Genomic DNA, 144,179 nt, shown 5'->3' on the forward strand with positions numbered 1-144,179 from the left:
TTTTTTTCAGAGCCGTCTACCCAACAAGAATTCCGTAGAACATTATAGGCTTAACTATGGTTTCAAAGAGCCATCAACAACCTGAACAAAAGGTTATTGAATCGGTCATGGGGTCTACTATGCCAAATTATTGTGCAAATTCGACGCCAAAAAAAGGGTAAGAAAGGAAAAAAGGGTACCCTTCCATCATTACAATAAGAACCAAATTCGTTGAATAAGGCTTCGAATAGTATATCTATTGCATTCACCAAATTTGCCGCCATGCGACTTTTTTTTTGGTTTCAAACTTAAAGAGCCAAATAAGTAAGTTATCGCCGCTCCAGAAAGGGTATCTTACACACGTGTTAAAGAAGTTGGAGCATCGCTCTTAATATGGATGCAGCTAAACACTTACATTTATTCACATTTGTATTTGTATTCACGCATCTAACGCAATTCTCGCAATAATTAACCTGAAATTCATTTATTTTTAAAAGCTAATAAATGTCGGAGTTATGCGCTATCGTGGCGATAGTAAAATTGTTTATGCCAAATAAAAATGGCGCCAATCGGCAATTGAAATGAATTTCGCCAATGAAAACATTAAACGGAAACGATCGCTGTTAAAAAATAAATATTCCTATCGACATAAAATGCGATGGCGCCGAATTTGATTGCAACCAACATTTTCGCATCCTAATACATATGTATGTTTATATACAGACACATATTTGTATAAGTAAATTTAGTGAGTGGATAGAACTATAAATGTGTATACTCACATACACATATTCCAAATAATAAAATTTTCGCCAGCACACAAATTTAACTGAGTTCAGCAATCGTTTTGCAATTTAAAATCAATCGCTTAAATATGAGCAAACAAAGGAAGCAAATTGTACATTTTAATAAAAATCTAAATTTTATGGGCGAATAAACCAAATGTCATCAAAAACTGTAATTCGTTCGTACTACTTTACATATGTAAGTGCGCGGGTGTGTGTATGCGAGGATACCGCGAGGCAGGTATATACATATGTGTGAGGGTGTTGGAAGGCGTATGCCGGCACCAATGGCACCAATTTTCCTATAAACGTTAGAATTCGATTATGAACTGTCTTCTGTAACTTTTATTGGTCACATAAAAATTTATATGTTTGCAATGAAATGCATTTATTAGCGGCTGGTCAATAGTGAAGTGTTGGCGCCGACTTTTCCTCGGCTCCTTAGAATCTCAGCATTTGATTATTTTTATGTTAATTAACAGCATGTGTTATACTTATGTAAATATGTAGGTACGTGTATATATTTAGACAAGAAAATAAAAAAGTCGATACAAAAAGCGTTTGAAGTTAAATAAGAATAGAGGAAAAAACCTCACGGTTTTTAAGATTATAGACCCATTGACATATACGCATTTATTCATCCATATTATATACATACATACATACATATGTACATATGTATATGTGTAAGTAATTATGACATATTGCACTGACACGTTGACAATTTCCCATTTAATGAGTGCCATCAATTTCATCAAATTATTATGTTGTAAAATGTTTCTCGTACCCGCTCGTCGCTTTAATATGATTTGGCTAGTGCACAAAAACAACAACAAGTTTATAATAAGCAAACACTAGCCACACTTTAACGTTGCAACATGCTGTGTTGCTTTCTTGCAATCGGTGAATTTATGATCTCATGATTTTTATTGAACTCGATCGTTTTGTTATTTTGTCAATAAATGCAGACTTAACCCATTCTTAATACGGCTTCAATAACGTAACGTGATTGTGGAGACACGCTTGTCACATAAAAAACTTGTGATCACTATAAAAAAAGCACGGCATACTTCCAGACGAGTGTGTAGATGTAAGTATGTTTGTATGTATGTATACTATATGTATGTGCATGCTTGTGAAGGGGTTTATGTAAGTATCCATATGACAGTTTCAGTACATGTGATCTTTACGTATATAAATTCGTTCACACTAAAATCGTCATTATCCATAAAGTATATAATGTTAGCAGAAATAACTATAAATTCATTATTGCATTTCACGTTTTAGTTCTGCATACATATACATACATACACACATACCTATATAAATAATTTTTAATGCAGATATCACAAATGGAAAGCTCTTGCTTCTGCTTTTAACGAATAGCTTCGTGCAAATGACACATAACACTCAAATAGTATTCCTTGTTGACAGTTTGGTTGGTCGGAAGGAATTCGGAGTGCACCATACTCCGATAATCGTAGAAAACTGTCAACATAACCTTGATTTTTCACCTGTTTTGACGTGGTTTGTTTCGGCTTCGGCCAACCTTTATCACGATATTCGACCGATTGAACGTCTGTTTCCGAGTCGTAAGCATGGATCCAGGAATCTTAGCCTGTTATACTCGAATTAAATTTCATGACATCCTGGTAGTCGGAAAGCATTGTTTCACAGACGTTACCGCTACACTGTTATCGAAAAAATTTATTGATTTTGAAAATAATCGTGGTTTCACTTTTCTGAGGCCAAAATGATCTTTCAAAATGGTTCTCACGGATCCTTCCGATATTCCAACGATGCTAGTAAGATCTCTGACTGATAATCGTCGATTCTCAAGCACCAATTCCTTCATTTTATTGGTTTGTTGATCATCAGTTGATATCGATGGCCTTTCTGGACGTGGTTCGTCGTCAATACATATCGATCCCTTTGAATAATTTATACCAATCAAAAACAGTTGCTCGCTTCCACTTTAATAGAAGTTTTTTGTTAAATAATTCACTCATCGTAAAAATCGCCGAAGCCACTTTATATACTTCGGAAAGACAAGCTATACGAAACCCTAATGATTATTGTGACATTGGGTACAGATGGCACAAATTCTCATATGTACCAACCTGAAAAAAAATATTTCGATGAATTTGTTTTCATGCAGAATTCAAATTAAAAAGTCTTACTATTTTTTGCCCATAGTGGGTTTTAGTAGAAGTAGTTATTAATATAATGATATTTTGGATTTCAGAATACTAAATTTATCAACTTAGGCTGTTCCAAATGATGTTGATTACCTTAGTATTATGAGATTGGCCAGGTAAATAGTTGTAGGATAGGACAAATTGGATCATAACCACTTATACTAGCCTATCAACGGCATTATTAAAAAATAATGATGACAGCAGTAGTTAAATTGAACAAAAAATAAGAAAAACGGTTCACTACGGTTGCAACGAATCAATTGTACCTCTCCATATAAGACCTTGATATTGTTTGGCCAATTTGTAATCTAAATGCTATAGTAGTCTAATTTGAACTATTCCTTCGGAGGTTATAGCGTTGCCTGGAACAAGAATATATGCTAACGACTGTACGTGTTCCCCAATACCTCACAAATATTACTATGAGCTATTTTAAAAATCGAAGATTTTGGGGGGAACTATAAAATTTTTTTACTTGCTACTCAAAGTACTTTTCTTCGTAGTGTCACTTAAGATGGAAATAATGTATAGTTTTGAACCGTGGATCCGCCCCTGTCTAGCCCCCTACTCTGGAACCTGATCTATCGTACATCAGCTGCTCAGAATACATCTACCAGAATCCGTGTGACGAATCGTTTATAGATAAAATGCAATGACCATGAATATCTGATTGAAAAATTAGTTCCCAATTGATCTGAATACCAATAATAAAGGTGTTTAATGATATTTTTATAGTTATTATACCCTGAACAGGGTATATTAAGTTTGTCACGAAGTTTGTAACACCCAGAAGGAATCGTCGGAGACCCTATAAAGTATATATATAAATGATCAGTATGTTGAGCTGAGTCGATTTAGGCATGTCCGTTTGTCTGTCTGTCCGTCCGTCCGTCTGTATATATTATACGAACTAGTCCCTCAGTTTTTAAGATATCGTTTTGAAATTTTGCAAACGTCATTTTCTCTTCAAGAAGCTGCTCATTTGTCGGAACGGCCGATATCGGACCACTATAACATATAGCTGCCATACAAACTGAACGATCGGAATCAAATGCTTGTATGGAAAACTTTCACATTTGACAAGATATATTCACGAAATTTGATGTATGTTATTTTCTAAGGCAACAATGTAATCTCCGAAGAAATTGTTCAGATCGGTTACTATAGCATATAGCTGCCATACAAACTGAACACACAGTTACTAAAAGAAATGCACCTGTGAAGGGTATTAGCTTCGGTGGTTTTTCTTGTTTTTTAAATACTTTTAAAAGTGGTAAATTTAGAGGAAATGGTAAATATTGAAAAGAAAGGTAATTTTCTATTTCCATCCCAATCAGATTTACGAAAGAGGAGTGGACCCGGATTTCAATCCAGCCGAAGACTGTTAGCACTGTAGCGTTCTAGTTATAATATTAGTGTAGAAGTTACTTAAACTATTATATATATATATATAATGTATATACATTATATATAAACTTGTAGGTAAGTGTATAGATAAAGTGTATATATCAAGTGTAAGCCATATCATTGTATTTCAATGTGTGCTTATAAAACAGTCTCAGTCATATGTATGTATGTACATATGTCCTATAAAGTATATTCCCATGACATTTTATCAATACTTAACGAGCTTAAATAAGTACTGCACACACACATACCTATGTATTTATGTCAACTTAACCGCCTACATATGAAATAATTTACGAGAACCTACAAATAGTTTACGATATTTTTTATCTTTCCCCTCATTTATCCTTTTCAAGTCAGTGTCTGATAGTTTTCTTAATTATGTTGTTTTAGCCAACAATTATTGGCCCATAAATTTTCTTATCTCGGTTTAAATTACAAAATAAAGCCGAATATAAGCGCGCTTACGACACAACAGCAACAAATACTTGCCTGTTGTTTGTGGATAGTCGCATACACACACATACATAGATACATATGTATGTATGTATATAACCATGTACGTGGTGTCAAACAAAAAGAGCGCTGCCCCGCGTAATAACAACAACAATAGCATGTTGTAAAGCGTGTTCAGAATTTTAATTGCAGCTACAAAAACAACAAAAAAGCATGACAATGCAGTGGCAGTGGCAACTCTCTACAATAAAGATTATCTTATCGGCTGGCGCACGCTGCTCGACACCAATCCACCTGTGCGTCAACCGACAGCCAAAAGAGTTGTATATAGATCAACAACAGCTCGCCAGTGCCAAGTTCACACCAAGCTCCGTTAAAACACTTAGAAAGGCTGCCAAATTTAAAAAATTAAAATTACACCCACAAAAAAAAACAATAGCGAAAAGCGTTTTCATAAAAGTAGTGAAAATACTAGGTGCTCAGAGACAGCCCACGCACATACACACTTACACATACATATGTACATATTTGAGTTTAACTAACTCTTGATTACTCAAAAGTTTTACATTTAGTGTTATTAGTGTTATTGTTGTTTTCACTTATTTTCATTTGTTTTGCTATTTGTGATTTTCAATGCCTTTCCAACTTTATGCAAATTTTCCACGTCTACTTTTCGCACCAAACCACTTTCCAAACCATTTCGTTATCATTGTGTGAGTTTTATCCTCTTTCCGTCGTTGGCGCTACATTCACCCACAGCTTTTATTCACTCTTCAATGGTTTTGCTTTGTAATTGCATTTAATTAATGAATGTAATTTAATTAAACTTTAATTGTTGACTTTTGTGCGCTTCAAACTTATCTATTCATTGTTACGCAGCTGGAATAACAAATGAACTGAAAGTAAGCGCAACGACAAACAATATCATTTACCGTTATATTGGACCGTGGGAGGTAACAGTTTCGACAGACATATTCTATATATAACTGATTGTGTGTATATTTGCTTAAAAAGTGAGTTGGTGAGAAGTTACTGACCGATATGATTAATTTGAATATACATATGTATAAGTAAGTAGGCTTGAAATGCTTTTCAATTTACGTATTGTAGTCATAAGTAAATTGAAAACCACCAACCCATTGGAAAAGCAGACATACACGAACTTACATATTTATAGCACAGTTATTTCAAAGTTTCTTTTGATTGCGAAGAATTTTCATAAACTGACTGAGAAATACCCATAACTCTCATTTAAAAGATTTGGGAAAAATCAAGTTTTCTGAAAGAACCCAGACTATAGCGAGAGCGCATTGTATGGATAAAAATAATATTATTATGCACAACTATAGTCTATAATGGTAAGACTTATAAACTGTAAATACTTTTTAAAATGAAGCTAGAAAAAATATAAATACTTGACAAAGCAAAGATTAAGACAGAAATTGTAGGCTTTTATGTTAGTTCATATGTAGTATTGAAGCTCGCAAAATAGCAAACGTGTGAAAATTGCTATCATTGTACAGAGAACGGGTGATCCAAGTGGAGGTGCTTCTTTCAAAAGCCTTTTTTTTACAGATCACGCGTGAGTCGAGTCAAGCTGTCATATTATTTTTGTTCAGTATTATCTTGGCATTTCATCATGGAAAGACTTACGCTAGAACACCGTTCAACGTTATTACAGTTTACAAAAATTCACATTCTGTAAAGAATGAGTTTCACGCGCTTCGCTCAACTTATGGTCAACATAATCGGCCTACTGACTGTGCTATTCGCAACACCAGTACCCATCTTGAGACACAGCATGCATTATTGGGTAATGTTCGACCGAATAGACCATGTCCAGCACGAAATGAAGAAAATATAGCAGCCGTAGTTGAGAGTGTACGCGAAGACCGTGCAGAGTCGATTCGGCGCTGTTCGCAGCAACTCGGACACAAGTGTGGAACGACTGCATTTCACGTCAAGATCTTAAATTGAAAGCGTACAAAATTTAGCTTGTTTAAGAACTGAATCCGCTCAACCTCTCCAAGCGACATCGCTTCGATCTATGGGCTCTTGAAAAGTTCCAAGAAGATCCGACGTTTTCGAGCCAAACTTTGTTCAGCGATGAGGCCCATTTCTGGCTCAATGCAAGCAAGCAAAATTGCCGCATAAGAAACGTAGAGCAACTTGAAGAGTTTCAAGTGTTGCCAATTCGTCCAAAAAAAAAACAGCGGTCAGGTATGGTTTCTGAGCTGGTAGAATCATCGGTCCATATTTCTTCAACAATGATGTCGTGAAATATTTGCTGCCTGAAATTGAAGCTCGTGATCTTGGCAACATTTGGTTTCAACAAAACGGCACCACTTACCACATATCAATCAATGGATTTAGTGAGAGAACACTTCGTTGAACAGATAATTTCACGCTTGGGGCCGGTCGATTGGCCACAAAGATCGTGTGATATCACAACGTTAGACTTTTTCCAGTAAGTATATGTAAAGTCAAAAGTCTATGCGAACAATACCGCCTCGTTTCCGGCCTTTGAGCAAAACATCAAGAATGTCATACGCCAATTACCAATCGAAATGTTGGAACGAGTCATCGAAAATTCAGCCGCGGCCAACATTTGAAAGAGATAATCTCCAAAAAAAAAATGCCAAAGAATGCTTTTTCGAATGATAATAAACATTCCGCAATAAATTAGAAGTATCTTTGCTTTTTCTTTAAAAATGTTGGGATCGTCAAAATGGATCACACTTCAATTAACTTTCGAATGGAAATATAATGGATACTTATAATCATGCCACGTGTTACATCCGAGAATTTTATAAAATTACAAAACATTTATCATCTTCGGTCAGACAAGCAAAAAGGAAAACAAATAACAAATATTTTAAAATAGAAAAATATTATTTCGAAGATACCTTAGCAACCGCAATAAACAAATCTGGTAATTGATTCATAAAAGTTTATAATATATATCTCAAGGTAACTAAAATAAAAACGAAATTATTGTTATTGTTGCTGGCGCAGTCTATATATCATGTACTTAAATACACATGTTATTTATAAATAATGAAAACAATAATAAATAAATTTAGTTCTCTATTTACACATTGCTTTCGCAACACAAAGCTTCAGCGCCTTTCATTAGCCGTTTAATCGATTGCTAATAAGTGAAGAAATATATTTTGAATGCTATAAAAAAATTATAATGCACTAAAATAAAAACAAATAAATAATAATAATGCCAGATTTAATTGTGCAATAAGCAAAAAAATAAAGAAATTTTATTGCTTGCCAAATCATTAGTTTACAAATTGTTTTAGTTTCAGCAGCAGTGAAAGCATTATAAATTGCAATTAATTTGTGGTAAAAGGCGATTAATGATTTTCAGCAATTATTTGAGAAATTTTCCAACAGCGAGAGGGAATTCATAGAAATGGTAAATAATTGCAAAATATCTGAACAGCTGGTGATATATGTGAAATATGTTTGAGAAGAGTGGTTTGGGTATTTTATTGTAATTTTTGTTTGTGTGCACCAGAAAGTACAAGAATAAATTTATTTAATATTTGTATATGAGAGAAATATGGCACTATATTAAATATACATTTATTATTATGATAAGATATTATGAAAACAGGGCCTTATGTCTTCACTCTTCTCTAAAATTATGTTTATTTTCTTTAATCCTAATAAATTTTTGAGAAATAAAACATGCAGATTTCTTATTATTATATCTATACAACTTAATTTATGATTTATCTTTGCCTCAAAAGCGCTTGTTTGGAGCAGAAATAGCATAGTTATTCTCAATTACATTTTCTACCAATTACTCAGTGGGGAATTTTAAACCTAGTACTGATTGTAAATGGTGATCCATTTCGATTTCCCCTACTATTTAAAGAAAAAAAAACAGAAACTTCAAATTAAATGGCGAATGTTTATTAGCATTCGAAAGGACATACTTTGGCACTTATTTTTCGAAGATTATCTCGATAAAATGTTGGCCGCGGCTACATCTCAGATGGTCCATCCGCTGAGTCCAATTTTCGATGGCTCGTTCCAACATTTCGATTGGTAATTGGCGAATGACATTCTTGATGTTTTGTTCCAAGGCCTGAATCGAGGCGGTATTGTTCGCATAGACTTTTGACTTTATATACACTTACTGGAAAAAATCCAACAGTGTGATATCGCACAATCTTGGTGGGCAATCGACAGACCCAAAGCGTAAAAAGGCCTCAAAGTGTGAAAATTCTGAACAAAAATAACCTTTTACGCGTCATATGTCAAAAATAGTCTAACACTAATTTATGAAAGATGTATTGTTGCATTCTCATTTGTAACACCAAAACAGTGCATACACACAAAAAAGTGAATTCTACACCTTTGAAAATGTGTCATTCTCATTTGTAGTCATTTTACTAATTTGCTCGCTGATCTGCACTTTAAAGTATAAGCTTAACACTATTTGGTAGTCAGCATTGCTGTTCATTACAAATGGCGTTACCATAAGTTAGAAAAAAATTGACTACAATACCAATCCACCACTTGCAATTTGATGTATGCCATAAATGCAAATTGCTTTTCTTGCAAAGTATCACAATTATATATATAAAAATTTATATCCTTCTTTTGTCGACTAATTTGGTTTTAACTTGAAAAATTGTTGACAAATTGCTGATTACGTCTATACCCATCTCATACCAATGCGAAAATTCCCTAGAGTAAACTTATGGTTTATTAATTACCCAATCTGGCAATAAATTCTCGCGATGTTCAAAATCGCTTTTAACCGCTCTCTGTCTCCCATCTCATGTATGATCGGCAGTATACACTAACTCGCACATGGATAGAGACAATGTTTGAATGATGGATCATGATGTTTTACAGACACGATTTACCGACGGTTTTTTAATTTGTTTGTATTTGTCTAGAGACAGAAGCGCCTACTTAAATATATTTCAAAATTAATGGTAAGGCAGGAAGTTATTCTTTGTATGTGCACGTCAATTCTTCTATACGAAAAATAAAAATTGTTCATTTTTCGAAAGGTCTAAGACAAAAAAGCGTTTAATCACAATGGTAAAATGTTGAGGCCTATCACTTAGCCACGGACAATTTTATTTCATTTTAAACGAGAAAAAATATGTTGAAAAATAGAAAAATCCAATTATTCCGACATCAGTTTTTGTTTCTATTCAAGTGCTCGCAAGTGTACGTACATCTGTATGTATATAACAAGCGAAATTAACAGTTATTCGTGGCCGCAAAGAAAGGGTTGCCATCAAATAATGCAAGATATACCTTAAGTATGAAATATTTTCATTGACTTATGGTATATTTACATTCCCATACATGGGAGCAAATGTATGTACATACATATGTTACTTGTGCATTTATGAGTAGATATTTGTTTAGTTTTATAATAAAATATTTAGCATAAAAGGTAAAGAATATGTTCAGCAACCACGGATTAATAGTACCTATGCTGTTATGTGCATCTGTATGTATTAAAAAATTGTTGAATAATATATAAATGTTCATCTGTAAAAAGGTGCAAAATTTAATCCCAAACGACAGTATAGTTTAAGAAGAATTTATTTTTCAATTTCAATATTAACAAATACACACCAATAATAATTGGAATTGATGTGGTTTTCTTAATCTGCGGTTATGCGCAATATATGCATTTATCTAAATACAATTAAAATCCCGCATAAATTATTTGCTTTTCGAAACTACTACACATGAAAAAATGCATGGCAATCATGGTGCCATCTCATTTCGCTCATCATGGCTTGCTTTGTCTTCATCTGAAATCAGTCGGGAAATTTCGTGCTTCAACAGACAAAATAACTAAAATTTTTAAAGAAATAAAGAATTGATTAATAAAAACGCAAATGTTGGTGAAAGTGAAAAGTGGGAATGTGATAAAACTCATTGATATAAACACAGATACCAGAGCGAAAGATGTGCGTGATTTCAGTAAGTTTTTTCTTGTTTGTGGGATAGTTAAAGTTTGTGAACCTTTATTGCATTATCATTTCAACAGTTTGTTCAAAATTCGGCATTGCGTACAATATCTCAATAAAATTTCTGGACCGGGATAAAGTTCCAATAGAGGAAGACCAAATAGTATCTACAATTAAGCAGTTTGGAAGTTGCTCCTGTTTTTTGCTAGAAATTTTAGACAAAGGTAAGCTAAGACAAAATCCCAATTATTTGTGCTAATATGAATTACAATGTACAATCTTAAGCAGAAAATAAATTCAATGACAAGGCAATAAGCTCTAGTTTTGAAGCTATCGGAAATGAAGTGAGTATAAAAAATGGGCGTATATGCAGAATATGAACTACTAGCTACATACATCGCATTTGCACGCAAATTAGTCGCATTGTTCATTTGCATTCAATAAATGTTCATATTCTGCTCAGCGAGTATAAAAGATTTGAATGTTTATAAATATTGAGTTGTTGTATTTACATAGGCATTATTGGACTTTCTTAAGGAAGGTGATGGTGCTCATATACTGGAGGAATACAACCAAACAAAAACATTAAGTGATGCCTCACGCCGAATATTGGTGCGTGAAGCTGTAAACTTTCTGCGCAAAGTTTGTGGTAATTATCCATCTCGGCAACAAAAAATAGCTCTTGCAAAAGCCATTATCGCCAATTTTCCAGTTTACAAATGCAGCGCAAGCGAGATAGGAGGAATTGTAAGTGAGTTTTTTTAATACGGACGGCGATTATAATCTTTTTTTTCACAGGATCTCTTTTACAATCCCGCGGAAAATTCAGGATACCTGGTTTCAAAGCTAAAAAATTTTAATAGAAAAAGGCGCACGAATCTTAGCCAGAGTTCAAGTGAATCAAATACAGATGGACGTAAGAGCACAGCAGAGGAATTTGATGTAGATTTCTTCAGAAATTGTGTCGTTGGAGGGAACTCTGAAGATATAAAGCAAAAATTGAAAACAACGCTGAATGAGAGAATTCGATATTGCACCCTACATCTTGATGTTTTGAAAGCTTTTCCGATTTTTCGATACGATCCATCCCTGGTATATAAGACAACATTTGTAAAATAATCTTTATTACTAGTAAACAATTTTCAGATTTCATTCGATTTTGAACTGCGCTACAATCGTTTAATAGCCAACAGCCTAATTACTTCTTGGCGAAGTTATTTAAAATTCACAGGAGACGTTTTGAAAGATACTATTGGAAGCTGTTTAATACCAGGTGAGCATCTTCACTTAGGAAATACATATGTATGTATTAAAAATTCTGATTTAAATTTTGAATTTTTAGAGTGGTTTATTGAAATCAAACCGTTTTTACATCTGCTACGACTACTACCTTCATTTACACTACGCTCAAAGGAAAATAAACAAAAACGAGTAAATTTCGAATCAACCATCAATAAATTTATAAATTTTCAGAATGTAAGTATGTATGGAGTAACGTTTGCGATAAAACTATAACTGTTGTCCTGCTTTTATTCAAATTTAAATTATAAAGTAGCAATAATTTGTCCTATAAGAAAACCAATAATTTAACTATCTTTATAATTTTAGATAAATACACCCATAGACGACTTCGAATTACACAGCAAGCAGCCCACAATCGTAGCATCTGGAAAAAGTACGGAGGAAATTGTTCAGTATTTTATTTTAATTGACGGTAAAGCTTTACATGTGCCTATAACATATACTTTCATTGAGGTATTTGATTTATATTTTAAGTCATTTTATGTATTCCATATAGAATTCGATCCAGCATTGTCAAACTTTTTAAAATTTTTTTCTAAGTTCATTTACAAAGTTGAACCGAATGTAAAGTGTTCTAATCGAGTTCTTGAGATCTATATGAAGTTCAAAAGCAAAATTGATGCTGAACGATCAGTAATTTAAAAAATGGGATATTTTTGTTTTATATGTAAGAAACTCTTTGAAAAATTATCATTTGTTGTCTTTCATTTAAGACACGAGCATTTTCTTTCTGAAAGGCATGGTTTACAGCTGGCTTGTGCATCTTCCGAAAACTGTAAAAAGACTTTTTGTACATTTAATTCATTACGTCGACATTCTTCACAATGTGATATTGATAAAAATACGAAAACTGTTTGTGAGGACAACCAAAGCTCACAAAATGGCATCGATCTAAATACAAACCCCGGATGCTCAAACGCATTAACTAATTTGCATTGCCCGAGTGAAGAATCCCCTCCTGCATCATTACAAAATGATGAATCATTATCGTACTTATCAGTATTTTGTGAACAGTTGAGCATCAATGCTAATACAGAAGCCAGTGCAAACAAATTAATTAAGCACTTTGAAAATGCTTTTTTCGAAGGTATAGAAGAGTTAAAGAGCTATATTTTATGTGCACACAGTGAAATACAAACGAGACATTTCCAAATGAATTGCGATAGATTCAAAGTTTCTTATAAAAATAAGTTAAGTAAATACTCAAGTAAATTTAAAAGAGAGGGTATAATTTCAAAATCGGCTCATTTTGTACAACCCATACCTTGCTCTCTAGGAGGTCGCTGGATAATGAAAAAAAGAAGGGATTGTAATTCTTTAGTTAGAGTTTTCGTTCAAACGTACTTTCAATATATTCCGATAATCGAAACACTAAGAAATCTTTTTAAAAATGAGCTCTTTACGAATTTGTATTTTAATAATGATCACACGTGCAGTTTAGAGATGCTAGAGAATTTTTGCTGTTCAGAGAATTTCAGTTCATCCAATTTTTTTCAGCAGAATCCAAACGCTTTACAAATTCAAATTTTTTATGATGATTTTGAAATTGTTAATCCGCTGGGAAGCAAAAAGGGTTTGCATAAAATCGGTGCACTATATTTTACAATTAGAAATTTACCGTATCAGTACAATTCAAAGTTGGAGAATATTCACTTGTTGGCTCTTTTTAATTGCGCATATTTAAAAAATGAAAATGTTACTTTCAATGATATTCTTCATCCAATTGTAAAGGATCTACTAGTTCTTGAAAGCGTAGGGCTTAATGTTAATGGGATTAATCTAAAAGGTACCATCGTTTCTATAGCACATGACAATTTAGGTGCGAATACATGTCTAGGTTTTGTCACTTCGTTTCGTGCAAAGCATTACTGCAGATTCTGTACCGCAAGCCGTGAGGAAGCTAGTCATACCTTGGAGGAAAATCCTCAGCTTTTAAGGAAAAAGACTGAATATGATAAAATGCTTTCTGTAGGTACACATGCTGATAATTCTGAGTTGGAAGCTTCGAAAGGTGTAAAGGAATTATCGGCATTTAATCAATTAACTTTTTACCACAGCATAGAAAACAATAACGTTGATGTAATGCATGATGTTTTGGAAGGTGCTGTTCCCTTTATTTTAAAACACTTTTTTGAAAAGGTAATACAGGAAAAAATTCTTTCAATTGATAATATAAACTATAAAATACAGACTTTTCATTTTGGGTTTTTGTATAGGACTGAAGTTCCCCCAAAGGTTGTTATAAAAAAATCAAACACTTCAATAGGACTAACTGCTTCTCAAAATTTATGCCTCATAATACATTTTCCACTAATTTTCTTCGATATTCAGTCGCGTTTGCCAAATTTATGGCACGGAGTAATTTCATTGTTAAAAATTATTAATATAGTCATGTCTCCAATTATTCATAAAAAGTATATTGAAGTATTAAAAGAAAACATAAAAGATCATCTTAAATGTATTATACAACAATATAAAGTAAATTTGTTACCTAAACACCACTTTTTAACGCACTACCCATCGGTTATTAGAAAGTTAGGTCCTGTTGTCCATACATGGGCCATGAGATATGAGGCTAAACATCATGAAATTCTAAGGCAGGCGAAACTCACAAATAATTTTCAAAACATATGTAAATCGCTAGCGAAAAAGTATCAGATGAAAATGAGCGTGCTGTGGAAAGCGACTTTAATAAATGCATTATCAGTAGGGAGAAAAAGTTTTATAAATAGTACTAATCTAAATGAAAATGTAAAATTTTGTCTATCAAAGGTTTTACCAGAATACGAAACATGTAACATATATTCTTCAACTTGGATTGAATATAAATACGGATATCGTTATAGAACTGACTTTATGCTTTATTTGAAACGAGAAAACGAAACGCTTATATTTGCACAAATAAAAGATATTTATATTATTAATAATAATATATTATTTTATGTTCAATATTATACTACCACAACTTTTGATGATATTCTTAATATTTACGAGGTGTCTCCTTCGAAAAATAAGGAGATAATCCCCTTTGACAACCTGAAATTTAAAAAGCCTTATGATTGTTATCATATTAATTCTAATATATACATAATAATAACGGATGTAATTTTTATCTAAATAATATATGTAAATAGTTTTTGAACTGAATAAAAAATGAATTAAAAACGAGTTTCGTTTCATTCCAGCCTTTATGTGGGGGCAAATTTTGGGGAATAGTTAAGAGTTAAAATTACACCTTTTAGTGTAAATTTTTTTTGCACTTTATTGGAGCTAAAACTGCACTCAAAATTTAAGACTTAATAGAGTTAAAATTACACTTTTTAGTGTAATTCTTATTAACACTTGTGGAGTTAAACTTTAAGGTTTGTGTGTAAACTTGCTATGTTATTTATTTTGACTCCTTTTGGTGTTAAGTTTATAAATGCTGTTTTGACACCAAAACTTTTGTGTGTATGTATGTGCATATAAATGATCAGTATGTTGAGCTTAGTCGATTTAGCCATGTCCGTCTGTCTATATATATATATATGGTTTTGAAATTTTGCAAACCTCATTTTCTCTTCAAGAAGCTGCTCATTTACCGGAACTGCCGATATCGGACCCCTATAACATATAACAGCCATATAAACTGAATGATCGGAATCCAAACTTTCACATTTGACAATGTATCTTCACAAAAGTTGTCACAGGTTATTTTCGAAGATAATAATGTAATATCGAAAGAAATTGTTCACGGCTCACTATAGCATGGAGTTAAAATCACACTTTAAGGTGCTGTTTACAAATACTCCGCATTAGTGTCAAACTTGCTCCTTTTAGTGTTATTTATTTTGACTCCTTTTGGTGTTAAGTTTACACCTTTTTTAGTTTATATATACAGCAACACCGAAGAGATCTGCAGCAATCAATGCATTTGCTATCACTGTGTCAGGTAGACAGTTCAATTCTCTGTCGCGGCAATTAATGTTACAACATGCGTACAAGCGTTTGTGTTTACTATGTGCGTATGTAGATGAGTATAGTAAGCGCCGCGCGGCATTGAAAGCGAACTTGCTGCCTCTTGATCCTCGCGACTGGTAATCAGAAACTGTGTTTGTCCACGGCGCAGTGTTAAATGACGGCACAATAATATTTTTTATTCTACTCAACTTGATTGTTGATCGGCTCGCCAGTTAGTCGAAAGCAAACGCCTCTGTCGCATGTCATTTATGGTGTTTTTTCTTCATTTCTTTTCATTTTCAGCCAACTTAGCGCTCAATTGGCCGTTTAGTCGCGCATCTTCTGGTGTCCATCTGTTAACTGCATTGCATATGTTTGTGTATATGTGTATGCATGTTAGCAGTACGACCCAATGCTTGTTCTTAAATACACTCTTAATTGTTTTATCTTCAGTTAACCTTTTTTTGATTTTTTCCCCTTTACCGATATTGATTTGAGCAGTGGTGATCATTAACATTTTAAAGATTTTTATCGTTCTACATGGCGCAAGTCTTTGTTTTATATCGAACATAAGCCTTGGTTGACGCAATATACATACATGCATGTGTGTGTGTGTGAGTTTGTTGCGCATCTGAATTTTTGTGGCTTGTCAAACATGCGCTTTTATTGTTATAGCCCGTCCGTAGTCCCTTTTTCCCAATTTGTGTAAACAATTAAATTGATAATGAAGTCGATCGGTGTGGAACACTTTCCTTAGCTGAGTCGATATGAAGCATAAGTTCATCATATTTAGTATTTTATTGGTCGTAACTAACTAACTACAGGTGATGGGTGTAATTTCGATATTGACTCCGCATCACTTGTAATAATAAAAGATAATGTAGTATACTAAATCAAAATAAGGTATACACCTACATATGTATATATTTAAAAACAAATACAAATTTTCGTCAAGTCAATTGTTACTTTTAGTCAGTGTACTTTTGACCCACCAGTAAAGCATAGTTTGCATTTTAAACCAACGACAGTCGGGTCTCCGTAGCCGGAACGAACCCGTAGTTTTATCCGGCCAACCGTGAACTCGGCATAATTCTGCCGCTACAATAACAACAATGCTTTGATTGTATATTTCTAAATATGAAAAAATATATGATTCCCCCAGTCGTTCAGATATATGTAGTATAGTCAGTATAGATGGATACCGAATATAGACTGTCAAAAAATATTTCAAAAAAATATTTAAAAATGAGCACACGAAACACATTAGCAACAATTCCAACACACGTTTTTAAGTTTTAGAGCTGCAGAAGACTAAATTTTGATTAATGTACGCCAGTTCGCTCTGACGAATCTAGCATCTCTCTCCCTATTCAAGTGTCAAACTACTCCCTGATCTAATAAACCGACATATCTTGAATAAGACATATTATACAGCAAATATTATTAATATCTCAAGCTTAGAAAAAGAAGCGAAAGAGATTGTTTTTTGGTGAACCAGGGCAAGATAAAGTACCTGGAAATCATATACAAAGATTCCTCTCGTCTTGGGAACTACTTCACTATAGGCAGCTATACATTTGAAAAAGTCAGGGACATTAAACATCTCGGAACCAGCATAAATTATACAAATAATCTAAGCCTGGATATCAAGCAGAGTAACTTTTGCCAACAGGTGTTACTTTGGGATCGGTAGGCAATTGAGAACCATATCCATAATTCGACGAATAAAAATTACTGACTAAAAGTCTCTCATTATTCTCGTCCTAGATGTTTCTTAGCAGAAAAATGGACGATGACGACACGAAATGAGAAAGCACTTGTAGCATTCGAGTGAGCTGTTCTTCCCAAGCTCTTTGGATCCACCCGGCCAATATCGGCCGGCTAATATCGATAGAATTCATACTAATTCATATAGTAAGATCTAAGGAAAAACGGCAACAGAAAAACGGATGTTTCAGAGTGGAGCGCTCGACCGATTGAACACCATTCGAAATGGTGACTTGATCCGATACGGAGTGAAACGAACTATGCTTTCGTAAAAAATATGCCGAAAAACGAGAAGTAATACATTTTTGACGTCACATGTAATGAAGACTAGAATCGGACATTGATTTAAATCAAAAGTATCCGATGTGACGACTGTATAACTTATCAGAGCCGTAGGGAGGAACTCGCGACCCGGGAAGAATATAGGATGCGGGTCCTCCGAACCTTCTAATTATTGAGTATAAATTATTGCAAAGCACCAGGCGCTCCTAAGAACTTCGATTCCGGGATGAACTGTCCTCGTTTCTACCCTCCTCTCGTTCACTCTTACTTTATGTATACGTGAGCTAAATAAAATATAATAATATTGGTATATACAATAAAATCCTTCATTTGAAGCCCCTAAACTTGAAGAGTAATTTCTGGACTTAAACCAAAACAACAAAGCAAACGAAACTTTAAGACACAGCGTAATTGCGACAGAATCAGAAGCACTTGGAGTTTAATTAAGTTGAACTAATGCAGTAATGCGGAATACTTGAAGCACGCCGTACATCAACGCTTGACTCGGCTGAGGAAATCTCGCGGACTCTCGAATATAATCACAATTACAAGGAATAAATCCAGAAGCCGCCGAAGCAACGAGAGCAAAGCACCAAAGAGTAGCGAAATGAAACACAAAATTGCTGCTATGCAATCGACAAACTGACCACAGACCAGTTATTGAAAACAAGAACAACGCGAGACTTAATGCAATGGTGGAGTAACAACAACAACAATGCCATGAAACAAACTTAAGACAAACGCACAGGTTGAAATTGTCAGAGAACTGCGTCTCAGCGGGTGCCAAATATTGGACTGCAGCTTCCTTTAGCTGTCTTGATGCTCCACATTCCGTACACACGTATGTATCTATGTACATATGTCTATGTTGAACTGCAGAGCGCAGCAGACGGACTGCAATCGGAGGCGACAACTCAAGTTTACCAAATCGCTGCGATGGTGCACGTTTGTTGCTAAATGAATGGCCTACGTGTGTGTGCGTGATTGCTGCTAGCCTTGCCAATATTGTCGTCTGTATTTTTATTTATGTACGCAACGCTAACATCCTCTGCAATGTCCCAACTATAGCAACAAATACGCGTAAACTTTATTGTTCACAGCAAAAGCCATCGCAGAACTACGCCCGCCTTCACCAACACACATATGTACCTAAATACGTATGTACATAATTTTATATAGATACATATGTACATACATACATATGTAGATATGTATATAGCACTTGGTAGGTGGAGGCAAAGTGGTCTGCAAGATGTGCCAAGACAATACAAGCTTGTTAAGCCTGGTTAACCAACACATACAAATCTACATATACACACATGCATAAGTATGCAGGCTAATACACTCCTTCATATGAACACTTGTTAAATTGGTCAAAGCAAGAAATCATTGTTCGTCATTCAACGCCTTGTAGCACACGCACACCCACATTATTTGTGGCCTACAGCCAATCGCTCCACCACCAATACCAATGAAGTTCGTCCGGCCGGACATAAAATACTCCTGCATTGGCTGTCTAATATTTACCGTATATTGCGCCAATACTGCGTGGCATCGTTAAGTTGGTAAAATTAAAGCTTCAGCCGACTCATTCGCTGCCTTCGTCTTTCACTGCTTTGACTTCTGCTGTTAATCTCCATTTTTTGTTTGCGCCAACTCAAGCAGCAGCCAACAGCAATAACAACAGCGAAAGCAACATTGTCTCAAGCCTTATTGACAGCAGTTGCCAACAGCGCTGCAACAGCATGAGTAGCTCTTGTGTTTTTATGTTACACTCGCGAGCTGGGACACACATCAATTGTCTGTCGTGATGTTCGGCGAGGTGTCCACAAGTACGAACGCTTTACAGTTGCCATTAAAATGTTAAATTTGTAACGAGACAGGCACACACTGGTGCTCGTCTTTTCTTCGTTTGCTTCGTCGTCATTGCCGTCGCCATGTTAAAGCACACCATACTTTTTGTAGATGTGTGTTTGCGTGTGTATGCATGCGTGTAAGTTTGTGTGTGGTATGTTCTGGCTATTATTTATGACCATTTGTCGGGATTGAGGTGGAGACTTTGTGTTTAAATTAAAACAAAAATGGCTGCCACATTTTAGCTTTTCAATTTGTGCGTATCACTCGTAAAATGTCGATTAAGTTGTTGGCTCTGCGGCATTAATGCAACTTATTACATTGTAACTGCACATACATATGTATATACATACATACATATGTATGTAAATAGTATTATAACATATGTAGATTCGCATATTTAAATACTGCAGCTCTTTTGACTTTGTCGCTAAAGTGCAAATAAAGGGACAAATACGCATTGCCAAGAAATCCATTGTCAAACAAATGATGATCAACACGTCAATAAAATAAAGGAATTATTGCTAGAGGATCGACGATTAACAGTCAAAGATCTTACTGGCATCGTTGGAATATTGGAAGGATCAGTGAAAACATTTTGAAAGATCATTTGGTCATAAGCACGATTGGTTCCAAAATCACTAAATTTTTTCGATAACAGTGTAGCGGTAACGTCTGTGAAACAATGCTTTCCGACTACCAGGATGTCATGAAACGTAATATTACTGGCTAAGAGTCCTGGATCCATGCTTACGACTCGGAAACAGACGTTCAAACGGCCGAATACCGTGATAAAGGTGAGCCGAAGCCGAAACAAACCACGTCAAAGCAGGTGAAAAATCAAGGTTATGTTGACAGTTCTCTACGATTATCGGGGTATGATGCACTCCGAATTCCTTCCCACCGTCAAACTATCAACAAGGAATACTATTAGAGTATTACGCGTCCTTTGAGCGAAGCCATTCGTGAAAAGAGACCGGAGTTATGGACCGACAACTCTTGGTTTTTGCACCATGATAAAGCACCGTCGCATACTGCATTGATTTTTGGTGAGTTTTTCGCCAAATGTTCAACCAATATCGTGCCACAACCACCGTACGAGTGTTGGCCTGAGTTAGCTCCATGTGACTTCTGGCTATTCAGATAACACAAATGATGTCACAAAAAATAAGAATACTCATTTATTGTCTTAAATGAACGAATTGCTCTGAATTAACTTGAATTGTTTAACTATTTTCTATGAAACTATTTTCGTAAATAAAGATGTTGAACACCAAAATACCACAATTGACATAACCTCAAACAATCTATCTACAATCATAAGAAAGATTTAAAGCTATTGCTTCACTTGCCCACCACGAACTTATTAGCACTTTACGTAAGGAGGGTGCTCTTTAACCCTTAGAGCAAAATCCTTACTGGATTTCAAAAATCACGTCCAACTAAACACCTTAAAATGCGATTTCATTTCATAAATTACACACCACATTAACATAAATGATTTCAACTTTTGATATTGAAACCAAGCAATAAGGGTGACAAAGCGTACAGCCGAACTGTCAGGCCGATTGAACATATGTCAAACTTCCCACAATAATCTAGAGGCGTCCGAAGTTTTACAGCGTCACACCCCCCGCGAAAATAAAAAAAGGCAACGATGTCGCTTAAATGGGTGCTGAAGTTTATAGCCTTTCTCGCATGACTTCAGCAATGACTTTTACACTGCCGGTGGCTGTGTTGCATGTGGCACACGACTACTTGTTTATTTGCCTAAGACACCGTGTAATGCCGGATTTAAATTATGCAAACGCAAAGTGGAGAAAATCATCTGCTCCGAGCGCAAATGTAAGCGAGAAGCGATAGAATCGCATTTAGTGGATTTATGACATTAGCATTTAATAGCATTTGGCTATTTACATATGTTAATGCTATACATACTATGCAAATATGTATGTATGCATGTATGCGTATTTGTATATAAAGCAATGAATATTTGCAGCGGGTTTTGGTGATTATAATATCTTTGAATGATTTGTATATTTTATGATTTATAAAACAAAAATAAAATGTTAAACGTTGTAACTCATGAATAATATTAGCGGTTATTTACATAAATATCGTGTCAAATATATATAAGTATATACATATACATATATAATTCCATGGATTTGTATATGCATATGTACATATGTATATTTGTAATAAATTTACAGTAGTAACGTCAGCCACTTGCTTAGTCATCATAATGACAGAAATGAGCACTAAATTGCCGGCACCTCAGTGGTTCCTGGCGTCCCTCTGTATACACCACATACATACATACACACATGCAATATGTACATACTCATGTGCTTTAATCCACAGCTGATTACTTTCGGCGATTAATCAGATTGAAATCAACTGGAATTTATTCATTAGCAAATATTTGCGTTGGCTGCAGTCACCCCCAACTCGTCGTGAACTTACCACCCGGTTAGTGTAATGTCGGCACACAGGGTGTCGCATTAAAATCTACGACATTTTCAAAGCATAAGTATGGGCAATAACTCGGCGATATTTATGTATGTATATATTTTTGTGAGCGTGTTTGTGTGAATTTGAAAGCGTGTTTTATAAATCCGCATGCAATTAGCGCCTTTTTGACCGAAATGATTAAACCACCAAAAACACATACAAACATATGCACATGTTGGCATTTGCCTAAATCTGTACATCGGTAAATATGTACATATGTACGCTTCACTTGTGTCTTGGCTATGTATTTTGTGAGCAAAGTTAATCTTGATTAATTAAATGCGACTTTCATTCACTCCTCGCATTTATCAAAATGTCACATTTGCGTCAAACACCTGATTAGCATTTGCGTGCTGCAGTCAGCATATTTACTATCGGGTGATTTTTTTGAGGTTAGGATTTTCATGCATTAGTATTTGACAGATCACGTGGGATTTCAGACATGGTGTCAAAGAGAAAGATGCTCAGTATGCTTTGACATTTCATCATGAATAGACTTACTAACGAGCAACGCTTGCAAATCATTGAATTTTATTACCAAAATCAGTGTTCGGTTCGAAATGTGTTTCGCGCTTTACGTCCGATTTATTTTTGTTCAGCGATGAGGCTCATTTCTGGTTGAATGGCTACGTAAATAAGCAAAATTGCCGCATTTGGGGTGAAGAGCAACCAGAAGCCGTTCAAGAACTGCCCATGCATCCCGAAAAATGCACTGTTTGGTGTGGTTTGTACGCTGGTGGAATCATTGGACCGTATTTTTTCAAAGATGCTGTTGGACGCAACGTTACGGTGAATGGCGATCGCTATCGTTCGATGCTAACAAACTTTTTGTTGCCAAAAATGGAAGAACTGAACTTGGTTGACATGTGGTTTCAACAAGATGGCGCTACATGCCACACAGCTCGCGATTCTATGGCCATTTTGAGGGAAAACTTCGGAGAACAATTCATCTCAAGAAATGGACCCGTAAGTTGGCCACCAAGATCATGCGATTTAACGCCTTTAGACTATTTTTTGTGGGGCTACGTCAAGTCTAAAGTCTACAGAAATAAGCCAGCAACTATTCCAGCTTTGGAAGACAACATTTCCGAAGAAATTCGGGCTATTCCGGCCGAAATGCTCGAAAAAGTTGCCCAAAATTGGACTTTCCGAATGGACCACCTAAGACGCAGCCGCGGTCAACATTTAAATGAAATTATCTTCAAAAAGTAAATGTCATGAACCAATCTAACGTTTCAAATAAAGAACCGATGAGATTTTGCAAATTTTATGCGTTTTTTTTTTTAAAAAAAGTTATCAAGCTCTTAAAAAATCACCCGATACTTGTATACACTAAACATTATAATATATGTAAATATGAATAAATTTGTATATACATATGTATATATTTTGCACAGCAGCACACTCGGCCACTAATCCACCGAGTATTCCCTTTGATATTTCAAAAGGTTCACCAAAATACAAATATATAAAGTCTAAATATTATGCTAATCTTTGGCAAAACAAGTTGGAAATCGTATAGGCAATTTATGATAAGCATAACAGTTATTTTAATTAACATAATCATAACAATACTGACACTATTGCTAGGAGCACAATGATTAATGCAATCACAATTAATAATAAAACTTATTCCCGCACAAGTTCTACAACTGTTTTATAATTACTAATACTACCTCGTACGGATACGTGAACTGGGCGAACTACCGCCAATTTTAGAATTCGAATAATTTCATTGAATTCGTGAGAAATGCATATAACAATGGTTTATACAACTTTTGTAAAGACAGCTACTGTCGACTTTTGTCAATATATTCGGATATTGCAGGGTTGCCTTGGGCAAAATTCGATATCAAATTTCGTGAATATATCTTCTCAATACAAAAGTTTTCCACACAATCATCATTGATTTTGATCGGCCAGGTGCTACGAGTATATCCTGCAGTGTTGCGATATTGGTCGTTCAGGCAAATGAGTAGCTTCATGGGGAGAATGATGTATGCAAAATTCCAGATCCATATATTAAAAACTGAGGAACTAGTTCGCATATATACAGACGGACACACAGAAGAATATTGCTAAATCGACTCAGCTCGTTATTCTGATCTTTTCTAAATATATAGCCGTTTCCTTGTGGGTGCAAAAACTACCTGACAATTCTCATATACTCTGTTAAGGGTATAAAAATAAAACACTTAAAATCGAGTAAAAACTCATACATTTCGACCATGACCTCTGAAATATTAAACTTTTACCTCAGCTAACCTAGTAGATAGGCCGAGATGTTCGTATCGTTTCTATCACAGGAAATCACTTCATCTGTTTTATAGCTAGACTTAACCTCCAAAATGCACAAGTATAAATTTTACAATGATTGATTCTTAAGTTACAGCAAATTTGGAAAATAGTAAGATGCTAATAAAACAAAATCGTTCAAAACTTTGCTCAATAATATCTTACTTTCTATTTTCAGGAATTATTCAAAACGTTAGGTGGATTTCAGAATATTAAAAAATCGATTTTATTTTTTTCTCTCATTAAATAGCTTAAAATATCCTCTCAAAATATTTTCTTTTGAAAATATTAAAAAATCGATTTTGTTTTTCTCTCATTAATTAGCTTAATTCAATTTTCGATCGACTAAAATTTTAAAAGACGTCAGTACAGGGCTTTAATGTTTATCTCCGTCAGAATCGGGAAGGACCTCTCCGAGCCGTTCGATATCAAACAAGGTTTCAGACAATGCGACTCTCTTTCGTGTGACTTCTTCAAGTCATAACTTCGAAGTTGTCGATAATTTCGTCTGCCAACGTCCAAATCCAACGCAGGATATCTCTTGCCAACAGGGGCTACTTCGGACTAAATAGGCAATTGAGAAGTAAAGTCCTCTCTCGACGAACAAAAACAAAACTCTATAAGTCACTCATTATTCCCGTGCTGCTATATGGTGCAGAGTCTTGGACGATGTCAACATCTGATGAGTCGACGTTGCGAGTTTTCGAGAGAAAAGTTCTGCGAAAGATTTATGGGTCTTTGCGCGTTGGCCACGGCGAATATCGCATTCGATTGAACAATGAGCTGTATGAGATATACGACGACATTGACATAGTTCAGAGAATTAAAAGTCAGCGGCTACGCTAGCTAGGTCATGTGTGTTCCGAATGGACGAAAACACATACATAATGTAATATTCATCACCAGAGGTCCCTTACATTATTGCAGGGCTTAAACCCACTCTACCCCAGCAATTTATTTAATTTTGTACCCAAAGTTTTCAGCTTCGATTCACTGCAAGGATAAATCTCATAAATTCACTTTAATCCGCGCGGTCTGGTCAATTATGTCAATAAATGTTGATGGAATGACAAGTGAATTTGCAGCCTTCGCTTAGCTCCAACATACATGTACAAACGTATGTATGTATATTTACATTAGTTTCATGTCAACCCCTTCGTTGTGGTTTCAATTAACATATTCACCCCTTTCTAATACACTCAATGTCAAAAAAAAATAAGGTGGACATGTTTATATTATTTGTGTGCGTTCATATAGTGTGTATGTAGGCATGCGTATACAGTTCCTCGCTAAGAGCAGAACCACATCATGAACTGGGACAAACCACGTTACGTTGTAACCAACACTAGTGACCGAAATGTTCTTAACATACGAAAAAATATAGTTCCATTAGCATTGCAATATCATGGGACAAGACCATCTAACAATCTACTTCGTTTAGTCCAACGAATACTCTAATAACCCTAGACCATCAATTATTATTGTAGTTATTCTTGAAAAAGCAAATACCGTCCCTGGCTCTATAAAAGAAAAGTAGGAACTGTGCCCGACCAGTGCTTTGGCGACTCTCGCGCCGCGATGTGATGTGATTTAGAAGTCAAAAGGTGATGACCTCATGGTAAGCTGGCTGCCAGCTGGCTCTATATAAGTAAAGCAGGCACCGTGCCTGGCCAGTGCTTCGGTGACTCTCGCGTCGCGATGTGATGTGTTTGAAAAGGCATGAGATGACCTCACGGTAAGCTAAAGCAGGCACCGCGCCGAGAAGTGAGTTGATAACCAAACAATCACGAAAAGGCAATGTTCAACTTTTGTCATAGTCCGGTTTAATATAAAATGCAGTTAGATATGTAACCAGGTCTGCTTCCAAGCATAGTTCATTTGGACCACCTGGTCTTCTTTAACTTTTGCAGGGTTAATCTAATCATGTTTACAATCAATATATGTATGTACATATGTATAATACTTATGGCACCGACGAAAACAGTTTCCACTGTTTATTAAGTGTCAAATTAGCTCGTTGTGATGAATTGATTTTTTTCAAAATTTAATTAAAGTGTTAAAATGCTTTAAAGACGTTTACAAATTGACCTTAGTACACAAGATATGACCAGACAAAAAAGTTTTCGTTGATAGGACGCCAGTAACTTGCGGAGGCGGAGGGATATCGATACTGCATTTGCGTTAAAAGGTCGAAGAAGAGAATATTGAATGGATTTCTTTATAAATATTGGCCTAAATGCAATTTCATAAATCAATCTATTCGTTTAGAACTGGCTACAAATTATCATCGAAAGATTTGACTGCTTGGCCCATCAATGAAAATTTTAACATGTTTTAGATCAATTTCGAACGGCTTAGAGGCTTTTGGAAAGATTTTTTGTGTCAGAAGAAGTTTCGAAGAATAAACTTTATATGTCGTATAGTCAATAATGTTCTAGGAAAAATCGAACGCGAGGGCTTCAAGCTCACGAAACTGGGTAGATAGTCTTACTAAGGCTATGATGGACGTGAGCTACTAGAAAAATACTTAAAATATGCATATAAGTCATATACCGAAAAAATATATTTCGAAACATCACAACAACTTTAAATTAAACTAATACAACTCAACAAAGACTGTAATCGATTATGGAAACTATAAAAATGCATTACAAATATAAATACACACAGACACATACTTTTTCTATAATATTAGAGGGAAGTGTAGTATTTTGAAAGCATATCGTAGCTCAATTTCAAAAGCATTAATTTCAAATCCACCAACTGGTGCCACCAAGTCTGGCGCGTAATCGATGCAACTTTGACGTGTCTACGTGACAGCGTAGCTAATCACATGCTACATATCATTAGGCTATCAAAAAGCGCCTATCAATACATACCGCCTCCTCGCCCGCCCATATACGATGAAGAAAAGCAGTAACCCCCTACAAGGCGTAAAATTCGGCATTATGTTGAAAGGCGCACAAAGCGGCAATCACACCGAATTTGTTACGTTCTTCATTAATTTCAAAATTTTAATTTTTTCTTAGATTTTTAATTTTCTGAATTTGCGCTTCAAATTGCTCATATGTGCAACATACATGCATACAAACATACATGTACATATATGTATATACGTGTGTATCTAAAAATAAATTTGTTAGCCCAGCTCATTTCACAGTCTGCCATCTGTTTGTACATTCGTTATTCGATAGTTCGACAGTGCTCCGAAAACCAATTTATATGTGTTTGTTGTATTGTGATGGATTGATTGATTAAGTCGAACTCTTTGTAAAAACTGGTAAAAATGGTGAATTTAAAGAATCTACTATTATTTTTGGGAAATCAAATTGCTACGGACTAATGATCGTCAATACATATCTAGCATGAACTCTGCCGTAAAACATGAAATTTGTAAGAAAATATCTTGAAAGCAGTTAGCTATACTAGTGAAAACAACAACAACAAGAACTGCTTTATAAAAGTTAGACAATAATAGTCAAATACATCATCGTGCTTTATTTCTCTAGCGGCCCAACTACACCATGAGATGTTGCCGCTTTAGTGGGAATAGCCTTAACTCTGTTTGAGTGATAAGTGACGAAGGTTTTGAGCGACAAAGGAATGGTGGTATTACAGAAAATCTCTATCGATACGGATCGATGAATATATCGGATATTTAACCTAAGGATGCTTTGGAAATACCTGAATTTGTAATGTCAAAAGGTATACTTTCTTAATCTTTTCAGAATTCTCTCCGAATTAAATTTTCAATCCGCCAGCATCTCTTTCAGCCAGCGCCTAGTTTTGTCACTGGGCATTGCCATTATTACTAGTATTACCAATTTACAGTCTGAAATCCAAACACGTTGATGACATAGAATTTTATAAATGTGACTACAGCGCTCACCTGCTTCGTTCTCAGAGAGCAAGAGTATGGCTCTAGCTGCGACAAAATAATGATCAAGAGTAGAAGTTACGTTCACGCTCTTTGGTGAACTTGAAATGTTGGTTCGTATAAAATTATCGGCGTTAATGCGGCTCCGGTTGTTTCAGAAAAAACTTTGAATATTTTAACAATTTTCACACCAGATAATATCTAAAGATTTAATTTTAATTTTACAATAACTTTGCATTTAAATGTTTATTTTAATATAAGATAATAAAAAATTGCAATTCAGAGGAAATGATAGTGTGACAGTGTCAATATTATTTTTTTAGCAGAAAATGTCAACTTTCCCGGCTACAGCAATCAGTAAGTGGAAAACTACTTTATCTGTTTACTGGCTTCCTTTGTTCATAAAGCAGTGTATCAAATATAACAAAGGTGTGTGTCTAAGATAATTATAGGAGATAGGCAGTTCAAATTGCTTTCAAGCATTATAGCGATTAATTTATTTTTGTCCCGCTTCATTTTGTTTGGATAATTTCAATATATAGAAAATTTACTTTATTGCTATAGACGTCACTATATACATATTTATTTTTTTGAATATATTATTTACAATAATAAAATAAACCGTATTTAAAGTTTGACTTCTTCCTTTTGACATAATTCGAATACGGCAACTATACTTTTAAATCAGCTGTGTGTCATTTTGAAAACGCTTTTGCGCCGAAATTACCGGTGTAAAGTTTTGCAAATTTGCCATTTACTTAATATAGTGACCTAAATTTCATAACATACGGCATTACACAGATTAAAATGCAGCGAGTAAGTTTTATTTAATCAGAATGTGGAATTAAAACATCTTTTCAATGGTTTAATTATTTTGTTTGGTTGTAGGATATAAGATCATTTTATAAAAGCGCAGCTCCGCAAAAGAAAGTTGAACCGTTGAATGACGAAGATGATTTACAGAGTAAAAAACGCAAGAAGCGCACTGCTCGAGTTATATCAAGTGACGAAGATGAAATACCAGAAAGTCCCATAGCTAAGGGGAAAACTCCGGCAAAGAAAAAGCGAATAGAAAAGTCACCTGATGCTACTAAAACACAGAACAATAAGAAACCGTCATTGTCCAAGCTGAAAAGTTCGCCTTCAAAGAAGCTTAAACCAGTCGATCCTACTGCACTTTTTGGCGGTGAAACCTTACGTATAGAGGCAAAGAAACCACCTCCACCAAAAGTAGTAGTTTTAAAGGAATTTGAAGATGATGAAATCGATAAGAGCCTTATGGAAGTAGACGTAGATCAGAGTATACATGCAGAAAATGATAAATTAGGTGAAAAGCGAGAAGTGCGACGTTCAAAGTCAAAAACGCCACGAAAGAGCCCTCATAAGGATAAACAAACACCAACTAAGTTGGAAAAATCAATAGATACACCCACACCAAAGTTAGTGAAACAAGAAAAAGAACATTCTCTTGCTGATAAAGGAGAAAAAGAGAAGATATTAAAAAAGGAAAAAAGCACGCCCAAGGTTAAAAAACAGCATCGTGAAGATTTGGAAAGCAGTAAGTTTTATATATATTAATTGTTGTTGTGATTATGTACATATGTATGTGTGTAATTATAGGTGTGCTCTCGGACGAAGAACGCCATGAACGAAAACGCATGTCAGCCATACTCTATCAAAAGTATAAAAATAGGGCTAGTGTTATTAATCCTGGATCTAAAGAAGTTCCTAAGGTATTATTCTCATTTGTCCTAAGAGTATAGATGTTAAAAAGCATGTTTTAATTATTTTTTAAGGGCAAACCAAATTGCTTAGCTGGTCTAACATTTTTAGTAACCGGAGTATTGGAATCACTTGAGCGCGACGAGGCCGCATCAATAATTAAGGAGTTGGGTGGTAAAGTGATGACAACAGTGGGTAAAAGGTTGAACTATTTAATTGTTGGAGAGGAAGCGGGGCCCAAAAAATTAGTACAGGCCGAAGAATTCGGTGTAAATGTCATCAGTGAGGATGGACTATTAGATCTTATACGCGAAAAATCGGGAGACCTATCAAAGCAATCTGTCAAAGAAGAGAAACAAACCGGGCAAGATGTAGAAAAAACAAAGCACACCAGTCCTAAGAAGGAAAAGAAAACAGTAAAAGAAGAAAAGGAAACTAAACAACATCTTGAAAAAGCAAAACACGAAAGTTCTAAGGAAGAGAAGAAGAAGAGTGATGAAAAAGTTAAAGTTCATTCTTCAAACAAAGAAGTTAAAGGGATTGTAGTAAAAACGGAGAAAATCGAAGCTGATGCGGTGAATATTGCTGAAAGTGAAAACAATGTCGAAACGAGAAAAGAAATTGATGATACAATGCTTCCCTGGGTCGACAAATATAAGCCGACGAGTGTCAAGGAAATCGTAGGGCAATTCGGACCAACAAGTAATGTCTCGAAGTAAGTATACTTCACTCTTACGTACTTTAAATAATTAAAAGAAAAATTTTACACACATAGACTAACAAATTGGCTTTCCAAGTGGTACATCAACCATGATGGCAAAAAGAAACTACAAAAGCCAAATCCTTGGGCTAAAAACGATGATGGTAGCTTTTATAAAGCGGCATTGCTATCAGGACCGCCTGGTATTGGTAAGACCACCACAGCTACGCTAGTTTGTAAAGAATTGGGTTTCGACACAGTAGAGTTCAATGCATCGGATACTCGTAGCAAGCGACTTCTTAAGGAGGAAGTAGCCGAGCTTTTGTCCAATAAATCACTTTATGGATATTTTCATGGACAAGGCAAATCGGTCACAAAGAAGCACGTACTTTTAATGGATGAAGTTGATGGAATGGCTGGTAATGAAGATCGCGGTGGCATACAAGAGTTAATTGCTCTAATCAAAGAATCTTCAGTGCCAATTATATGCATGTGTAATGATCGTAATCATCAGAAAATGCGCTCACTCGTCAACTATTGCTACGATTTGCGTTTCAATAAACCACGTACGCAACAAATCAAGGGACGTATTTTAAGCATTTGCTGTAAAGAAGGATTTAAAATCGACAGCGATAAGGTGGATGAAATAATTGAAGCGACTAACAATGATATACGTCAGTCGATAAATCACATTTCGCTGTTAAGTGCTGGCAAATACCTAAAGCTGCCGACTAGCTCTAAAGAAACGAATAAAACTGCAGAGAAAGACTTGAAAATGGTATTTTACAATTTGTAAAAAGCTTTGTCGTAGAAGGTGTCCATTAAACAGTTTATTACAGGGTCCTTGGGAGGTGGTGCGTAAAGTATTCTCTGCTGATGAACACAAACATATGACATTGAATGACAAATGTGACTTGTTCTTTCAAGACTACAGTATGGGACCACTATTCGTACAACAAAATTACTTACAAGTTTCGCCCACTGGTTCCAAGTAAGTGAAGTAAAAATATTGCATGGTTTTAGTACCATACTAATCAAATAGTAGCCCAGACAAAAATCTAGTGCCACCCCCAACATTTATACGCTAAAGTGTGGTTATTTCGTTTTTAGATCGGATATTCCATCTAAGGTAGCCAGCACAGCAGATGCGCTAAGTTTGGGTGATTTAGTGGACAAACGCATACGTTCCAACTCCGCTTGGTCCTTACTGCCAACACAGGCCATCTTCAGTTCCGTACTGCCAGGAGAGTACATGAGTGGACACTTTACAGGGCAAATAAATTTTCCAGGCTGGCTAGGCAAATATTCACGTTCGAACAAACGTAGTCGTCTAGCGCAAGAGATTCATGATCACACACGTTTGCGAACATCTGCTTCACGTCAGTCCATACGTCTGGACTATGCACCTTTTCTGCTGGCGAAAATCGTGCGTCCACTGAAAGAGTTGGGAATGGAAGGAGTAGAACAGTCACTAGAAATACTAAAAGAATATCATCTGCTGCGTGAAGATATTGACTCGCTAGTCGAACTAACGACTTGGCCAGGCAAAAAGAGTTTATTGGATGATGTGGATGGTCGTGTGAAGGCTGCCTTGACGCGCACTTACAATAAAGAAGTACTTGCGTATTCCTATTCAGTGCATGCAGGTGTAAAAAAGAAGAAATCTGAGGCAACCGTCGAAACCGAGATGTATGGCATGGAAGGGGAAGATGGTGGAGATGCACCAGTATCAGATGAGGAGGAGGACAAAATAGAGAATGATGGTTTGATTAAGGTAAAATATTCAAAATATCAATAATTCACTGATTTCATATAAGCAAATTAATTAATGATATAGGCAAAAAAGAGTACAGCCACAACATCGTCGAAAGCTAAGGCTGGATCCAAGGCTAAAGCTGCCGGAAGCAGTGCGGCCAGTAAGAAGTCTACAGGCAAAGCTTCAACTTCCAAGGCAAAGAAATAATCGGCATGAATTTTTACGATTAATTTAGTTTACTTTGCGTTGTTAACTATGAATAATACTATATTTCCATTATTATGTATTTTTGCCTGTTTGTCAAATAAATACATATATACATAATTTTTTTTATTAAATTATTAATCATACATTGAAAGACAATATTATGCCACTGCTTCTTTCACTTTATCTTCGTCAGGCGGCAATTCCACATTGACCGCTTGTAAAGCTTCTCTAATCCACAATGGCACCGACTCACCTTCGAAATGTTTTGCCATAAAATCGCATATAAACTGAGGGAATCGGTCGCGCTCTATAGCTTCTCTCATATCCCGCATTAGCCTCAATTGATATGCTACATTGTGGATACTTAACAAACTACATGATACTGCTTCCATCGCGGCAATATGATGCAGATACGAACGTGTATATTTGCTGCATGTGCTACACTCGCATTCATCATCAATGGGGCGCATGTCGTTTTCGTATTTTTTATTTTTTAAATTCATTTGTCCAGTATTAACCAGCGCGCAACCAAAACGAGCTGTTCGTGTGGGGAAAACACAATCAAACATATCGATACCAAGCGCCACGCAAACGACCAAATCAGCAGCGAAACCTACACCCATTAAATATCGTGGCTTATCTTTTGGCAGCAGATCGGTGCACACATGTACTGTACGCCAGAACTCATGTTTACTTTCGCCACCGCTAAGACCGCCCACGGCATAACCGCGCACTTTGCGCTGTATCAATGCGTCTGCGCATATTTTGCGCAATTCAGGATCCAATGCACCCTGTACAATAGGGAATAAACTTTGATCGTCATCACGAGCATGTGCATTTATGCAACGATCCAACCAACGTATAGTACGATGCATTGCCTCTTCAACACGCGGGCCAACAGTGGTAGTCTTGACAACATCATCCAACTGCATCATTATGTCAGCGCCAATAGTATTTTGAATTTGAATTGAATGTTCAGGTGTCAACATACATTCACTATTGTCAAATGGAGAGCAGAAGTTTACACCGTTCTCATCAATTTGCGCCAACTTTAACAAAGAAACCATCTGAAAGCCACCAGAATCGGTTAGAATACCACGGGGCCAACTCATAAATTTGTGTAGTCCACCAGCCTTTTGAAGTGTTTCAATGCCAGGGCGCATGCCTAAATGGTATGTGTTGCCTAGCAGTATTTGACAGTTAAGTTCAATTAGCTGATCCGGCAGTAGACCTTTCAAAGTACCCTAAATACATTATATGGTATTATTAAATTAATACATTAAATAATGGAATAGTGTAGCTTACTTGAGTGCCTACTGGCATGAAGACTGGTGTATTAACTTCACCATGACGAAGTGTCATTAAGCCCACTCGCGCCTTCGTCACAGAACATTCAGCAATTACTTTGTACGTTAGAGGAGGAACCTTGGTTGTCATATTAACTATATAATTCCAGTATAATAGAAATATTTAAAATAACCTACTGATTTATTTCCACTAAAAACAAAAGTGTTGTTATTATATATTTATGTTGACATTTCTTCACCGGCACGTGGTAAAGCGTTGCCAGTGCTTTGAGGCTGCTTACTATAAAGTTTCTTGCTATAATTTTCCACCGAAGTGAATTTTCTAATTACACTAAAAATATGGCAATGTTTTCTAATTCGGCATAAATTTTGTTTACAATTATTCAATTTCATTTTACAAGGCGCAATTACTAACTTCAGTTTGATTTATAAGTTTATCACTACTCATCATCAATATGTCAAGGAAACTTCATCGACCCATTCCATGCGCTGAAATTGCATCAAATGCTGCCTTAAGAGGAAAAATAAAAAGTGTTTACTGCAAAAATTTTGTGTAACTACGCTCGCTTTGTTCCAATGATTACAAATAAGATTTAAAAACTTTTCCACTTTCAGTACTTACGGGGAGTGTACATTTTATCCAACGGAATACCTAAATGTAATTATAGGACCAAATGGCACTGGAAAATCAACGCTTGTGGCGGCTATAGTGCTTGGCTTAGGTGGCAAACCTGAATTGCTATCACGTTCAAGTTCTATTGGTGATTACGTGAAAAATGGGCGCGATGAAGCCGTTATTAAAGTTGAGATCTACCGTGATACACCAGCTAAGTCTGGAATTTTCGAAAGAAGATTTCCCCGCAATGGCAAATCGACATTTAAGATTGGAGAAAATGTCGTGGCGGAAAAGAAATACTTGTCGGAAATAATGGAATTTAAAATTCAAATTGGCAATTTGTGTCAATTTCTGCCGCAAGATAGGGTGCAAGACTTTGCCAAAATGGATCCACAAACAATTTTCATAAATACTGTCAATTCGGTTTGTAGTCAAGAAACGATCAATAATTTCGAAGAATTAAAAAAATTGCGCCAAGGTCAGTTGAGTGAAGGTGATGGCGTTAAAAAGAAGAAAGAGGAATTGGAGCAATTACAAGTGCTCCGCAATACGTAAGTACGCTTAAGTAAAGTAAATCTATACCAAATTCGAGCTACAATTTTACAGACTTGAGCAACGTTTGGACCGGTACAATGAACAACAAGAATACCAAAATAAATTAGATGTTTGCGAGGCCAAAAAATTGCATCTGGATGCACGTGGTTTAGGAGAACAGATGAAGCAACAAAATAACGATTTATTATTAGCTAAACAGAAACTTGAAGAGGAAAATAAAGTGTACGATGCTATTATGCGGCGTCAAAACGATATAGCGAAAACTTCAAAGCAACTTGCTAGAGGCGTAGCTCAGAAGGTAACTTTAGCAAAAAATAAAAATAAATAAATTGCATTGTATAAATAATTAAAATAATATTTGAAATTAAAGGAACAAGAAGAGCAAACAATTGCGGCAAAAAAACAGAACGTCGAGGAACGTATAAAAGATTTAAAAGATCGCATAGAGCAAGCACGAACAATATATTTGGTTTGTTGACTTCATGACATTTATATTAACATAAAATAATATTTTGCTCTTATAGAAAAAGAAACGCGAAAAGGCAGATTACGATAAAGATTTGCAAGAAGAAACTAAAGTGTTGAGTTTGCTTTTGCAAGATCTAACTAAAGCAAATGAAAATAATGCAGAAAAAGACTGGAAAGCTGAATTGAATGCACTAGCCCAACAAATACATAATATGAAAGAAGAATTAGGAAAACATATGAAAATGCGTTTGGAAATTAACAGCGAATTGGACGAGAAATATGGACCCGAAATTGGTACTCTAAAGAGACGATTGGAGCGAGCAAATGACGTGCATGCACAAAAGTTAGAGGTAAAAAGCGCCACACTCGTATTTTATCAAATTCCAACAAACTTTAAAATATTTTAACTATTAGAAACCTAAAAGGAAATTAATTAGAAAATTATAATTTTCGCAGTTATTACGAGATAAATTTCCAGATGTTTATCGAGCAGTGCAATGGTTAAGGGATCATCAGCACTTGTTTAAAGGCACTGTTTACAAACCAATGATTTTAGAGGTAAACAAGAATTAAATATTATATATAAAATTTAAATATGAGTTTGTTTTTTCAGTTGAGTGTGCTGGACCCCGAACATGCCAAATATTTCGAAAACATAATCAGCATAAGAGATCTACTAGCTTTCACTTGCGAGGACAAAGACGACGTTTCATTGCTTGTAAGTGAGTTATGCGTCAAACAGAAACTGCACATTAATGTTGGGCATGCGCCATCTTCTAATAGAATAAACTATCGCCCTGATATACCAATCGAGAGCATAAGGTACGATTAAATGATGAAAGAGTTGCATACTTAATTATTTTTTTTAAATTTAATTTTTCTTATTTTAATTATTGTACTTTTATTTTTTCTAATTTTACTCAAAAAGATTTTGCGGTTTTACTGCATATTTAATTGATCTGATTGAAGGCCCACCAGCAATAATTAACTACTTATGCAGTCTAAATAGAATACATACTATACCAATTGGCACAGCTGATGTTAATAATAGAACTGATGACATTCCAAACAACATAAATATCTTCTTTGGCGGTAAAATATTTCAAACAAATATTACAAATTTAATATATATATTTAATAATTGCTATTGATTTTGTATATCAGGTAATCAATGTTATTCTGTCAGGGTTTCTCGCTATTCTGGTGAAAAATCCATTATGCAAAAGCAGATTAGCGGTAGAAACCTATTGACCTGTAAAAATACAAATGAAATTTTACAAAATGAGGCACGGTAAGCAGTTCAAAATTTTATATAAATATATTTATCAAGAATTATATATATACAAATCGTCCAAAATATGCAGTTTACGTGAATTAATACGTGGCAGTGATGTGCTGAAGAACAAACGTACGGCTTTGGAAGCTAAGATCGAAGAAATAAAGATTAAACGCGAAGATATACTGGCCAAAATTCGGACAATCAAGAGCAAACTGGAGGAGAGACCCAAATTAGAGGAGCTGTGTCGGCGACAAAATGACAAAGTGAAACAACTGAAAAACAACGTCATTAGTGCGTGAAAGCCCTTAATTCAATAACAAAATAAAAAATATATTATTTATGTATTATTATTGTAGGTTTACCCGAATTGGAGCAAGAATTCTCAGAGAAAGCGAAAAATTGTTTACAACAAATCATGCAGTTACAAAATGAAAAAATACAGATTTTAAAAAATTTACAACAGATTTTGGTTGATAAAAAAGTCGCCGTTGTGAAAGAACGCATATTTAAGCAAGAAAATGAAGAGTTGATTAACAACATAAAGGAAGCCAAAGATAATAAGGTTCAAGCTATGGTAATTTGCTTGTTCTTATAACTACAGTTCGTTATATAACAATGTAATTTCATTTATGTTTTTTGATTAGCGCATGGTCGAAACCGTAACGCGAGCATTAGAGAAGACTCAGCAGCAATTGGAAACAAAAGTTGCAGAGGCTAGAAAAGCTAAGAAAGACTGCAAATCACTCGAGCTCTTCAATCTGCTGCCAGATACTATGGACGAATTGAAGGAAGCCATTAATGAATTTAAAGCACGTTTAGAGTGCATGGGAGATGTGGATCAGGATGTACAAACTCCCACATTATAATTTACTTCATTTATGTGAATATATATATATTTTTTCTTTTACAATTAGATCGCGGCTGAATTCAGGCAGAAATGTGCTGATATTGAAAGAATTAAGAATGAAATGCAGAATGCCGAACATAATCGCCACGGCTTGGCTGCGCAGATAAATACACTGCATGAGCGTTGGTATCCCGAAATCGAAAACATTGTGATGACGCTTAATAAACATTTCAGTGATTTTATGACTTCTATGAATTACGTGGGTGAAGTGCAGCTGATCAGGCGCGATGAGGTACATAAACATTCACATTGAATTTTTAAACTCAGTACTTAATAATTTCGTTCTGCAGCATGATTACGACACGTACGGCATACAAATCATGGTACAGTATCGTAGTAACGCACAATTGCAGGCGCTCGATCGACACACTCAGTCCGGCGGCGAGCGCGCAGTTGCGATTGCGACCTACACGCTGTCGCTTCAGCACATCACGCACGTTCCTTTCCGGTACAACTGCTGCTGCCTTTATGAAAATGGTTGCAATTATTTACCGCTTTTTATTATCATTACAGCTGTGTGGATGAAATCAATCAAGGCATGGACGCTAACAATGAGCGAAAGATATTTGAAATGCTTGTGAAGGAAACAACGCAAGTCGGACGTGCACAATATTTTTTCGTGACCCCAAAGGTATGTATCTTTGTGTTGTTTTCTGTGAGCGCTTTTTCTCTATATGCCTAATGTTCGAAATTGTTTCAGCTTTTGCCAAACCTGATGTATAACGAACGCATGTCGGTACACATAGTATTCAATGGCAAAATGGTAGAATCTAAAAACACCTTTGCATTCCAAATATAACCAAATTTAAATATATTTTTTTATTACTCATTATTTAGTATTTTTAATTCTTGTGAACAAATTTGTTACCTATTCAATAAAAAAATCGTGATTATCTAAATCTACTTTTTGTTGATGTCAGTTTTAGAGGTCAATCATCTTGTTAAAAATGTAATACCGCACCGTGGCATTCTTTCCTCACATTTCTTTAACTTTTACATTGTTTACATTTCTCAAACACTTTGAAACCTTTTTCTCTCCTTCATGAACCTCCTGCCTTCTACGAGAGAGCGTTTATGAAATCCGAACCATTAAACATCCAAATCGCTAATAAAAAAGAGAAAAAAAAAAGAAAATAGCAAAGTTATCAATTTCAGCTACACCGAATCTCTTAACACCTTTCACAGGTGAATTTCTATTATGATATAAAGGGTAAAAAAAGATCTTTATGTTGATATATTTTCCTACATTTAACCAAGTCAACAACAACAACAATCTTTGTTAACAATTGAGGCACTGACCGTTTGAGGTCATTTACATTTTATGAGGTCACTGACCTTTTTGTTTACATTTAGCAAAGTTCACAACCATTGTTTACATATAGCCAAGACCACAACCTTTGTTTACATTTGGGGCCATTGACCCTTTTGTTTACATTTTGCCGAGGTCATTGAACCTTTTGTTTACATTTTATGAGGTCATTGACCTTTTTGTTTTCATTTAGCAAAATCCACAACCATTGTTTACATTTAGCCAAGAGCACAACCTTTCTTTTCAATTGGGTTCAATGACGCAGTCTTCTGATTCAGATCGTTCAGTTTGTATGGCAGCTATATGCTAAAGTCTTCCGATATCGGCGGTTCACACAAATGACGAGCTTCTCGATGAAAAAAGGCGGTATGCAAATTTTCATATCGATATCGTAAAACTGAGAAACTAGTTCTCGTATACGAGGAATTTTCAGAAAACAACGGAAGTTTTAAATTTTTGCGTTTTTGAAGAGTCCCATTGACAAATTCCTTTTTATTATCGTCTGGTGAATATGGAGGCTGGGATATCCTTACAGTTTTGTTTTTGGACAAGAATTCACAAACAAGTAATGAAGTGTGAGCTTTGAACAAACGAAAATCCCCCATTTAGGGACATGTATATAAGCATAATTTTGACAGTTAGACTTTCCAAACAAGCGAAATTATAAATCTTAAAATCGCCATTGTATTCTGACTGAATACACCTCGAACACAGACAGACGGACGGACATGGTGAAATCGATTCAGCTCATAGCTGTTCATTTACATATATTTATTTATATAAATACAAGGAGGGTTCCAAAGTAAACAGGACTTAAAAAAAAACAGAACAAAAGATTTTTTCGGCAAAATCAATTTATTTTATTCAAAATAGTCTCCGTCTGCTTCAGTACAGCTTTTTGCACGGTCCAAAAGCATGTCGATCGAGTGTTTTAGCTCGTTGGCCGGTATGGTCGCCAATATGCTGGTGCAAGCCTTTTGACGTCTCCATAACGCTTTCTTTTCATGGGCCAAATTCATTTTTCCGAAAAGGAAGAAGTCGCACGGTGTCATATCAGGTGAATACGGGGAGTGGTTAATGGTTAAAATGTGATTTTTGGTCAAATAATCGTCCTTCGAATGTTGGATTCTGAGCGATTTTTGGTCGTCAGTTAATTTGTGCGGAACAAATCGTGCACACACCTTTCGTAAGCCCAAATGTTCGGTCAAAATGCGATAAATCGATGTTGTGGAGATGTTCAATTCCATTTCCATGAATTTCAATGATGATTTCGGCTGGTTTTTGACGAATTCACGCACAGGTTTGATGGAATTTCCGGTGATCACGGATTTAGATCGGCCCACATGTTGATCGTCATTTATGTCCTCACGACCACTTTGAAAACGTTGAAACCACTCGTGCACTCTGCTACGGGACAGGCAATCATCGCCATAAACTTGTTTCATCAATTGAAACGTTTCGGTAAAAGTTTTACCAATTTTAAAATAAAATTTAATGTTGGTTCTTTGTTCGAAGCTTATTTTCGCGCCGATAACACAAACATACTGACTCTTAAAACGCAATAACTTCACTTCCAATCAATGAAATGTCATGAAATTCTCACTGGACAATCGATAAAGATAGCAGATTCTAACGCATCAATCGACATATAGATTCAAAAAGTCCTGTTTACTTTGGAACCCACCTTCGTATATTTTAATAACCCATAACGATATTTCAAGTAAAAGATGAAGCGTTGCGAATTAAATCAGAAAAGAGTTCTAGCAAGTTCGTGAAAACTTAATAATCCTAGCCCAATTACGTTCTTAGCAATGTGTACTCGGCACACTAAACACTTTTTCTGCATTCAACGAGACCCATAAATAGAAATCAGCCCCTTACATACCTTACCATACTCTTAAATGAGTAACTTCTTCAAGGGCTTTATTATAAGAGTTATAATCTATGATTCTAATGCCAGATGGTGTATGCTGATGGTAAAGAACTCACTCTAAAATGTTACTTGCAGCACTTACATATTTGATGCGCAGTTAGGCAAACTGAAGAATTAACGGTCATCGTGCTTTAAACAAGTATATAGTGCGCACTCATGTGTGTATATATACTTATATGTATGATATAAGTATTGGTATAAGTATAATTAGAAAAACTAAGGCACGCCAGGATCTTGTACTTAAGCCTTAACATTTAATGTAATATATATGTAATATAAGTACATTGGGGTTGCGAGCAAATCGAAATCCTTTCGCTGATTTGCATGCAGCACCGCAATCGGGGGTCAGAGTAGCTATAGCAACTTCGTTCTATATATATGTATGTAAACAAAAGTCGAATAGTGTGCCCCCTTTGTATTATCATATTGCTGGCGACTTCTATGTACATAACAACGAAGTGATGTTAAACACGCACTCACCTTGCGGTTTCCCTTGTCACCCTCGCTGTCCTTATGAAAGTGCTTTATGCGCTTGGGGTTAGTGCAAAGCTTTCCGGCATTCAAATTATTTAGTTAGCATTGTGCCATCGCTCGGATAAAGTGACAACTGTTGTAGTTTGAAAAGTCAGAATATTCTAATTTGTAAACAAACAAGTACTGTTATTGCAGTAAATCAGTAGAATTTAAATAAAATGTGGGTTTTCGTAAAACAGTGCTTCCTTTGCGTAAACGTGTTCTTCCAAGTATTGGCAGTTTTCGCTTCTGGACACGGAAACGCCCAGACCGCATTATTATTAGCCAATTCAAGTCACACCACATACAGTTTCCATCAAATCAGCGAGTGTAAATATAATGAATTTTATGATTTGGACACATTTTCGTGTGTTGCCTGTGGCAAGGAGGACGAAAACTTGCAATCAACGCCAGATAGTAAGTATTGATTAAACAGATGCAAATGCAAAACTCACAACCCAAGGATATGGAGTTTATTTTTAAAATGTTTATACATGTGAAGCGGGCTGTGTTCATACTTACATACATGCATATGTTCCATCTATCAAATCTTGTCATTTTACTTTAGAACTAGTTAGCGGTTCAATTAGCTGACGATTTTATTTCTTCTTCTTTATTGGCGGTTTTGTTTCAAGGAACTGTTATTTTTGATGTATATTGATGTACAACGAGCTGTCAATCGGCACTACAGGCATAGGTCGGTCTGAAGAGATATGTCCCTATGCACTTGGTCCTTTCATTGGATGCGTGAGCGCCTTTGCTTCCGTTGTCCACCCATGGGTATGTAATCGAAGACCTTGCAGAGAACTGTTCACACGAGTGCTTTAAGTGTTTTCTCATCTCGATTTGCAATCATCTATATTTCTTCTTCTTTATTGGCGTAGACACCGCTTACGTGGTTATAGCCGAGTTTACAACAGCGCGCCAGTCATTCTTTCTTTTTGCTGCTTGCCGGCAATTGGAAATTCCAAGTGTAGCCAGGTCCTTCTCCAACTGGTCTTTCCAATGGAGTGAAGGTTTTCCTCTTCTTTTACTTCCCCCGGCGCGTACTGCTTCGAATACTCTCAGAGCTGGATTATTTTCATCCATTCGGACGACATGACCTAGCCAGCGTGGCCGCTGTTTCTTAATTCGCTGAACTATGTCAATGTCGTCGTATATCTCGTTCTAGGCCGTAAAAAAGGACGGCAATGATAAGGAGTTTTAGAGAGCATAATTTTTGTTCGAGTTATCAATTGCCTACCAATCCCAAATGACAATACAGGGCCAACCTGTTCGCTTGTTGTTCTGGGCTAAAAAAGGCTGTTTTGATGATTCTGTTACTAAAGTCTATAATACCATTCTCATTACATCAATGTCATCTGCCTACCCGGGTAAAATAGTTCTTTTAGAGTGGATAGTGGCACTGCGTTTAGATTTTTTTACATTATATTGAAAAGAGTGTATGAAAGGAAATCAATCTGTCTAAAACCTCGTCTGGCATCGAATGCTCCGCTGCTTCACTGCTGGATACCAGCGCCTAGCGTATATCAGAACACGAAGACGGATTAACCTACTGTCCTCGAACCCAGGTCAGCTTCGTCGTAATTAGCGCTACAATCGGATAAAGAATTTTGTACAAACCACAACCGCGCCAACCATCTTTTCGTTTCACAAATTGACGCTAATTCTAAGACAAAATTAAAGTCCTCTTTTGTTTGGATTTTCCATGAGAGGGTAGGTATAGCTTATACAATGTCCTCTAAAATATTCCCAACATACTTATTTCTCTCAAAGCTAACGCATCTTCTCTATCAATCTATACTGGTAACTATTCTTATATATATCTAGGTTTTTTGGACCTGGTTAAAACCGGTTAGTATCAGTCCATTAAGCAAAGTTACGCCAAAGGAGCCATAGTTTGCCGACAGTGGGACAAAAGATTTATTTTTTTCATACATTATTTTCTCAAGTCACCTTCTGTTGACATCGTCATGGGTTTCTAGGTGTACTCCAAGCGTTCGTGTTCATAGAATAAATCTTTACTTGTGCCATTACGTTTTCACCCTCCTATTTTCGGGGAATGTTAAGAATTGAAGTTAATACATACAACGTAATGAAAGATGCAAGTGAGATGTATACAAAAATACATTTGGAAAGGTCAAATCTTATCCAATACGATTCCTTGGTATTTAGTGAAGCATATCCATAACAAGAACAACTATTATTCATTCCAGAGTTCTCCTGCGAGTGCGCTGCCAATTATGTGACTATTGCGCTCTACGACACGCAACAACAGAATCCGTTATGTGCAGAGAAGTGCTCAGACATATTAACCACCGACAAAGGTTGTCAAGTTGTAACAGCTAATACCAGTAGAACACATTGTGAATTGAAATTAGTTAACTTTACTGACCCCATCAACGACTTCGCGCTGCGATCGGTTGCCTCAACGAGGCCAATCCGCTTAACACCAGCCGTCATCCACGCGAATGGTATTTGTAATATTTGCGATTTGAAATATAACTACCGTTATCTGGATTACTGTATTGCGAATGCGGTGCTCAAGCCATATTTGAAATACAACTCCTTTTGGCAATCGACCAGCGCTAACGCCGTACACTTCGGCGACTTAAAGTTCGTGGTCTTCTTCTGTTTGGCTCTACGCAATAACACTGCCTGCAGTCAGCTGGCGAATCTTTGTATAATGTCCCACTACTCGGCGGATAAAAATTCACCTTGCAGTGCGTTTCTGCTAACACAAGTCTCCGATGTGGCCATCAAGTATGCCAGCATGGACGAGCACTTGCAGGCGACGAAGCCGTCGTTGTTCTATAAAAAAGGCAAAGAGACCGCCAAAATGCTAACGGAGCCTCTGGGCGTAAGTGTGAGTACTGCTGCATTTTCACTCGTGACTCTCAAGTGATTGAGAAACATACCCACGAGTACATAAACACATGTGTATAAACTGCATACATATCTTGTTTCAGCCGAAGCAGCTGCAACTTTTCAGCACTGCTTATCATTTGGACGGCAGTTTGCGGCGCTGGGGTGCATTCAAAATGAGTCACGTCAATTTATGCCAAATGCATGCTCAAAGCGATGCCGCCGATTGGAAACCGCAACAGGAAATACAATTTGCACGCTTCAGCAAACCGATTCGCTGCGAATTGACTGTGGAGAATCTGATTGATTTGGCTAAAATATACGCAAATAATAACTTTTTGAGTCTATTTTTGAATATTTCGCGTGAAATGAGTCCCGATGTGAAAAGAGCTAGTTTGCAAGCGCTGCCGATATTAATTGAGGACATAACACCTGAGAATTTGGTAAGTGTGAAAAATGTATATATGTATATGAGCGAGCATTTTAAATAAAATGAAATGGAGGGAGTGGAGCGGAAATCCGGTATCCCTTCTAAAAATTATTGTAAACCTCACTATTCATATAACTTCGCGGATTCTTCCGTCCTCCGCCGGAATTGTGCCTGTGTCCGGAAAGTAAAAGAACTGTGTCGATTTAAAAAAATTTATTGAATGTTACATTTCTTTAAAAACGTTCAAAATAAGCTCCTTCTGCCTCGATGCAGCGCTGCCAGCGCGATTTCCAAGCATTGAAGGCGTCACGGAAGGAATAACCTTGAAAGCCGAGGTGCATGCTGCTTGGATCTCTTCTGTTGTCTCAAAATGCTTGCCTTTCATCGGCCCTTTCAGGCAAGGAAACAAATAAAGTCCGGAGGACCACATCTGGACTGTAGGGCGGCTTCGGAAGCGTTGGAATGCCGGCCTTGGTTAGGTATGTAGCTGTTCACAAGAAAGGCGGTGTGAGCGGATGTATTGTCGTGGTGCAACTTCCAATCGGCTGCGATGTCTTGCAGAACCCGATTGACCCTTCGTTTTAGTCTTTTGAGGACGTCAACGTAAAACCGAGTTTCACACAGAATTTAATTGCGTACCTCTGCTGTAACGAACGCTGCATTTTCGGCTTGCACCACTCATAGAAATACGTCGCGCGAAAATGTTTGTTCTGACTCTCCAGCTGTTCGGAGACAACTGACCAGCAGCTATTTAATTCCTTTGTTATAAGTGTGTTCTGAATCCTTCATATTTTCAGCGTGCTCCAGCGGCAGAGTGGCAATTGGTGAAACGGTTCCAGCTAATCGCAGCCCAACCTCGACATGGCCGACTCCATGATCAGCAGTCGAAATATGAAGACGACTTTAAGCTCTCGCTTTACCGCAGCATTAGATATGTGGAGTCCTTCGAAATGTATTACGAAATTCATGATCGCAATCAGATTGGTATACCGCTAGTGAAGCTGCGCTATCGGCATGTTGACTTGAGCGCCAATGCAACACTGAATGCTGTGCATCCATTTAAATTGCAAATCACTTTTGAGCGCATCGGAGAGGCCACACAAAGGAAGTTCATCTTTGAAGTGATGCTGCCGGCCTTTTTATTCATCGCATTAACGATGGCTATGCTGCAAATGCTTAACTATAGGAAACGCCATAACACATTAACAACAACAACAGCTGCGACAACTGAATGCTGCGCACCATCCTCTTGCTTGCTGGAATTCCTGTTGCACTTCAGCTCTTACGCGGCGAATGCAGCACTGTTGTGCTTTGTACTCTACATTCTCGTCTATCCAGTGCAATTTCTCACACAGCGCTCCGTTGCGATCACATTGCCAATCATAAAAGACGATCAACGCTCATTGGAAATTCTAATTTATGCAGCCGTTCTTTTGAAGGTAATACACTCGAGTGCCTCTTGGTTGCAAGGGAGACTGTGATTCATTAGGTTTCTTTTATTTCAAGTTGATATTTATTTGCGTGCATTTTTGGCGAATCAGCCACTTTGATCTGTTTCTCATTGACTGGGAGCGTCCGCGTAGTTGTGAGGCTAATCACTTCACTTTGAAGAATAATCTGGAGACGTCATCCGTGTGCTCTAGTGTGCGCACATTTGCCACCGAAAATATTTCGTCGTGGCGCATAATTTTTATAGCAAATGAATGGATACGTTTGAGTGCGAAGCAGAAACATTCCGCAGCCTGGCAGGGTCTATTGGTACTCCCATTGGTTCAGGTTGTTGCTTGTCATACATACATATACTTAAATTTAAGTATATATACTTATAAGCGTGTCATAAATGCATATTTTCCTTTGAAGGTTTTCTTGACAGCTCGTTGGATCAGCCAAGACCTTGCTCTACAGTTGTTCTTCATTGTTACTATCAGCCTACTGATCTACATCATTCAACTGCTACTGTGCAGTTTTGTTTTTAATCGGATTTTTGGTGATCCTCTGCAAAAGTTCATCGATCTCTGTTCGTTGTCCAATATATCTGTTTTCATGCTATTGGAGCAAAGCTTTGGGTTCTATATACATGGCAGATCGCCTAATGGTTTTGCAGATACTGACATGTACTCCATGCTGGCGCAGATGCATCGAAACTCACAGCATCGCTGCAGTCGCAAAGGTTTATTGGGCGATTCGGATCAGCAGAGTTATATAATTTTGCCACCTTTGAATTTACGGTAAGTCTCATATGAAGTAAAGGATGATCGAATTCGAAGTTCCCTACTTTTTTAAAGAAAAAACACCGAAAGAACATTCTTTGGCATGTATTTTTTGGACATTATCTCTTCCAACTTCTTCCGATGAGTCCAATTTTGTTTGGCTAGTTCTAGCATTTTGACAGGCAACTGGAGCGACTTTAGTTCTTGTCCAAGCTGTATTTTCCGTACGTCAGTCCGAGTTGCTGCGAGCGGCGACTCTCCACTCTCTCTTTCAGCTACGGCTGCTATATTTTCATCACTGCGTGTAGGTCTATTTTGAATTTTCGTAATACAGTTATTGTAAACGTTGTTCAGTCGTAAGTCTTCCCATGATGAAATGCTAAACAATACTGAACAAAAATAACATGACAGCTAGACATGACTCACACGTGATGTGTCAAAAAAGGCAATTGAAAAAAGTACCTCTACTTTGATCATCCGTTATAAATAATTTCTCATTTTATTGTTATTATTTTTTGACAGAATTTACTTTGAGAAGCTGCTGGCGCCTTATCAACGCTCCTATAGCATATCCCAAGCACATTTTCAGAAAGAAATCAATACGATCGATGCGGCAATGGAACGCAGCTCAGCGACTTTCAATAATCTAAATCGCTTTCTGTGCGCTTTCATAGATCACGTAAGTGGAAATAACGGTAGCAAAAGCGTTCGTACCATTGTTAACGACTATAGGATGTGCTTTCATTGCTTACAGGCTATCAAGGATATGGATTATATAATAAAGGAGAAAACTTTCATTGAGAAATTCTTAAACTGCGAATGTGATAATTATTTAACGGAAAGTAAGAAAAAGAAAATAACAAAGAGTTTTTTTTTAATCGCGTTCTTGAAATACCCAGACACTTTTCAAAATATTAATTTTAACTTTTGCACTTTCATTTTTATGAATTTTCAGATAAGGGTACATTCTATATAGATAATGCAAAATCGTTTGACCAGTTACTGCTATACGGCAACAGTTTAAATATCTTCATAATGGAATTGGCCTTGCTCTTAGCGCTTTATATGCTGACAAATAATCTAATAGCAGCTGTGGCAATCGTTTATATACTCAATAAGGTATGTTTGTACATATATCTGAAAATATATACACGTGACCGCACAGAACCATGTACGGTTACAAAGAAATACGGCCAAAAAGTCCTACAAAAAGTTTGTTTGCGTTGTCAAAAATTAAAATAATGTTGTTGTTGTGGCACTAGCGGAAAATATGCCGCGAATGTTATTGTGGAACGCTGCTGGTGCGCAAAAATCTTTTGATAGTGTCAAGAATGTCCAAATTGTTTATTTCAAATTATTATCGAACGAATACAAAGTTTATTTAAAATTATTATTGAATGAATACAAAATGTATTTGAAAGAAATTAAATGATTTTTATACGCCTCCTTGCGACTGTTCCGTTTGCTTGTTCACTAACCATATGCCTGTTGTAATTGCGTTACCTTTTCTATAAATTGCTCCGCAGTTAACGTTCCGATGAGTTAACAATCCATTGATTTCGTGGACTGTACTTCGCTTCCATTCACTTTGTGTCGTAGTTCCCAACGGTGATAACCCTATTGTCGTCGCTGTATTATTAATTTCATGTTGTGGTGTCGTACACATTGCCGCCTGACCAGAGATTGTGTTATTAGATGAAATATCGTAACTACTTACATTGGCCGAAACAGTTGTTGTACTTTGCGCTGACGATGTATGCCTCACCTGAACTGCCACAAGATCACTCACAGACTTGGCAAGCCCCGAAATCATATCACGCATCTCGTCCATTTGCTTTTGCATAGCAGACATTTCGGTGATTTCTTCAACTTCTTCAGCATCAACATCTTCAGGACCGTATATCTCAATCAGCTCCAAAACTTTCGCCGTTTTATTGCCCATAAACGCCGCACCTTGGTTTTGTAACAATTTGTTGAGTTGATCAACCCTAAGCGAATTCAATTTTATCATCTTTCCCATATTTCCTTTAGCAGTTTTACTTTTTGCCACAAACGTTGAAAAGTGATGAAATTCGATTGCCTCCGTTACAAAATGCCGTCGCTTTCGTTGAACTTTATTCGTCGACTTCCAAAAATTGAATTTATGCTGCTAACAATTCTATCTACAGTTTTTTTCAAAATTCTCAAACGTTGTTACCATTGAAAACAAAACCTAGTTGCCTTCGGTTGTTTTTTTCCAAAGCTTACTTCGATTACTCGTTGTACTCGTTTTTCTCCCTTTTATTCGTTGGGACTTTTTCCTTTGCCATGGACAACTCTCCGCTGCCTCTCTTTGCGTTATTCTCTTAAAACATATAGAACCGTTTGCACAGAATTACGTTCACTCTTTGCCCGTTGAGAATTTACGTTCCTTGTTAGCATTGAAATGTTTGCAGTACTCGAAGCCGTTGCCTGGCTCTGTTTGTCATACTTTACATATTTGATATGCACATACATATACATGTATATTTTTAATAAATGCCTTTTTTACAGCTGCTCCAACATATCTACATAAATTGGCTACGTCAAAATGTAACAACGAAGACTTCCATTGATCAACGCTTTCTAATGTAAAGAAAATGGTGCTTTGCCACAAAATTACTTATAAAAAAACGCAACTTTAGGGCAATGCTTGTTGTACAATTAGCAGAAATATTATTAAATTATGTATATTTTGTTGGAACCTAACGAACGCGCGATAATCACTGCAGAAGAGTCAAACTACAGTTATTGTTTTACATTAAATATTCAGTTGTTTATTAATTCATATCTTTTTGCTTAGAAATAGTGCAGTAGACATTAGATTTCATAACATATCTCACATGCATACGCACACAAACATATGCATGCATATGTATTGCCTAAACTAGACCACCATCTTCTCATCATAGTAATCAACACTTCGCTTCTCATTAGCATCACTACTTTGCCAATGTTTATAAATTATAGGTTAACCTATATCTACGATAAAATCTACAAAGTTTAGTTAATCAACTGCACAAATACATTAACATGTATTTATACATACATATTGTATGTGTATGTGTGTGTGTGTTTTTGGGGTAAGGTGCTAGAGAATGCTTATATAAAATCATTATGTAAATGTACTTAATAAATTTGCATGATAGGTATGTATGTATGTACTCATGCAATTACGACGAATTGAAGTTGCTACAAATTGCTGCACACAAATTAATAAGCCTTCCATTAGCTTGTCTCATAATTTGACAGCAATTTTGTATTGTAAAGGTCTTCCCTTCGGACATTACATGTTTGTGTATGTGTGCTTAATTATGCATATTCGGTATTTGATCGTGTTATGTTTATTAGTGAGTGTAAACTATAGTCTTAAATAGCAAAAACAAAAATAATAGTAATAATAATAATAATAATAATGAGAAAACTACTGGCATGTACAATTTGCATAAAATATTAAATAAAATTCTTAAATAACACGCATTTGAGTTTCACTGCTATTTAATTTGAATTATATTTTAGTATGCGTTCTTGTGTCTATATAGTGGTCATGATGAACTGGACAGCAGTTATGTATAGCTATGTATACTAAATATATCAAAAGCGAAAATAAAGTCTGAGTGGACATTAAAATACTATTTTATATTATGTTAAATACTTTTTTATAGCAATATTATGGTTCTACTTTAACTTGGTTATTTGGAGTAGTTTACCAAACTTGTGTCTTAGGCTAACTTGTTTACATGTTAAATACTTGGTATGAGGAGTTTAATTACAATAATTCTACGCTATGCTTTTATTTATATTTATAATTTATATAATTTGTGGCTTTGCACTGCCATAGTCTATTTAGTATAGTTGCGGTTGCAGAAATAAAGATATAGGCTCGTATAAATATAGTGCAAGAATTTGCACGTGCGCAATGCAGACAGAAATCAGTTTTACTATATATATGTATACTATAAGCACTGAAATGTTCATTTCAGCGAACTTTACTTTTCCATATTTTTTCTATTTCGTTCTTCTAATGTTTTAATTTATCACAAACTTACGATTTATCGAAAAGCTGCCAAATATGGAAAACCGTTTCTGGCTTTATGTATGTGGGTATAATGAAAAAGCGCAATGTCAAACTGCAAAAATCATATATGACGCGGGTTGAAATGTCATGAGTAACGTCAGCTGCATAACAGCTTAGCTTTTCAAACACATTTTATGTGCTAATTTACTGAAAAATATGTTTGATAGTAGCGATATGGTGGAAAAATTGGCCTGTCTCAATGTCATGTACGATACTTAAGTTACGAATCAAATGATGTGCAGGGAATTGGACTTTGCTAATTCCATGTTTTATGTTTTTTTTTGTAATCGTTCCGCAGCGACGTCATAATGCCCGTTTTAGTACATAAATTTAATAAGTTTTGGTAATTTAGTCTCCTGCGGTAATTAAACAATTGTCTTTTTTACAATTTTGCTTAGTTATAATAAGATAAGTGTTAATTATTCTCACGCAATTGCTGCACTTTCAAAATGTAACGGTTACATATGAACATATATTAGTGGCATGGTGTGGCATTTCGTTGATGGTTGTTTTGTTTCTATAGAAATATTTGTTAATATGTAGGTATATTGCATTGTTTGCTTTTGTTTTTGATTCCAAGTTCGTTAGTATGTTTTGGTAATTTATATATATATATTTTTTTTTATTTACAATTGAGTATGCGTATGACGTGCGCAACTAATGTATAGTTATTTGTGATTTTTTTTTCTATACAATTAAGATGTGTTTATTCTTTGTTCTTCACATTCTTAAAATTATTTTAGGGTGCAGCTTTTGTTTATATGTATATTATTAATAAGTGTATTTTATTTTTGTAAACAGTATTAACTACTATAGTGTGTGTGTATGTGTTTTTTTTTTTTTTTTTTCAAAAGTTTTTCTTTTTTTGTTTTTACTTTTAGTAATCTAATTAAATTTACAACATGTATTAGTATTAGTTAATTTCAAAACGATGTCTTTCAAATAATGTCTATACTTAAACATTTAGTGGTTTTCTTCAAAGTATTATCAAAGGTTTATTGTTGTCAATAGTACGAGGAAGCTTCTCAATGTCAATTCGGTATGGTTTCAGAACCCAGCTTACCATTACGCAGTGCGCGTGCGCAGTGACATTATTTTGTGTAAATTCGATGATGCCAATAAAATCTTTGTAAATATTATGCTAAATGAGTACAATCTGCTCTGCACTAAATCGCTCAGCAACGATACGTATTTTGAGGTTAAAAAGCCAAACAAGAAAATATTTATTATTTTGCTGTGGTTTTGCATGTGTTTTGTTTATCTTGCACATATTTAGGCTTAGCTTTTTTTCAAGTTTTTTTCTGCGCATCTTTTCAATACTTTTGTGCATTTGCGTTAACAATTTTGAAAGTCCTTGTTTTTGTCATCACATTTCGCCCTTATGACTGGCCATTAGAAAAGTAGATTCGGCTGCGTCTGTGGTGGGCAACATAGGCTGAGCAGCGCGAGCAATTCCTCGCTTTCATTGCCATTGTTGATTGTTGCTAGCATGCTGTTAAGTAGCTGATTAAATTTATCCTATTCGGTTAGTTTCCGAGATCGTTTCGCCGGAATGCATGAGTCATCGTCCAGCCGGAATTCTGCAATGCAACTCTTTCTACCATTCTCCATAGCTGCAATAACACCGGGTGAAGCCGAGGGGCCGGTCGCTAGATTCATGAGACCTGGCGAAGCTGCAGACGATGTGGAAGCACTATTATTGCTGATACTGGCGGCATTGTTGCTGTTTGTATTGGCACTGCCATTGGTTATGTTTGAATTTGTCTTGCTGGCGAAGTTTGGCAGCCACTTGGATAATTGTTCCTCGAAAAAGTTCTCCAAATATTTTGCATTTGTGAATGTTTTTGAGTCCTCCTATCGTAAAAGAAAATCCATTATTTACAAGTCCCCGCAAAAATATATATAAACATTTGGCTTGTTGGAATAATCACAAAGTACTTACTTGATAGAAGAGATAAGTGTTCTTAAATATTAAACGCACATCTGATACAAAGCCAGCGATATCCTTATAATGATTTGGGCTGGTCGGGTCCAATCTTGTGCGTATAACATCCAAAGACATGGGACTACAAAATGTGTGAGAGAAATTACTTTATGACTTCTTACAAAAATGGCGGCGCAGGTTGTGAAATCTTACTTGCAAATAATTTCATAGTAGGCTGTATTGGTAGGCGGCTCCGGCTCGCGGAAATGTAAACTTTGTTCGTACTGGCAATACAATTCGAGACAAATGCGTTGCATGATCTGCAATTCCAGCCGACTTAATTCGCCAGGAGCTTTCTGTGTGTTGTCGGTGTTATTAGCCAGCTCTTTGAGGTTAACGCACAATAGACATTGCCAACTTTCGCTTTCGTCCGGCAACGAACTGATGGCGGGTATGTGACAATTCTGATGGAATACTTTCGGGCACTTGTCGCAGCACATGAGCTCTCCACCGTCAAGGCAAACGGCACACCAATCTTCGTTCGGGTCGTCTTTTTGATCATTTTTAGTATTAACTAATTAGTTTTCAGTTTATTCGAGCAATTTTATGAAATATTTTTGTATTTGTATGTATAAAGATGTTTTTTTTTCATTTTTTTTATTTGTTTGGTTTTGATTTTGGCATTAATGATTAGTATGCATTATTTAAAGAGACGGAAGTTTAATTCGGTTACGATACGATTTGATTCGATATGTTTGGAAAAGAAACAAACAAAGCAAAGTTACATGAAATTGTAGATTAAACCAGCATATTACGTATGAAAAATATACATATTGTAGATTTTCGACTAGTAATATACGAATAAACAACACTAAAAGCTGGAAAACTTTTCGATATGCTGTGGATTTTATGTATGCAATGCCGTTAACTGTATAGTTTTGTTGTATGTGTGCCAATTAAAGCAAGTTTTCCAGCAGCGCATAACATTTAAAATACGAATGAATTGAATGACGTGAAAACAAATGCAAAATTAAGTTTGTAATCGCATATGTACTCAACGAAATGATGACAAAACAAAATTTTGTTGTTTCAATTTTACGGAATCGAAATTAAATCAAGCGCATATTCGATTACAAAACAAACATAAACATATACAACAGTAATACAATACTATCTTTCTGCTTGGTAACAATTTGCTTACCTTCTTGAGTATTGGATAGGTCTGTTGAGCTGTGCACTTGCGGCGATGTGGTTTTGGTACGTCCCTCCGGCAGCACCTGAACACCATTCGAATCCAATTTGGCAATCGTAGCTATTAGATCGTTTATGGAATCGTCACGGACCTTGTCAATCGGTTCAGTGAAATCTTTTGCGTTCTGTATTTTGGAAAAAAATGAAGTATACAACAATTTTAGTATAGCACTAAGCAAAGCATCGGCGCAACTGTGTTGCGTGAATGCTTAAGTATGCAAATGATCCTACTGCCCACCTCGTTAGTGCTCGGGCTCGGCGTCTTTGGATTGGTTGATGTGACATTAGGTAAGATGGAAACAGCTGGTCCGAGCCCAAGCGAAGCTGCATGTAAGCTAGACGCACTATTGCCTTGCATACTATGTGCCGACGAGCTGCCATTTGGTGTGGTATTCTTTAGAGTATTTGGAGATTTTAAGGAAATTTTAAAGTTCTCTGTTTGACGGCCGTTGGCAAACTGCATTAGAGGACCTTGTTGTGGGCAAGCTAAGTAACAAATAATGCATTAAGATAGAATATATGCATACATTAATGTGCAAATATTGATTTACCGTTTGTCTGTTGCGCTGATTGAGGTATGTGCCATTTGGCCATGCTGTGCATACTGCTCAAGCTACTGTTCATTTGTGGCGCGGTTTGTGGCGGCCCGGGACTGAAGCCAGGCTGACTCCCATGAAACCCCAGGTTCTACAAAAATTATTTGAAATATAATAATACAAATTAAACAACCTTAACAAAGTCAATTTTAGCTTACATTCTGCATGGGATTGGGCATTATTTGCGGTCGCTGCATGGGGTTTGGTGACGGTATTTGGCTGCCGCATGGACCACCAGGACCGCCCGCGCTTGACATGGCCGCTACTGCGGCCTGCTGTTGCGCGTGACTCGACATGCGTTGATAGTTCTGGAAGCGCGCAGTATTGTTTATATAATTCGGGTTATTCGGTCCACCAGGCGTATTCTGCGGATAATTCTGATGTTGTTGGCCTGGAGGACCGCCCATAAAATGCGGCCTCATTTGGGTATTCATTTGCTGGTGTGGTGAAGCTGCGCCTTGTGGGCCACCGGGATAATTCGGTGGACCATTAAATGATATATGAGCTTGATTGGAACTCTGAGCTGCTTGATTATTTAGAAGGCCACGCAAGCTCATGTCTAAAAAACCAATCAAAAGAAATATAGCTAGAATGAAAAGAAATTTAATAATATGATTGACTTACCCATATTTTGAGGATGTGTTGAGGAACTAACATGTGGCTGACCTTGACGTTGCATACCCGGTGGCATTGCGCCGAAGCGAACTGCAAACGATAAATGCAAATATGTTATATTAGACAATTGTCTAATTAAATGGAGTTTACATAATTTAATTAGTGTATAAATGAGATGAATGTAGTAATAAATTGCGAACGACATGCTGGCGTACCCTTACCTGCGCCTTCGGCAGCATAGTTTCGATTCATTTGCATGTTGTTAAATTGTTGTTGTGCCGAAGAACTGTTATTGTATATTGGCGGTCCATTCTGAGGTCCATATCCGCTTGGTGGTCCAGTAGGAGACATGCCAGCGGGCATACCTGGTGGAAGACCTGGTCGTAATGGTGGCGCCATATTAGGACTTGGCTGCTGGCGTGGAGGTCCATTGGTGGATGGTGCTGGTGGATATGGTTTACCGTCCACAATAACAGTGCCGAGTTGAGAAATAACTGCAATAAAAGACAATAATATGTTTGAATCGAAATGTATAAATTTCTATTTTAGCCGCAGTTATTATTTTGTTAATATCTTATTTCAAAGAAGTATTGCAACAAATTAACATTAATTTAACAAAATAGTAATAATTTAATTGCTCCTACCTTTTTGCAGTTCAGAGACTTGATTTAACTGTACTTGGATACGCACAGGGATTTCTGGATTTGGTATGTCTGCTCGTTGACACTTCAGTTTCTGCAAATGTCGCACCAAGGATTTTTTACTCGACAAAATCGCATAATCGCTGCCCTTCTCCATAGCGTTCTCCATAAACTCGATGCAGTGATCGGTGTTGTCGGATAGCAACTGCAACGCGTCCTTCTTCTCGATCAAAACCTTCATTTTTGTATCGCATACTTCATTCAGACGCATAGCCAATTGCTTGCCACGCATATTAACTGTATTTGTGATCTTCACCACCATTGCAGTGATCTCCTTAATAAGATCCTTCTTACGATCGGCAATTTGCTTTTGTCGATCATCAATCACTTTTGTGGCAGATGAGAGCAGGAAGCGCTTATAGTTGATTTCCGAGACGAGCGTTTTTAACGCTTGACGCGTCTCCGTGGCAATTTCATGCGCAAACTTATATTTGTGATCGCGATGATCGCTGAGCTGACAATCACGACATGTTAACTTGTCGCACGTCTCACAGAACAGCGACAGTTTCTCTTGCGGATGTAGATGACACATGTGTAGCTTATCTATACCAGCAGCACCAGGCAATTGTTCATTATTGGCTTCCTCCTTTGGCTTAATTGTGTGATCCTTGGTGATTTTAAGACGTTGATGCGCCTGCACACAACTGTCACAGATATATTCGGAACAATCGACACACCATGACGTCGCTATAGCATTATCCGAACAACTGCTACAGGTTATATTGGCTGTAACGGTCGCTTTGGATGCATCTGTGGAATTGCCATCGGCCAAACTATTATCACCAGCGGCTGTACATTGTTCGATCAAAAATTGATTATCAATGATAAACTCATTCTGTGAGGCCATATTACAAACGGGGCAATGTATAAGTGGCGGCATGGTGCGATCGAGCTCAGAGAATTTGGTATTCACACATTGTGAGCAGGAAACATGCAGACATTCCAAGAGTTTGGGGCGATCATTGATGCTCAGTAATTGACTGCACCATACACATTTGAGTAGGGCAAATTTTGTGGAAGCTGATGATGACGACTCCGACTGAAAATTGAGGATATAAAAGTTGTTCATTATTTAAAGTGAATTTTTAGTATAAAATATGAACTGTATAATAATACTTTATTCAGTATAGCAAGAATAGATATTTATCGATAAATAAACTTTGATCGAAGGGTGATTCATAAAATTGTTAGTTATATAAGAAAAATCAGCCAGCAGCACCATTGTTTGTAGAAAAGGTGAAACAACATTTCTAAATTTATATACTTGTATGTCAGCCCACACACTTTTGTTAATCAAATCTCATATGATATATGGCATGAAATTATTACTCCTTTAAATAGGGAGTGTTATCTTATCGCAAGGACAATCAAGTAATCAAGGAAAGTGTAAGCAATTACTGATAAGATACTCATTTATCAATGTCAATATAATTCCCTAACTTTAGTGGACAAATAAAGATAACTTATCGCACGTAAACAGCAATATTAATTGCTATATAGTTATCCTAAAGAGCTTTGTTATATAAAAAATCTGATATCTTCGTTATAAAAGTGATAAAGCTGACGTTTTTATGCAATAAATTGAAAAAGTGATATAAATATTTTGAAAATATTATCGGTCACAAATTTGTTTAATCAATTGTTTTCTCAGTTTGACAGATGAAGTCAGAAGTCTGGCATGTTAGTGAATAACAACAGCTGTTTTTAACAAATAAACTGAATGTTTCAAACTGAACAAATAAAAAATCAAATGAATAATATTAATAAATTCCACTTTGTTGTTATATCCGAAGTAGTTAATTTTCTAATTTTCTAAAACAGCAATCATTTCATACATAGCTACGTAGCTTTTTTAACTGATTCCCCTAACATTTTTTTATCGTTATGGATTGACAATTGAAGAAGGGTTGCGATGTACATCTTAATTCAATATAATGGTGCATGCAACCTTATTAAATAATAAATCTAAAATAAATTATAAGTTATTATAATAAAATTATAAATTATAAGTAAATATAATATATATTATAAGTAATTTATTTTAAGTGCAACAGCATTGACATTGCAATGAAATTGAGAAGCATAACATATTGTTACTGTCACACTAAATTCGCGTCTTTATTGCTTCATTATTCTCTTCTTTTCAATACCAATCGCAGCTATACCCTAAGTATATTGTATGAAGCAGTAATATTATACTACTTCGCATCTGATCTACAATAATTAATCCATTAACTAATTAATATGGATTAAAAAAGGAATTAAATAATTAAAATTAAATAGTCGAAAATACCGATTTAATATATTGCATATAACAGAAATTTCTTCTGTATTTCTTTAACCCACCAATAATACCAGCCATGGTCTCTCCACCGCAAACACCGCTATAAACTGCGCAACTCAAAACTTTTAATTAAATCTCGCAGCAAAACAAAACTGAAGGAGTTGCTTAACTCCTGCCTGACCAAAAAAAAATAAAATTTTAAATTTACATAGGTGAATTTTAAATTAGCTCGCTAAACCAATTAGATATTCACCTTCGAATGCCACAACTGTCAACGAATGCACATTATTTATAATAAATCAACATAAAGAAAATGTTTAATTTGAACTTTGTGAATTCGAGGGATAGAAAAACAATTGCAAAGTATGTTGAGTTTCTTGTACAATAGATTTTTAAGACCACATATCGGTATCATGGCTTGTACATATGGATAGGAACACGGTGTTGAGCCGCCTGGTACTCTTTCAATCAAACTTGTTCATTTTTTTTTTCAATATGAATCTTGAAAAATTTATCGAAAATAATCGAAATGCAAAAATGAGAGAATTCTAAAAACCATTCTTAGTTATTATTGTGTTGTTTAAACAAAGCTTTTATATCAATACCGAGTTTGGTTTGATAATATATTTGCGTGGATTTGGGCGATCCTTTGATTTTGCGGAAGGAAGCGCCATAAAACACTGCACATTCAACAATTGATATTTATCGCAGCATGCTTGATTGGTCGCGTGATCTGAGAAAGTAGCGGCGATCTTTACTCTTACTTAAGTGGAATATCTGGCAAAAATATCTTCACCTGAAACAATTGTTTTAATGAAATTGTATTTGTTTCACTCAATAGTTTACCCTGTAATGCATGTAGAGACAACAAAAAGTGGAACTTCTTCAGAATAAAAGTGCAATTTGTGCAGCTCAAAAAAAAAAAAAAACATGGCTTCTGTAATTCATGGCGCCCAAGATGCTGATAATAACAAAGCATTAATTTTCACAATTTGGAAAGTCTTTGCAAAAACACTCGCACGACTTTAAAAGCAAAAATATGAAAACAATAAAATAGTTTTTGCGCAAAGTCTGCACAAACAAGTGCGCTCTGTCTCTCTCTATATCTTCCTCTCTGTCATGCTTTCGTTGAAATGCTCAACTTTATTTCGAAAATTTTCATCATTATGCGTTTTCTTTGCCGTCACATGAAGATTGATTAGTTTTATCTCAAGTTGGAACGCATAAATCTTATTGATTGATTATGTCGTGAGAGTATATATATATTTACAAACAACCACACTACATAATGAGAATGTACATGAACATATCCATGGCTCAACATGTGCTCCTGTTAAAATATGTATTCAGCAAGAGTGCATATGTATATGTAAGTACACGCTCGAGCCAAACCAGACAGCGCTCGGATGTTTCAGCTTGTTGGCTGGGGCTAGCAGGTTCATTTGTGAGTTGGCTGGCTCATCTACTGGCTGGCGGACTGACTGTTTGCTTGGTTGGTTGGTTCGTGCATGACGACATTGATGAATACTCTCATCAGTTGTTGCAATTTAATTAAAGTCAAGTGCCTCTTATCAACATTGCAAATCGAATCGGATATATATTCTTACATAAGTCCATACACATGTATTTGCACACATACACATTTAAACACATAAAAAGTGTTCAGAGAGCAGGCACCTAACCTAACCCTGCTGGTTGAGGCCAAAATAATCATATATGTATGTATAAGTTTTATTTTCAATATTATAATTATAATCACGTGATTTAACATTTTTTCGATAAATGAGTCTGTTGTATCCACTTTATATCAGATTTGAAGGATACTCGTAAAATTCGACTCCTCCATATTTAAAGGTTAAATTGGAAGTGATTTGAGAAGCCAGTAATCTTGCAACATCCTCAAAATTGGTTGCGAAATTTTAATCCAACACTGTGCTAACAACTCAATTAACTGAGGTATTTACTCAATTTAGTTTGAATAATGAGTTTTTGACAGATGCCATATACTGATGCAAAAGCAATATCAATAATGAAATCCTACCGACCACTCCTTGTATCCTATGGTACTCCTTGTACTATTATACATTTACTATTTTTGGAATAAACATTTCTTATGTTATGTTGCATGAAAGCAACATTGTCTTTGTCAGCCATTTTACATCGAAAATTTCATCATTTGACATTCATACCATTTCGGTTTTCTGTAATTTCTATTGATGGCACTTCCTTTTATCATTAAATAAATTCTTCATTCATTTATTGAACATTTATCCAGGGAATGCATGTATTGGACGCATTTAATTTCAATTAAGTAACATTCGGGTAATTAGTTAATTATTCTATGGCATTGTATGGTAAATTGAGTACGTTAATGATTAAATTGCTGAAATTATCCCGAATTACTCAATTAAGGATTTTTTGACTGCAGAAAGTATCAGTATTTATAGTGTAGCAAATCTTCCGATTGCTTAAGAGCTTAGGCTGCTACATTTTACAATTTTCCGAGCCACAAAGGCCCGAGAATGTCTTTAAACTTATGGGTAGTGCTTTCTGGGTTGTAAATGAGACTCTAAATCAATTCGCAAAATCATGTTCACCTATGAGGAGAACTTTCTGCGGGTTTTAAACTCTTTTTAGCATAATTTGAATATTTGCGACCTTATTCTATTTAACCTCAAAGTCACTGTCTTTATTGAAAAAGTATTTATAGTTTAGAAGACAGGAAGGTATGTACGAATATATTTATTTATTAGCTGAATTTCGAGGTAGCTTAAACAAGGGCAGTGTTAAAAAAATCAAAATGTTGGAATTGCTGATTTTAAAAGAGGTTATTTATAACGTCATTGGACAAAAAAATGTGATAGCAAATTTTGCAAAATATAGAGAAACGTAATTATTAGTTTTTAAAGCTAGTCATCATTTTGAGCTGTCAATCGTTAATTGAGGAAGTTAAGTGGCTTTTCGGTATGCAAAAACCTTGAAAATATTTTTTAGACAAAATTATTTCCACTTTTATAATTAGCTAAGAGACCAAAACTGATTTTAGTCAAGTTATAAGGTTTTAGAAAACTTTAGAAATTTAGTATAGTTCAGCTAGAATGTATTTAATACAGTAAAAAGTGTTTGAATTAACATATAGATAGTTTCTGTAGAATAATGGAGCACAAACCTGTCTAAGTACTACTCAGTTGACAGTGGTCTTGAAATTTGTCCACTCTACGCTAGACAATGTTAAGCCCCCTTTAATAGTTTTGATATAAAAAAGTTGCAAGAACTGTTCAGTATCAAGTTAGAAATACGAGAATAGTTTTGAATATTACGCAAATTATATAAATCATAAAACGAACATTCAGCGTCGTGTACTTAGAAACTCTACCATCACCTTTGTCAGAAAAATTAATTAAGCTTCTTCTATTAATGTAAGGAAAACTTTTATAAATAAACTTGAATTTGATTTTATCGCTAACAATTAAGGGGAGGCAAAACTTTCCTGTACTTAATTAACAAAGATTATAAGATTTCAGAATTCGTTTTCATTAATTATAATTACATTACTTGTTGAAATACTAAAAGTGCCAGCAAAAATGTCTGGTTGCCTACTTTGTGTAACATCATTCGCTTCTGCATACATACTAACTTATATGAACGTTAAGACGGGTCGCCTCAATGGTTTGACATTTTTACTATAGAAAATAAATCGATTGTTTGAAGGTATGAAGGAAATTCTGCTCACAATTTATCGAGAAGCGGTTAAATACTGGAGTCCTAAGAAAAATTCTCATTTCTTTTAGGGAAAAGTAGTTTTATTGAGGTCATGTTTTTGAAACTGACTTACGTTCATCGATGCACTGTTGCCGAGTTAATCCACGTCCTAAGTCGTAAAAAGTAATATCGCAAATGTTCGCCACATAATTCCACATTTTGGCTGAGTTGAATATTTTAAGTTACTGTAAACAACACATATAGCGCGCATAGCGTCTGAGTATGTATAGCATAGAAAATGTCAAACTTTACGGCAAAGTTAAGAGTTGCCATATTGCAACACTAGGGTTGACAAATCCTGAAATATTAAAGGCAACCTACGTAACATGGTACATAAACTGTACTTCTTATATTTGGAAGGTATTTGCCAAAATTTAATACCAACTGATTTATATACATTTACATGTAAGTGTAAAAATTTTTTTTTCGTTTGGTACAAAAAATTTTTTTTTTCCAAACATGAGTTTTTAGTTGTAACGGAAAAATAGGTCCTCATATACAGTTTTCTATTTTTTCTTATTATCAGAAAATTATATATCTCTTCCAACTACTTGAAAAATATCTGAAACAGATTTTGTAAAAACAAAAAAGGTCCTAATATATTTTTTCATAAACAAACGTTTAAAAGATATATACAGTTAAAGTTTTTATTTTTTAAAATTTTTATTTCTTAAATTTTATAACTCTATGAACAAAAACTATTATGAATGATGAAACTTATAGGCTTTCTTAAGGTGTCTAGGAACCTAAACCAATAAAATATTTTTTTGAATCACAATACATATGTAAATATTTGTACATTAGATTTTGTAGAAAACAAAAAAGGTCTAAATGCAAAAACCCAAACGTTTAAAAGATATATATCAGTTAAAAATTTGATTATTTTTGGGAAAATTTTTTATTTCTTATAATTTTAAACTTATGAACATTAATATTAATGATGTTCAACATTTATATCGCTTCTACGATAAATGTAAACTATATTTAACCAATACCAAAATTTTGTTTCGAAAAAAAATTTTTTTCAATCATGCTCTGTAAATTTCATATGTACATATTTGTACATACACGATATGTATTATGCCCAATTAAATACAATTCTACCGAAACCGATCCTCCCTTATACGAATTTGCTCCTAAGCTCATGCATATTTATGTGTGCGCTAGAGTTGCGATGGCAAATTCCTTTTATGAGATTTTACTGTATTGCTTAACCTAGCTTACTTGTACACATACACACACACACACACATTCCAGTCCTTTGGTGATAGGCAGTAATGGTTCTCTCATTATAATTTTTACTGCTTGTTCGGCTCGAGCACAAAATGGAAAATGATTAGTAATTAAAATTCGATTTGGCTGTCATAATTACTATGTATTTTATGCTCAGAACGCATATTTTTTTTAAACATGCATACATAAGCAGTAGTATTCAAAAGTGCTTCTAGAACCATAAGTCACACACAAAAATGTGAATGATGAGCACACAAGAATAACACTTGAAAACACATTTGAGTTCTATAAACTTTTGGAATTCCAAACTTGCTTGCTATACAGTGTAAGTAATGTGCAGAGCTAATTATATTCGTTAGCTTGAGGAGGTATGTATGTACGTAGTTCGCAAAAATAATTCAATGTTTCGGAAGGTGCAATCACACAATTAACTTTAATTGATGCTAATAACTTTTATGATCCAATTAAATTATCGACACTATTTTCCCACACGTACACAGCTATATGTACATACATATATACTAAGTATACACATATATGTGCTCAAATACATATGTACATATATACTATATACATATATATCGTACACCGTAAAATAATTAGCGCCATTTTAATTGCATTGGCAGATTCGAGTTCGAAAGAACTGTAGTTTATTGCCCCCGAAGCGGCGCATTAATACAAATGAGTTCCACACTGGCAGACCTCCATTGCCTATTCTAAGCATTATAATGGCAAAATATGGCGAGTTGCTCGAAAATTGCCTTAATTTACAGGTGTAATTTATGAAAACTCCGAATGCCATATTTTATTCGGACTTATATCGGTGGAAAGACATTAAATATATGATAGCGTGATTGTGTGGCGAAATGTGTTCGTGCCTGGGTGAGTTGGTGGCGATAGTCTTTCTGCCATTAGGTACAACTTACATGTACTATAACAACAAGCAGATATATATTTATGTGCATACACATATATTCATCAGTATATATGTATATTATAAAAATACGCCCGCAGACATCGTTCAACACGCTCAACTATATTCGCGCAGAGAAAGTTTCCAAAACATTTGCACTGCACATAAATCATTTTGCAACATCCATTTCGAACATGAAACGCGAGGCGTCTACACGATGACGTTGCGCCGTACAGTGTTTGTGGGGAGATAAAAAATTGGACGAGGTAAAAACTATTTAATGACTTTCTATTTAATTGCTGGAATGCTGATTATGTCAGACGAAATTTATGTTGACTAATCAAAAAGGAGGTTAAGTGAGAACAGAGTTGCCATTACTTATAACTTATAAAAGAGGTTTAAGGACAACAAGTAGTCAAGGTGGCAATGTACAATAATCCAGTGGAGTGGAGACAGTGGAGTCTACGAAATTAGAACGAACCCACATTTATAACCGGTCAGGTACTATCGATTCTCCAATTCTACACAATTAATTGCGAAAGTTCACTGCTGCAACAACGGCAACATCTACATATAAACAAGCCCACATCAGGTCGTGGTCGAATAATTGGTTACATAATGAGTATTATTAATAAAACATAAATCATTCTCAAAAGATATTTGCATTGTATAGTGTTACAACAACTTTAAGCAAAACATCATATTAACAAGAAGTCGAATTCTTATAGAATTCTCATCGCGTGAATATTGTATTCTTATAGTGAACGGTCTGGTGGAAAAGCTTAGGTAACTGATATATAAAATTTAATAGTTTTACTTTAACAGAATAAACCTTCAACAATTTTCAACTTGGTCTGATTAATAGAATAAACATATTTCTTGGGATTTCTTGTATACGGTCTTATCACAAATTAGCACATGGCAGTAATATCAGTTCAAATAATAGAAAAAATCACTACAAAAGGAAAGTGTGGAAAGTTGTCACCAGCTTCGAGGTGTCGATGTACTACCAAAGGTATACAAGTATAATTATTTATGTTTTGTGAATCAAAATGAAAACACTCTGCCCCATAGTCGCCACCATCACTCGTACTCCCACCACACAATCCCACACAATCATAGTTGCTCCGCTACGAAAGCGTGCAGCTAAAAACATTGCTCTGAAACATCGTTGCAATCGTCGTCATCCCAAATGGAAAAACCGAAAAATCATTTATCTTAATATTCAACCGCAACATGGCGAACACATCGGTGTATATAAGTGTGTACATATATATAAATATCTGTGAGCGTTCTGACACGCTATAATAGCTGACGAATGTCGTTCGTTCGTTAAAGATCGTTGTGCGCCGAACAACGCTAGAAAACTATGATCGCGTTCAAACCCGGGTCTGGCTATGCACACCCGTTTAACGTTGCATAACTGGCGAGCTGCAGAGGTCCATAAGGTTTATGCTTGAATATGTGTTCTTGTGTCTCGTCTATCGCAAAGCCTGGTAATATTTCCTTTATGTAAAATTTAAACAAACCGTAGTCCATAATATATACAAAAAAACCGAACCAATAACCTGCATTTCATTTGATTTATTGCATTCGTTTGCATGATTTCTATTCGACTTTTTAATTTTATTTGGAAAAAATTGCACAGCACACTCCTTAATTAATCAGAAAATATGCAAGGATATACGAGGGTATTTTGACAAACCAATGACTTTCTATAATTACTTTAAAATTTAAAAAAAGAGCGGAATGAATCTACCGTAGAATAGTGCGAAGTGAGAGCAGAAGATGAGTCTGTAGGTTTCAAAATCTGTACCCGCTTATTTATGGTTCTCAAGGATATCCTCAAACTCTACTAAAAACGTTTTATATGACAATTAAACCACAGAGTAAAACGGTTATATCTTGTTAAAATTAAAGACAACCGACTACATTATCATTCTGAGAAGTCATACCGGTTGATCCTTACCAATTTAAGGTTCCACGTCTGATAAATAATAAAGCCATTCGGGGGACATAAAAATCATCTGTGTCTATGCCATAAGGCTCTATATATTTCGCAAAATCTTTCTGACCCCCAAAGGTTGATGTTATTGCTCATAACTTTTCTTTATATAGAGAGTTTGATATTGCAGTTTTCTTTCGTCAAAACCGGTTTGAACTTGAGCTTTTGAATGCCAAGCCGCTGTTTTCGGAGATTTTTTTATTCGTGTGGATTTAACTTCTTCTCTTTAAAGTAAATAGGGTTGTTTTCGTTCCCAAACTAGTGCCAGTCACGTACACATGTCACTCAAATACGTATATTAAATATATTTGAGTTACCACTGTCATTAGTAATCAATCAAAATTTATAACTTCCACACAAGTAAAATATGTATGTATTTAAGATAATTTGTTAAATCTTACTTCATCTGAACGTGAATTGCAGCAATTAAACAAGTTTTCAACATTCGGTAATGTATTCGACGGGTTGTCAAAAACCCGGTTTTCTTGTTTGGATCGTTTTCTAAGTGGTGAATGACTTTATAAATATTTTTATGGGCAATTTATATAGTATAAAAACTGTTATGAACAAAAAATAGTAAGACTTTGTTCATAATTTTAAAATTCTTAATATATTCTTCAAAATCTATGTCGGTCTCTCAAAGTAATCACCCTTAGCCCCAATACGCTTGTGCCAACGTTTCTTCCAATCTTAGAAAAAGTAAAAGTTTAAGTCGATTTCTGAAATAGCTTTCGATGCGCGTAGCGATTCACCTTTAACGGCTTCAATTGACTCAAAACGATTTTCCCGGAGCGGTTGTTTGAGTTTGCTGAATAGCCAGAAGTCACACGGGCTAAATCAACCGAATGGTTGCAGTCATTTTTGATTGAAAATTTGGCGACGGTGCATTATCGTGTTACAAAAACCAAGAGTTGTCGGCCCATAATGCGGGACTTTTTTTGCGAATAACTTTGTGCAAACGACGCATAACACTCAAATAGTATTCTTTGTTGACAATTTGGAAGGAGTTCGGAAGGCACCCTTGCTCGATAATCGAAGAAAACTGTCAACATATCCTTGATTTTTGACCTGCTTTGACGTGGATTTTTCGGCTTCTCACCTTTGTCACGTTATCGTCCGATTGATCGCACGTTTTCAGGTTGTAAGCATATGACATCTTGGTAGTCGGAAAGCATTGTTTCACAGACGTTAACGCGACGCTGTTTTTTGAAAAAATTGAGTGTTTTAACTTTTCTTAGGCCCAAATGATCTATCAAAATGGTTTTTACTGATCTTTCCTATATTCCAACGACGCCAGTAAGATCTCTTAGTGTTAATCGTCGATTCTCAAGCACCAATTCCTTTATTTTATTGACGTGTTGATCATCAGTTGATTGTCGTCCTGGACATGGTTCGTTGTCAACGCGTTCCCGACCCTCTTTGAATAATTTGCGCCAATCAAAAACACTTGCTTGCGACAAACAATTATCACCGAATGCCCTTTCAAACATTCTGAACGTGCCGGCAAACGAAATTTGATTCTACACTCGAAATTTAATAGAACTTTTTTGTTGAATAATTTCCCTCTTCGCAAAAATCACCGAATGCACGTTATCTATTTATGAAAGACAACCGTAAACTAAACACCAATGATTTTTTTGATGTGATATTCGACATAGGTGTCACTGAAAGTCATATCAACCCAGAAAAAGAATATTTCGACAAATGGGTTTTCTAACAAAATTTAAAGTCTTACTATATTTTGCCCACAGTGGCAACATGAAGTTGCTCAGATGAATTTATTTTAAGAGAGTATGATGATACTTTATGGTATAAACTTTTTTACTCGATTTTTGTCACTTTTATGAACGATTCGCTACTTTCTAAGGCTTAGCAGATTAAAGGCAGCTTTCATTTGATTATGCGAGTTCATTTTATATTTGCCAATCTGTTGTTCGATTTCGTAGTATTAGCCAATCGAAGACAACTAATATGATGAATATATTTAGTGAGGTTAATAATTGACTGAACAAAAGCTTTTATATGTTTTTCAAATACACAATTCTTTGGCAAATTTTCTTGCTTTTATGGTATTTACATCCAATCGTTAAACCTGTTGATGCACCCCTTTTAATTATAAATGACTAAATGAAGTTTCAATTGTTTATCATATGAGGTTTGGTATATACAGGAAATTATTATTTATTTTATAAATGTGATTAGTCATTACCGGATGTTACCCAGCACTAAATTATACGCACATTACTCAAATACCCGCAGTGGAAGGGGACATGACGGTTTTGAGCTGAAAAATATGCCTGACAGCTGGGAAATTACGGTTTCTTAAATAAAAAAAGTAATTAAAAATGAGCTCTATCATCATCAGTCTATTCGTTTTTTTTTTTAAATTTAACTTGTTCATTTATCTAATGAGAACAAAAATTTGATGTTTGGAACTTCATTAGGGTTGTGGTAGCTCTTGATAATGGTTTACTTTCTGCCTGAAAGGATCAGTCAATCGATTGTTTATAAAGCTCCATTTCATCTTCTTTATTAACAAAAGCTTCAATTGATCGCTGATTTTAACAAATTTTAAAGATTTAACGGTATTAAAACTGTATATATCAGGTTTGCATAATGATTCTCTTTGAAACTTTTGTCGGGTGCTGTTTTCTCTCTCCCTCTCTAAACTGAAGTTAACTTGCATGACACATGCCTTCGAAAATCCAATTAAAGATAGGCGAGCTAGAAAAGAGCTATTCTATTGATGCCGACTATTTGAACGAAATGCAAATTCAGCAATTCGGTTTCTCGAATTCCCGACAAAATCACCTCTACCTCCATTTTATGAAGCCGTTCTTAATTTTCGCTTCACTGATTTGCAATACAAAAGCGAGATAATTATAATTAAGCAGCAAATATTGTGCCATACCAGCTGACAAACGTGACAAATCGACATGCGATGTAAACATATACGTGTATTTGTTGTGTGCATGTGTGTGCATAATAACAGATTCGCGATGCGAATTAGTATAATTGAAAAATGTACAGGCAGACATACATAAATACATATACACGTATCGATATGCATAAGTATATATGTATGTAAAATAGAAAAATCGAAAGAGCCAAATCTCAACTAAGGTCGCCTGGAAGGTGTTGGGGCTTGGAGGGGTTCAGCTTTTTGAAAAATTAAATTGGAAAGCAAAGTATTGATAGACACTAATTGATGGATTGAAACAAAAAAGGGGGGAAAACGTACGATTCACGAAAGAATTGATGGGCTGTCAAACAGCACTAATGAATGCAGCTGGTTGATGGCGTTCATTGGACAGACAGACGATGGCTTCATACCAGTTCATTTCCTTTTTCTTCACTGGCGTCTCAAATTAGTCGTACGCCTTGAATTACAAAACTCAGTGTTATATTTGTGCGGATGTTTACTTGTCATATTTTATATTTATACAGTAGTGGCAAAAACAATAGAATCATGTTTAGTTGGATTTCATGAGGAAAATGGTAAGAAAGCGGTAATGGTAAGTTTTTTTCAACTTTCCCGAATTTTTTTTTTTTTGGTTAAATGAAGCTTAAAATCTCACCTTTCCAACACTATATGGTATGATACAACTTGTTTGGTAGCACTGGAGGTATACGACTGCAACGACATCTATTAACAAAATACGAAAAAACTTTTTTGACTACACAATATTTTAACCTATTTTCGATATTACCAAAAATTTGCAGATTTTTACTCAGATATTTTTGGCAGACAATAATTTTACCAAATTTTTTTAATGCAAAAGCTAATTGTGAATTTATTTAGTATTATTTTCTATTTTTTAAGAGATCGAAATGTGGTACATTGCTTATTTTAAGTCTATCTTGCTTCGTAAATAATATTTTCATCCCGATTAAATAATATCCAGGCTTCTAACGATGGCATAGTGATCATATTTTATTTATCGCAGCTGTACTTCTGCATATAGTATATATGTATGTATGAATAATTACATTTCAACTGCAAGGTATTTATAGCCACAGTTACTGCCCAGTTTATTGGCATTCCACCATTTTTCTGCAATGCTTCAAAGCTTTTTTGAAAACTGCACAAGATTTAATGGGCATAAATAGGCCATAAATGATTTCAGTCGTTCGTCGTTTCAATTTTTATTGCGGTTGTTTATCTAAATGGGATTATAAAACTTCGTAAATGTAAAGTAGATTTGTGCTTTTTAAGAACGAAGAGCACAAAAAGAGCCTATTAAAATTGTATATACATATATTTTCGCATAAAACTTACCAGCAGGGAATTAGTGGAACCAAACATGGAGGTTATATACATTTTAGATATGAGTTTTGATGCAAATATTTAAATCTTGGTCCTGATTTTCTTGAGATTATATGTTAGATATAGGAGTGGGAACTAGGAATAAGGGTGTATCACAAATTAATTCTCGATGAATCAATTAATTTTATGGGCTTTTTAATGACCAAAACTGAATTTTGAAAAAACAAAGCTTTTGCTTATTAATGCATTAATATAATTGATGGCCTTGAAGTTATATCATAAATAATACGATGATCCGAAATCGTTCGGGCATCTACACAACGTTACAGATAACTTTTAACTTTTTAAATAAATATAATGGGATATATGTATGTATGTATGTATGTACTTATAAAGAATACGTATTATCCTAATTAAGCTTTGAGCTATGGAGAGTGTTCCCTCGCTTTAAATGGCGGATGAAAGTGTAGCCACAGCGGATGCGATATGTCTGTAAGTATATACATATGTACATATGTTCACATGTGTGTTATACAACCATAAAGGAAGCATTTATGTAGAAACGCCACTTTGTTGTAATTGCTGTGCGCTGCAGGGTGCTGCACAGCAGGTGGCTAGATCGAGTCAAAAAACACAACAATGCAGTCGGTGGGAGATCGTAATTTGGGCCTAACATCTGCAAAATGTATAATTTATGTTGCCTTCTGCACGACATTGTGGATTCAGATAAAAAAAAAAGAGAAAGGAAATGTTTTTGCAGTACTATTCTTAGAATGATTGATCTTTTGTTAGTTAAGTCCGCTAAAATAAGTATGATGCAGAAGTAAAAATGAAAAGAAATTGGTAGCAAACCGAAACTATGAAAAAGTATACATACAAATTTACTATTGTAAATATATTATAAAAAAAAATCGTTAAGCTAATTTATTTATATCTAACCTAAAAAAAAGGTTTCCAAAATTGGAGGTAATAGGTTTCAACAGAAAACGTAGGTTCGAAATTTGTGAGACTGAACAACCAAATAAGCGCAACAGAATAGTGAAAACCTTACAGTGCTTATATAAAGTAATATAAGATCTAAAAATTAAATAACTTCAGAGTTTTATTTAGCATAGTTGGAGTTATACGATTAAGATCGGGCTTTTATTCGATAACATGTTTCCAATTTCAAGATAATTTTCTAAGTAAGTATTGCCACTGTCATATACGGTAAACTCTCGTCTCTATTGGAACTCAACTAATTTTCACAGGCTGCTCATGTAGAGATTCGGTCTATAAGTTGAATGCATAGAGACCTCCCAACCAAGCTTTCGGAAATTCTTGCGAGTCAATATCGATGTGTGGGCCTGGCGTTGTCTTATTGGCACAAAATGCAACTACTATTGCCCAAAGCTGTGCGCTTCTGGGCCAATGCTTGCTTCAGACGGTCCAGTTTTTGGTAAAATTGTACGGAATTTAGAGTTCGGCGTTAGGGAACAGCTCATGGTAGATAATTCCTTGCCAGTCCCACCAAACAACCCTCAAAATCTTCTTCACCGAGAATTTTGTTTTGTTTAAAGTCTATACATTCCCTTAATTTCTCAACTGCAACTAATTTTTTATTACGTACTAAAAGTAAAAAATAGCGGTAGATGAAAATTTAATACTGGCGCCAAATATTATATGTAGACCGTAAATGCAGACATGGCCATAAGTTTGAGAACACATTTTTTTAAATCATAACTGCTTAAGTGTGTGCTAAATTAAATGAAATAAAAGTTTTAATTTGGGGTCTAAAATTTTATTTTGGTAATAAACGAAAGAGTCAATATATATGTATGTGAGTATATACATAAGTACACTACATTATTTACACCCGTAATACCAGAGCATTACGATTCGTTGATACTTTGAATACATTTTATGGCGTGAAATATTTGCACAAAAAACTCATTAATGCGACTCATTGAATATCCTTTAATGGCGCATGAACTCAGAGCTTGCAAACACATACAGACATGTTTACATTTATGAAAATGAAATTTCACGGCAACACATTAATTTTTTTATATACATACATATGTACATATATGTATGTTATATACATTTTAGTTGAAAGCAGATATAATTTAGCCTTACCTACACGAAAATGCATTTAACCAACTGCTATCTATAAATTGCATTGCCGGCCCGATGCATGAATGAACAGCTAACAAATCCATTTGCAATGCCATGCCTTGCGAATGACTTCTGCATATAAAGGTACAGACATACATATGTACATATACTATACGAGTAGATGAAACGAAATGATTTCGCAAATGCAAATAGATAAATAAATTTGACTGCAAAATGAAATTTGCTGCAATGAAAGGCATAATTTATGCAAGGCACTTTGGTGCTCGTATGCCCTCCTGCAGCAGCGTCGTTGATACCAGCAGCGGTATATACGTAGAGGCAAAGGTCGACTGGCGGAACGGACGGTAGGTAACAGCTGACAAACATTAATTTGCTGTACATTCATTATTTCGCCAAGTAGTGTGCTGCAATGTTGCTAATGGTATTGGGTCCGCTACACAATTGCGTCCAGCACCATGCCAGACGGAAGAACTGGAACTTTCCATATTATATACATATGTACATAGATTTGAACACATTACTAACTATAACAAACAAAAGAAACCTACAATAAATTATACGAACTTTCTTCACAACTAATGCAGTTCTACTCGTCGTTCGCCTTGTACTCGCTCTGCACTCGCTATGTCATACAGCCGGCAATGTATTTTACTTTAATCTTTTGAGATGCACGATAAGGATTATGTGACACAGCTTGTCTGGAAGTAAGTCCTTCGAAAGCAGAAACTCTGTCAAGTTTGGTCATTGGTGCATATGCTTTATACGTTTGGCAAGGAGGTTGGCATAGACGATAGCAACAACAAAGGAAATTGCTGACTTTGTACACGCACATCACTGACAGTAGATTTAATGCGGATTATAGACGATGTTGCCATATCTGGTAATTTATTTAAAAATATGTACATTCATACTCAAACGAATTAAGCCAGTACGAAGATTTCAGTATCAATAGTGCTGTGCTGAAACAAACCATTCGCTTCTTCCAAGCAATGGGATTATTATACTTTTTGTTCTTGAAGCGTCTTTCATTCGTTTCGATTGGATTAAACCTGCTTACTTAGATAGTAGCAACAATTTGTGTACGACTGACGGTGGCAAGATGTATCCACAAACCATATCTACTTTCGTATAATCATATTTCCAAAAACAGATGCTTACGTTCCTGTTGTGGACGACATATACACATATACATATGTATACATACATACATCCGTCTATACATTAATTTCACTTTATTATAATGATTATGCACATTTGTGTTTTCCTTTTTCTACGCCATCTTTATAATGTTGGGTTATTAAAAGTGAACTACAATTTATTGAAAGCCATAAACTTGTCTTGCTTGTCGTATTATTCATGCAACCTCACAAAATATTTTGCAGTCACTACCAGAGTTCTATAGCCAACAACAGCAATAATGACTTACAACTCTTCAAGAAACAAAAAGCGAAATATGAGCACACATACAGACAGACATGAAATACATTCACGAAAACAAAACTGTCGGGACGTCGAGTACTGCCATAAAACTTGAATGATACTTATACGAAAATTTTAAGTGCAGTTGGAAACATAATAAAACATTTTATTTTTGCTTAATAAAAACGAAAACCTGTAGATCGACAAACTGCTGAATCGTCGCAACGATACAATCGACCCTGCGCTGTTTGGCAGCTGCGCCGTAAAAGTACACCGCGCGTCATACCATATTTCGTTGTGAGTAAGTACTTCAGTGGCATGGTCCGTTACGAGTATTTCTACTAGCAACAGTGTCGATAGGCCTATATAGAAAATCGATAAAAAATAATATGCAGCAATGTGTATAAATTACACAAAATACATTATTCAGTTTTAGTTGTAGATACCTAGATGACAGCAGATAACACCAAACATTGCTGACGGCAAGCAATCGAGGATTTATTGTTATATGAACTTATGCTAGGGTAAAATACAGCTAACTAGTGAGACCAGCTGCAAGTCAAATATACAGACCATTAGGTTATAGGATTCGTTCGAATCTCAAATGTGCCAAGACAAATGATGAACTGTTTTGTAATTTTCAAACAGATTTTCGAGAGTAAAGTGTGAGGTTAAGATCTCTTTCTTATCGAAGTTAAATCACTAAAATCGAAAACACATACTTAGCTGTTATCACTGCCATAATGCACTTATGTTCAGAGAGATAACTGTCAAAATGTACGCATGTATTTGACAAAAATGTTCGGTATGCTTTTGAAAATCGCCAGTAAAGCCCTAAAAATATCGTAAAAAATATATCAAGCTATAGTAATGATCAGCAGTGGGACATATTTAAGGTATTTGGAGTGCTGAAAATTTCGAAAACATTCTCTTGACTCCTTTGATCGTGATGCTTTGGAATAAAATGAAAACCATTAATTTTCCAATAGATACTCGTTGTACAAGCACGATTGGGTTACGCCATGTAGCGGTAGAAAGATAATATTTCGTACTAAAAAAAACTTTTCCGCATGTATTTGGACACCAGCAAAGAGAAAACACACATTTTTTTTCAAAAAAAAAAGGCAAAAACATAGACTAAGTTCCTATCTGCACATCCTTGCTGAATCGCAAACCAATCGTTTAATACTTTCAGCGGGTGGTTAGTGGGAGGGGAAACGTCAATCGCGGTGAGCCGGCGCAAACGATGGCCAAGCCAGCATTGACGGTTGGGAGGTTTTGTTATGCTTTTGATGGGATTGGCAGGGAAACGCCTACTATGAGCTGCCCTTGAACAGCCCAACTCTAAATTCGGATATTTTTAGTCAACAAACGCCCAGAAGCGGACAGCTTTGACCAATAGGAGAGGTATTGTGTTCCATCAGCCTAAAAATAGCTTGAGAAAATCGACTGTACCAGTTTATGGAGCAAAACGTGTCATATGTGACCTAAATCGGATCACAATGCTGAATAAAATTCGACATTTAATGCTAAAATAACGGATTTCTTATTACAGGACCTTCAATATGTTATTGGCTGTTCAGGGAGGGCTCTTGGAAGCAAAACATACTATAAAACTTATTTTGATTATTGTTCCTAAAGTTATCACTTAAGATGAGTGTGTTTTTGAATGTCAATATTAAAATGTAAGAACGAAGAAATCGAATAACTCAAGGAAAGAAATTTATTATCGATTGCACTGTGAGCCACAATATGTATATATGCCTCTTAGTTTAACGCATAATCAACAAGTGATTTTTCGACAACTTGAAATTTGAATTTCCAAACTAATATGCCATATTGTGTTCTAAAAAAACATAAACAAAAATACTTTTGAATTTCCCAATAACACTGAACGGTTTCGTGCTTTTTGACTACATAGGTTTCCAATTTTAAGACACGATCTTTCATTCGAACTGTCTCATCATACTAGACATCCAGCTGATGCTTATCCCTCGCAATACCACTTGTAAGTGGTTTCGTGTTACGCGTTCTATATTTTCTTAACACACATGAAACTATCGCACGTTTATAGTAGTATATGCAGTACCACTTAACTTCTCGCAGTGCAACACGAATATCGTGCCAGTGCCTCGGTGAACTCGTGTACGCTGGCCGGTCACGTTTCTAATTCCGCTGCCGCTACTGTGATGATGCGTGCAGGGATGCATGAATACGAGCTTACGAGCATAAGACGGGCCAAAGTTATCAAACATACAGACGTTTATAAGCACACACTTACTATGTACATGTGTATTACGTAAAACAGGGTTTGGGAATTTGTAGAGAAAGTTGTCGAGGCGCGTATGATATTAATATTTATTGCTTACGCTCAAGGTGACCTATGCAAATAAATATTTGGCCAATGTGCCAAAGAAATAAAATTGTAGAAAGTTGTGATATCTTAAAACGTCAATCTCGTAGGTATTGTGTAATGCCAAAGGGAAGACAGTTGATGTTATCTACCCTTCTACAGAAATAACAGTTGAAAATAGTAATTGACTATGATGAGGCTGCTTGGACACCGGTGTTGGATAAGGTATAAATACAGCACAGTAGAAAGAAAAATTATCGATTTTTCATATTCGTTACTTTTAATTGTTCTACTTCTAAGTGTGTATGTGGCATTCAATTAAAGGGCTAAACAAATTCTTCCAATTTGTGAAAGTGCAAATTCCGAGACATAATAAGACTATCCTTCTATATCCATATGCCGTCAGAGTCTTAGACTTTCACCAGACTTTATAACGGCTTCCATATGCCTTTGCATTGAGTTAACCAAGTTTTGTATTATCTTATTAATTTTCGCCCTATTCTTCATTCAATACGTTCTGCCAACAATGTTTTAAGGTTATGGGCCTTTTTATAATGTTTCTGTCTAGAACATCCCATAAATTCTTAATAGGATTGAGGAGGTGAATTTAATTGTTTTGGAGTGTTATACAATAGCCATTATTTGACAACTCTAGCGGTATGCTTGTGTTCGTTGTCTTGTTGAAAAACCCAACGCGAGGTTAAAGCCTATTTTTGGATACTTTGGTTTAAGTTGTAAAAAAATAAACATTTAATAATTGAAGTTAATCTCAGCTTTTCATCGCAGACTCAAAAAAGTCTAGTTTTTCGGTGCCAGCAGCCGACATGCACTCCCAAAGCATTACAGAACCTCTCGCATGCTTAATAGTTGAAACAAGGTTTTGTGGAATCAGTTCACTATTTCGCGATCTCCACATCTTACCACGGTTTTTGTGCCAAATGTTTAGAATTTTCTTTCGTTACTAAACACTGTTGGGGGAGGTTTGAGATCAGTTAAATGAGTTTTGCGAAGTTAAGCAGTTTAGCTCTATTAGCATTGAGAATGCGATGCTTCTTCCTTGGTTTTCTCCTACGAAAACCATTGATATTTAAGGCCCTGTACATACATAGTAACTCGAAACTAGTCGATCTCAAGAAAGATTTTCTGCTATTTCAACCGCACTACACTTCGGGTTTTTCTTAACATCTTTCATCATTTTACGAACTTGGGTATCACTCATGATGCGGGGATACCAAAATGTGAGTAGTTTTTCTATCGAAGAAATTTGAGTAGGCAGAGTACTTATAATCATAAGCTTCGGCGTTATTAACGGTACGCTCTGAATATGCCTATTTTAAACTATAATTTGTATGCACTTTTTATACCCTGAACAGGGTATATCAAGTTTGCCACGAAATTTGTAACACCCAGAAGGAAGCGTCGGTGACCCCATAAAGTATATATATAAATGATCAGTATGTTGAGCTGAGTCGACTTAGCCATGTCTGTCTGTCCGTCTGTCTGTATATATACGAAATTTTGCAAACGTCATTTTCTCTTCAAAGAAGCTGCTCATTTGTCGGAACTGCCAATATCGGACCACTTTAACATATAGCTGCCATATGCTTTATGGAAAGATTTCGCATTTAACGTGGTATCTTCACGAAATTTGGCATGGATTACTACTTAAGGTAATGATATAATCTCCGAAAAAATTTTCAGATCGGATTACTATTGCATATAGCTTCCATACAAACTGAACACATATGTATGTACATAGTTACTAAAAGAAATGCACCTGTGAAGGGTATATTAACTTCGGTGCAGCCGAAGTTAACGTGTTTTCTTGTTTGTTCTTAAAAACCCATTTATAAGAATTTACATCTTAAAAAAAATAACGGTTTTAGACATGAATCTCAGTTGTATGCTAACTTCTGACGCCGACTGTATATGACCCGCGCCATATTTTATCGCGAGATATATGTATTTCAAATAATACACTGCATGTTGCATTGTTAGACTATGTGTGTTAAACCAGAAAATTTCGAACCGCAACCGCAGAAAATATGGCATGTTGAGGTAAAACCACAATAGTCGCCAAAACAGGAAGGACAAATGAGAAATTTGTGGGTAATGTTGGCGGTAAATTCCATTCAAATAGCGGTTATATACAAACGCTTTTATAAATTTCAATAGAAGTTTTTATGTACAATACATTTCATAGATATGTATATAGTGGAAACCACAACTTTTTATCGAGTGATTCCCATGAAAATTTGTACAGACCTGCACTTACTCATTGTGAAACCTCAACCACATAAACGGAGTTCTAAGAAATTATATTTTATTTTTCTGAGAATATAAACCCACAAACAATATTACACACATACATTCAAATATACGAATATGTAATTAAAAATGCCAAAAGTCAAGCTTGAAAATATTCATTACCACACACCAGCTGCGTCAGCTTTTGAGTTATTACCAGCGAAAAACAGACACCGTTTCCCATTGCGCCACTCAGCTTACCAACCCTCTAACAAACTCGCTACACTTTTGCGTAGGTTTCAACCTTAATAAGATTTAAGCGTGATACTTCAGCCTTACCGCGCTAGCCTGTCCCTACGAAAGCCACTTCATTACCGACCGACCGACCGGCCGACCGCCGCACCCATGTCAAATGCGGCAAGCCCCAATGTATAGTATGTACGTATTTCGTGAGCCTTCACTACGCTCGCTCCGTACCTGATAATAATCCGCTTCTTTTATCCGATTAACTAAGTATTCGGTGGTGTGCCTAATCCACAGTATTTTGACGTTGAATGTGTGCGGAGTATGGCTTATGCAGGTTCTTTCTTTACATGTATTTGTACACCTTATATCTTGTCATCTTGGCCTGCCTACCCCAGTACAGTTTCTGTAGTAATTTTGCTTCATCTCCAGTTTGTATCTTATCACTGACTCAACCATCTCTTTGCTGATCTCAGAAGAGTAATCAAATAAGGACAATACTTTGGCCGCTTCATTTTCTTTCATAAGCTTTAGTTGATTTGAAAAAACAAAAAAATCTATTGTATGTATGTATGGTATTTAATTACGGGGCTATGAGGCTAGTCGAGTACAACGGCATAATTTGCAAGAAAAACATACTAAAGCTTCGGATTTACAATATTTCCAAAAACAATGCGCTCAGGGAAATGCTGCATTTAACTTTTATCTAAACAAAGTCGTAAGAATGCTTTTGCAAAGAAAATGCCACTACCGATTGATTGTTTGTTTGTAAAAATTACATCTACACCCAAACTTGATATCAAACAACTCCTTAGAAGAGAATGTTTATCAAAACAGACGAAGAAGAGGTGAATATGCAACCTCTCGCGGTGTACTAAAATGTACACTTGACATCATTCAAAGAAAGTCGAAAATACCTGTTTTGTAAATAGCGTCCTATGAATGAACCATCCATAACTTAATAACTGTTATTTTAACATGCTTATCGGTTACAAAAAATCAATATAAATACATAGATTGAAATATTTCACTTGACTTTCTCTCAAGCGAACATAATCACAAAAATCAAACAAAAAAGAAAAACAATCCAAAATTTGACATACCGATAAGAATACGAAGCTGTCAACTCATGAAAAGGACAGTTCATGACAGAAAAGACAGATAAAGCATATCAAGATATGCGCTTCGATAATGATGCACTGATAATGCTTAGGGTCAACACAAGTTTTCATATTCGTATGAGTTGTGAAAATTGGAATTTTATTATGGATAATTTATGTATTACAATAGTTGTATAAATTGATCAATGCCTTATTAAAAATTTTGTCGCTTTCTAATTGTAATTTAATATAAACACAAATTAGATCTAATTAGTGGAATCTAGAATTAATGTTACAAGAGATTATACCAAGATAGGCTCACAATTCCATCGCTATAGACTACGGAATGGAATGGATCCGCAAAATGTAGCTTTCAACAAATTACTTTAGGAATTTTTCCTCCGCTACAACAACAACGGTACTTTCGATGGCATATTCATAACCCCACGTGCAGTTGTTGTAACGATATTTCAATGGAGTCGGACCATAGAGAGTGGTGTTAGATGAGCTGGACAAGCAAAGAGTTGTTTAGAGACTCGTTGCATGCTAAACATATGTATATTTGGTAGGTCGGGCTCGACTCTGGATTAGTAAGAGTTTAGTCTGCAATGCGTGGTAGTTTGACTCCAAGTACGCCATTCACTGAGAGGGAGTCTGTGAAGATGTTAGTGCTTCCACTGTGAATGCACTATCTAATTCTTCGACGTAGTCAACAGAAACAGTTTGGAGACAAGTTCGTTATGTTCCTTAATCGCGCTCATACGTGTCTCGCGTATATGTTCTAACGAAAACATTAAGAGACATCCTGACAAAATCCACAGTGCACTGTTCTGACATGTCTGAAGTTTTTTCGACTGCGTTTCACATATGTATGTATGTGTGTGGTGTAGTTAAGGACCGGTCAGCCGATTTTCTTGTATGTTGCCAAAAACTTGACTTTGTATTTTTTCCCCATGAACTGCCAGCTAATGGCTTGGGGATTTTGTTGCGGCTCTGTATTTTGGCAGTTATCGTGTTCATATGTATGAGGTGTGAAGGAACATAGGCTGTCTAGTGTTTCACCTAAAACCTTAGGATTAACCGTCGGAAATTTAACGTCATCGATTGCAATGATAATGTCTAGTCTGAACTCGTTCTTCCAGGTCGTGTCGTGTATGGTCGCTGTGAATTTAGTGTTTTAGGTTTTAGAGAAGAAGCAGGAAAGGTCGGAGAGATAGCCGTTTACTTTGGAGCGCATGCCATCGATACCAATGGCCGTCGTTAATAACGGTTGAGGTAGTTTCCAAATGTAGATATTACACAGTAACGTGGAGAGGACACCAATACGTTTTGATAAATGTAGAGCCCTGTTGTTGTTTTAGCGACGGAATTCTGCCGAGTTGACAGTCCTTGGGAATGAAATTATAGGGCCCTCGCAACCTTGTCAAGCATCTTTACTCGACGTCGTTTTAGCAAAAAATTTGGTATTTTGATAAGAATCTAGCATTGACACGTTTCATACACAAAATATATTTATTCGATGATTAAGAGATGTGAATGGACCACTCGCATGAGGCTAGTTTTCGATGACTTTACGACCCTCACTGAATGCCACTCGTGATAAAGTAGTAAAGACTTCCCAAAACACTTTTGTACAATTTACAACGATTAAGTTTCTGTGTGAACATTTTAATTTTTTTTTGTGATCTAAAAAACTTTAAACTTCTTTTCTCATTTTATGGGTAATAATGTTTTATTATAGTTATTATAATATAAACAAATATTTTCCATTCATTTCTTTTATAAAGAAAATTCTATATATATATATAAATATTTGCATTAATTTATTAAACAGCTGAATATACTTATTTACTTAATGTCATAAAAGCTGCCAATTGAGTAAATGGATTTTTTTGCAAGTTAAATATTGAAATAAAAAAATAATTTGACAGACAAAAGTTATTTTTGTGTGAATAAACTAATATTGAATTAAAGAAATAAGAAATGTTTAATTAGATTTGGTTAATACAATGTCATAATGTATGTATGTATATGTTGTTACCAATGTAAAATGACCAATAAAAATACATATATGTACATATAAAGAAAAAATACTTAATGCGTGGAAGTCGATAATTAGTCAATATTTTTCTCTTTTTATTCCTCACTGATTTGGAGTTTGCTTGCTAATAACCTATAGAAATTACAAACATTAGCTGATTCACAAAACTGTCATGTTTGAAAACATATTGCAATATATTTAAGGTACGCAGATATGTTTACCTATAATGCGCTTATCTACATACATATACATATGTCATGACCAGTCATGATCTTAAAACGACCTGAAAACTTAAATCAACTGAACACCGATCGATGGATGGACATATAAGTTCATTGGATTCCATGTTCTGCGTTTAAATGCTGCAATTTACACAAGCGCACTAGTTTCAAACATGTACGAATACAAGGCAAGAGTGTGGCACGATTGTTGATCGGCTTTGTTTATTTGCTTTTACTGGGTATGGCTAGTTGATAGTTCGGGCTTATTTTAACACTTCTTTTATATTGGATCGTTTTTACTGATATGATCTTATCGTTCAACATTTGTTTCGTAGGACTAACAGACAATGTGCCATTCGTTTGTTACTACCCTGTTCTGTATAAAGCCAGTTCTTTGAAATTATTTATAATGAGCATTTCTTTTCCATATTTTTTTTTACATAGGTTCATTTATATGATTCACTTTCTTTGTAGATAACACTTTTTTGGTAAGAAGTAATCTTTTGAAACAAATCAATGGTGCTGTAAACTTTATACCCACGTTTTGGAAAAACACTTATTTTAAATAATTAATGGGTTAAATTTATACTTTACTTTTTACATAATTTTCGTTTTTCTAAAAATTAATATTATGATTAGATAGACAATTTTAACTTGTTACAAAAAGACCAAAATTGCCAATAATTATCGTGTTCCGGTTCCATGCGGAAGTCGAACCGGATGCACTATATGATTTAAGCTCCAAGTTGTACCAGCACTGGCGTAAAAACATGCACATACACACACATGTTTAATGCCAAATGTATGTGCTAAATATTTGACTTACCCGCTTCTCAGCGCTATCGCAGGGATTCCCAAATGATGAAGCTGAAAAAGAAGAGGTAGTCGCTGTGGCAGCATTGCCGGTAAGTTGTTCTGATGCCGCCGTCTCTGGTATGGCAGTATCAATTTGTTCCTGCTTTATAAGCGGCATGAGTGGAACAAAGTCCGTTTTGGCTATACCTTCAAGCTCCTCGAACTCCATGTCCGTTTATATCAGGCAAAACGTGGAGTAAAAATAATATTTAAAGCAAAGACTGTTCTTTCAATTGAAAGTTGTTGACCGATTGGACACAAATTCAATTTGTTATACACAAACAAAGTTGCGGTAATCTCAACTTGTGTGAAAAGGCTCTTCAGCTCCTGATCTTTACATGATAACACGCGTGTACGAACATTTTTGCTTTCGCGGCTTTGATTAATAAAAAATTCGCAAAGCTGTTTTGTTTTTTTTTTTATAATATACTATTCATGGAGATAGTTTCAGGATGCACGTTCTCTTGTATGCTTTCACTTTTCGCTTTTCTTTTTAACAGTCAACCGTATATTTATCCAATACACTTTGTTCTTTCTTTCGCAAAATATAATTGAATGAAAATTTTGCCCAAGAAAATTTTCTTTCTAAGTAATATTAATCTTACATTTATTAACACTTCACCAACTCACATTTTTTCGCGATTCAATTATCTCAAGTTTTTGGTAGTTTTCAATTAGAATTAATTGTTTAATTTTAGAATAGGGAATATTAAAAAACACACACAGTATATCGAACTTTTCTCGGACGCTTCTTCACTGTACAGAAATTTTACTTTTTTGTTGGTGACGGCCATTTTGAATTTTCTGACGCAGGGTTGCACGCGATTTGGACCTTATATATCAGATGTAAAATTATGAGCTTAAAAATAGTTTACATATATATTAAAGTAAAATTTTTAAACATCATCATATATATTTAAAGCAAAAACGCGAAAGAGCTTGTAATAATTGCATATTTTGAAAAGTTAGTTAACTTGGACCCAAAAAATGCAGCCCTGTAAATACAACTCTGATTTTTGTTTTTTGTTTTATGCTGCTCTTCCGTAATTTTAAAAGTAGTTAAAAACCGAAAGTGTTCCTAATACCTCAGTCAATTTGGAAAAGTATTTAGGTAATTTTTAAAAATTTCTTATATATAATTTAATGTAATTTATTTTTTATATCTTGCATTATATCTCGATTTTAGATTGATTTTATCTTCGAAACGTAAAACAAGATTGTAATTATTATTATTAAAATTTTATACAAACATATTCTGTTCATTATTATGAAATTTTATTGGATTGGCAGTCCTACTGTCACTTGAAAGAAAATCAAGCCATGTTTTGACAACCGCATTTGCAATTGATTTGGATGTTTATGCCGTGTATTCTGATAAAAGTTAATATTTATTACTAATATTTGTGTGGTGTTAAAATATTAAACATTTTTAATTGATGGAGACTCTACTAGAGCAGCAACGTCGCTACCATGAGGAGCGTGAACGTTTGATTAAGTTGATGGTGGACGAGTATGCGACGAAGAAACCTGGAGAAAAGGAAAGGATTCACTCAGAGCAGAGGTTAAAATGTTTGTTGGATCTGCACAACAATTCAACAACTAAGTTAAAGGAACTTTACGAAGATAAAGATAATGAACGAAAAGCTGAAATTCAGGCACTCTCTGGGCCAAACGAATTCAATGAATTTTATGCACGTTTGAAACAAATTAAAGAATTTTATAAAAAGCATCCCGCTGAGATAAGTATACCTCTCTCCGTCGAATTCGAAGAACTTACAAAAGCGTATAATAACTTAGAAGATATGTCAGCTCTTGTGGAATTCACCGATGAAGAAGGTGGTGGCCGATATTTAGATTTGAACGAATGCTATGAGCAATATTTAAATCTTCGTGGTGTGGAGAAAGTGGACTATATAACCTATCTGATGACTTTTGATCACGTCTTTGATATCCCGCGAGATCGTAAAAATCGTGAATATCGAAAATATATTGAAAATTTAAATGCATATTTGCACAGTTTTGTAACACGCATACACCCCCTATTGGATACCGATGCAGAACTAGTTAAAGTTGAGTTAGAATTTCAACGTCAATGGTTACAAGGCAGTTTTCCTGGTAAATTGTTACGAATACTATTTAATGTCATAATTTGTTTATATTTAAGTATATTTGGTTTTAGGTTGGGCATCTAAAGAGACAGAATCCGCATTAGCCAATACTGGTGCGCATTTAGATTTATCTGCATTTTCCAGTTGGGAGGAGTTAGCGTCGCTTGGTTTGGATCGTCTAAAATCGGCGCTTATGGCGTTGGGCTTAAAATGTGGCGGTACACTTGAAGAACGTGCTCAACGACTTTTCTCAACAAAAGGCAAGAAAACACTTGACCCATCTTTAATTGCTAAAAAACCAGCTAACAAAAATGCAAATATACATTCTCGTGATAACGAACGTCATAAGGAAATTGCTCAATTGGAGGCGTTGTTGTACAAATACGCGGACTTATTATCTGAACAGAGAGCAGCAACCAAAGAAAATGTGCAACGTAAACAAGCCCGTACTGGCGGAGAAAGGGACGATAGTGATGTTGAAGCAAGCGAGAGTGATAATGATGATATAGACGATGCAGATGATGTACCATATAATCCCAAAAATTTGCCACTTGGTTGGGATGGCAAGCCAATACCTTACTGGTTATATAAACTACATGGGCTGAATATCAGTTATAACTGCGAAATTTGTGGTAACTTCACATACAAAGGCCCGAAAGCATTCCAACGTCACTTTGCTGAATGGAGACATGCTCACGGAATGCGTTGCCTTGGTATTCCAAATACGGCACATTTTGCAAATGTAACGCAAATTGAGGACGCTATCACATTGTGGGAGAAACTTAAGTCACAAAAGCAAAGTGAACGTTGGATAGCCGATCAGGAAGAAGAATTCGAAGATTCGCTGGGAAATGTAGTAAATCGTAAAACCTATGAGGATTTAAAACGCCAAGGATTACTATAAGAATTGCGCTAACGGTCTGCTTTTTTATTCGTGTATGCATAAATTGTATAGAGCTAAATTAAAATGAAACAATGTTCTATAATAGAAGACAACCATTATCACGATATTAATTAAAATATTTCCAAATTTAATCTCAAACCGATGCTATTCAAACGGGTTAGCGGGAGTAGAGCAATGTCCTGTTTAGTCCGCTCTGGGTTTAAACCATCACATAGCCAGGGGAAGTTCTAAATTATATAATAAAATGTACATTACAAATATCTTACATTTATCAGGTAGCTTACCTGATAATTTGAATTGTGGCTAAGATGAATAAAAGCTTCTTGCGTTGTATTAAGTGCTATCTTGAATTTAGCACCTTTTGGCAACGCATTTAGCGGCTTTAAACGCTCGGCTAATTTATACAGTGAACTGCGAAGTTGTTCTTCAAACTCTATCAGGAATTTGTCGTTAGCCGCTGTTGGCTCGCATATCATTTGTCCATCGGCTTCAAAATGCTTAATGTCGAATGAGTAGCACTCGTTTAAAGGTATTTCGTCATGGTAAAATTGTAACACCACGCATTGCAATTCGCCTCGTTGTTGTAGTTCTCGTGCAGTCCGCAATATATTATGTATGTATGAATTAAGTGGCGGGAATATGGAAATGTAGACTGGTGCATTATAAAAGCGTCTCTTTTTGAAAATTTGTGCCGGGTACAAATCACGCACATATAGAATATGATTCAAAAATACTTCCAGCGCCTCGGTTACGATGTCCGATAACTCTGTTATAAGGTTTGATTAAATTTACTGCTTTATTATATACGTATTGTATGTATGTATAACATTCACATATTTACCCTCTCTACTCATATTTATTATTATTCAAATAGCTTTAGCTGTATACTTATTTTATTTAAAAATGTACAAATGTCACATAAATTTCAAAATATTGTTAAATAAGAACAGATATGTTTATTTAACATATGATTGGGGTTCGTTACAGTTGTTGCCATGCTTAATTCTCTTTAACGTTAAATCATAGCTTTAAGAGAAATTTTTATAAAAATTGATTAACAAAATTATGGTTTCATTACTTAATATTATTTATGAAAATATTTTCAATTTAATCAAAGAAATTGTTTTTAATTGATTAAGTTCTTAATTAATCTGGTACTTTTATATATGTCACTAACAACATTAACATAACCACCCTGAGGATGTGTTGTGCCATATTCACAATAATCAGTATCCAAACAACATTAGCGTCACCTACCGGGTGCATTTTGTAAAGAAGTAGTTGTTTATTTTGTGTCTGTACTGGTGGTTGTCTCTGATTGGGTAAGTTAAGTCAGGGAACCAGAGAACGTATATTTCTTCTTTTCTATTCTTTTACGTTCTCTGAGGGAACGTATATTTTTAAATATACGTTCTCTGAGTTAAGGGTTTTATCGATGAGAATATAGAGCTTTTCGCCATTATCAGTTTGTAATACATTTTTTATTTACATTCGATTACTTTCATATAATATAAATGTACCTGTAAGATTGTGTATACATATGTACATATATTTGTGATCTGCTACATACAGCTGCGTTCATTGAAATAGCAGTGAAAGAGAAGCGAAAATGTATAACACACACTGCTTCAAATGACAGCAGAAAGGTTTGGCAGTGGTAAGGTAATCTCTTCCCAATACATGAAGGACCTACAGGTAGATATACTAAGCGATAGTCAAGCGACACTCAAAGTGATCTCTGCGTACGAGATCAAATCGTAACCCAGTGCACTTTATTTGGGTGCGATGTCACAAAGGTATAGCTGGGAATGAATTGACTGATAAGCTTGGCTGCTCCGCAGCATCCACCAACATGATAGGATCGGAATCTTTCATTGCGGTTGGTCCTCACTCCATAAATGTGCTGCTCCGCAAGGATGCAGAAGTGGGTAGGGAGAAGCATTTGCAAAAACTCCTAGGCATGTGCCATGCCAAGTTGCTAATGGATGGTTAGAACCAATAAAATATATAATCAATCCCACAAGGGAATAGCTCAGACTACTTGTTGCCTTCTACACTGACCATTGTAAGCTCAAAAAGCATTTATGTATATAACATGAGCCTAGCTTCTTGTGCGAATTGCCGGTTCTGCGACTTGGAGTCTAAAACCCCAACACATCTGCTAATCGACTGAACAGCAGCCTGCAGTCGCAGGATAAAGGTCCTTGGATCCATGTTTACAAATAGGTATCACATCGTCTCAATAGCAGTATATTGGAATTTATCAATTCGCGGCGGCTAAGTAAGACATTGTGACTTAGGAGAGGACACAATTGACCTTAGGTCGTGGTGCAATCCTTATTTACTTATATAATCTAATATAATATGATAAGAGTTGATAATAATCTGATTTTTACAAAAATCATTCGGATAACTTGTAAGCGAAATAAAGTTTCAGCATCGGTGACTTTGCTATCAAGTATCATTTTTCAATTGTATGTATGTAAGTTTTTTCTACGAAAATACAGCTATAGAGAGCAGTGTAACTATTTATGACTACCATTTATAAGGTATACCGCACTTACTCGTATATTTCTACAATTAAAATTAATGCAAGATAAAAGCAAAATAGCATCAAAACTTTTTAGCGCCATTTCATCAGCATTTTTCGGTTATAACAAATTTTTAACGTTTATACTGTACGTACCCATGCCACAGTGATGACTCTACCTCTCTGCCTCCCTCCGGTACAAGGTATTGCTACCAAACCGTACCGGTAATGATGATAATGCTGAGTGAAAACAAAATAGGCATAAGTTATAGACGCTCTGAACGGCACAAGAGCAGCATAAATACACATGTACATATATACACCTGTACATACGAGCATATTTGTATTATATTCTTTCACATAAAATGTTTGTAGGTACAAATTTGCGCGCATTTTCGTGCAACTTTATATTTGCAAAATTTTACAACTCAAATATAAATGCCACACAGACTGCTGCTGAGTGCTGCAGGTGTGCAACATTCGTTTGTGTATGTATTTTTATGCGCTATCATATATACATATGCAAGTACATGTGTATGCATATATGTATGTACATATATGGATTATTTAGTTACGATGTGCTTCACTAGAATGTTTACAGAATAATATGCAGAGGTATATCAAGTATAATATATGTATGTATAATACTGTAATCACAGTAGTATGCTCAAAGGGCAACAGTGTAATGTAAATTACAGTATGTTAACGGACAGCTGCTAAATTTTAACAAGTAACAGAATAATATACTAAGGTATAACACGTGTAATATGATCAAAGCACAAACATTGTAAATGTAAATTACAGTATGTTAACAGAACACTGCTAAATTTTAGCAAGTTACGTATTTATGCTTATGCTTAATAGCCATTAAGTACTAAATTCTATTAATTTTGTCGAATTTCTGTACCACAATAACAGAATAGTACAATAACAGAAAAGTGTACTGTTCTCTTTTCCATTTTGAGTTTCTGTCATATTAGCTGATCGACATACATACATACATATACTCGTATAAATAAAACATAGCTTTGTTCCAAGAAGCTTTATTCAAATAGCTATCTTAATAGGTTTATGTATACTTATGTTTGGTAAGCAACAGTAAGAATAGCAGACTTAAATTTTGTAATGAAAAATCTAGACATTTACTTATTATAACAACAAAAATGCAATTATTGCCTTACTAGCGAGGCAGTTAACGGAGCCTTCAGCTGAAGAGTTATAAAATGTACCCCCATTTGTGAAACAAATTGTTAACTCAAGCCTTTTTACAATATTTCCATGCATACATACATTAATAGCTACATATGTACATACATATACATATTGTGTTGCTTAAAAGCTCATAATTGAAATTGTTGAACATTTTTGGCAGTCAACTTTTGTGTTTTGTTCGAAATTTTCATGCAAATTGTTTTAAGCGATTTTGCTTATGCGCTTTAAACGAGTGTAATATAATTTTCGAGATTTACAACTAAAAGGTATAATACAGTTGTATGTATGTATATAAATAATATATATATATAATATATATGTACATATATAAAAAACTGGTACAAATAAAATTAACCGGCATGATCAAATTAAAGTTGTCTTTGATTCGCTAAGCTTTAAAGCGGAGTGCAGCGAACAAGTATCTGATATAAGGGACACACATTGCCATAATTGAGCAGAGATTTCATAACTGGTATAAGAGAAATAAATTGGCATAATCAAGCATAGAATAATTAAGTGAGATAATGCAATCAGTTGCCAGAATAAAGCAGAGAATAAATAACTCGTATAATTAACATAAATTGCCATAACCAAAAACTGCCATAAACAAGCAAAGAATAAATAACTGGTATAAGTGACTTAATAAGGCATCAGAGAACAAATAACTGGTATTACTGGAATAAGCTGGCATAAAGAAACTGACAGTAAGTAACCAGTATAAGTAGCATAAATTGGCATAATGAAACATAGAGTTAATAAATAAATAACCGGCAGAAGTGATATTAATTGGTATAATAAAGCATAGAATCAATAAATGGTATTATTGACATAATATAATCTGCATAATAAAGCAGATAATTAATAACTGGTATAAGTGACATAAACAGCTTATGCGACTTTTAGTTTGACATAAGAGAATATTTGGTATTACTGGCATAAGTTGACAAAAACAAACTGACAGTTACTGGTATAAGGTAAACAAATTGTTATAACAAAGCAGTGAATAAATAACTGGTATAATTGTCATTAATTGGCATAATCAACCGTAGAATTAATAATTGGTATTAGTAGGATATACTGGCATAAAGAAAGAGAAAATAAATAACTGGTATAAGTGCCAAAAACTGTTTATGCGACTTCATTTGGCATAAAAGAACAAATAATTGGTATTATTGGTATAAGCTGACATAAAGAACCAGAGAATAAATAACTGGCATAAGGGACATAAACTGGCATAAACTGGCATAAGTAACATAAATTGGTATAACGAAGCACAGAACATATAACAAGTGGTTATACCACTTTAAAGTCGTATCCACGCAATTTATTGTACATTGATATGGATCGATTTAATCGTCTTTTGGGACTAAAGCAGAACACTATAATCATAAAATGATTACCTATGGGTTGTGTGATATACTAATACGGTATAAGGCCAACTTTAAATATGAAAATAATTTAATTCCGTACATGACGTACATGACGTGTTTTGAAGTAAAATATGCTGACAAAATCTGAAAATGGAGCGCTTGAAAACCAATTTTGGCCATATTGATAAATTACCACAACCTTACTAGATTCTGTTTTTCATTATTTTTAATTAAGCGCTCAGAGAGATTTGTTATGCGCCGCTAAACGATTTCAAGCTCGCTATGATGATACTTTTTTGATATCAATCGATGCGCGTGTTTGAGTAATGAGTTGTGAAAAAATGGAATTTGAAATATCTTTGCAACGACATGCTTTGATTTTCAAGCATATTTATAGGCGCTTACAACTGTTTTGCAAGCAAAAACAACACTTCTTTCAAAGGGATTGCACTTTTGCACAAATTCATAAGCAGATGGGTATCTAAACATACACATAGTACAGCAAACACATGCTGCCAACACAAACTGTTCAAGCGCACAAGCATGCCTGCAACCGCTCAACCATGTGCCCAATCACTCAGCGAATGGCGTAAATGTGAATTTCAAATCCTTTTGGCCAAATTTTTGTGTAAATAAAAAACGCTACACACTTACCTGCACGCACGTAGCGAGTGTAAACGGTTTCGAGCTTGTTGTTCTTGTAAATGAATTTTGTAATTGATAGGCACGCAAATTTCATTTCATTCAATCCAACTTAGGCCGTCTACGCAGCCATGCCGAGCCGAGCGAGAAATCGGAATATGGACACTACAGCTGCTTATGCGTGTATATGTGTGCGAGTGTGAGCGTGTGCATATGTGCATGTGTTTGCGTTTTTACGCAATTCCGCAATTGTATGTATTGCGCCTATGAGCTCCGGCTGCTTTGCGTTTTTATCCTTGAAATCCGTTACGAAAAAGGTTCGCACGCAAATTGAGTGCCGCCATCAAAGCAATATGTTTAAGCAAATGCTCGCACTGCTGTCGTCTGTTTCTTTTGCATTTTCTGGTTATTGGCTAAAGCTGGTTATGTTGTTGTTGTAGTTGTATCATTCTATCTGCGCCCTTGTTTGCAGCGTTGCAGCAGTTACGCCAGTTAGCAACACCTTTACAACAACAACTACGCTTTGACCTGCAATGAAATGCTTTTATGTCGTTCGCCATTCCATTTAAGCCCCCCATATCCGGCAGCACTTAATGGCAGCACAGTACTGTATTTGTTGTTGTCGTTTGTTTTTTTTTGTATCTATCACTGAGTGCGATAATCCAATCGTCAAAGTGTTTTTATGGTCCTTTGTAAAATTCTGCAAAATTTTCTTTTTTCAGCAATTTTTTTTGCTGCAAGCGGTGTTGTGTACATTGGTGTATGTGTGAGTGTGCGCCGTGTTTTTTCAGCTGTTAACCGAGCTTTGAAATAATTCCCATGAGACAGGACTTTTTGCCACTACCGGTTGGCCGAGGCCGAGACTTTCACCCGCAAATAAATGCACACACACACACACATAGTCACACACATAAACAAGTGTGCGCGTTCACCACGTCCGGGCGCAATTTGCTTTCGCTGTTTTTGTTTTTATTGCAAGCTATCGCTTGGCTCGGCTTTATTCCGAACGCATCGCTTGTTCGCCCGTTCGCCGACATTCATCCGTGTATTTGTTTTAAAATATTTATTATGCATGTCGTGTAGATTGGATTTTTATATATTTATTGCATACTTTTAGGCCACAACCGAAATATGGAAAATATCATGCTTTAGAAAGTGTGGTCGCCCCGGCTCTGCTGGGCGTGTAATCGCAATCGAAATATTAAATGAATTGGTTTCACCACTCGCTATCACTTTGTCAGCCCGCCTAGTATGAGCTGAATAGTAATTTTGTGTGCTCGCATGTGTGCGTGGTACACGTAAATGCAATTATATGTGTGTGTGCGAATTTTTTTTATTTAGGTATGCGCCTGCAGGTGGGTTAGGGAAGGAAATTAGCATTTTTTTGAAATCTACATTTGTTAATCTCTTGTGTGGGACATCAAGGAATGTGGGCAATCGAGAGGTGATGATGATTTTTGCTTACTTTCTACATTGATTGGCATGTGTAGCAATATCCCTATATTTATTTGCGTGTGTGTACATGTGTATAGAACGTTGAAAAAGTCGGTGTGATTTTTATAGAATTTTTTCCGAAAATTGCTTTGAGCTCAGAGCTGTAAGTATATGCATCTCTCAGAAACTACGTAGCAAATAGCGATAAACTAAGCCTTAGGAAACTCACTTACATTACACAGTTGTTGTAATTTAGTGATCCATCCATTAGATTAAAGACTCAGAAAAAGCTCTTGGAAACTTTTTTTGCTTTTTAACTCCTTAAAATAATTTCATTTTGTCATTGACTCAAGCTCTTATTTCATTTTTGCATAAATTGTGACAAGAATTGCGAACGAATTAAATTTCCCGGACATTTCCCATTATATTTAAAAGAAATGTCTTTGCTACGTTGGTACGACTGTGTTTAACTACTATGTCAAATATGAGCGCGATCTGTCAACCAGTTTGTTTGCAGCAGCTGCTTAAGTCGGTACAGCTCAGTGTGCGTTTCGTTGCGATTTTTATAATGGATAAAAATATCGAACAAAGAATTTGTTTGAAATTTTGTACTTCTAACCGATATGCATATGGGGAATTATTGCAAATGTTTTATCAAAAAAACAAGCCTACGAGTGGTACAAGACCTTCACAGACGGTCGAAAGTTGGTTGAAGACGTGCCGCGTTCGGGACGACCTTCCGCCTATTCAACTGATGAAAGCATTACAAAAGTGAAGGCTGTGCTGCTTGAATATAGTCAGGATAGTCAGAATAGTCTATTCAGCATTACTTAGTCAGGAAAGTGTTAGAGAGATGGCAAGAGAGCTTGACATCTCCTGCGAGTCCGAGTTAGAATAATGCTGGTGGATATTTTGGATATGAAACACGTTTCTGCTCGACTCACCTGATAAAGCTGATTTTTTTTTTTTCAAAAAAAGTACCGAAAATAGATCTTTTTGGACATGCTGGATCGTGCTGGATCGTGCGAATTCCAGTCCCACATTCATGCAGAGCATTATGAGTTTGCCATGCAAACAAGTCAACAATTATCAGAATGGAGGGAAAAAACGAGCGGAAACCAAAAAACCACGCCAAAGCCGCTCAAAAATCAAAGTGAAGCTCACTATTTTTTCGATATTTGGTGCATCATAAATTTGTTCCGGAGGGACAAACGGTCAATAAGGAGTTCTATTTGGCCATATTGAGGCGTTTGCCTGAGAAATTCTGTTGAAAACGGCCGGAAATGTGGAAGAACAATTCATGGATTTTACACGATGATAATGCACCATTGCATCGAGCACCAAAAACGCAATGAATACCATCGATCAACCTTTGCAAACGTCTGCGAACTGTTTGGGCACTTACTATATTTCCAATTTCTGCTGCTATCGCCTTCGACGACTTGAATGGGTCCTTTTTACAAATAGTTACAATGTGGCGATCCAGAACTGGTCAACCAATGTATTCAACAGGTTTGGCTTCGTGTGTGCCCGTTTTCAGTCGATCGAAGGATAAAACAATGTTCTCTGAAGGAGGCGAAGGCCAATCCAAAAACTGCTTATGAAAAGTCTTTCGAGAACTGGAACAATCCTTGGCATAAGTATATTACATCTATTCGGCATTACTTTGAAGGCGACAAAATAAATATTAAAGAAAAATATATACAAAGTTGTCAAATATCTCCCTTCCGCTTCTTTTCTCTTTATTCAATGCTTTATAAAAAGTGTTACAGTGATCGGATTTAGTTCAAATATGCGCCATTTCATTCGATAATCTGTTTCCATATAGTCGGCAACTTCATAATACCCCTCTCGTAGAAGCCCCCCTCCTTATATGCGAAGAACTCGGACAGCCACTTTTCACAAGCCTCTTTTGAGTTCAACTTTACACCAACAAGGGCGTTCGCCATGGACAGGAACAGGTAGTAATCAGTTGGCGCTATGTCCGGGTTATATGGTGGATGCGATAAAACCTTCTTTCCGAGGTCCCGTAGCTTCTGACGAGTCATTAGATGCCACATGCCGGTTTAACTCGTTGTTTGTTCTCTAGCGAATTTGCCTTTAACGAAGGAAAACTTTAAAATAGCGACAGTGCGAATTTCGGCGTTAATGAACTCCATGTTTACACGTCTATAACTGTTGAACACAATATCGAAATTAATCATGTATGGCGTCGTTTTGTAGGTTATGTCAAGACCTTTCAAAGATGTATAGTATTGCCAGATACGATCTCTGTAGCGCTTTATACATAGCCGCGAAATTCAAAAGACAAAAAGGCGGAAGGGAGATATTTGACAATCTAATATATATATATATCTATATATTATATATATACAATATATACTAAGAAAGTCATAACTGATAACAATGCCTAATCTACGATTTTTTGTGACCTTTTAAATTTTTTTTTATGTTATAGTGAACGAAAATTGGTTACCAAATATAGTGTGTAAAAGCTGCTACAACCGTCTAATGGATTGGAAAAATAGATAATAATGGTTCGCGAGTTATGTTAAACTACGTTTTTGCCAAAATGTTACTACTAAGCGAAAAAACATCAAGATAAGGAAAAAATTTAAAAGGTCATAAAAAAAACTGACACATACGAACGCCAAACCCTTTGAGGGTTTTACTATACTGACCTAGTACCATCACCCTGACTTGGAATTTCTCACGCCCCAGACAATAATCCCAAAAATATTCCACAGTGATATCAACAAATATGTAAGCTTTTAGTTTTTCGTATGTATATCTCGCTTAGCGTCGAAAATAACCGTACGTAACGACTGAGCTATGCACCAAAAAGGCATAATTGGTGACGAATCATAAGTTTATGGTTACGACGTGGAAACCAAAGCTCAATCATCCCAATGAATGCAAGACAAAACAAAAAGCGGCAAGTTAGGTGGATCGTAAAGGATTTACTAAAACTTTTCCTCGATTGCAGGGGTGTCGTACACCATGAGCTCGTTTCAAAGGGTCGTACGGTCAATAAAGAATATTACCTGCAACGCCCGGATTTATAGAAGAACAAAAATTGACTTTTGCACCACGAAAGCGCCTCTGCTCACGCATCGTGAATTCGCTTGTGAGCGAATATTTGGCCAAATACAACATATTAATGATGCGACAGCTATAATATTCCCCAGACCTGGCCTGACTTTTGTTTGTTTCGAAAACTGAAGATGAGCATGAAAGGACGACGTTACCCAACATTTTAGGAGATAAAACCTGTATCGAAGGAGGAGCTAAAGAAGAATGTGTTTTTAAGTGCTTTGAGGTTTGTACTAATTGCTAGCAGAAGTACAATGTTTCTGGAGGTGATTACTTTGAAGGGGGTAGTAGAGATATTCATGAATATACATATATATATTAACCTCTTATATGTACCATAGTAAGAGACGAAATAAAGAAAAAGAGCGTCAAAATCTTCGGCATGATAACTCTAATGTAATCCAAAAGTTGTTACAAAAGCTTTGTAGGTTCGATAATAGATAGCAGGAAACTTTCGTACGTAGACTAAATGTTCTTCGCATATAAAGTGCTGGTCTGCTATTCAATCTATATTTTCTTATTCTTCCTGTCAGTCTGAATAAAAAACTATGAAAGATAAGCAGAGAGAGCAACATAGAGAGAGATAAAAAGTGCCAATGGAGAAACCAATACAGAAATAATAACTAACAGAAGAAGATAGATAAAAGAGAGCTAAACCGAGAATATTATGTAATATATAAAGGAAGGGAGTGGCATAGCCAAACTGTTGACAGCCCACCTTGGTAGCCCAGTAGCCGTTAATGATTTTACTATTAAGAAAATTTTTCGAAGGAATAATATACCAAATTCACAGCTGAAAGATTTAGCATGTCAAAACAATATTGGTTTGGTGCTATGTTTACGATACGGTGGCCGTCAAATAATTTTATGTACCTTTTCATGCTAGAATCTGGGAGGATATTCAAAAATATTAGCACAGCACACCGTCGCAGCCATAACGCTTCCCACGATAGACGTGATTCTGTAAAGGGAACGTAGTTATATTTATAATCAGTCACAAGACCATCAGCACTATGCCTTTCCACAAACACTAACTGGTGATGCTTTTTGCTGCCATAACTATAAAAATACATCGTAACCATAACTAACCAACAACAAATTTGCCACATTCTATACAAAAGCTGCCATCGCCCGAAAATTTGTACATTTCCCTCCTGGGCAGAGGCTGCCATACCAATTTTGAATTCTGTCTGTTTATCAGTGCGCGCCAACTACATTATTGCCGCGGTCTCTTAGCAAATTGCCGTTACATCTTTTGACCTTCTTCGCCTTCTAATCGTCATTTTGATTTCGCTTCATTTAAATAGTAATTTATGTATTATTGTTTTGTAGGCGAAATAATTCTATTTGCCTTATCTTAATTTCTCAATCATACTCACGCGTTTGCCGCAGGAAGCTGTGCTTAATGAAATGCCCGTTTGGCATATTCCTTCCTGTTTATTTGCACAAGCATGTCTGCTTTGCTGTGTTTGGCGCTCCAGCATACCTTTCACGCACTGTTAATGATTTTCGCCTCTCACCAGCAAAAGCAAGAAGATGCTATTCTAAAACTCATTTATTCATTTCCGCGTCGTGATTTTATTGATCGCCGACACCAACTAGTTTGTCAGCATTGTGGCGTTGCTTCAGTATTGCTGGGCACTACACGGCGTATACGCAACCGAACAGACAGTTCATGTAGTAGTGCTTTATCAGTCTTTCTCGCTGTTGGTGTTGTCTGCTTTTATTGTATTCTGGTTATTTGTTGTTGTAAGTGTCATTGTCGTCACACAACACTTTCACTGTTATTGCCAACAATTGTATGTCATTAAAATACCGACTTTGCCGTTGTTGCTCGCTTACGCGCAACGCTTGCTGCATTTCACATCAGTTTGTGTGTTTTGTTGTTGCTGTTTTTGTTTTTGTTTTTGTTTCGTACCCACAATAAATTTGTTTGCATTTAAATTACTTGCAAATATTTTATGCGTCGCTGACAATGCCACATTGCTTGCTCTTGACTTTCCGCTTGAGTTCGTTGCTCGCTCTATTACTTCTGTGGTCGCCTACGATTTCCTAAGATTGCCATTAAAGCTGCTTACCTAAATAAGTTTGCAGTTTCCGTTGTTGGTTTTGCTAGTGCTCTTGTTCTTGCTCTAGTTTTAGTTAACTCGAAGTCATAATTTAATAGTATCGTTGTTGTGCATATTCAATTTACAGTGAATGGAAACAATTAACAATGTTCACTTGGTTGGTTAAAGCAATAGAAAATGGAAATTTGTTTCTTATTTTAACAGTAATTTTTGTGTTGTTGTTTTCTTTTTTTTGTTTTCGTTGCTGACAATATGACACAATTTTATTAGAAATGGAATATAAAATTAATCCAAGTAGTTGTGCAACTAAACTAAAACAATTGAAGTAGCGCATTTAGTGCAATTGAAAGTCAGTTGAGTGCATGTAAATGTAATTAACGAAGACAACTTAATAAATTTGATATGAAAATCTCTTTTAATTAAGCATAAATTATTAAGGTTTACGTAAAGTATTTACACACTTACATACACACGCACATACAAGTAGACGTTTCTTCAGGTTTGACGTTTTTATTAGAAAAACACGCCCTCTCAATTTGTTTGAGATAACTCATCTAGATATTTGCCGATATTTGCGGTATAAAGTCACCCGGAAGTTAAGGGTAATATTTGACCCGATTCAAAACATTTGTGACATACCGGCATATTATTAATAGAAAATGATTCTCTCCGAATTTCTATAATATATCTCACAGATCGACCGATATTTTTGATAAAAGGTCCGCAATAGGAACTGTGGTTCACATTTTCGGTATCTGGAGGCTTGAATAGGTTTAGTTCGATTTGGACAATTTTTGATCACAAAGTGGCACAAAGGCACTATTCGTGCAAAGTTTCATCCAGATAAATTGGTTTGTTCTTGATTTGTGGACTGAAAAGTGAAAGAATCACTTGGAATTTGAAAATATGTTGCATGGGAAATAGGCATGTGACCTGTAATGTAGAAATATTAAGATAATATTAAATACCTAATTTGGTTGAAATCGGGATATACCAAGAAATGGGTTTTCACCTAAATGTCGGCAGCGTCATCCCAACGTCCTAATTTGTTAACGACTGCTATAAATCCCTCTCGTACCATCTCGTGCGTAAGATTTCATATCACTGGCGCATATATTTATTTTTCACTCACTCACTTTTACTGAATTTTAACAAAGCCGTTATATGTGGAGAAGAATGCCACAAAATTTTGCCTCATAACATGCAAAAGTGCCAAAAAGCTGTACATTTCGCAACAAAATCGAAAAGTGCGTCTTGAATTGGCAAAAGCTCACATTAACTGGACTATTACAAAATTGAGGAGTGTACTTTTTTCTTATGAGTTCAAGTACAATTTTAAAGGAAGTGATGGATTAAAGCTGGTACGAAGGCCAAAAGGTCAACGTTTAAATCCGCGCTATTCACAAGGTACTGTGAAACATGGAGGAGGTAACGTAATGATTTGGCGATGTTTCGCAGGTCACGGAGTAGGTCAAATTAATGGCATAATGAATCGGTTTTATGTACAAAAACATTCTTCAAAACGTTATGCTTCCTCATGTTGAAGATGAAATCCCGTTAAAATGGATCTACCAACACGATAACGATCCGAAAAACAGGGCCAAATGTGTGAAGGATTGGTTTATTTCCAATAAAATAGAGTCAATCTCATAGAAAATCTATCCGATCCGATTTCGTACATTTATCTAGACGAATAAACTTTTTTGTAATCGCGAACGAGCCGCGCCCATCATTGTTGTTTGAAATCACCAATGAATGCATAAGTTTAACTTGACAATTTATTCTAGCACTCCTAAATAAAGTTCAATGTTTTGTGTTTTTTCAAAATCAAGGTTAAAAAAAATCCGTCTGAAATTACTTCCTTAAATCTCCAAGTTATTGTATATATTATTGAATATATTTTCAGAAGTTGAAAACCTTCTACGATTGGCTGATGGAGATATTGGAAACTGTTTCAATTTGCTCAGAATATACGAATTGTTATACGATTGATTAACGACAGACTTTCAGATTTTGCAATCACATAAATTCGACTTAAAAGCCAACAACAAACAAGCACACTGAGTATTATGTCGTAAGCATAGTAAATTTATGTGCCATAAACTAATGTGATAATTATTGACTTTGTTTGAATTTCGATAAATGTAATTACAGTTAATTAAACTCGAATACCATTAAATGTCAAGTGTCTGCTTCGAACGATAAAAGTTAAATACCCAGCATTTTGGAAGCTTAATAACTCAGCAGAATGATACTGAAAACAACGTTTACTTTACAACACATGCCACATTGTCAAAGTTTCGCATGTGTTAGTGCCCTCTAGGAAAGACGGCACTGTATGCTGGGTACAAATATTCAACTAGCTGGCTGAGAATTATAGGCACTTGTGTTGAGATGAATTGAATTGGAAGAACTATTAATAGTGAATATATTATTAAGGACAGTTTCAGACAAAATGTTTGTATTTCCATATGTTAAAATAGATGGGGACACAGCCTCAACTCTGTATTGTTTGACATCCAATAATAACAAAAATTCGCTGAGAAGACTGGATTTTCTAGCTGCAACTTAAAGAAAACTTCGAATACTACAGACCCATCGCTGCCAGCGTCGATATTTAAAGCAAGAGAATAACGAGTTCAACCAGTCTTGGATCTTTGACTCAGCAAAGGTTCAATCATCTATATTTTTTAATCTTCTGTGGTTTATGAATCGCTCTGAAGCAGACTCGATTCCCGCTTAATAAATTTCTTACTCATTAAAACATTTCAGTAGGTATCCTTATATTTTGAGATTTTTGTCATCATAAAAAGTTGTGGTTACATTTGCTGATTTCCCTTTTGACATTTCTTGAAGTTAGCGTGTTCGTATACAAGGCAGATTTGAAGCGTAGTTCTCTCCTATCGACGACTGATGCTGGTACTAAATGTTATATCGGCGCTAGAGCCGATGCGGACCTCGCCTACTTGCCTTGTCCATATTAATATACAACTCAGTGGTGTAAAACGTCTGTCCATCAGAGGATTGGCGGGTTTAGTCGCTGGACATGACATTGAAACACCACCCTCACTACTCAGGCTTTTGTAGACTACGACGGGGTCTCATTATAACCTCTTGGGATACTTATAAATGCTTTAGCACTAATAGTCATTTTCCCCACGGGTACCGAAAAAGCGAATACATATATCATCGTCAGTAATAAAATAACGACGCAACATTGAAAAAAAAGACGATTGCCGACGAAAGGATGCGCAGATGTATCGTTGTTGTTGTTTTCGTTGCTTTATTACCCTTCTTGTTGCTATTATTATTCATTATTATTGCTGTTTTTGTTATCACGGTTATTATTGTTGTAGTTTTCTCTTTCCTTCTTATAGTCGCACATAGATAATATTGCGTTGCTCCGTTGTCGAGTGTACTTCAGATTGTCTTATGAAAAATTACGCGAAAGGCAAAAGTATGCGCATATTGAAAAATTACCGCTTAAATGAGTGGTGGGTGGGTTGAGGCATACATTAGTGCGAACACACACAGACCTAGAACAGAGTTGCATGCTCTCTTGGGCGGAAGTTGATGAAAAAGTCGCGAGTTGAAGCGTGCAGAAGAAGAGGAGTGCCACAACAGGTGCTCATGATATGCATATGAATTATATATGTACATTGTAATAAAGTATGAAGTAGCAATAGGGACAACAGTAACAGTGGCGATAACGGATCTCCGCCAATTTCCATAAATTTCAAAAAGAGGAGGGCGAAAAGAAAACATTGAAGTGTGTAATTTTAACGCGATTTGAACATGTGACGGCCAAGCAAATTCATCTGGTGCATGTGAATAGTAATTTAAACTCGCATTTATGTGATATATGTTGATGTAGGACGGATGTATGGAAGAAGTGGAGTTGATAGAATTGTGTAAATGGATTTCGAACCATTAAACTCATGCATTACCTCTGAAATATTTGTGGTTTTATACTATTCAATGATAAATAATCCTCTAATCGGCGGCGACCAACAGACGGTTTCAAAACCGGAGCATGCTTTTGTAGCATACTAAAATTATAGATGGAACACTTCTACTGCCTGCTGAATGGCAGTGAAAGCATAACACCAGGAGATGCTGAACCCGATTCCCTAATTTATGACGATGGAGCAGACGTGCCATTTCCCGACCATGAAGAAGTTCAAATAGCAATTACTCCTCTGAAAAACAACAAAGCAGCGGGCCGATGGATTGCCGGTCGAGCTATTCAAACACGGCGGCGAAGAACTGAAAAGAAGCATGCATCAGCTTCTTTGTAGAATATGGTCGGACGAAAGCATGCCCGAAGATTGGAGCCGATTTTTTAAGAAAACCATCTTCTCCGATGAGGCTCTCTTTTATTTGAGTAGTGCGGTAAATAAACCAAACTGCCGATTCTGGTGCGAAGAAAATCCACAAGTTATTAATGAACAACCATTATATTCACTAAATTGACAGTTTGGTGGGGTTTTGGTCTGGTGGAATCATCGGTCCGTACTTCTTTCGAAATGAAGCTGGTGACATCCTTACTGTCAGTGGAGAGCGGCATAGATCAATGATAACAAACTTTTTATGGTTGGTATTGAAAGAATTGATTTTGACAACATCTGATGCAAACAAGACGCGGCTACGTGCCACACAGCATGTGCAACAACCGAATTAATGCGAGAAAAGTTTATAGATTCGAGATTTCTAGAAATTGTGACATTGAATGGTCTCCACGAACTTGTGATTTAAGGGGTTACATGGGTTTCCTCGGCCTTCTTTTCCAAATTTTTTTTTCTTAAATAAAAAATGATATATTTTATTACAATTTTTTATTGCTACAAACATACACTATTAAAGAAATTCTGAAATTTTTGGAAAAAAATATTTTAAAGTCGACCCTTGCGACGCCATTTTCCGTGACCCCTCAAAAAAAGATGCACCTGCGTTGGCAGGATAACTCCTTACAGGATCATTTAGAGTGAAAAATACGTGCTTTAGCTAAAACCTTAACTCAAAACTTAGACGAAGGAAAAATAAAACTGAAAGTTGGATTTTTGGCAGACATTTTTACAAAAAACTTAAAATTTGAGTTAAAATTTCTCATCATTTTTTTTCAAACAGTTATAATCGAAAAAAATCCTTCGTCCAAGTCCTTAAGATCTGCGTAAAATTTCATGAAATGAGTAGTTCTCGAGAAATCTTGCCAATCGATTTCAAACACACAGTTTCGAGAAAAACGTCCTTAAAGACGGCGCACTTAGCTTAGCTAGCCTCAAGCGCACAATTTCTCAAGGCTGTATCTCTGAAACTATTACTCGGATCAATTTGAAAATTTAGGACAATATTCTAGAGGTATTGTAGAATTTAATAAGATAATAAAAAAATTCGCTTTATTGAAACCCGTAAGCCCATGTAACCCCTTAATACTATTATATTATTTCTTATGGGGATATTTGAAGTCATTGCTTTTAAGCAATAAACCAGACTCTTTCAAGCTTTAGAAGTCAATATTGAACATGCTATTCATGACGTACGACTTGATTTAGTGGAAAAAGTACTCGAAAATTGGGCACGTTCCTGCAAAAGATGTTGTGAAGGCCATTTGAATGATGTTATATTCAGAACTTAATTGTATTGATTTTACAAAACATTTCAATTTCCTCAAAAATTAATGTGTTTTTGTAAGAAATCATATCACTTTTATTGGAAAACCCTTTACTTGCAACTAACTACTACTACACAACTATGTCTCATAAAGGTATACGGGAAAAAAATTACAAAATACAACAATGATACCAAATGTATGGCTGCGCTGCTGACAGTGGAATGGTAGCATAAGCAAATTTGCGTTCAGCAATAAAAATATATATAAATTGTAGAGATAATTTTCAATCTTAAATAAAACATAAAACTGCTCAGACTGCATAAATATCATAAACAAATGTTGTTCTTTGCTTTCTTCTCTCCTACAATTGTATACTGTTGACCATTGTTGGGCGTTAAACTACAATTTTGACCGCTTTGACAAATGATATTGTTTGCATTTTCCATTTGGCTGAACTTATCATGGTTGCCACAGTTACATATCAGCGAAAAAATAGCTGATTTCGCTTTGTATTTAATGGCCACAGCATGCTAGAAGAGCAATGATGCTAGAGGACCATTGTCGAATAGTTCACATTTCACTTAAAATTGTTTTCTTTCAACTTTGTTTTGTTTGGCAAAGTTTTTTTTTACGAAAAATGTTTTGTTTTTATGCACTTAAGTATGTAATGGTTTTGTTGTTATCGTTGCTACTTTAGTATTTCCATTGACGCTTTTTAGCACTTGAAATTTCGGTCAGCAACGGATAATCAAAATTGATTTCCGCTTTCAATATTTACACTTCAAAGTCTTCGCACGGCGGCTGGGTTTGTGTGTGTGTGTGTGTGTTCGAGTGGAAAGCGAGTGTTGGTCATTTGTTTTCTTACAGCGTTGATGAGCTCCATTGTGTTTCCAGGCACGGTCAATGTGTTGTTCTTGCGGTTTTTTGCACAGAATTTTTGTCATGTGATATAAATGTCGGTCATTAGATTCTAGGGATGTTGTTGACTTTTCCCATCAACGAAACATTACAAACATACAACTGGCAGGAGCGCAGGACCTTGGTTATCAGCAAAATTTGAGATAAAGCAACATATCGTTTCGTTTGGCGACACATTAGTGTTAGAAAAACGAGCGCACGCGGCGGAGGCAACACAATACTCCCCGCTACTAGAAAAATGCTTACCACAAGTACACTTGTATACTACTATATATTTAAGCTTAATGTGCGAATGGTAGAAGTTTTTTGTTTCAAAGTGTAAATGATTGCGTCTTTCATTCGGGTAGACAGCGACGATTTTTTGCGTGAGCAACTTATTCGTACGTAATTTAATGCAATGGCAATATCTTAGCTAACGGTTGCTGATGGTCTGCGGAAAATACTAAAATTTAATGCACAAAAGTAATGTGTGAAGTTTTACTGTTCGAAAGGCCAAGCAACGCAGCATGAACTGTCACTTCCGGGTGCTTTTGAGGTCACGAGTATATAGACGCGACTTCTTTTCGTTGTGGGTTTAGGAGAATATTCAAAAGTTTTGAAATCCTTGAATTGTTATTGATGTGCCATATTCAGATGCTATTGATTTGCGTATATGTTTATATATACATATATACTCGTATGTATATGAGAAGCGAAAAAGTTTGAACAAAGAATTGGAATAATTCTCAAACAGGAATGTTGAATAATCGGTTATCTGATACAAACTTAAGCTATATATTTTTTTGTAAACATTTTACAATTTAATACAAAAAGGTATTTTTCTAGTTTGAATTTTCTACTGTCAGCTGGCAGTTGTCAAATGAATGAAAGTTGAAGCTGTTAAATGGATGTGAAATAGCAGCGTAGCCAGTCAAATGTCAATTAAAATCTGGAAAATAGATATCAGAGTGTGTTGTCATTATTGATGACAACTAGAAGTTGTCAGAAGATTCCTTTCCAACATATGTCAAATCATACAGATTTCAGATCGAAGCTGTCAGCTGTCAGCTGGATGCCAGAGAGAGGTCTTTAAGTGAATGTCAGATGGTAACTTTCAAAAGGATTTAAATTGAAAGTCGTCAGATACTTGTCAAATACTTGTAGTAACTAACAAGTGCTTGCCAGTCGAATGTCAAATGGAATTTGTACAATGGATATCAGAGAGTTCTGTCAAATTGATAGCTATCAATTGAGCCGGTTGACATCATCTGTTGATATCAATTTGACAGATAATAACTTTCAGACTTCAGGTGGGAGCTGTCAGGTAAATGTCAGCTAGAGGTTGTTAAATAAACGTTAGATAGCAACTCTCGAGAGAACCGTCCAGTGGATGTGGAATGACTTATATCAGCTAAGTGTTGATATCCAACTCGCCAGCTCTCTCTCTGATAGATTTTTTTGATGCCAGCTGTCAGAAGACTGCTGGGAGATGGTTCCTGTCAAAAAGCTGTAAGAAAGCATGAATGAGAAAGTACACACCTGTGGTGAACAAACTGGCTCAACGTAAAGGAGGATACTGAGTAGGTAAATACAACTAAACTTTTATTTATTTAGTTGTTGAGCAATAAATAGGGCTCAATACGGCTTTTAGTTACTGGTAAATCAAACAAAAATAGGTCGGTTATGTGCGCAGAGGTAGACAAAAAAAGAAAAATAATAATAAATAAAGAAATAAAAAGGAAAGAAGACGAAAATTAGGTTTAACGATGTGATAGCAACTGACCGAGAATTCAACAGAAATGATTATTGTGCAGTGGATGGTAACCGAAACCGGGCATTTAGACAGTTTTCAACACGCATTGCTTACAAAGAGCGGTCAAGTGCCAGCACACTTGCGTACAAAATGCGCCAGACCCTCATCAAGCTACGCATGTGGGGTATTTTGTTTTAATTTCAAAAATTTTTATTTCACTATTGGATATTTTGTCACTCACACAAATGCCAACAGCATGTTGAATCTTCTGATTATGGCGATATATGGCCGTTGGTGTGAAATGGATTGGACCCTACTCAGCAGCTGATTATCGGTGCTGCATATCAGACAAATATTACTTTCCACTTTGCCGCTACCTACATGAAATCGATTTCAAGATGTGCCACAAGATTCTTAAAACCTTTGCTAAGCAGCTATGCCTTAGCGTTAAAGAAAAGTAAGAAAAAAGCATCGAGAATGTAAGCAATAGCAAAATAAGACGCTAAGCTCCGTGCGCATAAATCAAGCTTAAAGAACATGGCACAAAATGGTAATGTACAGCAGTCGCGTCTGAATATTTTTTTGCACCAACAACAAGTGCTTTGCAGTTGCGAGCTGCAGCGGAGATTTGCCGATAACCAAAGCCAAAGCAACAGACGCAGATTGCTCGGCGGCACAGCGGCTCAACGGCTCGTCGGTCGAAGTCAAAGTCCTAGCTACACGATTTGAAGCGGGAAAAATAAATAACGCAAAACAAATAAAAGCAAGCTTCGTACAGCGCACACTAAAAACAAATATGAGCGCAAAAAGTTGTACGTAAGCACTTGTGAACAAATAATCTTTAAATATTTATACCACGACCCGGAGGTCAGCAGTGAAGCAAACGTTTCCGCCAGGCCACGTTTCCTTGGCGTGCAGCGCGGCCAGTTCCAGCTGCTTTGGCCGACATGGCGGCGCGTAGCCCAAGCAATAGCTCAAATGCCGCTCGTTCTGTGCGCTTTGGCCGAGCGTTTAGCGGCGTGGCGTTAAGGAGATTTATTGAATTTCATTTGGGATTTACTTTTACTTTTTCGTTTTTTTCCTTTTCGTTTTTTTTTTTTGCTTCCTTTTCTCTTCCATGTGTGTTATGTATTTACTTTCGTTACACTTTCGCTACTTAGTACGCCGGCACTTGCACTTATCTGCTGTGCACCTTTTTAGTATGCCCATCCCGTCACTTTGCTTCCTCCAATCGTTCATTTGTTTGTTTGCCTCCTGAAGCTCATTCATTTTCACAGACTTTCGCTAGCTTCTGTTTTGCGTTCTTTTATTTCTTTTCGCATTTTAATTTGTGCTGATTTGTGAGTTTGCGCCCAGCCAAGCTGCTGCATTACAATCGCGCGCCCCGAGGTCTGTCCAGTTACCTTATTTATTTACTTCAACTTCTAAAGTACTTTTACTGCGTTAAAATTTCAACTCTTGCCAAGCTTAACAACAACACACAGCGGACAACTGCCAACACATCATTGCAATTACAGTAGCTAAGTACTCGCAAACTTGCATTATGGGTTTAAAATTTATGGTTGCAGAGAGCACAGAGTCAAACTGCAATGAAATCGAAATAACGTGATAAGCGCTATCGAATACAGGGTGGTTCGCTTATACTGCTTTTCAAACTGTAGTCGAGAAGTAAAGTCCTCTCACGACGAACAAAAACCAAGCCTTATAAGTCACTTATTATTCCCGTTCTGTTATATGGTGCAGAGGCATAGACGATGACAACATCTGATGAGTCGACGTTACGAGTTTCGAGAGAAATGTTCTGTGGAAGATTTAAGGTCCTTTGCGCATTGGCCACGGCAAATACCGCATTCGATGGAACGATGAGCCATATAAGATATATGTAAAGACACTGACATAGTTCAGCGGCTACGCTGGCAGTTGGAGTATATGACTGGCTCTCAACTTATAGGTTAGGTTAGCTTCGAATAACCGTTAAGTGCCTTCTCCTGTAGTATGAAAAAACTAACTAACTAACAGTCTGAAGAATATACTTTCAATTAGGTAGGGTCTGAACCCTCAACATCATCGTTATAAAGTATTAGATTTAACATCGTTTAAAAGCTTGAAATTTATTGGTTATGAGAAGATGAAGAAGAAGAAAAAAAGAACGAATGAATACTTATTTTGCTTTTCGGGCATAAAGAGTATACCAAAGATAGTCAAGTTACAAAACATGCTATCTTTGCGAGCAGATGTCACACTAGCCTCTTACAACCTGCAACGAACTTTCTGCCTACCTTTCTATAGGTGTCTCTCTTAGTTCATTTTATATTAACTGGCCACTTTGTAGGGCTATTTGAAAAGTACAGTGCATGCATCGAATTCCCAGAAAAATATTACTCCCACTCCCCATATAACGGTACTGTTAAAAACTACTAAAAGCATTGTAAATCAATAACTAAATACGCCAAGTTGGTATGAAAGGACTTTATACGAGCCGGTGTCAAAATCGGATAATGGGGGTGGCACCGCCCACTTTTAGGTAAAATCATATATCTCAGGACCCGCTCGACCGTTTATGGTATATGGGACCAAATTTGGTATATGGGAATCCTCTGACATTCTTATATTACAGCGTTAAAATGGGCGAAATCGAACTGCAGCCACGCCTACTTGCCATATAATGCAATTTTAAATTCCAACTGATTCTTTCCATTCCAGTATAGAAATCATAAAGCAATTATTATAACGGGATAAAACTTTGTACGAATAATACCTTTATACCACCGTATGGCCAAAACTTGTCCAAATCCAACAAAAACTGTTCTAGGTACCGAATATTTGGACCCCAGTACCTTTAGTTGACTTCTGACCGAAAATATTGGCCAGTATGTCAGATATACATATGATTGAAATTAAGAGATAATACTTTCCTGGTAGTAGTGTGTCTGTGTGCTACAATTGGATTGAATCGGGTCAATACTTCCCTTAGCCTAGCTCCCATATACCTAATAAAAAGATTTTCGAATCTCCGGGTGACTATATACCGCATATACTGGCCAATATGTGAGTTATCTTAATAAAATTTAAAGAGTGTGGTTTTCTTATAACGGTGAATATTTGAGCTTAGAATAAAAAAAAAAAAAAATCGCGCAAGACCCCATATAACTAGCAGGCTTTATACCTGTAAGTACTTCCCTGGATTTAATCTTTACAAGTGGCAAGATTTTGAAATGTTCTGTTATACCCGAACTTCTTACTTTTTTTTTAATTCACAAGGCTGCTCCCAAATATCGTGATTTGCCAATGAGTAGCAAGGTGAACCCGTAGCTTTGACTAAATATTTAAACCCACACCTGCCACATTTTTTCAAAAACTTAAGCTCATTATAAATTGCATTTTAATTTGACAAGCAACAGCTGTCAATTTCACATTTCTAAAAAATAATATTTGAATTTAATTTATAAAGAATACTTCGAAATTCGAGAACAAAATGAGTGAACACGGTCAATGGCAAATTAGAGCATTGTCTAAATAATCACATTCGAAAAAAAAATCTTCAAATTTCTGGTATTAATGCCAACAATAATGGAGAGCAGGCTAATAACATAGGTATTTTGCATATTTAGGATATTTATTGCGCAATGCAAATAATATGAACGCATAATGCTGAGCTGCTGGATGTTAATTTGCATATTTATAACGAAATCGAATTTGAAAACAAAAACAAAAATAAAAATAAAAAATATTTCAGAAGCGAAAGGATTTTCGCAGGAAAATGCTGCTCTAATAATGGAGTTGCACAAAGACAATAACAAATTTGTGCATTCAAGTGCCACTATTTGCGCGGTATACATTTTTGTTGTTTGCATGTAGTGGTAATTTGTATTATTAATTAGATTAGTTGCTATTAATGTTAAAGGCAAACACAATATTGGCAGCAGCGCTGCTGTAATTGCACCAACATACGCACACATACACACGTGTATGCCACTGTATTTGCCAACAAGAGATGATGCGCTGCAATTAGCTGGTTGACCCGTTAGTCGTTTAGTTTATTGCTAACCGCATAGCCATGAGCAACTTGTGTTACTACTAAAGTTGCATACAACAACAACAGTAGCACAGTGTCGAATTTTTGGTTTTGGCAACGCTTTGTGTACATTTACATGGAAATGCCAATAAATATCGAGTATCAGTGTAATTTCACGTACCCAGATACGCTTCGTAAATATTGCCAATATATATGTATGTATATGTAAGTAAGGGACAAAAACGAATGCAAACACAAAGCGTTGCAAAAACAAATATTTGACGTCGCAAATTCGTTAAAACATTTCACAGAAGAGTAGAAAAATCGCTAAAACAATTAAAAGGGTCGAAAATTCGAATGGCGTTGACACCACAGTATTTGCGTGTGTGTGTGTGTGTGTAGGCATACATTTTTTGTTAATTTCCAATTTTTAACGATTTTTTTTCCTAGAAATGCTCCAATCAGGTGGTGGTGTAACATAAAATGCGGCGAGTCGCATAGCTACAGGACATCCGTTTGTTGCATCCGCAGCACAAAATTTAGGCCATGAAATAGTAGCAAACTCTTCTGGTGACGCCGCATTTACATATGCATGCGCTTATATATATTAGTTAAATACATATATAGTATGTAAGTCTTTTTTGCAAGATCAACATATGTAAGTGTTCAGGGTTGCCAACCGCATAGGCAGAACAGAACGTATTACGTTCCCCCTAAATGACATGTGTAAAGAAGAAATTCTTTAAGAAACCTTTTACTTGCTGGGTAAGACAGTTATCCCTATAAAGACCGCGGAAGAAAATTTTGACATACATGTAAAAGGGTCAGAAAGAAATTCTTTAAAGAAACCTTTTACTGTGATGGGAAAGACAGTTATCCCATGCAAAAAAGACCGCCAATGGAAGAAAATTTTGACATTCCAAAACTGGATAAAAGGGTTTTTCACTAGCTAATAGCCTAGAGAAATTCTTATTGAAAGCCTGCACGTTTTGAAAATGGTCAGAATGCATGTTTTGGTGATATTTCGCAGAGTGGCAAAACTGCTGGGGAATTGATTCAAATGGATGAAAAAGTGTATAGATCTTAATTCGAAACAATGGGTTGTCAAAAAAGTCTTGCGGTATTTTTATTGAATTTTTTTATTTTTTTATTGAAATTAAAATAAAATTTTTGATGACTCATGCCCAGCTGTTGACCGATGCTACGTCTGCTACTATGCCAGTCTCTTTCGACCAATTCAGCGATTTTATCGCAATTTTCGACGACAGGCCTTCCGGAGCGTGGCGCATCTTCGACCACCTCTACACCAGAACAAAAACGTTGAAACCATCGTTGTGCGGTGGAAATGGAAACTGAATCGGGTCCATAAACTGCACAAATTTTATTGGCGGCTTGACATGCATTTTTCCCTTTATCGTAGTAGTACTGTAAAATATGCCGTATTTTCAATTTTGCTCCATGTTTGCGACGCTATAACTCACGAACGACTTAAAAGAAACGACAATCAATCAAACACGTTTTAGCGCGTGAAATGAGCTTTCAAAAAGGTATAGCATGACCCGATGCGACGAACAAAAATAGAACTACGCGCTTTCAGCGCCAACTAGCGAAAATACCGCAAGACTTTTTTGACAACCCATATTTTGAAAAACAATAAAGCAATTTTCGATGATTAATATTTTGTTTTTGTTCTTTAATCCCGAAACTCTATTCAGTGTATAAAAACCAAAGCCTTCATTAAGTCGAACGGATTACAAACTAAAAAGTAGTATAGTTGCCTTGAAAACCACAATAACCGCTTGGATAGTTTCGGTTTCGTACTTTACCGTTTAATTTAACTGAGTTACCATTAGGTGAAAAATTTATAAATAATTTCAAAATTTTATATATACTTTATTTAAATTTCGCATAACTCTAATAAACGTTATGAAAACGCTTAGTTGAACCAAGCATAAAGTACGAATCAATGCAAATTTTTCATTCCAGGTGGCAACTCAGCTTGACTACCATACTCACAAATTTTCGTTAAATAATAATATTTGCATGTAAAAGGTATGTCGGTGTATTACACATATACATATGTATATATACGAGCATGTAGTTCCACGTACTGCAAATTTTAAAATGGAAAAATGCAAAGCATATGATGGAAAAGTGAAAACCTGATTAGTGCAGTGGTTTTACTAGTTCTAAAAACTTTCCATTGTATTCGTATGTGGGGATGAGCACGCCGTGCTATTTGTTATTAAAAGGAAATTACTATTATTTGCCAATGGAAAGTTTGGTACCAACTTTTCGAAATAGTAAAGTTGGTAAAATTTAATTTTCAACTAATTTTATAAACATATCTATGTATGTATGTATGCATGTATGTATGTATGTATGTGTATGTATGTATGTGTGTATGTATACTTTCGTGCGAAAACGCCATGTACACCTGGCGCAAGCGTAATATTATTCTAGCAATTATTGCAATCCCAATGAAAGGAAACCAGTTTAATACATTTTAATTAAAATATATAATATCAAGAATTTATTTTGCATATTTTTGTATGCAAATATATTTATTTTATAATGAAAATTGACGCCTGACCATGCAAAGAAGGCTATATAATATTTAGGTATATAATTATATATTATATTCTGTTTTGCCTCCCATTCAAGTTCATTGTCGCTGCTCTGCGATTTTGCTACACATCCTTGAAAAGTAAATATGTAAAAAAAATAACAATAATAATGGCATTGTTTTTGAGTGCATATATTCATAAAATTGTCATGGAATGAAGGTGTTTTTGACATTATTAAACATTATTAAAAAAATATATAAAATATTTTTCAAAGCTTGTTTTGACTGTTGGCGACTAATGGAATGAATGGGTTTTGTTAATTTCTCATAATTAAATTATTATAAATATAATGCATTAAAAAATAATTTTCAAAATTTATTGTGTTCCTTCCAAATTTGATAATTTCAAGTATTTTAGCAAGCCAAAAGAATATCAATCTGTTCTAGATGGGATCAGAAGATAATTTATGCTGAAGGAAAAATATCAAAGCTGATAATAACAGTAGCTGTGGGATGGTCCCTCATTAAGAACATTAAATTTGGAAAACATTTTCCAGCAAGCTAAGCCCTTGTCAATGCTGTTTTGGGTAGAACCAAAAGCCACTTCCAACATCAATATCTTTAAAATACGTATAAAATCTTCTTCCAATAAGAATTTTGAATACACAAGAGAGAAAATTCATCTGTGTATTAAATTCAAATAATTTCAAAATCATCAAAAGGAATCTTAATCTGTGTAAATGATGAGATCTTTTCAAAATATTACTTGACCATTTCTTACAATAATCCCCACAAATCTCTTTGCGTTTCGTGGTTGCGGATGAAATTTTTATATCAGAAATGATCAGGCTGACGAGATGAGTTAAAATCCGGGTGACTGCCTGTCTGTCCGTTCGTGGAAGTTGCACCTTTAGTAAAAATGAAGATATCTGTATGAAACTTGGTACACATTTCTCTTGGCAAAAAAGTAAGGCGAAGTTCGTAGATGGGCGTAGTCGGACCAACGCCACATCCACAAAACGCCATCAACGAAAGCGTATAAATTGCCATAACTAAGCACTTAAATAAGATATGGAGCTGTGATTTTGTGCAGGAAGTCGCAGTAGCAAGGGGCACCTATGAGCAAAATTTTTGATATAATGGTGTGGCCCAGACAGTGTATGTATGGAATTGCTACATTCGAGAAAGCAGTATGAGAGGACTTTATGGAAGCCAATTGGGTAAAACTAGAGTTTGACAATGGACGTGACGCTACCAGAAAGTATGAGAGGACTTTATGGAAGTCGGGGTAAAAATTTGACAATGGACGTGACACCGCCAACTTCCATCTTATGACCAAAAGCCTCAAATCACGGAAGGGAGGACTTCAGTACCTATAGTTGACTTTAGAGCGAAAATATCAGTCATTGTAGGGGATATACAATTAAAATTCAGACAAAATCCTCTCCTGATAATAGTATGTCTGTGCATCAAAAAGGGGTTGAATCGGGTAAATACTTCCCGAGCATCCATATATTTTCGAAGTACGGGTTGAGTTTATATCGCATATATCGCTCAATAAGTGAGTTAACTTAATGAAAATGATAGAGCGTGTTTTATTAATAACAGTGTATCTTTGTGTCTAACATAGATAAAATTAGGCGAAAACTAGACCCCCGCCTTCCCCTATATAAATAATATTAAAATTTTCGAACATTTGGCGGACTTTACACAATATGATTGGTGATTGTATATGAGGTACCTTAATGGAACCCTAGAGAACATTTTTTTAGTATGTGGCATGTGTTACTGACAAAAATAGAGAAATCGGGTCAATACTACCTCCAACCCGCCATTTGCATTTGTTTACCTGAAGCAACTTCTCGGACTTCGATTCTTGCAAGTTTCGGGAGTATAAAATCTTCGGTTACATCCGAACTTAGCCCTTACTTACTTATTGTTAATGGGTTTATCAATATCGGTTTTATAATAAACTATATACAAGGTGTTTTCCAAAGTAAACAGGACTTTTTGAATCCAGCGCCCCCTGGTGGCGCCATCTATATGTCAACTGGTGCGTTAGAATCTGCTATCTTTATCAATTGTCCATTGAGAATTTCATTACATTTCATAGATTGGAAGTGAAGTTATTGCGTTTTAAGTGTCAGTATGTTTGTGTTATCGGTGCGATTTTGTTTTAAAATTAGTAAAATTTTTACCAAAACGTTTCAATTGATGAAACAAGTTTATGGCGATGATTACCTATCCCGTAGCAGAGTGCACGAGTGGTTTCAAAGTTTTCAAAGTGGTCGTGAGGAGATAAATGACGATCAACATGTGAGCCAATCAAAATCCGTGATCACCGGAAACTCCATCGAAATAGTGCGTGAATTCATCAAAACTCAGCCGAAATCATCATTGAAATTCATGGAAATGGAATTGAACATCTCCAAAACATCGATTTATCGCATTTTGACCGAACATTTGGGCTTACGAAAGGTGTGTGCACGGTTTGTTCCGCACAAATTGACTGGCGATCAAAAATTGCTCAGAATCCAACATTCGAAGGACGATTATTTCACCAAAAATCACATTTTAACCATTAACCACTCCCCGTATTCACCTGATATAGCACCGTGCGACTTCTTCCTTTTCGGAAAAATGCATTTGCCCATGAAAGGAAAGCGTTATGCAGACGTAGAGGCCATTCAAAAGGCTTGCACCGACATACTGGCGGCCATACCGGCCAACGAGCTAAAACACTCGTTCGACATGCTTTTAGACCGTGCAAAAAGCTGTATTGAAGCAGAAGGAAACTATTTTGAATAAAATAAATTATTTTGCCGAAAAAAACCATTTATTCTTTTTTTTAATCCTGTTTAGGCTGCTCCTAGCAAAAGTTTTAACTTTTTTTACTCGATAATCTTTTTTTCAACTGTCAAAATTTCATATTTGAAACTGTTTTTAAAATTATCATAGAATGTTGTTGCTTTCATACAAAATATTAAATCTTCACCCTTCATGAATATCCATGTAAATCTATACAATCTATTAAAATCATTTACTAGAGACGTCTTATTTTCTTTGCAGGCTAAACTAAAAACAAAACATTAACAAATGAACTAAAAAATGTGTCGCATAACAGAAATATTCCCGTTAAATATGTGAACAAATATTCCACAAATAAATATATACGCATATATATGTATGTAGGTATGTTTGGATGTGTTTATATCTGTATTAGCTGACAGTGTAATCAGTTTAATGCAAGCAGCTGTAGATTTCTGTCACATCCGGCGAAGCGCGGCAAATGGCGAGTGGGTGTCGAGCGAACAAGACGTGTTCAATAGTATTTATGTACTTGATACATATGCACATATACATACATAACTCATAATACTGAGCGTGGGGTCCAGCGTGAACATGCAAATAGAACACATTATACACAAGCATATGTACATGTATACCTATGTACTATATATACTACACGCTAGCATTTTAACTAAATGAAAATGAGAAAAAACGACCAAAAAATAAAAGAAAATTAAAGAAAAACAGCTGTCAGATCATTAATTTATTAATGTTTTATTCTTTTTTTGATTCGTATCTTATTTGGTTTTCTTTGCTTTCTCATTATATTCCGCTTCATATAAAATCGTAATTTTGCTTAAATTATGCATGTATAAAAGCCAGTGAATGGAAAATTCAGTGCGTGCAATGCAAAATCCAAAAATACACAAAAATATTTCAAGTTGTCCGAAAACTCATTATCAAAAAGCGAGATTTTCCTTTTTTCCACAACTTCTTAGACTAAATATGCAAAAAAAAAGCATTAAGCAAAAACTTTTGTTATCTTAAGTTCTCCCTTTTACTTATACAACTAAATGTCCTTCTTTGCAGCAAACTACGCGACCCTAAATCTCCAATATTCTCCATTTTCTTTTCTTTAATTAAGTTAAAATAAAGTTTTAGTCTGACAGCTGCAATGAATGCGGCCAATTGTCACTGTTGTTGTTACTTTATCTAATCGCCGAAAAGTTTCTTGCCCAAGTCCATCATGCGGTGATTGCGACAGACACGCAATGCGTCGGCCTTCTTCAGCACCGCCACCACGGATGAGTTCACCTCGACCAATTGCGAAAGGAAGTCCTCATAGGCGGACTTGACATTGGGTGGCAACGTGCCGATTTTGACCTTTTTCAATGTCTGCACAATGCCCTCAGCCCAACCGGATTCGATGGCGAACTCTGACAGCCAAGGCACCAAAGCCAAACACCGCTTATAGTTTGCATGCCAAGGAACCATAGTTCGGAAATTTCCATCCAATGTTCTTTGTAAGCAATGGAGACGACCAAAGCGGTGGGATCGTTGGACTCGTCGATGTTGTAGGCATCCCATAGGAAACGTATGGTGGCCTGTATGTAGCGGCAGAAGGAGAAATCATTTTGCTTGACGCGTTTGGACTGTTGCTTGAGCAGCAGTAAGCCGAGTACGGCCAGATGTCCGTGCATAACCAGATTATCGGGTGTGTCTTTAAGTTCGGGCAGATTTTCCACCACAAACTTGAGTACGTTAGCGAAGAGCGGTGAGTCTTCGGCCAATTTTGGCTCCAACACAGTCAAGTTCATTAAGATGTTGCACAGTGAGACTATGGCAGCGCGTGCATCCTTCATTTCTTCCAGCTGTTTGGGTGTGGGCACCGGATCGGGTTCGTTCATGCGCTTTAGACGCTCGGCACGTGGTATTGGTGGACGCTTGTAATGCGCAATGGTAAAGTAGAATTCGATTTGTTCGAGCAGTATTTCATCTTGTTTGGTGGTGAATAAGATTTTGCGTGCATCATCCTCCAAAGCCAAGTGACATAGCGCTGGCAGCATGACGCGCAGCACATCAACCGGTTGCTCACCTTCGCGTGAGCCATTGCGCCAAGCCTTAAGGTCATGGAATGACTCGTTGCCTACCTTGAACATGAAGGGTAAAATTTTGTAGACGGCCGGACGCATGGCAGTCGTTTCTTGTGCCAACCAAGCGGAGAGTATGCGTACAATGGCGCAGATGAAAGCTTTGTCGTGTGGACTGCCGTTATCTTTGATTTTGTCTTGTGAGACGCGTGTCAACACAGCTAATACCTGATTGAAGGCGCCCTTCAGCGCGGTGTAGGTGGTTTGCTTTTCTTTGGGTTCCAAATCGATCTGATCGTTAGCCATATGCTCGATGCAGAGTTCCAATATGACGAAGCAACAAGTGATGAGATCAGCGCGTTTGAAAGTGGTCTCCAGTTTTTTCTCGTCCATTTGCATGCGCACTTCAATTGCAGCCAGTTGAAGTACTGCAAGAAACACTGTCTTTTGATCATCCATGAACGCCCACTGGATACCAAGCACCTGCAAGGTGGTCGCAATCAAGTGTAAAGCGGGTTCACGTTGTTTGGGACCAATTTTCGCCTTCAAAATATCGCCAATGGCCTTGAAAATGCTCTCTGGCCAAATTTCGCCTTCCAGCGAGTTTACGATCACATCCCGACGACAAGTGATCAGTATGGATGAGAGTATGTTGCACAGCTCGTATTTACGTTCGCTATTCTCCGTCTCCATATCCAATGCTATACGCTGTACAAGCGCATGGAAAGGTTTCGGATCATCAGACCAGGACGCTGTGCCGAATTTGTTGACTAACAAAACGATCAGATGTAAAGCTTCGTCGGTTTGGAAACTTTGTGCCGAGTAGATTTGAGACATCTTCGGTATGGCACCAATGCTAAGCAGTGCTTGTTGACCCGGCTCGTAGGTGGCGATGCTTTTCAAGCAACTGTACGATTCGCTGACGACAATTAAATTATCCTCGTAATCGTCATCGTCTGCGGTTTCGACGATCTCCAACAAGGTGGGTATGGCTTCGATCATGTCCTTGTGTGTGGCCAGCTCCTCCTCCTGGCAGAAGCAGGTGAGTATCGAGAGCGCAACACTTTTGTAGACGAGTGGTGGGCAATCATCGGGTAGATTTTTACCATTTAGTAACTTCTTGAGAAAACCGAAGCCGATTGCTTCGAAGAGTAATTTTTTGGCAGCCGTCGTGCAGTCCTTACCCTTCACCAGTTTCGTTACCATGAAGAGCGCTGCAAATTTCTCCGTCTCACTTTTGGTGCCCTTCAACATGGCGGCGCATTTCTTAATAGCTTCCGGTACGTCAGCCATTTCCTTAGCGTTAATTTATTAACTTCTTTGAGAGCACTTCACAAATTTTCACAGTTTTCTTGATATTGTTTTATGGGCGTTGGTTGCTAGGCGTTGCCGCTTCTATTACGCATATGCCTTAGCTTGCTGTTTAATTTAAATTGTGTGTATATATATATTTAAGCGTTGCGTTCTATATATACATGTATTTATAGCGTCTATTTTCACTTTCACACACGTTTTCCCGTTGCGAAATATTTCGATTTTTGGTCGTTCCGTTCGGGCCGACGCACTCTCACCGACTGATTCGTTCACAGCTCGCAACGCCTCAAACTCGCCTGCATTGCATGTGGCCAAAACGATCTTCTGCTCACCCGCTAACGACGTGTGCCACCTCCATGGCCCAGTCGGCAGTTGCCATCGTGTAAACATTTATTTCGGCTGATCGCAGCTGCGGCGCCGACACTTCCTTCCATGGCGACTTTGACGTTGCTATTTACTTCTTGTTGTTGCATTTCGCCACTTGCTGTGCCTACTGTGTGTACTCGTATACCTACACAATTTTATTTTTAACAAAATGTATTTACATACCTCTACATATGTATATAAATATGTATTTATCGTATATGTATAACATCAGCTAGCGCAAGTGAAAAACAAAAAAACCAATTCAATTTTAAAAATTTCAAATTCAAATGCATATTCTAAATAGATCGGGAAGAAAGTGCCGCCGTGTGTGGAAGCAAAGCTATGTCATCACCGCCCGGCAAGCGCTGCGAGAGCATAACGGCAAGTCGACCAAATAGCTTTGCATCTCTGAAGAGCATCGGTTCTCTCTTCGTATGAGTCGATGTTTATAATTAGCGCCTGTATTATTTGTTTCTTTTTCTTCTGCATGTTTTTCTATTTACATTTTGGAATATTTTTAATTTTCTGCCTCCTATTTGTGTTAACAACGCATATCTGAAGAAGTGCATGCCTCTAGATACTTTTTGGTATGTATGCTTTTGTAAGAATTTGTAATTGAAACGCAAGCATTTTTTCATCTTCTTGCATTCGTATACCCTGAACAGTGTGTAGTAAGTTTGCCATGAAGTTTGTAACAAATAGAAGAAAACGTCAAAGACCTTATAGAATATATATGTAAATGATCAGCATAATAAGCGAAGTCGATTTAGTCATATCCGTCTGTTCGCCTATCTGTCTGTGTGTGCGTCTGTCGTTATATACACGAACTAGTCCTATAGTTGTCCGATATCGACGGTTCCGACAAAAGAGTAGCTTCTTGTCTAGAAAAAGATGTGTGCAAAGTTTCAAATCGATATCATCAAAACTTTAGGACTTCTTCTTCTTTATAGCCGAGTTTACAACGGCGCGCTAGTCGTTCTTCCTTTTCGCTGTTTGGCGCCAATTGGTGATGCCAAGTGTAGCCAGGTTCTTCTCCACCTTGTCTTTCCAACGGAGTGGAAGTCCTCCTCTTCCTCTGTTTCCCACGGCGGATATTGCGTCGAATACTTTTAGAACTGAAGTATTTACATCCATTCGTACGACATGAGCTAGACAGCGTAGCCGCTGTCTTTTAATTATATTCGCCGTTGGCAATGCGCAAAGGACCATAAATCCTCCGCAGAACCTTTCTCCGAAAACTCGTAACTCCGACGGATCAAATGTTGTCATCGTCCATGCCTCTGCATCATATAACAGGACGGGAATAATGAGTGACTTATAGAGTTTGGACATTGTTCGTCGAGAGAGGACTTTACTTCTCAATTGGTTACTCAGTCCGAAGTAGCACCTGTTGGCAAGAGTGATTCTACGTTGGATTTCGAGTTTGACATTGTTGTGGTGTTAATATTGGTTCCATGATAGACGAAATTATCTACGACTTCGATGTTAAGAAAGAAAAGTTTGCTTCCGTTATTTATTTTTATCTTTCCTCTTGCAATTCGACTTTCCGGCAGGGTGTGCGCTCAAGTAATACACCGCATGAAATTCGTAAGTATTTGAAATTGTATTTGAATCTATTTTTAAAAAGTGATGCTGCGTTTCTTAAAGTCATTTGCCTCGCTGCAATAGAATATTTTGGAGCCAACACAATGGTGCTTGAATAATTGCACAACAGCAGCAATGTGTGATAAACGTGAGCAAGAAAATAAAAATATTTGATATATGACGTTCGTAGCCTGTTACCAGAATAGTCGGGTTTACGTATTGGAACTCTCAACTCGTTTTTGTGGTTCTGTTTTAAGTGCCTGGATTGTCTGAACTTGATGCAAAAGAACTTGCCAAGCCATCAGGAGCTTGAATTTTTGTTTTGGGTTCGATTACCAATGTCTTCAAAAGAGTTTTATCTGCCCACTAAAGAAAAGTCACCACCAGGTTCAGTAATTTGCTGAAACGAATTTGCTTTGTACTACATAATAACCAGAAATCTCTGATTGCGATCAAATTCTGTATATCATTGGCTTAAGATTGATATGTGACAGAATCAATTTCGAACGGACTGTGTTCTCCAGTTAAGTAAACTATATAAAATTATGTTTCAAAACTAAATGCTCTTTGTACACTAATTTGGTTCTCTTCGCGACTCTGAACGGTTGGATGCGCAGCAAAGTCAGAAAAAGGCTGTCTAAATGTAAATCTTAGTCCAAATCTGACATGATTCTTGACTTATCTATTAGTTGGAATAGATGCATGCACATGCATGCATATGTCTAGCGGATCTTATATCAGAGTGTTTATCGGTTATTTAACGGAATATAACTGCATATGACTTGAATACACTAAACATCTGTGATATAATGTAGGCATTACGTTGAAGACCAGGAAACATATCATCACTTAAAATGCAAAACAAAGCTTTATCAAAAAATCGAAATTCAGTTTTTTATTATGTAGCATTAAATTTTCAGTTTCGAAGTCATATAACCAATATATAACCTATACATAACCGTTTTATAACCAAAACTCAAATTTTGTTTCAATGTGAGTGGTTTCTATTATATCGTTTTCCTTTTATATAACCGTTTTTTAACTTTTTGTTTCAATGTGAGTGGTTTCTATTATATCGTTTTTCCTTCGCCTGTAACCAATATATAACCGTTTTTTAACCAAAACTCAAATTTTGTTTCAATGTGAGTGGTTTCTATTATATCGTTTTTCCTTCGCCTGTAAACTTATGACAAGTGATGCTTCGTTATTTGGCATTTTAGGTGACGATATGTAAGTGTAACTGTGTATCTGTACTCCATTGCTTCGAAAAACTTATTTTTTTGAACCCGATTTCTTGAGCCTTTATGGTTACAAACTTTTTGGTCTTACAGGCATAGAAAATATCATTTAGATCATAGTACCATAATCGTATTTTTGGAGTATACCTAACTTATAATGAGTTCGTTTAAAGGTGGTTAATTCGTGTTTAAAAATATTTCAAAAAATATATGAATTATTTATTTTCAACCAGACCAGAATAAAATAAATTTCAGTATTTAAGTATTTGTTGCTCCCAATAGCTCATTTGAACATATTAGATCGGCGATAAAACACTTCTGTTCTTCTTCTTCTTCCGTAATGTGATTCAACCGATTGTGAGTGAAATGTTTTGGAAACAATTTATTGTCCAAACAAGAATTAGAGTTACACGAGTTGCCACGAGTGTGCTTGCTCATCAAGGCAACTTTGCAAATAATGCTGATGTATAGCGTCATAAATCATTAATGCCTTTAAAGTTTTTTACTATTGCGTGCTGAAATAAGTTAAATGCCAAAACTTTGCGAAACTTTTTTATTATTACACAATAAAACTATGAAATGCTTACTTAGTTTGGGCGCCATTTTGAGGAAGGTGCCGAAAAGCAGAATCTGTTTTATGGCCACTTTTGTGTGCTTCAAAAAATGGGATTAGGAAAATTTAATGTTTCGTAAATGACATGTAAAACAATCAAATTTCGCTGCAACGATTGTTGGGTCGTCCACTCTTCTGCGCTAACCAGTCACTCACGCATACACACATACACTCACACACATTTACATCAACCATGAGAGTGCGGCGAACCGTGATTACGTCGACTTCAATTTACAATGTAGCCAACGAAGAAAATGCATATTTTTCAAAAAATTATAAAGCCATAAATAACTTTACTCATGCCACGATAAAAGTCGGCAAGCAGGTTATATTTGAGATTTGCATGTGTGCGATTGGCTGTTCGTATGCGGGAATGTGCTATATGCGCCTGATTGTAGGCAATAAAACCCTTTCAGCGCGCACAAAAGTATGCCGAAATGTCTTTATAGATAGGATATGGAATAACCAATTGTTTTTTTTTACATTTTGGGTGAGCGCAAGCAACGCCCGAAAGTGAGACTTGTTAGTGACGGGCGGGGGTGGTTAGAGAAGGCAAAGCGTATTTTACAATCGGCTATGCAGTGAAGGCGCTGTGGAGATGGACTTGCTCGGTCGCCGCCGCGTGCTACGGATACCATAATCAAATCGCTGACAGCTCATACAAGCGGAATGGCACTTTTATTACGCAATCGCCCATTGTGTGCATTTTGTCGTACAAATAAGCGTCGAGCATAACACGGTCCGACGGCTGCGGCGCTGTGACGCATAGAAATTGAGTCATTCGCGAAAGCAGCGAAAGTGAGATGTGGCAATACGAAGGCGGAGAATATGCATAGAACACAACACTATCGGCATACAAAAATCGAATTATGGCAGTGCAAAGGAAAAGGTTGAGGCAAACACATACACACACACACGCATGACATGCATACTTACCTCGTGTGTGTGGCTGTGTTGCACGCTTTTACGACCATTTGGTGTGGCAGAGCGCTCAAAATTTAAAAAAAAATGCTCTGTAAGTGCGTTGTTGTGAGGAAGCAACAACAACGTGAAGTCAACGTGTGCGTGCGAGTTGGATTGTATTGAAATCAGCACCAAATATGACAGCAGGAAACGTTAATAAATGTTGCCATTTTATTGCAGCGGCCTTTTAGGCGCAGCAGCAGGCAGACGTTGTCAGTTTTCAGATTCGCTTTTTAGCAGCGTTTATTTAAAATGTCGGTAAGGGTATTTGAGATTTATGGTGGATATTTGGTGTGCAGCAGCTGTTGCTAGTCATTTGTTGTGTTGTTGTAACAACAACAAGTCATCCACTGGAAATACACATGTCTTGAGCTGAATGTATATGCATACTTGAGGGTGTAAATGTGCGAAGCAATTTCGCAAAAATAAAAACGCCATTACGTTTGTAAAAATTGTGTTTCTATTGTTAGTTTCCGGAATATCAATTGGCTCTCTAAAGGAGTTTTATTTGCCTTGTCCGTTAGGAGTGGGTTAATCTAATAGAAACACACATAAAATTGGCTGGTTTTAGTGTCTTCCGCTTTATGTTACATATTTTTGCAAATCAATTTCAGTTTTTTGAGTTCACATATGCTTATTAGTGTATAAAAATATTCCTTTCAATTACTTTCTTCAATTATCTGGTTTGTTCTCTGAATCCTTATTATCCTAAATTATACCCAATCTCAAGAAAATATGATTTCTCTACTTTCCAGCGAATTTCGCGAAACGATCTAGACCACCAGAATTGTTGTACATATGTTCGTGAATTGGGCTGAGCAACAACTTGGTCTTTTCGCAAAATGTGGATACGGAGTGAAAGAGTTTTGTTCACCTAAATATTTAAATGTTCAGGCTGACGGCATACTTTCTCTATTTTAATATATCCTCTTCCTTTTCCTGAGCTCAGATCGCCTGTAAATTATTTTTACTTTAATAATTATTATTTATCTTTAGTTTCTGATGGGTTTCATGCTATGTACTATGATTTTTTTTTTTGGTTTCAAAAAAAGCTACCTTGATCTGAAATGAGTTTTCGGAGAGAGTAAACTCGACACGTTACTAATTTAACAACTGTGTTTGCGCTTTACGGTATTAACCAGTTACCTAACCGAAAGTTACAGGGTAACTATATATAATATAGACTTTTCACCGACTTTGATCTCTCATATGAACAGTGCATGCTGTAACAATGCATGGTAAGCACAGTTATTATATTGTTTTTAATAATATCATAATTTTTAAACCTTATAGAATATCGAGACCTACAACTCCTCCAACATTTTTACACGTTTTTACAAAATAAGAGATCTGCAAAGCAAAATTGCTGCACCTTAACGACAAAGTTCATTATTGACTTCCAATTCTTTCGTTTGCCTTGCACACAATCCATCACTTGGCAGGCGTGCGAGTGGAAAGTGAAATAAAAGTCGCGAACTTACGCGCTCAACGCCACACAAATACCCACACGCCCACACACATATCTCGCTGCGAGATGAAAAGTTTAGCGTCTTGGTATGAAATCCGATATTTTTAAAAGTCTTAAATGTGAAAATAATATGAGTTTGTGTGTATGTGTAAGGGTGCGTTTGAAAATTCACCTCGGTTTGATATCATACACCAATGTTGGTGGCGCTCACAGTGAAGGCATTTTGGGTAAGTGGGTCACGGCGAAGTTGGTTTAATTGAAGAATTTGCTAAAGGCATTTTCCATTTCTTAATTAAATTAATTTGTATACAAAGAAAAATGTTGCATAAATGCAATTACATGCACACATACATAAATACATATATATAGTACATTTATATATTTACATTTATTTATATTACATTGCTGTATTCGACAGAGCGTGCTTGTGAGTGGAAGCTCAAAGGAAAATATGGATAGGCAAAAACCGGCACCTTGGCGAGAGAGTGCAACCATTTTGAACTGCCTGAAAACGAGCGGTTAATAACGACATTCACGTGGACATATTCGTTGATTTAACAATGAAATAATCTGGAAAATAATTTCATTTTAAATGTCTAAAATCGTTACACAATTGGGCCGAAACGCCGTTGTTGAGATGTGTTAACAACTCTAATTTTTTTGAGTGGAATATGTAGAGCTCTGGTTACTGATATCCGCTATAGATCTGTTGATTCAAAAATAATACATGGACAATATTTATGTGATCTGTGCGAACTCACTTTTATAGCTAAATTTCCTAAAACCTCAAGTACAAAAAGGAACGAAAAGTGCAATGCCGATTTTCTTGAGGTTCCAACCACTTTTGTCCGATTAAATTTTACAATTCCTTAGTGCGAATTTCTAACCTTTTTCCTGAGTTCTGACTTTTCGAGAGAAAGGTTCTGCGCAAGATTTATGGTCGATGAGCTGTATGAGATATACGACGACATTGACATAGTTCAGCGAATTAAAAGAGAGCGGCTACGATGGATAAGCCAAATCTGCCGAATGGACGAAAACACTATAGCTCTAAAGGAATTCGACGCAGTACCCGGAAAAGGAGACTTCCACTCTGATGGAAAGACAAGGTAGAGAAGGACCTGGCTTCTCTTGGAATCTCCAATTGGCGCCACATCGCGAAAAGAAGAAACGACTGGCGCACTATTGTTGACTCGGCGGTGTCTACGCCAGAAAAGAAGCAGAAGATCTATTCTTGAATAGGCGAGAATTCGGGTTTTTCTGTCATTGTGGGTTAATATAAGAGCTGGTCTGATCACGGTTTGAACAAGAACACATAAATATGTGCTCTGAGATCTTCGTTCTTATTTGAGTTTAAGCAGATTACAGTTCGGTTGATCAACAACAAGCTTAAATAAATGTTGTAGCTTAGGAAAACCAAGGATTCCAGCGAGTCTTTTGTGTGACAGATGAAGAACGTAGTACTTTTGTTAACCTTTTGAGGTAACTCTTTGCAAACCCTTGGTTATATCAAAAAGAGGTCAGTCTAATAAAAATCTCCAAGGTCTTTGCTCTTCTGGAGTAGCAGTCCGGCTGTGAGACTCACCTCTTTGCTATTCCCATGATAGTTGGGTCTATATAACCGTATGGAATTCGCTTTAAGTCAAGAAGATAGCATTCTCCAAAACTCTTTAAAAATTGTTTTGCCTTTGAATTCACACAAGTACAAGTTCTAGTTGGTAAATAGAAGTATAAGTTAGTTCTAATTATACCCTCTAATTAAATAAATATAAGTATAAGTTCTAATTAATTAGTTACCACTTTACTAATTCCATTTAATATTTCCTTAAGTAAACTTTGCCACACGCTTCTGGAAGAACAATACTGCGCATAAGTCAAATATAGGGCAAATATAGTGGCAACAGTGTTGCACTTGTACGAAAGAGCAATAAGTGCAATGCAGGTCACATGACCCAGAACGAGCATGCAACTATGCAACTCTTAGTAACCAGCTCAACTACACACATTACCAGTGAGGGATTAAGCAGTGCAGAGCATGCTAAAAGGCAGCAATATGAGTGTTTGTGCATGTATGTATGTGCGGGCGGTTGTCGGCTGTGCTTGTTGCAGCGCGCCAGAAATTTCAGAATGCAGCTAACAGCAGTAAAAGCATAAATGTTTTGTTGGTACGAAAATATGATGGTAATGAAAAGGTTTTAAAATTTTAGCCATAAACTTCGGGTGCTGGCGCTGCTGGGAAAAATATTAAAACCCATGAGACGAATTTTACAGCCACACAGTTGGTTACTGTGCCATTTCATAAGAGATTTCGTTATTTTTGATTTGGTTTGGGAACTTGCTGATGGTTCTTTATTTTTCACGTATAAAAGTGAATAGAGCAGGGGGCTTTCGGCCACTGCGAATTAATAATTAACTCATAAAATTAAAGATTCGTTTTACGCTAATTTGTGGAACACAAAGAGGACTCTTGGTTTTTAAGTCACGACGTGAACATGCTTTGTCAAATGAATACAGTATGTCTAGATAAAGAAGCTGGGAGATTACAGATCCCCTGTTGAATAGAATATAGTTTAAATAAGGTTGCCTATTATGTCCTCTTTTCTATTACATATACTCGGAAAGGCCCATTATTCTAAGGAATTCTAGGAACTTCGTTGGTGTTATTGGGGTGTTGTGATCCCTATCCGTACTATATACATATATACGAATCCAAAGGTCTTAAGCCCCCGTCTGCAGATTCATGTGTAATTTACAATCAAGTGCTCAGGAAAGGTTTATCATGCTTGTAAAACCTTGCTAGGTTGTAACGTCCCATTAACTTATTATTTTCTTTCCACCTTTGTCCTCCGTACGGAGCAGCTCCTTTATGGTGTGGGACTCCTTTATGACCCGGGAGTCAAACTACGAATACACAGTGCCTAACTTAAAGACTGTTCAGTAGTTCTGGGCTCCAACATGACTTCAAGTTTTAAAGTCTCAGAAGCTCATACAAATGCTGGTCTTTGAAGCTTCGAAAGTTGAAGTCCTATCGAAGTCCGCGATGCCCAAGCAACCGCTTCATAAGTAACAATCGGTCGGTAAACGATTATGGTATACATCCATCTTATGATGCTTGGCTTAGAGCCCTAAGCGTCTGCATACCATGAGTTCTTTTGTGGCCTTATATAGTGTTAGTTCCAGCTGTCTGTTGCTTGCCGCCAAGAGTTAGGCTTCTTAAGCTTGTCAGGAAACTTCTTTTGGCAAAAGGGACTCCGGTTGATTTTGACAAATTAATATTTAAACCAGTCGTATTGCCCCATCCAGGATTAAGCTTCTTTTTTAATACAAAGGAGAGTGAGTATTCTCCCATTCTCCTCTTGCCTTTATAAAAATGTTATCAGTTACTCTTGACACCGAATCCCACGACTTGTGAGCAGATCAAGAAACCGTTATGCAATAAATATTGACTTTTTTTTAAATTTATTGTAAGCTTGTGAACTTTACAGGCGATTTGTAAAAAAGTAGCAGTAAAAAACTCGAGAAAGAAAGTGTGAGTTAGAGCGATACAGAGAAAGAGTTGGAAGTGGAATACAATTTTGGGTCCAAAGAAAATAAGATTATGTACAGGGGGTGTCCTAAAAACGCATTGATTTTTTATATCGTCTATAAGAATGTTCTTTTCACATCTTCACTCTGGTTACGACTAATGCCTGAGTTATCATAAGTTTCAGTTGCGGAGATAAAAAATAAGCACATAGTGATAGATCGGGTAAATATGGAAAGTAGTTGATGAGAGGAAATCTAGATTTTGGTCGTTATTTAAATCTCTAGGAACATTTTTAAATCGTGTAAACTTATATTTTGGCTTGAATTACTTCACTATTAACTCAAGTCGGCAAATGGTTGCATATTTCAAAGTTTTTGCAAAATAAAATAGCTTTCAAATATTTAATTTTGAAAGTAATTTTTTATTGGCCACAATGTATTACATTTCATCTTTTTATAGAACATGGCAACACCATGTCAGCAAGTCAGCTGTGCCTGGCTTGCAAAGAACGCTGAAACAAATACGAAACAAAACGGAACAGTGACTATATAGTCAAGAGTTAGGCTCGAGGAGGCATGCTGATATTATATAGGACTTCTTCTTCTTCTTTACTGGCGTATACACTGCTTACGCGGTTATAGACGAGCTAACAATAGCGCGCCAACCGTTTCTTCTTTGCAATGTGACTCCAAGCGAAGCCAAGTCTTTCTCCGTCTGGTCTTTCCAACGGCGTGGAGATCTTCCTCTTTCTCTGTTTCCCCCGGCGGGTACTGCGTCGAATACTTTCAGATCTGGAGTGTTTTCATCGATGCCGACGACATGACTTAAGCAGCAACCACCAAATTTTTATACTCATTTTTGCTTCCTAAATATTTTGTTTTCCATTTTTAATGATTTTTGTATATTTTAATTAAAATCATATACGCTTTACTGAAAAACGAAGTCTTTACTTGTAGACATAAACTGCATATAATTTCTAGTGATGATAGTGCCATCTTTGCTTAATGCTCCGTGCAATTTCAATTTGGCCAGCAATTAGTTCGCTTTTGTAATTTCCGGTATAGAAGTTAAACAGTCTATCCGGTGTAACTGCTTCTGGCAGGCCTTTATCATTTTGCGACGATACTTTACACTGTTTTTGCCAAACAGTTACGAAATAAATTGTCCCGCGCACAGCACTCACTTGTGAAGACTGCCTCCAACCACACGAAAACGAAAATTTCATCAGACATATTATTACCTTCAACAATTTCCAGCCAATGCGCCAGATAAGGAGGAATTCAAAGCTAAGTAAACTACGCGCATAAGCTTATTTTCAGCGCATCGCAGTCGGCAGTACTTCGCCTTTGAGTGCTTAACGCAACAATTTCCGCTGCTTCTCAAAGAAAGCAAGCACTTAATTGCAATTAAGACTACTTGTTCGATGCATTTTTCGCATTTCCACATCTTTCCCATTCATCCACTCCGCTTAGCGCTGCGTGGTATAGTGGAGCGCGCGCGCGATGGTAGCGCGATTCTCGGTTGGTTCTTTTTAAACTGTTGTATCTTTCAGTAACTCGAGGTTTTCGTACGGTTGGCGCAAATAGCGTTCAAGGCAACATTGCATTCACTGCGACGCACCGTACCACCAACCGACCAACCGACCGAGCGGCCAACCGTCACTGAACAGCGAAACAAATAATGCCGAGTAATTGAGTTGGGCGGCTGGGTTGGTGTGGCGGAGTGGCTGGTTGTGTGCGGTAGCGGGTGCAACAGCTGCCACTGAATGGCTGTGTAAATGCTTGTCGCTGTGTGGGCACTTCGTTAGGAGTCTGAATGATGAGCTTCATGGTCGCTGCGAGCGTTTTTCCACCAGGCTTTGCAGTCGTCACTTGTTGCCCGCCATCAGCTGCTGTTGTTGCACGCCTTTTCATCCACATTGATTTTGCTGCATCTCATCTATATACACGCATATTCACTCGCCTTGCAACATGCTTTAGCGCTTTCGCTTGATTGACACGCTGACTGACAAATTAATTGGATTCGTGGCAAAGGCGTAAATTTTGTTACTACATAGTCCAAGAAACGACTAAAACAGCTGCAAAAACAACAGCGATCACAACAACAAGCGCCTAGCAACAAAATGCCGGTAAATTACAATGTTTAGCTAACGGTGTATTTGATTTTTTTCTTCCTTGTTGTTGTTTTTTTTCTATTTGCCTTTCGCCGTAAAGCATACAAATACGCCACTTGCCACTTGTTACCGTTATGTTCGTGTTTTTATTCAATGCTACGTGCATGAATTCGGCGTAAATTTGCCAATTCGCGTTTTCCAATTAATTGAAATACCTAAATCTAATTAAACATTGAGCTTATTTCGTATTTTTACGCTTGTTTAGCAAGAATAATTAAAGGCTAAAAAATATAAATTATTTCACGTCTACGTCGATATGCAGCTGAGATTAAAAACAAAATGGCCGAGCAACCTTTGGGCTATTTGTGTTTCCATTTCAAGTGCTCTCGTTATTCACACTCAGATACATACATACATACATACATGCCTAGACATATACGCACAAACAATTTTTAATTGAATACTCAATGAAATCGAAATTTGCGATAATTTAAAAATAATTGAAATGTTACATACCCTTAAGCAATTACATCTGTACAGGTGGGGTTTACACACAATTTTTGGTCTATGAAGGGGTTACAAAGGTTTCCTCGAGTAAAAAACAGTATTTTTTAAAAAATTTTTTCTCCAATAAACATGCACTAATAACAAATAAATTCTGAAATTTTTGGAAAAAAATATTTTAAACTCGGCCACTTCCGGTGACCCCACGGAAAAAAGGGTTAAGGGAGTTCATAAGCTCAAGTTATTACCTGTTTTTATCCAGACCTTGGTATATCCATCAGGGCTGTCTTCAATGTTTCTCTTACTATATTACCTATTGGCTACTAAAAAATGTGTTTCGAAACGGTCAGCTGTTGGAAAAAATTATAGCTCATCGTAAATTTCATCAGAAAACTCGAAAAAATTATTTGTGACAAAGGTCTGCATACCCAAGTTATGGACTTTGTCTTTACCTACAACATAGGCTCATAATTTTTTTCTGTAGGAATCCCACCTCAGATCGCCCGTAAATTATTTTGCCCTTAATGCTTGTTATTTTATCTATCATCTCCGATGGGTTTCATCTTACTTTGAGCTTTTTGCTGCCTGGTCTAAATACTAATCAGTGGAATCAATGGGCTTTCGTTTCTGTTCTGCATTCTCATCGAACGGTTTGGGATCTTAGTAAAATGTTAGGCCAGGGAGTTTTCATAATTTTTCTTGCACCTTTTAACTACTTGAAACATCTAACATATCTTTTGAGGCATTCACAGTAAAATGGAGAATGGTGTCAAGAGTTTTATAAATCAATTGATGTTTTCGAGTCCCTTAAACTTTTGTTCTTTGGGTGAGAATTGGCAAAATAGTAAGGAAAACGAGTCTGGGTTTTATGCTCTAGTAAAGTAAGAACTGTCTTCTTATCTTATCTTGCCGCGACCTTCCCTTCCCCTCAAGCTATGAACCAAAAATATCCTTTTTCAGTATATCACTTCAGATACTATACTTGCTTAATGTCAGGTTATATTCAGTACTTACAATTTAGAAGCTTTATATCATCGACAGGGTTGTAACATTATGGGATCCAAAATCATTGAAAGTAAAATTAAGCTATTTCAACATTAATAAATTTCACTTATATATAGTAATTAACACTTCAAACAATTTTCAATACATTTTTCGAAACCATTGCATTAGTAATATACCCATCAAAGAATATACAATTCTAAGTCTGCCCATTTTTAGAATAAACTCATTCAAAACGGTCAACTATACTTAAATATTTACCTATGTATATATTGACATACTTGTATACTACGTGATAGGTTCACATAAAATTTCACACATTTTCAATATGTTTGCCAAATTTAATTTTACGTGCAGACATCAAAGGCAGTAAAGGGTGACTGCGTCTGAGTGCAGCGTTGACAGGTGAGTGTTGGCGAGACATGAATATTTGGGTTAAAGACATATACATATGTACGTTTGCTAATATATATTAGTATATAGTATTTGTAACAAATTTTTGCTAATTCATGGAATTGTACTATATTAATTTACGAGGGCGCCATGATAACAATTTAGGGTATAAAGGATATTTGTCAGCATTACCTCCTTTTACCTTGAACCCAGCGAAACTGCAATTTCTTTGCTCCATCTGCATGCCTGCAAAGTTAGCCGCCACTGTCAATAACCTCAAACAAACAAAAAAAGTAGCACGGAGCCAAATCTAAATATGAATGGGGCAGCATATCCTAGCCGTACCGACGATGGAAGTCGGTGAGTCGGTGCGCTTTTAAGGAAGTGCAGTAATTTTTCTTTAACAAATTAGTCTGTTTTTCTTCAATTCGGAGACGAATCAAATATAATAACTTGCATTGCTCTTTTTCACCTAGTTGAAATAGATGCAACTTATGAGTCCCAGAAAAAGATGGGAGTACCTTTTCGGCACATATAACAAACAATTCTTCGCCTTTTTTGAAAAAAGTCATTCAGATAATCTCTACTATTTTAACTGTTTCTCAAGTGTATCTTAGTACAATCTGATGGAGTTTCTAAGCGCAATTCCGAAGGGGTCGATATAATCTAGAGGACCTATATTCGCTTAAAAATTGCATCCGATTGTAATAAGACACCGCCAGACACTATCGTGATGTGGGTTTTCATGCAAGCTGTGACTCATATGATTTTTTTGTCAAGTTATCCTCCGTGGTAGTTTAGAAAAAGCGGCGTGGGACGTTGTTAAGCTCGCTAAACCAGATTTAAGTGAAGGAGAAATATCAACGTATACAGCATCCCGGAGCTTTCCAGAAACAAGGGAACTCCTATATTTATGATGGATTGTTGTACTCATAGGAAGTACCTATCGGACTTCCCTGGTACATAAATGTTCATATTTACCTATATACAACTGAAGTAGCTCACATACGCTTGAGTAGTAAACACCTACATATAATTCACATATTCAAAAAGCTTGCACCGAATAAACTCTGCCGATGGCTATCTAGAATTTAGCAAATGAAGACAGCGTTATGCGTTCACTTTGGGTTTGTTTTGTCTAAGCAAAGACCAGACGTTACTGTTGCTTTGTTGTTGTCTTGTTTTTGCTGAGCAATTATAACTTAAACGTTATTTAAGCTTGTTATGGTGCAAGTAATTGTGTTGATTCGACTTTGACCTTGAACGCCTTCAAGTCATCAACACAGCCTTTTGCAACATTTCGCTGTCATCGTTTGGCAGATTCTTCGTCCGGCAGTCAGATAAAGTAATGCTTAAACATGTATATACACACTTGTATTTTTCTCCAGTGAGATTAGCTTTTTTCTGAAACAACAACAATTGACAAGTCGTTACTAAGTAGTGGTGGGTGATCGGCACATTGTATTGGTTGCAGTTTAAGTGGAGTGTTGTTATTAGTAATTAATGCGAGGCTTAGCAAATTAGTTTACTCGAAGTATTTATTTTTTACTTCTGTTATTTATAAGTATGCTTAAATTATGCGCTGTTTGTGTTGCTTACAGTAACTTAAAATATTCTTCTCGACCAAAAAATGGAATTAAGTCACGAACAAATGTTCGCGCGATTACCGGTACTTTTCACCATTTTCGACGTGGATTATCTCAGCCGCAGTGCAAAGATGAACTTAATTAAAATTTTGGCGATGAAGCTCCATCAAAGGACAGTGTTTACTGATGATATGGTGATTTAAATCGAGGTCATAGATCATTCAAAGGCGAATTTCGGGAATGTCGCCCAAAATCAGTTGTTGTACCGGAAACTATTGGTGTAGTGCACAAACTGTTATTGCAAGATCGACTTATTGTTGATTGAGAAAACTATGGACATTAGTAAGACTAGCAAACATTCAATATTGCATGAAAACTTGACTGTTGAAAATATTTGTTCACGTTGGATCCCACAGCATTTGTCGATCAACAAAGGCTTGTATCGATTGGTCGAGAGAAGTGTTAAAACATGGAACATGGCCCAATAATTCCACTTAGAATAGTGAATTTATAGTGGTACAGAACAATTTGTAGCCAGCTGTATTTAAAAAAATCTGGAAAATCTACCACCTAAAATGGTTCAATCTTTACTATGATAATGTGAGCTCTCAATAATGGACTGAAACAATTGCATTTTTGAAAACTTAAAACAACGATTTGATGAGTTATCCACCGTATAGTCCTGAATTAGGACTGTTTGACTTCTCTTTACCCCAGTACGAAAAAGATAAAACAATACTATAGGTCAACGTTTTTCGACACCTGCAAAGGTGGTTGATGCATTCAGAACGCATGTTTTTGATATATAGTACCTCAAAAAACTTAGATTATTTTTTAAAGAGAATTAAGCAAAAAAAAAATAGATTCGGGTTGGCTATCATCGAAGTCATCTAACGATAAACCCAGGAACCGTGCTGTTATGACGAGTTCGGATAATAGGGTGGTTAGAGTCGGTGACTCATTGCACGCTGGACATATATTTGGTGTGTCGGAGTCGATTCTGGATAAATAGGACCTGATTATTGATAAGTACACCTACTACAGCATATAGAGGGAAGTTGGCCTGGGGTTACTCTAGACTTTTGGGGCTAACCAAGCTCTTTGTCTGCAATGGAACAAGGAAATACTACAAGTTCTCAATAGATATTTAGAGCCATGCCTGTCTATATACACGCGAACTAGTTCGTTTGACGAGATATTTTCACGAAATTTAGTATAGGTTATTGTCTATTGATGCGACTGTCGAAGAAATTGTTCAAATTAAATATAATTAAGTGTTTATAAGAAAATGTTTGAAAATTGAGGAGGTGGCTTCACCAAATTTGGCATGGGTTATTGTCTAAGACAATAGTGCAATCTGCGAAGAAATTGTTCAGATCGAGTCACTATAGCATATAGCTGCCATACAAACCGATCAAAGTCAAGTTCTTCTAAGGAATCTTTTGAACTTGTGAAGGATATCTTAGCTGGCGAGGCGAGTGGCTTAAAAACTAGTTCAATTATAACTTTCTTTCATAAATCGAATGTTTGGAATACTTTTTAGACAATAACGCTTCAAATTATTAATAAATATTTCATTAAAACATTTCCTCTCTGTTGATGTTCAGCTACTTTTTATTGCAACATTTGGAACTCCCTTGCTGCACAATAAAAACAACAAAAACATAACATAAAGTATCAATAAACGGCTTTACAGTTATTTTTCGCTCATACGTTGCTGCCATTTTTAAAGCGTTAAATTATTACAAGCAAGTGTTGAATGGAACCATTCGATTTGCTCGGATTGGCAATTTTACAAGCATAATTCCGGGCGCAGACCGACTCGAACTGGCAGACGAACAGCGAAGACAACGCAAATCGAATAAAGTAAACGAAATTAAGTATTGTAAAATAAAATTTTATGGTCCTATTTATACTTCCTTTCGTTTTTTTTCGCTTCACTTTCGCACCAAATTGAATTCGGCTACATTGTATGGCTGCGCAGGAAATGCGCGCGTATGTGTGTGCTTTTATGCTTCGTTGTGTGTGAGTGTATGTGGGTGAGCAAGTCAACATGCTTGACGCCTTCAATAGCAAGTCAAATGCACTTTACGTAAAAGCAACAACAATTGCGCTGAGTTTACTTTGCACAACAGATGTTGCAAGCAGCTCGTCGCAGCCACGAATTGTGGCAATTCAGCGCAGGAGCGAAAGGTTTTTATGGACAGTCGGCGTGGCAATTGTTGTACGATTGTTGCTACATATGTGAGTATATGTATGTGTTCGTAAACAGTTGTGCGTGTATTTGTGTGTGTGTGTCATTGCAAGTCTGAGTCTTGCTACAGAAACAAATGACAGTGACAGCTGTTTACACTTCCGCTAATACACAACTATACCTTTTCAATGTACAATATGTGTGGATATGTTGTGTGCATGTGTGTGTGTGCGATTGGCGTGCATGTTTAGTGTTTACATTTATACTCGCTTGTACCTCAACAACAAATACTAACAAGTGCCAATTTGATGTGGCAATCAAAATCGAATGAAATCCAATCAATATCTGCTTACTTATACTTACACATACACTCACGCACCAATGTACCTTTACACATGCACGCACAAATACACTCCATTGCGCACTCTGTGGTCCTTTCATAGCCAGTTTGACTTGATTTCACCTCAGCGGTGTTGGTGCTTTAATCCTGGCGAAGTTCGCGCTCAGTGATTTTCCGTGCGTCTCGTATGGTGGTCCCGTCCTTTCTTTTGTCCCTTTCCGTGCGCTTTCGTAACTGTCATTTTGTTTATGCCGAAATGGCATTGAAGTACGCTTTTCGAGGTTAAGGTTCGTCACATCTGTGATGAAGTGCCATGTGCTTATGTGCCAGCATAAGCTCAATTAAGCGTATACACATATATACTCACCCACGCACACATTCAAATATGAATTTTGACTGAGTCTCTGCTTGTTATGTCTGTCATTTAGTGCTATGAGTATTTAAGATTCGTTCTAAAAATAGGCTTTTTGTGTTGGAGATGCTAAAATTGCTTAGCAAATATTTTATAAATACCAAGTCTTCAATTTCAATTGTTCTGAAGGATGGGCTTAGAAGTGGTACACTTGTTAGCCTTGTTTGCCTGTCTGTCTGTCTGTCTCTCTACACACGAACTAGTCCTTCAGTTTTTGAGATATCGATCGGAGATTTTGCATACACCACTTTTTTCAAAAGAAACTGTTTGTTTGTTGGAGCCATCGATATCGGACCACTATAAAATGTAGCTGCCTTACAAACTGATTGATCAAAGTTCTTCCAAGGAATCTTTTGTATTTGTGAACAGTTTCGGTGCAACCGGGGTTAACATGTTGTCCTGTTTTTATACTCTTAATGACGAATTTAAGGCTACTTTCTCAGCTAGGCTAACAGCATCTGTCAGTTCTAATAAAAAAACGTTCTTTACCGAAAGAAGGAATCTTGGTTAAGTTTATCAGAACTTAGCCGACAAATGGCTGCTAACTAAACATTGAGAAAATGGCTCTTAAGATGTGGAATTTTACTAAAAACTATAATTACAGTTGAACTTTCCTAACTCGAATCACCATAATCCACAAAAAAACGAGTTATAGAAGTTTGAGTTATGGATGTTCAACTGTATTATATTTTTTTGGGGATTGTGAATACATGCGTATGTTTAGAAATATGTACAGTGAAATCTTCCATAAACAGACACTGACGAACCAGCCTTTCTGTCCAGTTATTAGAGTTGTCCGCTTAATAGATTGTACTTAATAATTATCAACAAATTGTGGGACCGGTCAATATGTTAATGGAGAAGTAAGCTTAATAGAGCGTCCACTTAATAAAGCGTTCATTTAATGCAGCTTTCACTGTACTTATTTTTTATCAAAATAAAAACTGGACGATCGGCGTGACACCGCTCACTTTTAGGTGAAATCACATACGGCCGTTGATAGCTAATTAGAAACGCTCACTTTTTTGTAGATGGCTGATGAGTATAATGATAAAAAGTTTTGATATACCGTTATTTATATTCCTAAAAGTCTTGCATTGTTCGTGTTACTCTATTTTATACAAAATTCACTCCGTTTTGTAGTTGTGAAGTTAAAGTTCTTTTAATTTCTTCCCAAATAGTAAATGCGTTACGATATGGACGGTGCATTAAGTGCGACAGCTAATTAGAAACAGTTGTTTAAAGAATTAAAATTCCTCAAGGTGTTAATTTTTGTTAATAATATTATTGATTTCTAAAAATAAACATGTATTATTGAAGTTTTTTATTGAGGAAACGCTGCAGCAGTACACCTACCCTTCGCAGCTACATTTACCTTCGTCGGTCTAGAAAGATGTGCAAAGAAATTTCGAATAAGGTTAAATGCTGAAACAATTTTTTTTTGAAAGCCCTTAAGAATATACAGAATTTTAAAACTATTTTCAATATTGCACGCAAACAAAAAATCCGAAAAACTTCAACAGAAATATACCGCAGAACTAACACTATCTCGCGAAGCGACCCAAAAATAGAGTTCCACTGACATTCTACGTTAAATGCAAGATGAATATAATGGCCAACTATTCAAGAAAACAATTTTCCGGTGTTTGGTCGTATCTGGACTTCACGGCAGGAAAGCACGCAGGAACCCACTTCTGACTAAATATCGTAGAAACGACGCGTAGGCTTTGTCAACTATAATTGGTGTTGGAAAACAAATCAATGGAGTTATATCGTTTGGAACGATGTAACAAAAACTAATCGCTTAGGTCCTGATGATCGAAGGTATATTCGCCGTCCAATAATTCCATAATTTGATCCTCGCTATGTTCCACGCGTAGTTGAGTATAGTGAAGGATCAATCATGTTGTGGGAATTTTTTGCCTGGAATGGTGTTGGTCCATTCATAAGATTAATGGAATTTTAAACAAGAAGAAATGCGTCGACATCCTAAACAATGCCATGTTGCCATGAGCTGAGGAACATTTGCCTGTTGTAAGGAAGATAACAATTCAAAGCATACGTCTAAGTTGACACAAAAATTTTTTAATGAAAATTCTATCAATGTTTTGGAGTGGGAATCGTCCAGCCCAGACTTAAACCCTATAGAACATCTCTGGGTGATGTTAAAAAAGCGATACGCACCAAAAATATCCCAAATATGGATGTTTTTTGCGATGAAATTAGAAGGGCATGGCAAGCTACACCATTGGTGCGCTGTCAGAGTCTTATAACGTACATTTGGAATCGATGTGAAGCAATATTAAAGTAAAAGAGATAACAAACAAAATACTAACTGAAAATAAGCAAGTTTTTGTAATATCATTATTTTTTGTTGATAAAATATTGAGATCAGGCCGACTGATTTCAACCAAATTAAGTACGTGCGAAATGGAGCGAAATCGGACTGCAACCATGCCTACATCCCATGTAACACAATTTGAAATCCCATTTGATTATTTCACTTTCCAGTACACAAATCAAGCCTAAATTGATATAACGGGTTAAACTTTCCACGTTATGACCAAAAATTGTTAAAATCCAATCAAAACTTTGCAAGCCACCAAATAGCAGAAAAATGGACTCCAGTATCGATAGTTGACTTTTGACTAAAATATCGGTCAATATATGGTATATACAATTGAAATTCATATCCTCTCCTGGTAATACAAGGAGCGTTCCAAAGTAAACAGGACTTTTTGAATCTAGCGCCCCTTGGTGGCGCCATCTATATGTCGACTGTTGCGTTAGAATCTGCTATCTTTATCGATTGTCCAGTGAGAATTTCATGACATTTTATAAATTGGAAGTGAGGTTATTGCGTTTTAAGTGTCAGTATGTTTGTGTTATCGGTGCGATTTTGTTTTAAAATTGGTAAAACTTTTACCGAAACGTTTCAATTGATGAAACAAGTTTATGGCGATGATAGTCTATGCCGTAACAGAGAGCATGAGTGGTTTCAACGTTTTCAAAGTGGTCGTGAAAACATAAATGACGACCAACATGTGGGCCAATCAAAATTCGTGACCACCGGAAATTCCATCGAAACTGTGCGAAATCATCATTGGAATTCATGAAAATGGAATTAAACATCTCCAAAACATCGATTTATCGCATTTTGACCAAACATTTGGGCTTACGAAAGGTGTGTGCACGGTTTGTGCCGCACAAATTGACTGACGACCAAAAATTGCTCAGAATTCAACATTCGAAGGACATCATTGAAGAGGTTTATTTCACCAAAAATCACATTTTAACCATTAACCACTCCCCGTATTCACCTGATATGGTACCGTGTGACTTCTTCCTTTTCGGAAAAATGGATTTGCCCATGAAAAGAAAGCGTTTTGCAGACGTAGAGGCCATTCAAAAGGTTTGCACCGGCATACTGGCGGCCATACCGGCCAACGAGCTAAAACACTCGTTCGACATGCTTTTGGACCGTGCAAAAAGCTGTACTGAAGCAGAAGGAGACTATTTTGAATAAAATAAATTGATTTTGCCTAAAAAACTATTTTTGTTTTACTTTGAAAACCACCTTGTAGTATCTGTGTGTATGAAAAATGGTTTGGAAACTATCAATACTTCCCTGTGCCACCCATATACCTGATATAGAGATTTTCAACTTCCGTGTGACTTTGCACCGCATATAGACCAATATGTGAGTTATCTCAATAAAAATGAGAAAGCGTGTTCATAACTTACAGTGTATCTTTGTGCCTAAATATAAAAAAATGTGGGAAAACTTGACCCAGCTCCTATATATTAAATATAAAATTTTCGAACATCTGCTTGACTTTACTCCATATGATTGGTGGTTGTATGTGAGATACGTTAATGAAATTCAGGGAATATTTTTTTAGTCTGTTGCATGTTATTAGTATATGTTACCGGCAAAAATAGATTAAATCGGATCAAAACTATCCCAATTCCGAAATTTTCCTGATGCTTGTAAGTTGCAAGAATATAAAATCTTCGGTTACACCCGAACTTAGCCCTTCTTTACTTCAATTTATTAAAAATGCATATATTTCATATAGAGTCCTCTTCACAAAATAGCAAATTATTAAAAAATTGACATGATATACCACTGCTTGAACCACTCAGTGCTGTTGTTGTTGTTTTTGTTGTACAAAAATATTGGTTACTGCTCTAAAATCATGGTAAGTAGTTGGCGCACTACTGCGTATACGTGATGTCTGCTGTATCAATTTTGAATTTGTATGCAAAATAACTGTTAAAAAATCCAAATATTTCCTTTAACCGCTCAGTCAGATGGACAACTAGCTTGGAATTGAGTGGCTTAAATGAAACAAAAAAGTGTGTATGTGGCATTATTTAATTGATAGTCAGATTGCTGTATGACCAACATAGTCGTAAACGAAAGTGCACATTCATATAGTTACAAACATTTGTGATTACATACAGAAATAGCTATATTTGGGCAAAAACAGCCGCACAATATTGTTTGTTATCATAATTTTCCTCTTTTCTGGCACGCTGCCAAGTGAATTGTATGTGAAAGCTCAATGTTTAAATACAAAAACTACAAGTAAACAAAAAAAAAGTATACGATATAATATACTTTGAACTGATGCGGCATGTAAACAATATATTGCTATAAGTGGCGAGTGAAAACTTGTTGTTTAGGCGCACAAAGTTGTTTGCGTCCATAAATCCATGCAAATGTTGTCACTGCTAAAATTATTGTATTGTGATTGGAGCAAGAAATATATGTATAGTAAATAAATAAACAGGCGAACAATGTGTACGCTAATATTTTCGCTTATTTTAGTATTTTTTTAGCATGCAATATGAGTATGAATGCTATTGGCCCGCTGTGTAATTTACGCCCTAAATTTAGCATGAAATCATTTTGTCTGCTATTAATGGCAGGTATGCTAATTGTATTGCGGAAATTAAGAAAATCATTGTCATTCATATTTACTGTAACGGTGTATGAAAGTTAATTGCCGCCATATTTTACGTAAATTAATAAACATAAATGAATTAAGTGCAAGCGAAAACTTGCAAAAGTACGCCTATCACACAGATATGCACATACACAAGCAATATGTGCTCGTGCTGTCACTAGCGTATGCTGTCGTGTGTGTGTGTGTCGGCAGTTGAATTAATATTCACAGCTGGCCATATGTGCGCATTTGCGTTTTTCCGCACATTACGGCACTGATTAATTTGCATTGAAATTTCGCGCACAATTTTTGTTTTCAATACTTTTCCACGTGAGTGCTCCGGGCCATTCAAGTGCTAGCAAGCATATGAAAAAAATTCCACCAAATGCCAATGGAAATGCGGTCGTCATCACCTTAACGCGCTCAGCCAGTTTTCCATGCAAACTCTCTGCTTTCCAACTTTCCTTCGGTCTCTTAGTGCTTGCGCTCTTTGTTGCTCAGCGTTTGCCTGTCATGCTCTTTAGAGTAAAATACACGAGGTATGTTATGTGATGGACGCTTTGTGTTTACTTCTGAGAGCTTTTGATGTTTGACATAGCAATTTCCAGCCAAAAAGCTTGCCTTTTATTACTGCACATTTTTGCCGTTTGTTTTTGAAATTTGTTGTTAGTGGTTTATAAAATGTGAGAAGGTACTAAACATTTTGAAGATCTCAGCTAAAAGTATGCTATATTTTGAACTTAACTATGGCATTTCTGTACATAAACGAATCGTTCTGCACTGCGTTCATATAAGGGTACAGTGGACGTATGCATTTCTTTGGCGACAAATGTAGTGTTGTTTTCTTATACATATCAATACATTTGAAAATGAAAATTATAAATGTTG

At 36.1% G+C, this 144,179-nt stretch overlaps 10 protein-coding genes and 1 long non-coding RNA gene across 16 annotated transcripts; 6 read left to right on the forward strand and 5 right to left on the reverse strand.

Moving 5' to 3' along the window:
• Window positions 1–10,707: 10,707 nt before the first annotated feature.
• On the forward strand, window positions 10,708–15,260 carry LOC126760006 (uncharacterized). 2 transcript variants are annotated; one of them, XM_050475326.1, is made up of 8 exons: window positions 10,708–10,801; window positions 10,869–11,012; window positions 11,074–11,132; window positions 11,305–11,535; window positions 11,587–11,880; window positions 11,935–12,061; window positions 12,131–12,264; window positions 12,397–15,260. In XM_050475326.1, exons 1-8 carry the CDS (start codon window positions 10,717–10,719, stop codon window positions 12,730–12,732), a joined length of 1,410 nt encoding a protein of 469 aa, XP_050331283.1. In that variant the 5' UTR covers window positions 10,708–10,716; the 3' UTR covers window positions 12,733–15,260. The 2 variants fall into 2 exon arrangements, with proteins under 2 accessions (XP_050331283.1, XP_050331291.1); XM_050475334.1 differs by having other exon boundaries at window positions 11,077–11,132.
• Window positions 15,261–29,318: 14,058 nt separating this feature from the next.
• Window positions 29,319–33,120, forward strand: LOC126755869 (replication factor C subunit 1). Its single transcript, XM_050468588.1, has 8 exons — window positions 29,319–29,434; window positions 29,507–30,176; window positions 30,239–30,351; window positions 30,415–31,055; window positions 31,116–31,818; window positions 31,880–32,031; window positions 32,151–32,814; window positions 32,878–33,120. The coding sequence occupies exons 1-8, from the start codon at window positions 29,426–29,428 to the stop codon at window positions 33,001–33,003; spliced, it is 3,078 nt and encodes a 1,025-aa protein (XP_050324545.1). The 5' UTR covers window positions 29,319–29,425; the 3' UTR covers window positions 33,004–33,120.
• LOC126755880 (queuine tRNA-ribosyltransferase catalytic subunit) lies at window positions 33,043–34,565 on the reverse strand. Of its 2 annotated transcripts, XM_050468608.1 has the most exons (3): window positions 34,488–34,565; window positions 34,309–34,428; window positions 33,043–34,247 (listed from the first exon to the last, which is right to left on the reverse strand). In XM_050468608.1, the coding sequence occupies exons 2-3, from the start codon at window positions 34,363–34,365 to the stop codon at window positions 33,162–33,164; spliced, it is 1,143 nt and encodes a 380-aa protein (XP_050324565.1). In that variant the 5' UTR covers window positions 34,366–34,428; window positions 34,488–34,565; the 3' UTR covers window positions 33,043–33,161. The 2 variants fall into 2 exon arrangements, with proteins under 2 accessions (XP_050324565.1, XP_050324557.1); XM_050468600.1 differs by having other exon boundaries at window positions 34,309–34,555.
• Window positions 34,566–34,684: 119 nt separating this feature from the next.
• LOC126759841 (structural maintenance of chromosomes protein 5) lies at window positions 34,685–39,038 on the forward strand. Its single transcript, XM_050475002.1, has 16 exons — window positions 34,685–34,863; window positions 34,926–35,477; window positions 35,533–35,779; window positions 35,852–35,950; window positions 36,006–36,299; window positions 36,406–36,507; window positions 36,563–36,771; window positions 36,878–37,041; window positions 37,114–37,240; window positions 37,314–37,519; window positions 37,585–37,802; window positions 37,873–38,073; window positions 38,143–38,367; window positions 38,426–38,583; window positions 38,649–38,766; window positions 38,836–39,038. The coding sequence occupies exons 1-16, from the start codon at window positions 34,766–34,768 to the stop codon at window positions 38,932–38,934; spliced, it is 3,117 nt and encodes a 1,038-aa protein (XP_050330959.1). The 5' UTR covers window positions 34,685–34,765; the 3' UTR covers window positions 38,935–39,038.
• Window positions 39,039–41,902: 2,864 nt separating this feature from the next.
• LOC126751686 (meckelin) lies at window positions 41,903–50,891 on the forward strand. Its single transcript, XM_050462145.1, has 10 exons — window positions 41,903–42,307; window positions 44,107–44,756; window positions 44,860–45,198; window positions 45,983–46,624; window positions 46,692–46,961; window positions 47,046–47,413; window positions 47,918–48,074; window positions 48,150–48,237; window positions 48,351–48,514; window positions 49,928–50,891. Exons 1-10 carry the CDS (start codon window positions 42,070–42,072, stop codon window positions 50,006–50,008), a joined length of 2,997 nt encoding a protein of 998 aa, XP_050318102.1. The 5' UTR covers window positions 41,903–42,069; the 3' UTR covers window positions 50,009–50,891.
• Window positions 48,765–49,893, reverse strand: LOC126751687 (uncharacterized). The gene is made up of 2 exons (XM_050462146.1): window positions 49,161–49,893; window positions 48,765–49,067 (listed from the first exon to the last, which is right to left on the reverse strand). The coding sequence occupies exons 1-2, from the start codon at window positions 49,413–49,415 to the stop codon at window positions 48,831–48,833; spliced, it is 492 nt and encodes a 163-aa protein (XP_050318103.1). The 5' UTR covers window positions 49,416–49,893; the 3' UTR covers window positions 48,765–48,830.
• Window positions 50,162–84,402, reverse strand: LOC126751685 (E3 ubiquitin-protein ligase TRIM33). Of its 4 annotated transcripts, none has more exons than XM_050462144.1 (11): window positions 83,611–84,402; window positions 56,522–57,617; window positions 56,099–56,371; window positions 55,887–55,967; window positions 55,421–55,821; window positions 55,218–55,353; window positions 54,905–55,152; window positions 54,617–54,791; window positions 53,629–53,965; window positions 53,434–53,557; window positions 50,162–53,345 (listed from the first exon to the last, which is right to left on the reverse strand). In XM_050462144.1, exons 1-11 carry the CDS (start codon window positions 83,806–83,808, stop codon window positions 53,010–53,012), a joined length of 3,405 nt encoding a protein of 1,134 aa, XP_050318101.1. In that variant the 5' UTR covers window positions 83,809–84,402; the 3' UTR covers window positions 50,162–53,009. The 4 variants fall into 4 exon arrangements, with proteins under 4 accessions (XP_050318101.1, XP_050318099.1, XP_050318100.1 ...); XM_050462142.1 differs by having other exon boundaries at window positions 53,629–53,989; XM_050462143.1 differs by having other exon boundaries at window positions 56,093–56,371.
• Window positions 64,920–66,275, forward strand: LOC126751688 (uncharacterized). Its single transcript, XR_007665912.1, has 3 exons — window positions 64,920–65,556; window positions 65,636–65,785; window positions 65,845–66,275. It is a non-coding gene; the product is annotated as an uncharacterized LOC126751688 (long non-coding RNA).
• Window positions 84,403–84,912: 510 nt separating the features above from the next.
• LOC126759789 (splicing factor 3A subunit 3) lies at window positions 84,913–86,749 on the forward strand. Its single transcript, XM_050474904.1, has 2 exons — window positions 84,913–85,754; window positions 85,819–86,749. Exons 1-2 carry the CDS (start codon window positions 85,076–85,078, stop codon window positions 86,649–86,651), a joined length of 1,512 nt encoding a protein of 503 aa, XP_050330861.1. The 5' UTR covers window positions 84,913–85,075; the 3' UTR covers window positions 86,652–86,749.
• Window positions 86,643–87,615, reverse strand: LOC126759800 (DNA polymerase zeta subunit 2). Its single transcript, XM_050474914.1, has 3 exons — window positions 87,493–87,615; window positions 86,936–87,417; window positions 86,643–86,878 (listed from the first exon to the last, which is right to left on the reverse strand). The coding sequence occupies exons 1-3, from the start codon at window positions 87,503–87,505 to the stop codon at window positions 86,762–86,764; spliced, it is 612 nt and encodes a 203-aa protein (XP_050330871.1). The 5' UTR covers window positions 87,506–87,615; the 3' UTR covers window positions 86,643–86,761.
• A 29,773-nt stretch (window positions 87,616–117,388) lies between these two features.
• LOC126762255 (neurochondrin homolog) lies at window positions 117,389–120,290 on the reverse strand. The gene is given in 2 exon segments (XM_050478872.1): window positions 117,389–118,096; window positions 118,099–120,290. Coding segments are annotated over 2 exon segments (2,169 nt in total). The 5' UTR covers window positions 120,017–120,290; the 3' UTR covers window positions 117,389–117,845.
• Window positions 120,291–144,179: the final 23,889 nt, after the last annotated feature.

This window comes from Bactrocera neohumeralis, chromosome 2, assembly GCF_024586455.1.
Source record: "Bactrocera neohumeralis isolate Rockhampton chromosome 2, APGP_CSIRO_Bneo_wtdbg2-racon-allhic-juicebox.fasta_v2, whole genome shotgun sequence".
Classification (NCBI taxonomy): Eukaryota; Metazoa; Arthropoda; class Insecta; order Diptera; family Tephritidae; genus Bactrocera; species Bactrocera neohumeralis.

Excerpts from the sequence above, each read along its gene's own strand:
- LOC126751687 (XM_050462146.1), bottom strand. The coding sequence starts at position 49,415 with ATGGGAAAGATGATAAAATTGAATTCGCTTAGGGTTGATCAACTCAAC. Across the intron at positions 49,068-49,160 it reads GTGATCTTGTGGCAGTTCAG|GCGGCAATGTGTACGACACC; the intron begins GTGAGGCATACA and ends ATCTCTGGTCAG.
- LOC126759841 (XM_050475002.1), top strand. The coding sequence starts at position 34,766 with ATGTCAAGGAAACTTCATCGACCCATTCCATGCGCTGAAATTGCATCA. Across the intron at positions 36,772-36,877 it reads ATACCAATCGAGAGCATAAG|ATTTTGCGGTTTTACTGCAT; the intron begins GTACGATTAAAT and ends TTACTCAAAAAG. Across the intron at positions 38,074-38,142 it reads TGGGAGATGTGGATCAGGAT|ATCGCGGCTGAATTCAGGCA; the intron begins GTACAAACTCCC and ends TTTTACAATTAG.
- LOC126759789 (XM_050474904.1), top strand. The coding sequence starts at position 85,076 with ATGGAGACTCTACTAGAGCAGCAACGTCGCTACCATGAGGAGCGTGAA. Across the intron at positions 85,755-85,818 it reads GTTACAAGGCAGTTTTCCTG|GTTGGGCATCTAAAGAGACA; the intron begins GTAAATTGTTAC and ends ATTTGGTTTTAG.
- LOC126751686 (XM_050462145.1), top strand. The coding sequence starts at position 42,070 with ATGTGGGTTTTCGTAAAACAGTGCTTCCTTTGCGTAAACGTGTTCTTC. Across the intron at positions 44,757-44,859 it reads CGGAGCCTCTGGGCGTAAGT|CCGAAGCAGCTGCAACTTTT; the intron begins GTGAGTACTGCT and ends ATCTTGTTTCAG. Across the intron at positions 46,625-46,691 it reads ATGCAGCCGTTCTTTTGAAG|TTGATATTTATTTGCGTGCA; the intron begins GTAATACACTCG and ends TTTTATTTCAAG.
- LOC126755869 (XM_050468588.1), top strand. Across the intron at positions 31,056-31,115 it reads CCAACAAGTAATGTCTCGAA|ACTAACAAATTGGCTTTCCA; the intron begins GTAAGTATACTT and ends TTACACACATAG. Across the intron at positions 32,815-32,877 it reads AGAATGATGGTTTGATTAAG|GCAAAAAAGAGTACAGCCAC; the intron begins GTAAAATATTCA and ends TTAATGATATAG.
- LOC126751685 (XM_050462140.1), bottom strand. The coding sequence starts at position 83,808 with ATGGAGTTCGAGGAGCTTGAAGGTATAGCCAAAACGGACTTTGTTCCA. Across the intron at positions 57,618-83,610 it reads GCGATAGCGCTGAGAAGCGG|TCGGAGTCGTCATCATCAGC; the intron begins GTAAGTCAAATA and ends CTCAATTTTCAG. Across the intron at positions 54,792-54,904 it reads CGAGCCCGAGCACTAACGAG|AACGCAAAAGATTTCACTGA; the intron begins GTGGGCAGTAGG and ends TCCAAAATACAG.
- LOC126755880 (XM_050468600.1), bottom strand. The coding sequence starts at position 34,440 with ATGACAACCAAGGTTCCTCCTCTAACGTACAAAGTAATTGCTGAATGT. Across the intron at positions 34,248-34,308 it reads TCATGCCAGTAGGCACTCAA|GGTACTTTGAAAGGTCTACT; the intron begins GTAAGCTACACT and ends TAATGTATTTAG.
- LOC126759800 (XM_050474914.1), bottom strand. Across the intron at positions 86,879-86,935 it reads GCCACAATTCAAATTATCAG|AACTTCCCCTGGCTATGTGA; the intron begins GTAAGCTACCTG and ends TATATAATTTAG.
- LOC126760006 (XM_050475326.1), top strand. The coding sequence starts at position 10,717 with ATGTTGGTGAAAGTGAAAAGTGGGAATGTGATAAAACTCATTGATATA. Across the intron at positions 11,133-11,304 it reads TTGAAGCTATCGGAAATGAA|GCATTATTGGACTTTCTTAA; the intron begins GTGAGTATAAAA and ends GTATTTACATAG. Across the intron at positions 12,265-12,396 it reads AATTTATAAATTTTCAGAAT|ATAAATACACCCATAGACGA; the intron begins GTAAGTATGTAT and ends TTATAATTTTAG.